This window comes from Pelobates fuscus, chromosome 6, assembly GCF_036172605.1.
Source record: "Pelobates fuscus isolate aPelFus1 chromosome 6, aPelFus1.pri, whole genome shotgun sequence".
In the NCBI taxonomy this organism is placed as follows: Eukaryota; Metazoa; Chordata; class Amphibia; order Anura; family Pelobatidae; genus Pelobates; species Pelobates fuscus.
The window spans coordinates 108,407,252-108,551,430 of NC_086322.1; positions in this window are offsets into that span (position 1 = coordinate 108,407,252).

Below are 144,179 nucleotides of genomic sequence, written 5' to 3' on the forward strand. Positions count from 1 at the left end.
TTTTGGATAGAAAAGGCATCCACTGCTTCTAGTACAAATATATCAATCCATTTTATTAAGAAATTGGGGAGCTGGAAATAGTCAACATACTGCCACGATATTCCCCAACCTGAAAAAGAACAAACTTCAAAGGTTTAATGGAATAATTGTCTTTTGTTGTATCTTGTTGATTTAATAAATTACGTATTTTACTTAACATTTTTGCCCTTTTTATTTTACAAGCCAACAGGTATGTCGGTTTAGGCACACCTCAACCAATTTACGTATTATCCCTATGTTACCTTTATTATGTTATGCTTACTTATTACAGTGTACAGCCTTTTTTGTCCCAACCACCAATTTAAAGGTGGGAAAATGGAGTTGTGGGAAGGGCTTGTTTTGACTATTTCAAGCACTCACTTCCTCTTGCTAGTAACTGTATTGTGATTGGCGCAGAACATATCCCACCATCCACTCTCAACTCTGAACACTTTTCTGAGCTAATTCCTTAGGTGGCCCTCTTTATTTTACAGGTCTACTGGAACATCAGTTTCGGCACACCTCAATGGACCCCTATATGAAGTAATTAAGTAATTAAGCTTATTACTTACAGCTGACAGCCTTTTGTGTCCTGACCACAAATAAATAAAGTTATAGTCATGGAAAAAGAAAGCACCCTCATTTAATTGACTCCCAGGAGTTTGATATATCAGGACCAATTATCTGTTCCTTAGCAGGTCTTAAAATTAGTTATATAACCTCAGATGAACAACAACACATGACATATTACACCAATTCATGATTTAACAAAAACAAAGCCCAAATGGAGAAGCCATGTGTGAGAAAAACCAAGTACAACTTGATGTAATCATTTTCTGTATGACTTTACCAGTTTCTCACATTGTTGTGGAAGAATTTGGCCCACTAATCTTTACAATGTTGCTAAAGTTCATTGAGGTGTGCTGGTATTTTTTTTATGCACAACTCTTCCAGCCACAGCATTTCAATCATGTTGAGGTCTGGGCTTTGACTGGGCCATTGCAATAGCTTGGTTATTTTCTTTTTCGGTCAGTCATTCTGTTGTAGATTTGCTGGTGTGCTTGATATCATTGTCCCAATTTCGGCAAACCTTTAGCTGTTGGACAGATGGCCTCAAATGTAACTTCAGCATACTTTGGTGTACAGAGGAGCTCATGGGCAGCTCAGTTACTGCATGTTTCCCTACAAATCAAGCCCAAATCATCACCCCTCCACCACCATGCTTGACAGTTGATATGAGGTGTTTGTCCTAATATGCTGTGTTTGTTTTTTCCCCAAATTTGAAACTGTACATTATGGCCAAACATCTTCATTTTGGTCTCGTCTGTCCAAAGGAAATTGTTACAGAAATGTTGTGGTTGTGAAGAGGCTTTCTCTTGGCAACCCTTCCAAACAAACCATACCTTGTTCAGTCTTTTCCTAATCGTATTGCATGAATTTTAGCATTTAACATGTTACTTATTTTTAGGCTGTAGAGCCTAAAAATGTCACACTCTGCTTTTTTGGAATTTTTATTGCACCGTCTGACCTTGTGTCACGGGTGGCGGTCCGGAGTCCAGGACCCCTGTATGCTGGATGATGGTAGGAGTCACAGCGTGGAAAGGAACAATCAGGGTTTGGTGCAGGGTAACCACAAGCCCCCTGGTGTTGAGCACCAAGGTTTGTGAAGCCACATACCAGGACCCTGATGCAGCGTCTGCAGTTCCAAGGAGTTTGATATTATGCAGATATGTATCCAGTACTAGCAACTAGAACATGCACCAAACTAGATAACAAAACATGACAAGAAGAACCCAGAACCGGAGCAGGACAGAAAGCAGAAACTAGAACATGTACACAAGATGTAACGGACCGTTTCAGCATATGAGGGGTTAAAATCCGTTTAGGCGATAATCCCCTTTTCTCAGAAAGGCACAGCTACTGCAGAACATCAGAACTCACGAACTGGATATAGGTGAATAAGGTAGCACTCCAGCTGGAACCTCACAAATAGCTGCTAGCAGATGAATAGGAAAAGCAGACATCAGCTTACACTCCTAGCAGTCAAATCTCCAACAGCATACAGTGAATCCCCCCAAGAACGAGACAAGGCTTCGTGTTGAAGGTCAAGCAGTGGTCTTAGGTGCTGGGCACCCAGCCTGGTTTTTATTACATGAGTACACATACAGGCCACACCCAGGGGGAGGCATAAAATAACCAATAACATAGATGTTACCTCCCACACATCCCCTCCCCTTAGTGTGACACATAATCCCATTATGTGTACAGTTCAAAATATACTTTTACACAACTTTCATAACTTTAAAACCATACATCACATTCACATAAAAATACATATCCACAATCAATCCATTCAGGGGAACAACATATTAAAAAATGGCATGAATCAGACCAGGGGTTCAACAGTTAGTAAAACTATCTTTTATTCCCCCTGGCTCAAACAGTAAAAGTAAAACATCCCCACAATGCATCCTGGCTTCCTCCCTTCTGCCCTTGAGATAATTGGAGAAGAAATCTAATTATCCAGGACTAGAGGCAGACTCCATTAACCACATGGTTGCAAAACAACATAAAACTCTTTAAAATACATAAAGTCACATTTTATACATTAAACACAGACATTTAACATATCCCCAGATAGCTCAGGTCTGCGCGCACATTATTAGGTGAATGGCACGCAGACCACACAAATACAGTTTAATTGCCATGGAGCCAAAGTCTTTCCCATAGTCTTTCATTATATGAATAGGCTCCATGGCATAGCTATCTGGGGGGTATCACTGCTCACACAGGGCAAGTACCGAATGGCCCCACTGTATTTAAAGGGCCAAAATGAGTGACATGCACTCTGTTAGGGCCGAATACTGTTTGTAAAGGGCCCAATCTCCCAGGGCCATAGTCCAAAGGCAGCAGGCGGGCAACCAGGCTCCTCCAATACAATGTGGCGAGATTGGTTTCGTCACATCTCTCCCCCTTTCCAAAAAGACTAACAGGGTACCTGACCTCCTGCCGGTCAGTGCCCTTGTTAGTCCAGCAACCCACCCATAAAGCAAAAAAAACAGTACAGCCCACCCACAATAAATAGTTACTACACCTGGGTAGAGGAGAAGTTTGTCCATGTCCAGGTGCCTCACCACGGCTGTGTAGGGGACTGGTAGGCTGCCTTGGTGGGTTGCGGAGTGGGCAGAGACCAGCGGTACTCTGTCCTGGTGCCAGCACTACCACCGGAGTAGTCTGGTTGGAGCCTGGTTGCTGGAGACGGACTGTCTCCCCCTTAGTTGCATAGCTCTGCTGCTGAGTGGGGAGACCGGTTGTCTCCCCCTTGGATACACAGCTCTGTCGTGGGGGGGTAGGACCGACCGTCCCTACCCCCTGTGTGGTGAGTGCAGAGACCACGGTCCCATCTGCACCGGTGGGGGGTTTACAGTCTCCCCCTGGTATATTAAGCTGCCGCTGGGGAGAGGGGGTAACAGGCTCCTCTCCCACTAGAACACTCTGCCGCTGGGGAAAGGAGACTGGGCTCTCTATTCCCTGCCCATTACGGATCCGCCGCTGGGGAGAGGTGGTAGCAAGCTCCTCTCCCATACATACTTTCCACCTTTGTGGAGGGAGACCGACTGTCTCTCCTCCCAATACAGTGTCCTGCTGCTGGGGAAAGGAGACTGGGCTCTCTATTCCCTGCACATCAATGATCCGCCGCTGGGGAGAGGTGGTAGCAAGCTCCTCTCCCATACATACTTCCATCATCTGTGGAGGGAGACCGATTGTCTCTCCTCCCAATACAGTGTCCTGCTGCTGGGGAAAGGAGACTGGGCTCTCTATTCCCTGCTGGACATTCTGCCTTTTGGGAAAGGAGACTGGGCTCTCTATTCCCAAAACATCACGCTGCTGTTGGGGGGTAGGATCAACTACCTCTGCCCCCTGTAACTCAGCCTGCCGCTGGGGAGGGAGGACGCTGCTCTCCTCTCCCTGCACTTCACATTGCCTTCCCGGCATATCACTCTGCTGCTGGGGGGTAGGACCAACTACCTCTGCCCCCTGTAACTCAGCCGGCCGCTGGGGAGGGAGGACACTGCTCTCCTCTCCCTGCACTTTACACTGCCGCTGGGGAATGGAGACTGGGCTCCCAATTCCCAATAAATCACGCTGCTGCTGGGGGGTAGGACCAACTACCTCTGCCCCCTGTAACTCAGCCTGCCGCTGGGGAGGGAGGACGCTGCTCTCCTCTCCCTGCACTTCACACTGCCTTCCTGGCATATCACTCTGCTGCTGGGGGGTAGGACCAACTACCTCTGCCCCCTGTAACTCAGCCTGCCGCTGGGGAGGGAGGACGCTGCTCTCCTCTCCCTGCATTTCACACTGCCTTCCCGGCATATCACTCTGCTGCTGGGGGGTAGGACCAACTACCTCTGCCCCCTGTAACTCAGCCTGCCACTGGGGAGGGAGGACGCTGCTCTCCTCTCCCTGCACTTCACACTGCCTTCCCGGCATATCACTCTTCTGCTGGGGGGTGGGACCAACTACCTCTGCCCCCTGTAACTCAGCCTGCCGCTGGGGAATGGAGACTGGGCTCCCAATTCCCTGCAGGACCGGTGGAGAGACCTCGGTCCCATCTCTACAGGCCACCTGGGGTTCTTCCCAGTAAATCTCTACAATATCTTCCCAGCGGAAGGGGTCTGGATCTGGGTCTGTCACCTTACTGTCCTGCTGAGCCTTCCCAATGAAGCGGAAGAGATCTTGGTAGTTTTGCTCCAGTTCCCACTCCAGGGCTGCTAGGTGAGCCAGGTCTTGCTCTACCTCATGGGGGTCATCCCACTCATGCCTAGCCTCCCTCTCATAGAAAATGTCCTGCAGTCTGGTTTGCGCAGGGCTCCCGAAGCCAGGCTCTGCAAAGGACTCCCATAACAAGCCAGGACCATCAAACTCCTCTCCCTCTGGCTTGTCATGTTCGGCTGTCCAGGGTATATACTGTGCCATATACCACCAGAGCGCCTGGTAGGCATCCTCCAGCCATAGCTCCTGCCATACCCGGTGCTCTAGTTCCTTCACCCATTCCTCCAGGGGCTGCTCTCCCAGGAAGGGCATCCGCAGGGCCACTTGCTTCTGCAACCGCTGCTCTTCACTGGGGAGACTCTCACCCCGCTGGTATTGTACATTATCCAGGGCCTGGTACCAGATGCCTTTCCTTATTGCATCCCGGTCATCCATGTCACCCTTATTGTACTCCACTGCTGGTTCCATCCTGGTGCTGTCAGGGTCGCTGTACTCAGACATGCGTTGCCCTCAAATTGTAAATCCAAAGAAATGGTGTTCTGTAGCTGTCCTTCTGGCTGTAGGAACGATCCCGCCGCTTGCCACCAATTGTAACGGACCGTTTCAGCATATGAGGGGTTAAAATCCGTTTAGGCGATAATCCCCTTTTCTCAGAAAGGCACAGCTACTGCAGAACATCAGAACTCACGAACTGGATATAGGTGAATAAGGTAGCACTCCAGCTGGAACCTCACAAATAGCTGCTAGCAGATGAATAGGAAAAGCAGACATCAGCTTACACTCCTAGCAGTCAAATCTCCAACAGCATACAGTGAATCCCCCCAAGAACGAGACAAGGCTTCGTGTTGAAGGTCAAGCAGTGGTCTTAGGTGCTGGGCACCCAGCCTGGTTTTTATTACATGAGTACACATACAGGCCACACCCAGGGGGAGGCATAAAATAACCAATAACATAGATGTTACCTCCCACACATCCCCTCCCCTTAGTGTGACACATAATCCCATTATGTGTACAGTTCAAAATATACTTTTACACAACTTTCATAACTTTAAAACCATACATCACATTCACATAAAAATACATATCCACAATCAATCCATTCAGGGGAACAACATATTAAAAAATGGCATGAATCAGACCAGGGGTTCAACAGTTAGTAAAACTATCTTTTATTCCCCCTGGCTCAAACAGTAAAAGTAAAACATCCCCACAATGCATCCTGGCTTCCTCCCTTCTGCCCTTGAGATAATTGGAGAAGAAATCTAATTATCCAGGACTAGAGGCAGACTCCATTAACCACATGGTTGCAAAACAACATAAAACTCTTTAAAATACATAAAGTCACATTTTATACATTAAACACAGACATTTAACATATCCCCAGATAGCTCAGGTCTGCGCGCACATTATTAGGTGAATGGCACGCAGACCACACAAATACAGTTTAATTGCCATGGAGCCAAAGTCTTTCCCATAGTCTTTCATTATATGAATAGGCTCCATGGCATAGCTATCTGGGGGGTATCACTGCTCACACAGGGCAAGTACCGAATGGCCCCACTGTATTTAAAGGGCCAAAATGAGTGACATGCACTCTGTTAGGGCCGAATACTGTTTGTAAAGGGCCCAATCTCCCAGGGCCATAGTCCAAAGGCAGCAGGCGGGCAACCAGGCTCCTCCAATACAATGTGGCGAGATTGGTTTCGTCACACAAGACATGAGGGAAACAAGAACAGGACAGGACTGTACATGAACTGGAAATAACAGACTAAAATAAAACAAGACAAGAGATACAAGGCAAAACAAGAAATAACTAAGTACTGTATATGTAAAAAACATTGGAGATTTAGACATATATAAATGGTCAAGATGTATGCAGCACACCACTGCGCCAAAGTACTCCAATTACGGTGGGTTCTAACTGCCTAGATATGCATGACTAAAAGTACAGCAATAAAACACACACAGTACTTACCTGCAAAGAAAGGGGCAGAAGGATGAGACCACTGCTAGCAGGGAACACTGAAACAAAAAAGGCTAAATGGCAAAGGAACGGGTGTGGCAACAAAAACAAAAAAACATTTAAGGAATCCAGGAACAGAATGAAGAAATGAAACCAGAAAACCCAGCATAAATAAAAACAGACATTGAATAGAAAACTAGAAAAAACAAGAAAAACTAAACAAGAATTGTAAAAAGAGTACTGGATATCAGAAGCCAAGACAGAAATTATTGCAACAGGAACAGGTTGTGACACCTTGGGGTGAATTTGCTGGGACATCCACTCCTGGGAAAATTGGCAACTGTCTTGAATGTTTTCCACTTTTGAATGAACTATCTTACTGTAGAATGATGGATTTGAAATTGTTTGGAAATGGGCTTATAACCTTTCCCAGTTTTATGTGTAGTAACAATTACTTCTCTAAGATGCTGATGTCTTTCCTCCTTGGCATTGTGTTTACACACACCTGAATGCTCCAGACCAGCAAACTACTAAAATGTAGGCTTATAGAGGTTGTCACATTTGTCGATGATCAATTATTTAAGGCCATTTTATTAGCAGCATCTGTCTGCTACTTAGCCTCTTAATTCCGACGGAAGCAGTAAGTGTATTTACTTATTCACAAATGGCTTCTCCATTTTGACTTTATATTGTATTATATATTTTGTGTATGAATTATGGTTGCTATGTAATATGTCATTTGCTGTTGTTCATCAGTGGTTGTATTTATCTAATTATAAGACCTGCTAAGGAACAGCTGATTGTTATTATGTCCTGATATGTAAAACCATAGAATCCAGAAAGGGTGTACTTTCTTTTTATCATTACTGTATATATAAATTAATTGTTAAAGAAAACATTTGCATTGTTACTCTTATTTTAAGATTATAATAATAGTTTATTGAAACTAGAAAAGCTACATTTATTCAAATATAATACCAAACAAACAAACAGTTCTACCAGGACAAAGATGCAACCTCCCATTGCATTTAGCTAAGGCTGTTAGCTTGAATGAAAAGAATATAGAAAAAAAAATGAAGAAGCTTTTTTTAAAAAAAGTTGTACATTTTTTTTTAAGTTTTTAGAGTGGAATCTCTGACATATATATATATATATATATATATATATATATATATATATATATATATATATATATATATATATATAAACAAATTCGAAATCTGGCACTCTACCTTAACAGTTAATTCCTCGAAAAATGCCTCGGTGCTGCAAAGCGTGGATATGCAAGGAAATGATGAGACAGCGCACTCCAAAGGTCTTGGTGAAAAAAGATTATTTATCTGTGTACAGGAGAATCGACGTTTCGACCCGCAGGTCTTTATCAAGATGACATAAAACTTAAAACAGTGTCTTTATATAACAAAAGTGATTAAGAGGTAATTACTTACCCTAACGTGACCATGCTGCCCCAAAGTCATGTGTAACCGCTGTGTGGTGATTGCGGTGTAGCGTGCAACGTGCGTAGCTAGATGATGACGTCAGAAGTGCGCGACCCATAGAGGTCGTGAGTGAGCGTCAAGTTACCATGGAAACCTCCGATAAGTGCGCGTGCGTGAGAATAAGTGAAACTTAAAAGATTAAAACCAATTGGAAGACAATCTGAAGTCTAGATTATGAAAATATACCAGCTATGCCCCTGCATGGATCTGATAAATTGTGTGTACCTGCAGTCTAAGAGGTCAAGATATTGAAGGAAAGATGAGTGTATGTGGTATATCGTGATGAGAAGATGTGTGAGAGTGACAAGATAGTGCTGGAGTAAACGAGACCAGGAATATGGTCTCACAGCGAAAAGAGGAAAGTGGGGAATGGAAAAAAGGTGTGAAGTGAAGTGAGTGGTGACCCAAAAGGAAATGTATGTAGTAATAAAACAACCCAATGTGACAAAAGACACGTGTGTTCAAAACTAAAAAGGGGAGGGGGGAGGGGGGGGGGAAAGTGGACTTTAAGCTAGTGTGTGTATAGAAAACTAGACAGGTCTATTTACATATATACAAGGAAAAAATTGAAAAATGGGGCATAGCAAAAATACATCAATGCGGAGTATTGAAAACAGGCAGGAAAGGTCTAGGCAATTGACTAAAAGATGCCTATATGTATCAAGTATTTAAACATTTGCATAATAAGAGATGCCAAACAACTGATTCTAGGAGACTATTTGAGAAACTATATTTAACGACTATCCAGAAATGAATGAAACGATATATATTCGTTAAGGCCTTTAGGATGTACTGTGTCTAATGTCTTTATCCAATATGCTTCACGTTGAAGCAGACTTTTGGAGCGGTCACCTCCTCTGGAAAGCGGGGGAATGTGGTCGATGGCTATGAATTTGAGGGTCGGAAGTCGATGATTTGCTTCTAAAAAATGTTTGGCCACTGGTTTCTCCGTCTTGCCATCTCTAAAGGCGGTCATGATACCTGAACGGTGACCCCGCATTCTGTCTCGCAATGTGAGGTCCGTTTTCCCCACGTAATAAAGTCCACAGGGACATGATATAAGGTAAACCACATGGTCCGTGAGACAAGTGATGTGGTGTCTGATAAGGTATCGTTTTCCTGAGTGTGGGTGAGCAAAAGATGGGCCTGTGAGCATGTGTCCACAAGTGACACAGTTAGTGCATTTGAAGCAACCCATTTTCGTGTATCCTTTTTTTTGTCTCATATTGGTTGATATAATCACTTTTTACCAAAATGTCCCTTAGATTGCGGTTGCGTCTAAAAGAAATGCGAGGAGGATGAGAGAATGTGGGGTGCAATGTAGGGTCTGCGGCCAAGAGATCCCATCTTTTCCGAATGACCTTAGCGATCTGGTCACTTGCTGTATGATACAGGAATGGTAGTGTGATGATTGCAGGATCTTGGAGGGTCGTAGTGGTTTTAGACTGAGATTGATCATAAATCTCAGTGGCTCTCTGTAGTGATCGATTGAGTATGTGTTGCGAATAGCCTCTCTGTAAAAAGGATTGTTGCATTACATCCATTTGGTCTTTAATGTTATCTGGGTCTGAATTGTTCCTCAATACTCTAAGAAACTGTGAGATCGGGAGAGATCTCTTAAGCGCACCTGGATGAAAGCTGGTAGCATGCAACACAGTATTACGATCAGATGTTTTTTTGTATAAAGTGTAGCCTATGGAGTTCTGTGTCCGATATATCTCTACGTCGAGAAATTGGATCCTGTTGGCATCACAACAGTGACTCAGGCGTACAGGGGAATCAATGTAATTTAAGTCTTGGATCATGGTATCAAAAATGAAGAAGAGCCCGACCACAGCATAAGGATATCATCCACATATCTAAAATAAGATATGATGTTGGTCTGATGTTTTGATAAAATGTGTTGTTGCTCATAAGCATACATATAACTATTGGCATAGTTAGGAGCTATGGCCGATCCCATTGCAGTCCCCGTTTGTTGAACATAGAAGTTCTTCTCAAATCGAAAATAATTGTTGGTCAAAGTAAATTCCAAGCATTCCAAGAGGTACTCGATGGGTGGTCCGTAATATTGATCTGAGTGGATCAAAATCTGTCTCATGGCCTCAATCCCCTCTTGGTGAGGTATTATAGTGTAGAGGTTTTTTACATTGATTCTCCTGTACACAGATAAATAATCTTTTTTCACCAAGACCTTTGGAGTGCTCTGTCTCATCATTTCCTTCCTTATATATATATATATATATATATATATATATATATATATATATATATATACATAAAAATCACATTCTTTGCTATTCTGAATTGTAAAGGCCTTTGAAATACATAACTAGATGCTTAAGAAAAAATACCTAAAAAGAATCTGAATTTAGAATGCATGCAGTTCAAGATACTGAGGTTGTCTGTATATCTCAGGTTTATTCACCTTGTGCTGCTAAGAGGATCATTTGGAGCAAAACGGAATAACACAGGCCACTATTACAAAATTCTTCATCCAAAATCAAAAACATTCAACCGAGTACTAAAAACATGAATATAACTATAAAAGTCTTATTTCTTTTTGCAATTGAATGACATGCACTGTAAGCAATACAACCTGAATACTTGGTGTAAATTACTTTATGTTTCCTATATAGAATCGTGTGGCATTATCTATTTTTAAGATTCTCCAAAATGCTTAAACAAAAACAGCACTTTTAGAACATTTCTTAATGCAAAATGAAGGATGGTAATGCACAAGATAATTAACTATTTTCATTATGTCATCTTTTGATATATATTTTGTATGTTGCTTAGATTTTTATTATTGCATTAACTTGACCTTTTTTTGGACAAAATGACTTTCTGAAAACATTAAAAATAATAAGATAGAAATTTGTTATTTTAATGTAAGAAAAGTTATGATTAAGTTGTCATGGGTACAGGATTTAATTAAGTGATGCTTAGAAACAATCATAAAAGGCCATGCTTGTTCTTTTTGAGCTGCACAATATTTAAAGTTATTTGTTTAATGGATAAAATAATCACATTTTTTAAACAATGTTTACAGATTGAAGACAAACCCTTGACATTGGAAAATCACCATCTTCAAATGATTAATGTTACATTTTGAAATGTATTACATGTAAATAAATAAATTAATATTTTTTTAAACACAATAAAAACTGTCAGAAGTTTAACTGCAAAATTCAGTGGGCTGCATGGTCTTTAAATTAAATTATGTTTGGAAGGCTTAAAACAAATTATAGGCTCACTTCAGAATAATATTTAGATTTCTAGTGTATGTTTACTCCGTGAGTAAGTACTCAGAAAAAAATATTGTGGAAATGGTTAACTACAGTAAAATATTACTCGCTCACTCCACCCAAATTAAGGGCTTAGGGCTATTTAAAAGAGATTTCTGGATACCTGAACCTGAGCTTGCCAATTATGAGAAAAAAAAATAAAACTTAATTTATAGTTTTGTTTATAATAATTTCCATTCATTTAGTTAAAAAAAATCTAAATATACTTTATATTACCAGGGTTTCAATCATTCAATTATTAAATATTGCAAGTAATAAATTGCAGTTTGAAAGTTAATAAGTTTGTTTGCTGAGACTAAACGTTTAATAGTAGTCACATAATCCAAAGGTAAAGTGAAGGTGAAGCGCTGTATATAATAAAAAAGTCGTGAAAAGACTTCTAGTGTGCAAATTCTTGATAGACAGTACCTTAATTATATATACAAGTGTCCTTAGGTACTATTCAATACCTTAAAAATATAAAATACAAACAAACATAGTGTATACTGTGATATGAATAAATTATAAAGATATAGAGTGAAAAATTCCCACTCACACTTTTCAGAGCAAGATATGTATAGCTCAATTGAATAGCTTGTGGGGTCCGTAGAGGCGACCCTATCCCTTCTTTAATGCATATTCTTCCCTTTTCTTGCTTTCTAAAATGGGGAAAAGCATATATGTGCAAAGAGAAAAAACGGGTACTTACAAGCTCAGAGCCATCCACATCGGCTCTGATCAAGGGTATTTGTGGTTAAGGACCACAAACCTTCTTTAAAAGAGTAGCAGGAACAATGCCAGTAGTGGTAAAAAAATATAAATATACTTTATTAACATAAAAATATATATCAATATATAAACACTAACTAGGCATTAAAAGTCCAATTCAGTAAAGACTGGTTTTCTCCAAATTCCCAGGACTGGTTTCGCTATAACAGCTTCTTCAACTGCATGTGCAAAATGGAAAAAAGTCTTTGTATCTTCTATGGGACCAGTTCCTGCTTTTATACCTCTTTAAAAGTCCAATAATGGGTATCTGGCTCGTGAATTTGCGGACGTTCACCATGGAAATGGTGACGCCCAGCATTTCAAGCCTCGTTATCGATGTTTTCCTGGTCTTCTACGTCACTTGCGGTCACGTGAAAATGAACCGATACGTCATGCGTTCCATCTTGCGGTTCACTCGGACCGTATCGCGGAAGCATAGAATACCACAAATCATAATGGGAAATAGATGTAAATTGTATTTATAATAAATATACTCTTTCTATTGTAAACTGTTTTATCAGAAAAGCCTAAAAGATACGCATACATAGAACCTTATGTGGAAGTAAAATATATACATACATAAAACCTTATATGGAAGTAAATACATAAATCCTTATCTTCTAAAATTATATCAAACTATTAAAAAGAGCAGAAATGCTAGATAAATTAATATGATCTGTATCAAAAAAGACATAGGTATAATATAAATAGATCTTATCTATGTCAGAAAGGACAAACATAATTAAAATAGATTAAAAGATAATTCCACATTTTCTTGAACCATAGTTGTAATATAAATTATAAACCAAATATATAAGCAATACGATCATAATACCCATATAAATTAGAAATAAAACATATATTTCATTTTAAAAAGTGACACATCTCAAAGTCCGTGTTAAGACCATAAGGGATGAGGGTATTCAATTTAAAAATCCATTCCATTTCATTCTTACTCATTTTTATATCAAAATTTCCTCCTCTCCAATCTCTTTCTAATTTTGTTATACCTAGAAATTTAGTGCCTTTCATTTCACAATTGTGGTGGACCTTATAATGGGCAGAGACACTGTGATTTTCGAAACCCTTAACTATATTCCTACCATGTTCTTCTATCCGGATGTGCAATGCCCTTGTGGTTTTCCCAAAATATTGTAAACCACAGGGGCATATAATACAATAAATAAGATTATTTGAATGACATGTCAGAAGTTCCTTAATTTGATATTTTATTCCATCTTTACTATAAAAGTGTTTTATATGTATTTTTTTGTTTACAGTTCTCTTACATGCTAAACAGCATCCATATCCGACAAAACCTTTTTATGTGTTTAAAAACGTATTATTAGTTTTCCTTTCTTTTATAAAACTTGATGTAAGGGCAGTGCGCAGATTATTAACTCCTCTATGTATAAAACGAGGTTTGGAAGGAAAGTCTTAGCTATAGGATCTTGTAAAAGGATGGGCCAAAATGTGGAGACTATTTTTCTGACTTTGTGATTTTCTTTGCTAAAATTACATATAAAAGGAATAGCTTTGAATTCATTGTCTTTTTTTCTCTTTATATTTTAAAAGATTATCCCTTTCCATTCTTTTTACTTCTTTTCTAGCATTTTCCAATTTGCATTCTTCATAACCTTTCTCCAAAAAATCCTGTTTAATTTTGTCTGATTGTGTTTCCAACCTTGTGCAAATGGGGAGTTTGCGGTTGTGCAAATGGGGAGTTTGCGGTTGTTTGCGGTGCGTTAAACAGGTAGTTTGGTCTGTCACTGTGAAGCGGGCGTAACCCTTACACTACCTGATCGATACAACATCATACAGTAGGTCCCCCCCTCATAATTTTTATGGCCCCCACCCACCGCTCGCGAGTGGGGGCGGGAGGACAGTAGGCGCCCCCCCATTGTGATTTATGGCCCCCACCCACCGCGCAAGGGTGGGGGCTTGGGGGGAGGACAGTAGGTCCCCCCCCCAATCCTTATTTACTGAATATTCCCCTGTATAACAATGTTTGGCATTTAGTGAATATTCCCTATTCTGCTCTGTGTCAGTGTGTATCAGGGTCCCTGAGGACAGGTGTCACTCCATATCTGCCAAGTGACCCTATGTAGGAGGAACAGTCCCTATTCTGCTCTGTGTCAGTGTGTATCAGGGTCTCTGAGGACATGTGTCAATACATATCTGCCAAGTGACCCTATGTAGGGGGAACAGTCCTTATTCTGCTCTGTGTCAGTGTGTATCAGGGTCTCTGAGGACAGGTGTCAATACATATCTGCCAAGTGACCCTATGTAGGGGGAACAGTCCTTATTCTGCTCTGTGTCAGTGTGTATCAGGGTCTCTGAGGACAGGTGTCAATACATATCTGCCAAGTGACCCTATGTAGGGGGAACAGTCCCTATTCTGCTCTGTGTCAGTGTGTATCAGGGTCTCTGAGGACAGGTGTCAATCCATATGTCAAGGTGTCAATATGTCATATGTCAGGTGTCAATCCATATCCATTGTGATTTAGGAATGTTAGGTGATTTATGCCCTTTATGGATTAAAACCAGACTCTGCATCAACTGTGTAATTTTCCATGGGAGTTTTGCCATGGATCCCCCTCCGGCATGCCACAGTTTAGGTGTTAGTCCCCTTGAAACAACTTTTCCATCACTATTGTGGCCAGAGAGAGTCCCTGTGGGTTTTAAAATTCGCCTGCCCATTGAAGTCTATGGCGGAAGTTTGCATTCGCCGTTCGCGAACCGAAAATGTTATGTTCGCGACATCACTATTTGTTAGTTTCAAGTATTCTCAATGCTAAGAGGTGTTTTAAAGAAGATCTTACAGTTCTATGAATCTAACCCTTGCATTTAAATTTCATGAATAAGTAATGCACTGATAATTTGCAAGGTCACAATGCAATTCCAAGTACAGGTCACCTAATGCTGTAGTTAAAAATAATAACAAAAATAATATGTATATATCTTTTTACTAGGTTTACTTTATTTTATTTCATATTTATTAAAATAACACATTGTGTTTTAAAACTTTCACTGTTTCATGCTCAGGGTTTTATAAAACCTGTTAAAACATTGACAAATAAACATTTTTACTAGAGGACATGTCTACGCAGTGCAAGCAAATGGTCACACTTTAGTGCTGCTCTCTCCACAAGTAAACAGTATCATAAGCAGTAAGCTCTTTTCACCCACCATGGGTAACAAAAATTGTGTACAGAAGTCCAGTGCAAAAACAAGACCTACAGGGTAGCACAAAACATTGGCCCTCACCAAATACTTCCATGACCATTCTTCAATGGAAGCTAGTAAAGCTGTGCTTAATATGGCACCTGTGGTCTACCACAAGACTGACCACCAGACAGTACCACACTTTTGGATTGCTCTACTACAATCTCAAATCTGGACACTAAGGAGCTCTTAAAGCATTTACCCTTCAAACAGCATGTTGCTAATGCTGACAAAGCTGGAAGCCTTTTCAAACAAAAATATTGGAGCTAGGCTTGGGCCTCCGACATCTTGGCACCAGAGTTGTGGAGTTAGCAGAAGGCAAGAAGCATGTATATGTAATAACCCACTCAGGTTAGATATGAAACGAGGACACTCCAGAAGACTCCAGAGACACAGGTCGTTGAAAAACAAAGGCTCTTTATTATTGTGCAGCTGCAAAGTCCCAGCACCTTTATCATAAAGAACACGGTGTACTGGGCAATGTTCAGTTTCCAAACAAAGAATATATACTGTAAATTACGTATTCCATATGTAATACGTATACATAAAATACAGAAATTACACCTTCATTTTCTAAGGTTACATCCAATTACTAAACTGAAAATTATCTCTTACACGTTATCTAATAGTGGTCCAAGATAGATGCACAGTAGTTTTAACCATGTGAGTACTGAACTTTACTTAAACATCCTAAAGCTTCTACCACATATATGCTCAGCTTACAGCCATGCATCTCCACATCACCAAGCTATCTTTCACAGGTACAGGCACTGCATACATACCTGGACGCTTTGGATAATCATGTATAATCACGGCAGAAGGAACAATTTAAGAATAAAGAGCATAGAGCAGCATCTCTATTACATCAGGCACAAATGATTGATAGCTGGTAGGTAGTCCACCCTAGAACCAAAGACTTTAGTTAGCTCCCAACAAATCTGACTCAAGGATTAATATGCTATTTCTCCCTCATTAATTTATCCTCCTTCTTAAAGAATCCTACAGGCCCTATTACATGGGCAGATCATGCCCCCATCAGCATGACCCTCCAGATGCCATTGCTACAGAGAAAGCAGCCTAAAACCCAGCTAACTATGCAGAAGCTACTGCCCTACATTGCTTAACATAGACTTGAAACTCTTGGTTAAAATTCTAGTGTTTTCAGCCTCCTTTAACCAAACTTATCCACCCTGATCAATCAAGCATTATACCTCAACGGGAAGCTAAAACATACCTAGCTTTCTACCTACAAAATATTAAACTTACTATATTTCATACAATCCTCACAGAGCTTGACTATACTTTCAGCGATTGATGCTGAAATGTTTTTTTACAGAATGGACTGGTCCTCCCTCTTTTCAACTCTTGAATGCATTTGCTTCAGAGCTAACTGCCTCTCTTGGGTTAAATCAATCTCCTTCTTTTCAACAGCAAGAGTACTCATCAATGGACAACCATCTCCAGCATTCTCCATTAGCAATGGGATCTGACTGGGCTGTCCTCTTTCCCCTCTTCTCTTAGTCTTAACAATGGAACCCCTATCAAACCTTTAGGTAGAAGGGAACAGATTTTCACACATTGAAAACAAAGAAGCAGCTCTTTACCTCTAGCAATCCTTCATATTAACTTCCACCCCTACTCTGTGAACTGACCACCTTGATGCCATTGTACAGAACACTGGTGAGACCTCACTTGGAGTATTGTACTCCGTACTGGAGACTGTATCCCCAGAAGGATATTGATACTTTGGAAAGAGTTCAGAGAAGGGCTACTAAACTAGTTCATGGATTGCAGGATAAAACTTACCAGGAAAGGTTAAAGGATATTAACATGCATAGCTTGGAGCAAAGACAAGACAGAGGGGGATATATATATATATATATATATATATATATATATATATATATATAAATAAAAGAACTGTACAAATGTCACTTTAAAAATATATTTTAAACATTTAAAAAATGTTAATAAACACGTGGTGCTCAGTGATTATCAAGGCACTTAAGTACAATAGGTCAAAAAGTGTTAATACACATGTTACTACACTCAGGTGTATACCTCTCAAATCCACCCAACATAGACACCAACAATCAAAGAGAGGAAGATGTATTGAACACCAACCAAAAAAAGTGGAGCGTGCAATGTGTGCTGAAATGAACACCTACCCTTAATTAGGGACTGGAAAATATGTCTGGTAAAAAAAGAAAAGGGCTAATAGTGTAAAATTGTAAGGTACTTAGGTGTATAAAGGATACACAATGGTCTAACTCACATGAGAATGAGCCTCCCAGGATCGACTCAAATCATACAGGCAGGACACAATACCCTCTTGTTATCCACTAGAATAACATATGTGAAAAAAGAGATGCAGAGGAAAAGCAGTAGAAATCTGGTGGAGTATTGTCACATAAAAATGTGGTAAATATGTGTAAAATAAATTGTGCTCACCTTTTTTAGAGCCCTCTGGACCTGAGTCTAGGTGGTAACACTCTGTGCCTTTCAGGGGGCACAACCCTTCTTTGCAAGCATTAAACAAGAGTAGCTGATTTAGAACGTGCAAAACAATGTATTGCATAAAAACAAATGTATCAAATAAAACCAATAAAAATTGTGTGCAAATAGCAAAAATAAATACGTCCTTGTTTCTCCTCTGAAAGATTTTTTTATCTGACTTAGCAGTCATATTAGAACAGTTTCTACTATTATCTAACTGCTGCTCAATCTAACTTGCCTGCTACTGCATTTACAGCAGGAGGCTGAGCAGCAGTTGGCCAGATAACAGTAGAATTTGATCGAACAGCCAGATTAAAAGACTTTGAAATATTCTAAAAAGAAATAAAAATAATATTCTAAAAATAATATTAAAGTTTCATTGATTGTAATTCACTTGAAAAAAACAAACAAAAAAATTCAGATCACTGTAGTCCTTTAAGTTATTTTCAAAATGATTTCCTCCCTGGTATCCAAACATATAATGTGCTTCAGCTGGCAGAAATGCTTTATGCATAAATTGGCTATCATTTATACTTATGTTACAAAAGTGGTAATTTTAAAGAGAAAGCCAAAATCTAAACAAATCACACTATAATGAATCAATCCTACATGCTTCTGCATCATGTGGTCACGTGGTCACGTTTTACTAGGTCAGTGCCGCGTAAGTGGTTATAGTGGCTATCATACTGACAGCAAGTAGAGGTGGACTTAACCCTGCAATATAAACATTGCAATTTATCAAAAATTGCAATGTTTTACATTGCAGTGTTAAGAGGACAGGGACACTGCAACCAAGACCACTTTATTGAGATGTGTGCTTTTAAGAATTGCAACATAAGAGATTCATTGTACATATATTAATATATATATATTTATTCATTCATCTGTTAATATTGGAAGGGATATTAATAGTACATACCTTTCATTATTAACAGATAAAAGACTATTTTTTTTAAAAAAAAAATATATGCATATTTTTCTTACCTTTCTACAAAAAAATGCTTTTCTGTGTATATGCAAGTATGCTATGGATGCATCCTTTGGATTTATATGTTTCTATTTTTTTATTTAATTTTTTTAAATTGCACATTAGCTTCCACCATGGACCCTTTGTAGGGGCTAAAGATCGTCCTAGATCTTATTATCTTTGTATAAATTATGTATGTATTTACTACATATTTGATAACTGTTGCAGGAATGAGTAAATAGGATGAAAATAAATGCAAAAAATGTCAATAATGATTCAGTCCACAGTTTTGCATTCAATAGCGATTAACCCACCTTGCATAATTGTAAGCAAATTGCCTAATTGCCCCCCAAAAAACATCAATAATCAGCTTTTTGTTACTCTATAAACCATAAAATATTTATTTTAGAATAAAGAGTTCTAAATATTAAATATCTGTCCAGCTCAATGGTATACTAGCACATCATGCTAAATGCGCTGGCTAAATCCTCAAACCAAGTTAACTTCAAAATTCACAATAAAACATTGATTTATGTTATTGAATGTGATTACTCTGGTGCATAACAAAAAAGACACAGCAACAAAATAGACTTAGCATGTTTTATGCAGAGGCTCTTAATTATAAGCAAAGCATTCATTTATATCCCACAAGTGTTCAGTAGCATTTATGGCCCAGCACAAGGCAATCAAGTTTCTCCACACTAATCTAATCATACCATGTGTACATGCTTTGTGCAAAGAATCACAGTCATGCTGGAACAGGAAATGTCCTTCAAAATGCGGTCAGAAAGTTGGAAGCAGCCAAAGGTCTAAAAATGTCTATCCTGAAGCATTCAGCTAACTCTTAACTGGAACCTTGTGGTTCCCAAACTGGTCCTCATGGCCCCCTATCAGTCCAGGATTTAGGGATTACTCACTATGTGTCTAAGGTATTTTTAGGAAGAAAAACAAAGAAACATCTCAGACACAACTAGATAATCCCTAAATCCTGGACTGGTAGGGGCATGTCTCTGTCTCAACAATCCGCTGCAATCTGCCTTCTACACTGCATTAAATATATCATATTTGGCACAGGTGGTTACACAATCTTCTGATTTCCCAACAAAAGAACCTAAATAAAACTGCAAAAAAATCCCCTTGGAATGTGCAGAATGGCGGCTCCTAATACCGAAGAAGGTCAACGCCCAAGAATGCATGCCACAGCAACTGGCATATTTCACCACGGAGGAACATTTGGATTTTCTATTTGCCATGGAGCAAACATCAGTTATATAACATCAGGGTTAGAGATAATCAATGATAATTTACAGACGTTCACAGCATCATGTAAATATAAACAATTTTAAACTTAGTATAAATGTATGAGTACAAGAGATAGAAAACAAAAACTGCATATATTTCATATGATGGTGATTAGCTTCTCATTTGGACTTTTTTTTTTGCATTTCAGTTTAATAATTCTATTTCAGTACAACTATTTACATAGAACTGAATAACAAAAATTCAATTGCTGCAAAAAAAAAAAAAAAGAAAACAAAGAGGGGTCAGAAATTACTTGGACAGAGGAGAAGATTAGAGGGATAATGGAAACATTCAAACTAAGTGTTTAAGTACGTATTCCATCCATGCATGCCAGATTTTGTTATGTGACTGTAAGCTTCCTCAGAGGTTAGCTGACAGTTCTGGCATAACTTGAATGAAGTTACTCTTCTCTCTATTTCTTCACACCACTCAACCTATTTGCAGTGCAAATTGTGTGGCATAGGGATAATCAGTAGAGTTTAAGCGTACAGTCGAGTGGTTGCCATTTAATAAAGCTCAGGCAGGATAAAAAGATAGGTGTATTGGGGCGTGGCCTGACTGCGAGCCAAGATGGATGTGTAAACGACTGGCTCTGAGAGACAAATCCCAAATACAGCGACTAGCATAGCGATACACGGGAGTTCAGCGCGCAAAAGCACTCCAGCCATCGAGGGTACAATCCGACATCATGACACAAAGACCTCCAACAAAAAAAAAACAAAGAGAAGCACCTACGCTACAGATAGCGGCGATGGCATCGCCGCCGCGAGGCACTAAAGATGGCGCGGATAGGCCACACTCACCGGCCTCGAGTTCCGGCAGGAGCGACATCACTACGATTTCGACTAAAGAAAATCTAGCCACAGAAGCATCAATACAAAAAATGCTAATACATTTACAACTATCAATGCAGGCAGATTTTGCCAATCTGGCCAAAGAAATCAGAGCAGACGTCAGAGCATTGGGAGAAAGAACGGATTACCTAGAATGCAAGACGGAAGAGATTATCACTGCTCACAATAATATGGTGGCGTCTTATGAAAACTTAGATGCAAAAATTTCCTCCATCTTTACCAAACTCACGGATCATGAGGATAGGGATAGAAAAAACAATGTCCGCATCCGCGGCATTCCTGAGGACGTCGGCCCGGCCGCCCTTAACGCATATGTCACCACTCTATTCCATCACTTGGTGCCAGACCTCCCAGAGTCGCAGCTTTTGTTGGACAGAACACACCGCTTGCCCAGACCCAGACATCTGCCGGCAACTGCGCCTAGAGACACCATTACTAGACTACACTATTATACTGCCAAAGAACTAATAATGGCGGCCTCAAGAAAGCGACCAAGCCTCCCTGAAAGATACAACAAAGTTCAACTATATGTGGACTTATCGGCGACGACGTTAGCGGCGAGAAGAACCTTCACTCCCATCACCCGAGCACTGAGAGCGGCGGAAATACCATATAAGTGGGGATTCCCGACACGGCTTATTGTTAAAAAGAACGGCATAGAAAAGCACCTCACCACCCCGGCAGAGGGGAAGATCACCATGGAAGAATGGAATATTCCGATAGTGGAAGATCTAATTGAGCCTTCAGAGGAAGACCGACGGCCAAATCACCATTACAGATCACTCATGGATGGGAAAAAAGCCCAAACGTCACATGAACTGGTAACAGCTTCTGTCGTGGAGCTTTGATATCCCCATGGACGGTCATAGCTGTGAACACAGAATCTTTGATCAGTGATGTCATGCAAGTAGACAAAACGTGATAATGTTATTGTTTGGTTAATAATGTATTATTTTGCAAATAGTTTATGGATATAAACCCGGGAAGTGGTTAGACCGAGGGATAAATGTCTTAGATCCCATACATTTCAGGTATAGCATGTCGGAATGGGCTAGGCTTGGGGAACACCATAAAATTCGCCTTATAGATCAAAGAAAGGCAGAACTACCCTGCACAACAGCAAAAAGAGTATATTAACTGTATCAATAGGACAAAGTGGACATAAAGATCGTACATAGGTAAATCACTTATATCTCTCACAAACAAGAGAGCGTAAGGGAAACCGAAGGCAACCATACATATCCCGCCCCCGGTGGAGATAACAGTAACATTTACTTGGACAAGACACAAAACCGACAAGGCATACCTCACCCAGTACTGGAAACCTAATGACAGGTGCTCTCCCCTCCACAACTGGGATCTTTCTACCCCCGAAAGGGCTCTGGTGCCCGAGTACCCCCGTTAACACGGGCCTCACCCATATTTAAAGTTGGTACGAACCAACTTATGACCGAATCTCACGTTAGAGATATTTTGGTCGTTGTACATAGTTTGTTCTTGGTTATATACTTTCCCACCCCCCCTCCTCCCTTACCCTTAGGACTGCAATTCAGCTGGATAGACAACGCTCGACTCTTACTACCTAACCAGAGCGCATACGCAAATACCCCCATTACAGCAAAACATTTGAGGGCAGCTCAAGAAGTCAATGTATGCACTAAACATACTGGCATCACCCACTCACAGAAGAAGGCAATAGGTGACTCACATATGAACGATCGCATGAAGCTAGGCAAACCTAAGACCACACTGAGATATGATGACACTTAACATTTTCTCATTAAATGCGAAAGGGCTAAATACACACCACAAACGGAGATTAGCTCTCCAGGAGGCAAGAAAGTATAAAGCGCATGTCGCATTTTACCAGGAGAACCACTTTCAAACCGGACACCAGCCAAGATTTGCCTCTAAACTCTTCCCCTTGGGATTCCATAGTACATTTAAGTCGAAAAAATTAGGAGTCACCATTCTAATAAGTAGGGAAGTTTCTTTCCAACTTGTAAAGCAGCTAAAAGACAAAGAGGGCAGATACCTCCTCTTACAGTGTATCATAAATAACACACAGATTACCCTAGTCAACGTATACGGGCCACATAATGACCAACATTCCTTTCTAGATAAAATCTTCACTCTCACGGAGGCCCATAAATATGGTGACGTAATTATAGGAGGGGACACCAACTGCCTGCTTGATGCCAATTTAGACACCACATCTACTCACTCTGTCAATCAAAAAAACACACGTAACAGATTACGATCTACTAAACTCCTAGAGAAAACACTTACAGATCACAAGTTTTTAGACGCCTGGAGGATATCTAATCCCATTCATAAGGACTATACGTACCATTCTGTAAGCCATTCATCATATTCGAGAATAGACAGATTTCTAATTCCCAAGAACATAATCATGAAAATAGCTGACACACACATTGGAGATATATCATGGTCGGACCATGCCCCAATCACTTTAGCATTTACAATGCAACACCCCACACAAGGTAGGAGACCGTGGCGCTTCAACGAAACACTGCTATCGGACCATAATCTGGTCACACAAATTGAAGAAGAACTTGAAACATATTTCACGCTTAATAACAGTGATGAGGTTAGTATAGAAAGTCTATGGCAGGGACATAAAGCCATCCTTAGAGGGCAATTCATTAAACACTCTAGCTACAAGAAGAAACAGAGGCTTTTGAAATACACCAATATACTTACAGAACTCAACGCCCTCTCTAACAAAAACAAACACACACCATCTCACGAAACCACATCGAATATTCTTCGACTCCAGGCACAACTAAATGACCTAGAAACAGCAAAGACAACTTATCTACTCACAAAATTGAAATATATTTTTTTTTAATGCAGGCAATAGGGCTGGAAAAATCTTAGCCTCACAACTTAAAACGAGAATGGAGGCCTCAAAGATAGCATACCTCCAATCGGAGGGGGGTAGTAAGATCACAAATCCACAAAGCATAGTAAATGAGTTTAGTGGATACTACAGCAAACTATGTAATCTAGCAGATGATGCTTCCTCCCCCACCCCCACACAAGAAGACATTGATGACTTTTTACGAGATGTCGACCTACCACAAATCTCCAGAGAAGAATTTCAGCTTCTCACTCGACCTATTTCAGTGGAAGAAACGTTACAAACCATAGCCCAAATGCCGGCTCACAAATCACCAGGCCCGGATGGCTTTTCGAATTTATATTACCGCACCTTTGGCACTATATTAGCCCCACATATGACGAACCTATACAATCACTGCTTTCAGACGGGAAGAATGCCCACCGAAATGTTACAAGCGCACATTTCTACGCTTCCGAAACCAGGGAAACCCCCCATCCACTGCCCCAATTTTAGACCCATATCTTTGCTCAATTGTGATACGAAAATCTATGCCAAAATTATAGCTAACAGATTGGCTCCGATACTCCCTAGAATAGTTCATAATGACCAATCAGGCTTTATTCGTGGTAGACAGGGCTGTGGCAACACCAGAAAAATCTTAAACATCCTGACACACATCGAGGAGCAGGATACGGAAAGCCTTCTACTAGCCTTGGACGCAGAGAAGGCTTTCGACCGACTCAATTGGAAGTACATGTCAACAGTTCTAACTAAATTTAACTTCCCCTCGGAATTTATACAGGGAATCATGGCACTTTATGGCAATCCTTCAGCACAAGTGTCAAATTCAGGCTTTATATCCACCCCCTTCAGTCTTACTAATGGCACGAGGCAGGGTTGCCCGCTGTATCCCCTATTATTCATTCTATCATTAGAGCCATTGGCGCATAAAATCAGGCAAGACCCAATGATCACAGGTATACAGATCCAATCACACAATTATCGTCTGGCGATGTTCGCAGATGACATTTTTCTCTCCTTGAGCAAGCCAGACTCTTCGCTACCACAACTATTACATCTGTTGAACACCTACGGACAAATATCCTATTATAAACTTAACACTTCGAAAACCCAAGCGTTACTGATACATCTGAAACCACGTCAACTGCAAAACCTGCAAAACTCCTACCAATTTGAATGGAGACAAGATCATATTACATATCTCGGAGTCAAACTAGCTCTACACAAGCAAAAAATGATCTCCCTGAACTATACACCATTCGTTAACGTGTGCAACTCAAGCTTTCAAAGGTGGAAGGATGTCCGAATTTCTTGGATGGGGCGCCTACAAGCTATCAAAATGATGATACTCCCGAAAGCCCTTAACATATTTAGGATGTTGCCGCTTCCAATCTCAACATTATGGTTTAAGAACATTCACCGCACAGTAAATAAGTTTGTATGGGGCAAAATGAAACCACGCTTGCCCCTTTCCCTCCTACAGATGAACCCGAAAGAAGGCGGACTGGGCTTGCCTAAACTAATAACGTTTTACAAAGCAGCTCTACTTGAGGCAGCAGTTCGGCTTCACGCACCTAGCAACACCTTTCAATGGGTAGATATGGAGAGAGCAGCCACGGAGACGAAATCACTGATAAGTGACCTATGGACTCCAAAACACTACAGAAAACAGGGGACTACACTATACCCTACAACTACTCTTACCATGAAAATCTGGGACTGCCTTCATGCAAGAGACCCGTTAGATAAATGCTTTAGCTTACAGGCCCCTCTGACAGCATTAGAAGCAATCTCACCGTGGCTATCACTCAAACCATGGACAGACTTAGGTGCCAATCATATTAAAGACCTATGCTATCGGGCAAAAATATTACCATTTCCTGACCTACAAAAGAAATTTAACCTACCACATTCCTTCATCTTTCCATACCTACAACTGAAAAGCATCATCAACACTAAAGTCGATCTCTCCACCGATACGCCTGACCACAGAAAGGCATACCAAAAATGAATCATTGACAGATGTTTTTCAGCACTGACAAAACCAAAAACCTTAACACTATGTTACCAAACCCTACTAGATAGACATCCACCACGTCACTTTAAGTATGTTCCACAATGGGAACTGGAAGGAATGCCTACACTCACTGATGAGCAGTGGCTGGGATCCTTGAATGCATTACAAGGCACCACATCCTGCTTCTCTCATACAGAGGCTCACAAAAAATTAGTGTATCCTTGGTACCTCACGCCACATAGACTACATAAGATATACCCAGCGGTGGGGCCCACTTGTTGGAGATGCAACACCGAGATTAGCCATATGACACACATATGGTGGGATTGCGAAAAGATCAAGCCATTGTGGACCAGAGTTAAAACCCTAATAGCACTGGGCACGGAAGATGAAGCCTCTCTCACCACCACAATTGCCCTACTATTGCTGTTTCCAGACACATGGTCACGGAAAGATAGACAGTTAGCTACTATAATAATACTAGCGGCAAGGAACCTTATAGCACTCCATTGGAAGTCCGCATATTGCCCGACAAATAAAGAGTTGAAAGAAAAAGTATATCAATACTATCGTTATGAGATCCTCTCCTCAGAGTCTCATATTAAAGTGAAGAAACTAGAAGAGACATGGAGACCTTGGTTGGAAGCCACCCATCTCGATAATCCCACAAAGATACTATAAGATCCTTAATAATTCCCACTTAGACGACAGTGGGAGCGACGGGGAGGCCATATCTCAAGAGTTGCCTCTCCATTCCTCTCAGGTAGCATACCTGTCCAAAATACACAATACAGTGCATTCGCAGCTTTGGTGATAGGTATTAATATCTTGAGGGATGGGAAGACTGAGGGCATAACATGGGTCTACATATCAATATAATACGTATCACACATACTAATGTTGATCAAGACACACTTGATATAATGTACGAGATATACCTTCGCGGCTGTAGCTCATAGGGAATATCTTCCCAGACAGATCGTAGCTTCGGCAATCACGCTTACCCCAACAAAAATTAACGACATTTAACAAAATAAAATAACGTAGTTGACCCGCTTAAATACTGTAGTCCCAATTGCCGTACTACTACACAGGAGACCTTATGACGACAAGGAAAGTGCATTTGTGGGAGGATAAAATGATAAAATGAGAGATACATTGTGCTGCATTGTACTATTGAACTGATTTCTGTGATTCATGTATTGCTGCTTATTATTCTGTCTGATTTGCGGCAGTATTTCCCCCCTCCCAGTCTTCTTTCTGTACCCCATTATTTTCCGAAAAATAAAACAATTTATGGTAAAAAAAAAAAAAGATAGGTGTATTTCAAACCTGTCACTCAGTATCTTAAAAAGTCTTTCCAAGAGGATCGATATCACAGGGCTAGCCCACCACATTTGGTAAAGCATACAGTGTGCTCCACATTTTCTCGTACATACTGGGAATCTATTTCTAAATACCTTTTGTATCCATTTTCCTGGATTGTAATGCATATAGATAAATTGTAATAGTTACCAAAATTGTATTACTATAATCTCTGGAGTATTGTTTTCCCTCTTATTAAGAAGTCCTGTATTGCTGATATTAAACCAGCCTCAGAGGTATTTTATTCATAAAGGCATTCCAATTGTGTTATATAGCATTGGTTTTATTTATCTCTTAGGCATTGTAAGTATATCGTAATATGTATAAGATTAGTTATATCAGATTTACACATATTCTTGGAAGTGATAGGATACTCAGCGGGGACTATTTAGCCCAGTTATCTCTCGGCAATGATTTATCCTATATCCAACAATCAAAAGGAAGGAAGAACTTACCTCTTAAATCTCTGTTTCTCTTGAGGCAGTACAGACATCTCAGTTTCTCTTGAGGCAGTACAGACACAGTGCAGTGCAGAATGCCTATGATACAACCACGCAAGGTCATACTAACATGCCATTGTTCACTCCCCCAAAATGCTAATAATTAACAACCCCAAGTCCCTAGTCAACACCCCTTAAAATAAACAAGCCCTCTTAATAATAGCGAGGGGGCAAAATCAAATTACCCGGAAAGTAAAAAAATATATATTCTTATAAACAGATGTTTTCTTTCTTCAAAATGTTTTTTTTCAGTAAGCAAAAAACGAACTGAATTTCATAAAACATAGAAACATGGAATGTGATGGCAGATAAGATCCATTCAGCCCATCTAGTCTGCTCAATTTTCTAAATACTGTCATTAGTCCCTGGCCTTATCTTATAGTTAGGATAGCCTTATGCCTATCCCACGCATGCTTAAACTCCTTCATTGTGTTAACCTCTACCACTTCAGCTGGAAGGCTCTTCCATGCATACACTACCCTCTCAGTAAAGTAATACTTCCTGATATTATTTTTAAACCTTTTCCCCTCTAATTTAAGACTATGTCCTCTTGTTGTGGTACTGCAATGCAACTATTGAAAATATAATTTAAAACATTTTTATTTGCAAAAAAAATCTAACAAAACAATAAAAAAGCCTGAAACAACAAAAATATATCCATTGTCACCTCTCAAGGGCTCTAAGAATGATGAGCTCCATTGTTTATCAAGATTGTCATGTTTAGGAAAATTACATAAGACAAAGTAGTACTTCATGTTTTAAAGATAACTAAATAAAGGAAAGATGCAGAACAGATTCTAAAAGAAGAGAAGAGGAAACAATAGGAGAAAGACAAGTTTGAGGTGACAGAGCCTATTTAAGGACCACATGACAGTTTATGTCATCAAGCTGTACAGGTTTTTAAAGACAATTGACGGCATAGACAATCATGCAATGAATCTCTGCTGGTAGAAATCATGCCCAGGTATTGTTTGATATGTGAGGGCTCATTCTTTCAGCTGTGGTGACAGTTAGTGGTCCCAGATGGACAGATGACCTATGTGCAGTGCTCAAAATAAAAGCAGTACATAGCCCTTTACATCTTTTTCACATACTATGGCTAAGCTATGGCACTTAGCCACAGTATTTCTATGTGTGCCGTCAGCCTGCCAGCATTCAAAAACAAGGATCCTCAGGAAATATCAATACCTGATGGTCCCCACTGTCAGTTGGGGCCACAAATAGTGGCCCCAAACTGAAAAGTTAGCTTTGTGCAGGATTCTAAGTGTGTGCAGAACATAGACCTTTAAATTAATTAAAATACTACAGCTGAGCGCTATTATGCTCAGCCGTGGTAATTTTAAATATGCCTCCATCCTGCCAGTATAATTACCAATACAGATACCACACTCTCCTGAGGATGGCCAATCCTCACAATGTGATTTGCAAAAAAGTAATGATGATCCAGGCACTCAAGTTCAATCCAGTGGGCAGATTTATTGGAGCAAAATCAAAGCAATGTTTCAGCTCACAACAGGTGTCCTGCCTGCCTGTTAGTATCCCACGCAGTATTAGAGACTCCCAGGGATAAAAACAACCTAATATCTCCCTCTGCTCCTTGAGGACTGACAAAGCCCAGCATAGATCACTGTGTGTAAGCGCTGTAGCAAGAGAAATCTTCCTCTCATGTTGCAAGTGCACTGATCAAAGCGCTCACAGAACTCTCTGTACTGTGTGAGCTGGAAAATCCCTCTGCTGGCATCAGTATCTGCTGAGGTGGGATTAGAGAGGAAGATAAGGGGCAGGATTATGTGTAAAATTTAGGGTAGCAATTTGGCTAAGATTAGGGGTTGTACTATAAATAGGGTTATAGATAGGATTACAGTTAGGATCATGGGTTCGATTAGGGACAAGATTAGTAAGAAACAAAAATACATTTGGGGTATCATTGTAATTGAGAACAGTAGTAGTATGCAGTATGGGTGCTAACAGTAGTGGTGTGTGTAGACCTCCAGCCTGCCAGTGTTCAATGAGCCTGTTAGTGTCAGGCAGAAGTAGATGCTATAATTACAAGTAGATGGTCACAGTGCCAAGAGGGATGATGATGACTAACAAGGTTGAAACGATTGTCTGAGGTTGCTGCATCTGTCATGACTAGCTGGCCTGCATTTTGGATCTGTTCTGCCCTTTTTAGTGGGATCAGTTTGATATGAAAATGGCACAAGATAAGCTAAAACTAGCTTGAAATCTGAGTGGGGACCCACCAAAGGGCAGGCTATTTGAGCTGTTGTCCATTATCAGTATTGTCTTGCACCTTGTTTTTTGTTCTCCTTAAGTTTAAAGGGTAATCCAGATGTGGACCTCTTGCTCACAGTGCCTAGAGGGGTATCAGTTATACATCATTGACAATACCTAACAAGGTGCATTCACACCTGTGCAACCTCACAGTTTGGTACATTATTATACAGATGTTGTATCTCTGGGGCAGAGAGAGCCGGCCTGCATTTCAGATTTGTTCTATCCTTTTGGGTGGGATCAGTCTGATATGCAAATGGACTGGTTCTATTTGTATTTTAACAAGATGAGCTAAAACCAGCTTGAAATTTGAGAGGGGACCCACCAAAGGGCAGCCTACTTGAGCTTTTGTCCATTCTCAGTACTCTCTTGCAACTTGTTTTTTGCTCTCCTTAAGTTTAAAGGGAAATCCAGACATTGACCCCTTGCTCACAGTGCCTAGAGGGGTATTAGCTATATACCTCACTGATGATGCCTATCAAGGTGCATTCACACCTGTGCAACCTCACAGTTTGGTACATGATTATACAGATGTGAAGCTGCCGAAAAGGGGAGGCTTAAGAGAAAATGCATTGAAGATATGTGAATTTTACGTGATATATGATTTACAAACACTCTTCCCTAGGGGGTTGAACAAAGAGAGATTTCTCTCAGTTTCTTTAATGAGTGTGTATGGGGGGCTGTGTATGTGCATGTGGGGCAATGTGTGTATGAGGGGCAGTGCATGTGTGTGTGGGGGGCTGTGTATGTGTGTATGGGGGCAGTGTGTGTATGGGGGTCTGCGTGTGTATGAGGGGGAAGTGTATGTGTGTGTGGGGCAATGTGTGTATGGGGCAGTGTGTGGGGGCAATGTGTTTATGGGGGCAGTGTATGTGTGTGTGGGGGCTGTGTGTGGGGGGGGGCTGTGTGTGTGTGGGGGGGCAGTGTGTGTATGGGGGGCAGTGTATGTGTGTGTGGGGATGTGTGTTTTTATTGGGGGCAGTGTATGTGTGTGTGGGGGCAGTGCGTGTGTGGGGGGCAATGTATGTGTGTGTGGCTGTGTATGTGTGTGTGGGGGCAGTTTGTGTGTGGACAATGTATGTGTATGGGGGTAGTGTGTGTATGGGGGGCAGTGTATGTGTGTGGCTGTGTTTGTATGGGGGCAGTGTGTGCATGGGGGACAGTGTGTGTATGGGGGGCAGTGTATGTGTGTGTGAAGGCAGTGTGTGTATGGGGGGCAATGTGTGTGTGTATGGGGGGAGTGTATGTGTGTGTGGCGGCAGTGTGTGTATGGGGGCAGTATATGGGGGCAATGTGTGTGTGTGTGGGGGGCAGTGTATAGGGGGAAATGTGTGTGTGTGTGTGTGTGTGGTGGCAGAGTGTGAATGTGTGGTGAGTAGGGTAGGGGGGCTTTTTCATCACGGGTCCTCTGTCTTCCTTCCCTGCTGGCTGTCAGCACGGTGCCTGCAGACCGGGGAAGGAGATCAGAGATTGTTCAAGTGCCAGCCCTGCAATGTGCCTGCAGACCGGGGAAGGAGATCAGAGATCTCCTTCCCCGGTCTGCAGGCACATTGCAGGGCTGGCACTTGAACAATGTCAGCCCTGCATTAGCCGGCAGGGGAGAATCTTGGGATGGGGGTGAATTGCCCCGTTGCCCCCCCAGACCCGCCAATGGTGTCAGGAGAGTTTAACAAGGATCAGTAAGCTCAGAGGTGGTCCAGAGTTCGTGGGTTGGCTCGGTTCCTGAACAGTCAAAGGGAATCTAGCAAACCAAGTGTTTTATAAACCTTTCAGCATGGCCCATAGTCCTGAGGCATGAGGGTGGCAAAGCAGGCTCCTCCAGGAGCCCGTGGCGAGGTCACGTTCGCCACAGTCGATATTACCTAACATGCATCTAGAATGATGTTGAATTTGTGATTGTTATTCGCATAAGATGTTATTGCATGCATGATGTATCATATATTCTCTATATTTGAATTTCCTTCATCACCACGGTGTGTTAGTTACATTACCTGATATACATTGGAATTTGATACTATTACTTATTTCTATACATTAGATGTCTAAAACATATTATGTAACACATGCATGAGGCGATATCTTTTATTTATGGTTCTATACATTGGGCTTTTTCACAAAGGAGGTTATATGTTATGCCCAGAGGGGTATGTAATATCAGAAATGTATATAACTTGATTGCAGCTGGAATGCCACTCAACTTGTGGAATGTGGTGTGATCTGTGGTTTTTGATATTCCATATTTTTGATATTGATGGATATTGAATATATGTAATTTGTACAAATGTACACAATTATATTATGGCTTATTCTGCGATGATTATATGTAATGTGATGCAAATTTCCTTTTATATACTAAGATATGCAGTAACTAATTTTTTTTTATTATTATTTTTTTTGTTGAGGCATGTGATTATAGGGGTACAGAAAAAAGAGAGGGAGACTTTCAAGAGTTGTACAGGATAGGGTCCTCATAACATATTGTCAAAGTCTCCTGTGATTATCAACCTCATTTTATATATAGTAACATGCTATGGCCAAATACTGTTATCTCTCGCTTTAATACTGTAATCTCTCGCTTTAATACTGTTATCTCTCGCTTAAATACTGTTATCTCTCGCTTAAATACTGTTATCTCTCGCTTTAATACTGCTATCTCTCACTTTAATACTGCTATCTCTCGCTTTAATACTGCTATCTCTCGCTTTAATCTTGTTACTTCATTAAGCAGGCTTAGATAAGTGTATGTGGAGTACGTATGAGAGGTTAGATTATAAAGAACTGCACATTTTTCTTGCAATTTTTTGTCGTTTGGTACAAGCAGTAAACATTTTTCGTGTAATACCTGTAGTATAACCGTCTTGTTGCGCATTTGGTTTAAGTAATCTTCTAGTGCTTCTCATTAACTTCGCAGCAGATTATTTCACTTTTAACAAATAGAGGTCATGTTTGCTCTATGCTATGCTTTATAGCCACTATGCCTGCTAAGACTTAACTAAGTTACATGCTATATCATGCTAGTGTATATTTAGTAGGCTACGAGCATCAAGTGAAAAAGTGACATCTAAAATATAATTCTGACAGATTAGAACAATGGGAGAAGCAGGCTAATTTAAAATTGATGAAACAAATAAACAAAAAACATGAGCATTACACTTTCTACATCATAGAACGCTGTGCAAAGTCATGTGAAGGGTGCATATCAGGCGATACCCGATCCACGGTGTCTCTATGAAGGAGTCCCAGCGTGCGAGTGTGTGGGGTCTATAAGCTGATCTTCCGACCTGTCTGCTGCTCGCTGTGTGGGGCTGGTGCCTCGATGGTGTGGTCGTTTCAGCCGATGCCCCGCTTCATCAGGGGTGTTGTAGCTGGAGAGGGTGACTGACTGGGAGCCACTTTAGTCGTCAGCGTGTGCGGCAGGTCAGTCTCTTGGGTAGGAGGTCTCAGGAGTGTTGGGAGGCTGAGTTCTTTCCCTGTGGGGGCACTGCTGTAGATCCTGGTGGCAGTCGTGGCCAGCGGCCTCGGTTATCCGGCGTGTGCGGCTAGTGCTCCGGGAGGCTTTCCACTGTGGCCCTCAGCCCAGGTGGGCCTGTTGCGTGTGGTATCGGTGTCATCCGAAGTGCGCTCTGGTGGGGCCCGCTCTTTCCCGCTCCCCCTCCGCCTCCGCCTCCACACCCCCTTATCCTCAGTGCAGGCGTGATGTGGGCATAAGGCTTGTCGCGGGGGCTGCTGCAGGGCTCCGTCGTGAGGTAGAGTCCAAACTTACTGGTGCGCTGCTTGGTGTCGGCGGAGTTTCCCACTCAGGAGAGGTGGCTGTCGGCCCCGCCCCCGCAGTAACTAATTTTTAAGTGGTTAATTTTTGCTAAATGTTTGTTATACTTAGAAATATGGTGCCGTTTAATTCGGTGAGGTATAACGTGCATGTGTGGGCACCCGTAGAGGATTGTTCTAAGGATACGTGGCTAATTCCAGGCTCCTATGATGCTGCCAGAGGTGGAGTTTTCACATATGGAGTTTAACCCCTTTGCTGCCAGAGGTGGAGTTTTCACCTCTGGCAGCAAAGGGGTTAAACTCCATATGTGCAGCATTTCAAAGTGAAACCCTGCACGAACAGACGCAAGGCACAATGACCAATTCAAATCACTGAAGTGGTCATGTAACTTGGAGTAACCTTTTAAACAAAGTCTAATAAGGCTAAATGGTGAATGGACAATTGATTTTTATAAATATATATTTGTGTTAGGTGCTTATGATAGTACAGTGTGAAATACCATAATTAAATGTAGGATAGTGAAAAGGGCAAGTCGGTTGTGGTGTGCCGGAACCGACGATGAGGTAGGCCTGAGAAAGAAGAGGGCAAAAATTAAGTAATCAAATTTATTACAGACAACCAATGTATGTGTGGGTTCATATTTCTGAATGCCTCTGAGTATGGTCTTAATCTGGTGAGAGGCCATGACATTATTGTTATTTGGGTGTAAGATTAGCATATGGTGTTGAATGCCAGTGAGATAGAGTTTGATGGTGTTATATGACATTTTAAGTTTAAGGTGGCAAAAAGAAGCAAAACCCCAAAAAGATGTCATAACAAATGGTTGCATGATGTTACGTTCCAGAAGGAATCTTTTCAATAGTGTAAAAGCCCTGTTGTATATTTTGTGTGTATTTTTTGAAAGTGCCAATTGGGACAATGTCCTGCTATGCTGCATGATGGTTTCTAGTCCAGTATGAGTTGTTGAAATGTTGGAGTGGTGGTGGCTGTGGTCGCAGCTGACGGGAGTGCTTGATGAAAAGCCTGAAATTTAAAACTAGACAAATTGTCAGCAGCTGTGTTACATATACTTGGAACATGGAAACAACATAGAAAGAAATTATGACAAGCTGCCAACCAAGTGAGTTTCCTCAGAAACCTCATGATCGTAAGGGATTTGGAACGACCTTTGTTAATGATGTGACAGGTTGCCTGGTTGTCTGAGTAACAACAAACTGGCATGTTAGCCCATAAATGACCCCATGCTACGGCAGCCGCCACGATGGGATAGATCTCAAAGAGAGCTGAGGTAGTGGAAAAACCTTCCAAATCCTGAACTGCTGAAGGCCAGCTGCCCCAAAGCCATTCGTTCCCAAAAATTGCTGCAAAACCTGTGGTAGATGCCGCATCTGACCAAATGGTAGGAGATGAGTCAGTCAATTGAGGGAGGAACATACTTTTACCACTTTTAAAATCTCTTCCACATGTTTAGATCTGCCGTAGCTTGGGTATCTAAGGACAACCTGTGTGTGTCATGTAGGGAACGTGGAAAAAGATGCAATAGTCGTGATATAAAGGAGCGGCCTTGAGGTATGATACGCATAGCAAAATTTAGTGATCCCAGCAGGGACTGTAGCTCTTTGTGGTTGCAAGTACCCAGCTGAAGGTAGCTGTTGATGTAAGTAAGAATGTTCTCTATCTTGACGTGTGGTAGGCTTGCTTGCATTGTGGCTGAGTCTAATTGAATACCCAGAAAAGTGATAATCGTGTCCGGCCCCTCTGTCTTCTTAGGGGAGATAAGCTTGGTGGTAGCTTTGAGACTACTAGGAGGGGAAGTATTCTCCTCGACCAGTAGGAAATCGTACAGGTAATGTAATACCGTAGGGCATCTGGCTATGTTCAATAGTAACCAGCACAATGCTTCGGCAAATGTGTAGAAAATTTGGGGCTATTTTTGGACCCAAAAGTTAAACGGGAGAAAAAAATAGTAGTTCCCGGACCACTTGATGCCATGCAGGTGCCACAGTGTGGGGTGGATTGGCAGTAATTTAAAGGCATTAGTAATATCGGTCTTACTAAGCCAGGCTCCAACCCCTGCTTGTATGATAGCGGTAATGGTGTGATCTATGGTGGTGTATTGCAGGGAAAATTCCTCGGAGGGTATGAGGGAGTTAAGACTGGGGTTGGCCGATGAGTGGGGTGCCGACAAATCAATGATGAGTCTCTGTTTAATGGAAGATTTCCCTGTGACAATACCAATGGGGTTAGTGCGCCATTCTATGAATGGAGAAGTTTTGAAAGGCCCCAATAAGAAACCCTCAGCCGGTTCTTGGGCTATGAGAGTGTCAACCGCTGTGGGGTTGTGTTGTGCAGATTGTAGATTAGGGCATTCCAGAGTCCCGGATGGTATGTGTAGAATATGTGTGTGGAAGCCTTCTGTTAAATCAGAGATAAGAAAGTCTACTAGGTGTCTAGACATAAATGCAGTAAATACCGGCATATTAATGGACGTTAGGTAAGGCTTGGAATAAATTTTATTTGGACACACGGTTTTTGCATGTGCCCTTAAACATTTTAAACAGATATGCAATAATCGACATCCACTATAATTACAAGACCCAACATTGAAGTTATTACATATCTGTGCCTTGCCCAGAAACTTGATTGGGCGTCCGAGTTTGTCTCTTGACAATTTCTCTGGAACACCAGAGGAACTAGCTCCTTGCGTGGAGGCATGTGTTGGGACAGAAATTTGTTGTATGGGCTGTAGAGGAGCAGTATGCACAAGCTGGTGTTCTTAGACCTGCAAAGTGTCTGCAAAATATGATGGTATCAATCCTTCCCCAGTTGGATCTTGTTCCATACTGGGAGAAGGCTCCAGACACTTTTGCAGAAAAAGATCTATGGTGGTCATAAAAGGCTGAACCACCATATTTGTTGCCCAGGTCTACCAGCTTGTGCATATAAAGATCAAACTCCTCTCTTCTGTTGGGATAGACCGCACAAATGACATCCCGGTAAATACCAAAGGCCAGTACAAACTCAGGGATAGTCAGTTTTCTGTTTAGGCAGGCATCCCTAGATCTGACAACAACAGACACATCAGCGTAAGCATAAGTCTCAGGTTGTCGTCTTTACCTTCCAGGATCTCTCTTTTTATGTGCTCAGGGATCATATGAGCAGGGCTAACTTCCTTGTCATCCAGGGTGATGGCTGGAGCAACTAATGGCAAGTCGGCTGGTGCTTGTGAAGCAGCAGCAGCTGGCCCTGCTAGCGTAAGGGCCGTGGTGACCGACTCAAGTTTCTCCAGCCTGGAGTTGACCTTGCTCATGGACGTCATGAGTGAAGACAACATGGAATGTATGTCTCCTGGGTTGGACTGGCTAGGTCCTTCCCCGGCATCCATGTTGTTAGTTGAGGTACGTAGCAGTTTGAAAAGTTCTGCTTTCCTTGCTGTAGCGGGGTAGGGGATTTGCCGTCTCCTCAATTCTGTAGTTATACAAGGGAGAACAGAGAAATCCTCTACCCCTTCCTGAGACATACTACAAACAAAACAATTAATTAGTGTATGAAAACCACCAAATTGTACTGGCAGGCTAGCTAAGCCGTATGGCGAAACATTATACTTGTTTGGTGACAGGTGAGGCCCTACTAATTGCTAAGCGGCTTGAGAGGCTCTATCTATGTGTTGGCGCGAGGGGATTTGAGGCCACTCGTCGTAGTGGCAGGAGTTTTAGGCCTCTCGGTGACTGTAAGACAGAAAACAGGGGAAGGGAGTGACAGGTGAGGCCCTCTCTATGCAACATGCGAGGCAGCTAGCTACCGTGTGGCCCAATGGGTGTTTGCCTCTGAAACGTTGAGGCGGGGTGTTGGCCTCGCGGGACCACTAACTGATGGCGACTGCCAAGAAGGGGTAAATACCTATTGGGAAGCCTATGACCCTATTGCCAGTACTCTAACCTAGGGGGAGAAATGAAATGTATGGTAGAACACCATATGAGCAGGTGTATGTACCTGGTAGTATGAAAAATCTCACAGGAAAAAAGGTGTGGTGCAAATATATTTAAGCTGGACAGCCTGAACCGGGTAAAAGAGAGTAGTATGATGAGCGTGGATTGTTGGAAAGAAATAGATTTTGTAGCTTGTACCAGCGATGTTTTCAAGGCTTGCTGGCATATGACTTGTAAAATGAAATGTTGTGATATACCATGGGAATATAAATGTGTTACCCAGGAAAAGTGAGCCGTGGCTTTAATACAACATCTGTCTGAAATAGTGGAGAATGTATGACGGGTGTCAAGAAAAATAAGAGGAAGGGTTGAGGGAGGCCGTGGCCTATGTATAAACAGCATATCTGTTATATAATAACAGTGTGTAAGGGAAACATAGAAATTGATGTAAGTTATATATATATATATATGTATATTGCTGTGCAGTAAAAGACATATGATTGGTTGGATCAGTACGTGTGATTCAACCCGAGCATGCATGAAAAGGAAAACTGTATCCTAACGTATGTGTCATAGTTTACAACACAAAAATGAGGCCTGTAACGTAGGCTGAGTCAATTAAATGAAATGGATAATTATGTAAAACTCCTGGAAGCGTGGGAGTCAAAATGATCCATACAGATATGTTAGCTGGTTTCATGCACATTGATAGAATGCGTGATACCTTTAAATAGAAATGAAAATAATCTGTCTATTAAAACAAGCAACTATTAACCGAATGTTATATACATGAAATGATGAAATGTAACTCACGAAAAAATCTATGTGTAATACATAGCAGAATAACCGAACATATAGTTTAAATGTATGCATTTTTATGCGAACAGCAAGCGTGCTTAAGTATAACATGAATAAAGTACGGACGGAAAACACAACCGAAATGATACTTGTTCAGTGAAGGGAACAGTTTGTGCGAAATAATCACTTCACTTAATACGCATGATTTGGCCGAATAACCGTACGAAATGAAGCCGTGAACGGCTTGTGTAATTGCGGCATAGCAGAGAAAAAACGTAAAGCGAGGACCCGTGCTGTACCGTGCGCCGCGGGAACCGATCCTGGCGTGACAGGTAGGTCTAACTTATGGTTTAGTAGTCCATGGGACGCCATCTACGATGAAGATCGGGGTAAGAAGCTGTACGGACAGAAAAGGCCTGCAACAGGATTCCTGGACACAGCTTGCCGCAGAGAATCTCGTGGGTAAGAAAACCAAGATGGCGTCTGAGAGAACCCGGAAGTGGATCCTCATTCAACGCTGACCTAGAATGGTAAGGAGCAAGGTAAGTAGGCTAGGAGTGGAATTGCCTTAATACATATATATATATATATATATATATATATATATACACATACATCCTAACATTTTGATGTGATCAAGATTAAATCCCTTCTCAAACTGGGGAAACCCAGGTATCAATTACATTGGGCTCCTCTCAGACTAACAGATGAGCTGTCAAAATAAGCACTGCATTCAGCTATTTAAATGAATTTAATTCCCTGCAGCTCATCTGTGGTGATTATAAGCTTTTCCCGTGTCTGAGGGAGACCTCCTTGGACTAAAGGGACATGGATAGGGTTGCTTTACCTGCAAATTGTGATCAGCGCTGCCCAGCACCATGCATTGTGAGATTGGCAGGGCAACATGACATGGCTGCAGAATAAAAGGGAGTTAATTATACAGCAGTAGTGCAAAATAAAGCAAGTCAATAATATTTGGAATATAAATATCCAATTTGCTTAATGAACATGGAAATACAATCCTAACATATAAAGTGTTTGTTTCAATGACATGAAGACTCACTTAAAGTTTTATACACAAAGCCTAAATAAAAGCACAACATAAGGTAAAAAGCAAAAGATTTCCCCGAGTGCTTTTTTGATAAACACATTTGCCATATGGGCAAATATATATTAAACTTCTGAAATGCACTTAAATGATAATGACTTCAAAAGCACTGGCTCTGCAACCTGTTGTCAAAATTGGTTGACATCAACTACTTTTTTTATGTTATGAATATATCCAGAAAGTGAGTTTTAAGATGTTATTCCATTAAACAGTGGCACAAACATGAAAATGTTAATTGAAAGCAAAAAGATTCTAAGTGCTTTAGCCAAAAGACATTTTTTACACATCACTAAATAAAAAGTGCACAACATATTCTGCAGCACAAAACAAAATAGTTATGATAAATGTGTAAATTGTATTAAATATAGTAAATAAAATTACTAAGACATATAGTCTCTTCATATGAGACTATATATTAAGACATTCTTTTGCATAAATCATATTTAGAATTTACATTGTCAGTGCATACATTTTATAAATTACCTTTAAACCTACATGTTGTCGGTAAAGTATATACACCTCAAATATCTCAACTGTATGATGGCTTGAAAGTCTTAATAAGCTCATCATTGTATTGAAACGTGCATTGTGTTGTTTCTAATTTTGCATTACTGCATACATATGGAGTACTTTGGAAATTTTGCCAGGTAGGAAACTGGGCTTGATGTTAATTCTTGGATTTTAAATTGAACTCAGTGGGAAGCACACACAAGGTAAACATCAACACACAAACAGAGAAGCTTAACAGTTTGGGTAATGTAGCATTTGTAGTGATGGAAATTATTGGAAAGTTTATTTGACAAGCAGGGGTGTTTGAGTACAATGCAAAATCACAAAGGAAAACAACAACATTATAAAATGTAGATGCAAATAGTTATGCATTAGGTTGGATTTTTTTTTTTTCCATATGGGACTTAAAGCAGCTCTGTCACGTTTCAGGTTTTGTTTTTTAATAAATTATTTTTTGTTCCGTTTGTTTTGTGAGGGGTTTAGCGAACACCTTATCAGTCCACTGGTCACGCTCATCTGGTGGATCGAAATAGCTTCAACCCCTGCAGTTTGGTGCAGCATCAATGGCCCCAGCTGTTATGGGCACTTGTCTTTTTATCACGCACACCGGCGTCATGACATCACTAGTGATGGAATTAGGCATAACAACCTCTCCATGATGTTTTAGGGGAGTGGTTATGCAATTACGCCTCCCTACCTACAAACCAGCTAAAGTTCAAGTGAACAGTGCCCTGTTGTGGTTTCTCCTTGAGCCAATAGAACTTTTATAATATTTTGAATTACTGTTATTGACCCAGCTTTCAATTTGACTGTTCTGTATTCTGGTACCTTAGACCTGGATCAGTTAATTACAGACAGATATAAAATGGAGACCTTAAACTCTATTATTCTCATGTTTTCATGGTTTATCACTGAATTTCCATTATGTATTTAACTATTCTAAAATCTTTCACTGTTTAAACACATCTAATTAGCACATAACATAAGTATTCAAACAGTACTTGTAGCTGGCACTCAACTGTGTATGTTAGTGAGTTGATGGCATCAGGGTCAACCCGTCATACAATATCCTTACTACAATATTTGAAAAACATACATATTATACCACACTCTCCAATGAAAATTGATGAAATACTACGACAATGTAATATTTTGTATTTTTTTTTATGAAAAAATTCAAGTGCGTATGTATATATATATATATATATATATATATATATATTTGTGGTTGGCAACAGAAAAGCTGTGTGATAACACTTGTGATGGTGCAAATTGGTATTAGTGTGCAGAAACCAATGTACAGGTTGGCCTGTAAATAAAAGATGATCTGTAAGGCATGGCACAGCTAAGAGGGAGGAAAGGGTTTTAGAGGCATGCTAACTCTTCACACAAATACAGGCCTCTTGCCTTAAATATATATATATATATATATATATATATATATATATATATATATATATATTGTGATAAAGTGAAGGCAGAGAAGCCATTTAACCCCAGGGGGAGTATATGTAGTTTGTGTGTTGCACAACACAAAGCTATGTTTAGTTATGGGCCCCTGGGGTGGAGCATTTGGAGAGAAGGGTGGGCCAATGCTCCACTCCACATTTTAGTGGTTTTCCTGGGAGACATAGATCCAGGCCATGGTTTTTTGGACTGTCTCCAACCCACTGCTCAGCTGCAGATAATCAGCTGTAGCAGTGGGAATAAACCTCTCCCTGCTAGGCAGGTAAAAAGGGGGGATTGCTGGTTTCCTCCTAGCAAGCAGGTAGGAGAGAGGCTGTTCTCTCCAGTGTGAGAGAGAGTTAAGGAGACTGTGTGCACTGGGAGTGCAAAAGGAAAGCAGTCAAGGCTGGCTTGGAGCACTGGGAGTGCTGAGAGCGAACAAAGAACTAGGTTGGTGAAACCAATAATTTTGTTATAGTTTAACCCCTGAGAGATAGGGAATCTGAAGTGAGTTAGTGCTCAGACGAGCTAGGTTTTTTGTTTAAAGGGGAAACCTGTTATATTTATTTTTTATTTGTGTTGCTGTGTGGACTTGCCAATAAAGTTGCCTGGATTATATGAAAACCAAAGGACTGTGCCTGTTGTTTACCCTAGAGGACCGTGCTACCTGCTGACAAGGATCACAATATATATATATATATATAATTTAATTATTATATAATTCATACAAGATCCAGCACACCCATGTGTTCAACAGCAACTTCAAAGCTCACAGAATGCAATAATTATTTTAAGAACACCTAACCTAGATAAAAATAATGGGAGTTTATTTGCAGTACAGGATCATACATTGCATAAGCCTGCTACAGCGACTATGTACCCCATTTTTAGCAGGTCCTATCCTAGCAACCTATTTGTGAGATTAACCTATGAAAGCACTCTTGTGTCTTCTTATATAAAACATAACTTTAACATTTTAAAAAAGTTATGTTTTATTTAAGAAGACCCTGGAGTGCTTTTGGTCAATTTTTGTCTGCTGGGTTGAAGCACCAGGCATAGTGTGTTCCTGAGTGCAAGCCTTTTGGATTTTTCTGCACACATATATATTAAAATTATGTATACTTGTATAGTTTAGAATGTAACTATTTTCATAATTCCATTTTAAGCAACACTTAATAAGGAGCCATAATTTGATAATAGTAATTAAAATAATTCCACCCTTTTGAGACCCATAAAAAGTTGAGTGGTTAATTGCTTATTTTCTCTAATTGTATGCATTACTTAGTAATTATAAAACTGAGTTTCCCTAATCTAAGAACATTTGCCTTTAATTGGTAAGTTAACTTTTGCAGGCTAATTAATTGCTTACACATAAATTTACTAGCAATTAGCAATTACATATGTATAGCTACCTGATGTTCAACAAGCACTTTTTTCCCTATTCATAGGCATTCATCTCCCCATCTGGATTCTGACTACTGCAAGGCAGGTGTTACAATCTGCTAAAATACTTTAAGAGTAAAATAATGCAGTGAAATAAAGCTGCATCTTTAATCTTAATTGTACATGACTATCATAATTGTGCTAGTTCACACATTTTGAATGTATACCTGCACACCTCTACATGATGCTAATAATATTAAATCAATTGATTACTACAGATATAATATCAAGTTGCCTACTTTTATTATTTTGGAAAGTTGACTTTACCAAGAGCTAAAGTACATATGTAGTTATACTAATATTGCCCTATATATATCCAGTAAAATAATTAAAAAATTCAAACAACAGTCACGTCCTTGTGTAAGAAGGAATTACGTTTGGAATTTACTGTTTAGAGACTTAGAGACTTGAGCTGCAAAACACTCTATATATCTAACCAGAGGCACTGTAATTATTAGCCCGAGATCTCCCCTGCACTGTTAGGCAGCCACAGACTATGTGCACATAATACATGCTGCTTAACAGTCCAATGTGTGATCTGGGGCTAATAATTACAATACCCTGTTTGTCAGGAACGCCATAAATAGCTGGTTGTTAGAGGGTCATTTAAAGGGGCAGCAGTGAGAAGATAAAGAAGGAAATAAGGAGGAGTACGGTGTGGTGTATTACCAAACTCTATAAATTATGTACCCATACACATATAAACTCTGGGCCGTCTACTTTAACAAATATTTATTCAGAGACAAAACAACAACAACATACAAATAATGGCACACAATCTAACTAACTAAACCAACAACAACCACAATCTAAATAACTGACATTAACCTTATAAAGTAATCAGATCCCACTCACAGTTCACCATGATAAAAATTATCCCATGTCTTGATCAATTAATCGTCCATCTCTTGATATGGTTGCTCCTAAGAAGTTGACTTTCTGGCATGCCAATTGTGCCTTTGCCCCATTTAGCTTATTTCCAGCTTCCAGTATGTATTGTAATAAAATTGCCAGGTCTACTTTGTGTTCTTCCATGTTCAGGGACTGCAAGAGGACATAATCAACATATTGAATGATACGATCTGGACATGGAAAAGCTGTCAATGCATTTTCCATGTATGTGTGAAAAATAGCTGGGGGTCACAATATCCCTGTGTTAGTACTGTGAAAGCATATTGTCGCCCCTCCCAGGTGAATGCTGTCCAGTAGTGGCATTCTTCAGCCAGAGGAATTGACCAAAATCCATTGGCAACATCTATTACACTGAATACTTTCATTTCTGGTGAAATTTTAGACATAATTTCTCAAAAGATAGAAACAACAGGGACCATTCTTTTTGCAAGTTTGTCCACAGCCCTGTAATCAATGGTAAGTCTCCATGATGAGGCTACTTTTTCATCCCCATTCCCTTTTAACACAGATTTTCTCACAGGCCAACATGGTGAGTTACACGCATACCCATTTCCAGATTTAATTATTCCATGTGTCTCCAGCATTTCTATCATCTCGGTGATTGATGCCACTGATTCTCTTGGGACTGGATATTGCTTCTGCCATTGTGGGTCTCCTCCTTGCAGCAAGACCATTCCTTTCTTTCTTCCACAGTCTAATCAATCTGTAGCCCAAACAGGTATGTCTTGGATTTGTTTCTGCAGCTATTCTGGTTGTCCTAGTTTCCGTTTGTTTTTTTCCAGACTTTTTATCGGATAGACTATATATGCCATTGGATGCACAGCCCCTTTCGTCAACTCTGTACTTACCTGATTCACCTTTTCTGTCTTCCACAAACAAAAATTGGCAAGATCTACAATGAAATTTCCTTTTTTTTTTTTTTTTTTTTTTTTTTTTAAAGCTTCTATTCCCAATATTTCCTCCAGCCAACCCACTATTGCTTCTACTTGTATTGTTTTTCCCCCAACTTCTGCATCTATTGGACCTGCTCTGACCTCCTGTGGATTCCCAGTAACTCCCTTAATACTTACCGAAGAATCCCCATTTATGACACTGTTGGTCATTGTAACTGCTACTCCTGTATCTACCAACATATTTTTCCCTACCCCTGCGATGACTGTATAAATGGTAGGTCGACCTGCCTCATCCATGGTTAAGTTAGCTGAGTGAATGAAATGCTGTGGAGCAAGGGTTGGGATTTGTCATTGTGACTCACTTCTACTCTTTTATTTATAACACTATATAACTCTATACCTCACTTTCCTTCAATTTCCTCTGTGACTCCGCTACCTTGTTTTTAAGTATGTAAATTCCTTCTGTCTCCTGAGTTCCCAATAGCCTATGCTCCTGTTTCTCTCTCCCTCCTGATTAGCCATCCAATTGCTACCATCCTTATTCCTATGATCCCTCTGTGGATCTCTCCATCTTTTGTCAAAGTTCTGTTTTGGTCTCCAGTTCTGATCATCCCTCTTGTTCTGGGGTACATCCCACATCTGGTTTCTCCATTTACCATCTATATCTCTACCAGACTCGACCTTGAATGGTCTTACAGCTGAAACAGAGCAGGCCTGTTATGTGAAAGGATGCTTGATCCACCACTTATCAGCTATAGTTAGTACAATTTCTAAGTCTGTTGGTGTTGAATAAAAACCCCTGGCAAATTTTTGATACTCCAGGGGAAGGGCTTCCATTACTTTAGCAATATGTTCTGGGGTACACAGCACTAGAGGCTGTTGAGGTTGGCATAGTGTATACCAGAAAAATATCCTTTGCGCTACCTCTCTAGGGCAATCTGTTGGCCTCATGGTAATATTTGCTATTTATTTCTCCATGCTAAGTAGATAGAAGTTAGTTGCAGCAATTCTTCCTGCTTGATCAGACACACTGTTATTATCCCAATAGTCTACTAGCCAGAGGACCCATAGCATATTCCAACAGTTCTGTCCATTCCTCTAAGTTAAGACCTCCTTTTTTAGCTCTCTTTTTATGGTGCCATTGATTCGCTCAACTTGACCTGTTGCCGCTGGATTGTATGCGATTTGATGTTTGAATACCCACCATCTTACAAATTTCCTTCATTAAATTTATTTATTTTATTTATTTATTTATAAAATATTTTACCAGGAAAGATACATTGAGATTTCTCTCGTTTTCAAGTATGTCCTGGGTACTCCATTGTCGCAATCAAGGACATTTGGAATTCCCCACACTGTCAGTAAGTAGCTTACTAATTTCCTGGCTCTGGTTAGTGCTGTACAGTTTCTTGTTGAGATTGCGATCATCCATCTTGAGAAGCTTTCCACTATCATAAGAATGTACTTATTTCCTCTTGTGGTTGTTGGCAATAGTTCGGTGTAATCAATAACCACATAAGGTAGCATCAAAAAGAAGAGAAGGAGCAGTGGGAGTGGGAATTGGAGCAGGAGAGTGAAACGGAGTACTTGTATGATAGGAGGAGGAAATTGAGCAGTGCAAAGGTTAAAAATAGCAGTAGGGGGTGAGAAGGAGCACTGGAGGCAACAAGAAGACAAATTGGTCCCAGTGAGAAGGAGCTGGCTGGATGTTAGAATGCTGCAGTTTGAATACATTAAGGGGTTTGGCAGTGATCAAAGATGGTATTTGGGACTGTTCAGTGGTAGGATTTGGGAGAGGCCAGAGGCTGAGTTTGGGAAGGGAAATCAATTTTTGTGTTAGACTCAAGCTCCAGTTATATTTTGGATCTAGCATTTGCCCTGTTGAGTGCAGTGGCACACCTTTAACATGTGTGTGTCTTGTATTTGTCTTTTTTCCTCTTTCTTTTTAATGGCAATCATTTTATCACAAAGCTAGATGTTGCTAAGAAAGCAACTGAAATTGCAAATATTCTCCATCATTGGTACTGCCCAAAGGGATGGGCCCACTAAGAAAGGGGACAGTCTGTTCAAAAAATTGGTCCCTCCTATTTCCAACCCTATCTCCCCTCCAGATTTCCCCAGCCTCATCTCTCTTTCCACCCTCCACCTTTATCTATCCCCTCCAGCTTCACCTTTCTCTCTATTCAGCACTCCTGTTCCCAGTTCCATCTCCATCTCCCTCTCTCCCCTCCATCTTCTTTTCCCTCCCTCTCTCCCCTCCAGCTCCATACCTCTCTCCTCCAGCTCCATCTTCCTCACTTTTCATCTCCGTCTTCCAGTTCTTTGGCTACTTACCAGGTGGTCCAGTGCATAGTGGGAGCTGCACCATGTTCTTCCCCTCCTTTTTCAAGCAACACCCCTGCAGTGTGGTGCTAAAGGAAGTCTTATTGAGAGAGACAAGGAGAGGTTTTTGTGGCAAACCTAGTCACTTCAGACTATAAAACTGTGACTTTAAAGGTTGTCCAGAACACTGCTGCACTATTCTGTTTAAACGCATTTGGTTACTGTATGGAAAATGTATGTTTGCCTGTATACCTAGAGCGTTCGTATGCTAGCAGCCGAAAGCCGCTAGAATTTACATGGTTGTTTCACGAACAGCAACTTTACCGGCTGTTCGTGAAACGAACCAAGTACCGAACCCGAGCCCACACACTGAGGGTCGTGTGGCATCAATTACCAGATTGCAACATTGTTGCAATCGGTAGTTAAGTGCTTTCCTGGATGTCCGTCGTTCGACTACCAACCACGCGGCGGTCGGCCATCTTGGATCCTTTGTCTCCCCAGCGGTGTTTGGTCGTCGAGTGCGGGGAACTGAAAACGGCTACTCGACGACACGAACACCACTGGACTTCCAGGCCGTTCGGGAGCTCCGGTCTTCCCCTATTGTGGTTCCCCATCGGTGTTCGGTACTTTTAGACGAACTTAATAAGAAAGTGTATTTCGTGCAGCGTTCAGTTGTTTTAGCTGGGATCTGAGCGGTATTCCCACTAAATGTACACTCAGACCCCAGCTATCTACTGAACGTCCGTTCGTCTGAATAACATGAATATTGTGAAAGTTGTGAATTTAAATGTAAAATGCCGGTTCTGCTGCACGGAGGGATAATCCACTTAACTGTATATTGCGTGGGAGTATCCCTCTCGTCCAGCAGTGCCTGATGGGAGAAATGCCCAGAATGTTAAGTCCCCCATGTAGTCCCTTACTGTATTACCCCTGCTATGTCAGTAAGGAAACCCCTTGCATGGGGACTTGCATAAATACTGGAAGCTGTGAATAAAGACCTCAGTTGACTCCCAGAACTGTGTTTCGTCCGGTTACTTGGGGATTTGGGACATTGCCTTACTTTTCAGCGCTTGACTGTGGATTACCTTCTGTACCAGCGGAGATCGTGGATTTTAATATTGCAGCTCTGCTACAGTTTTTGTTTATTATTAACCCCTTAAGGACACAGCTTCAGAAGCTGGACATACCCTTAAGGACACAAGCAATTTTTGCATTTTTTGCTGTTTGTGTTCAACTGCAATTTGCATCTCTCTCATTTATTGTACCAACACATATGATATACCGTTTTTTAGACAACAAAAAGGGCTTTAATTTGATGTGACCTATACATGTATAAATTATCATTTATTACAAAAAAATGCAAAATAATGTGGAAAAAAAAAAAAAAAACGCTTTTTCCCCCACGTTTTGGCAATAATAATGTGTGCATAATATGTACAGCTTAGGAAAAGTAATTCAAAATCAATTCATTTATGTGTCTTGATTTACCAAGTTCATAATATGTGTAGGATTTTAGTTTATTTTGAAAGTTAAAGGTCACAAACTACAAGGTCTAAAATAAAATTTCAATGTGAAACAATTTTAGAAGTTGGTATGTTTGTCTTGGAAGTTTAATACCCATTACAGGAAACAAAATTGCCACACAAAAGTATATATTTATATAAAGTAGACATCACAGGCTATTTACCTAAGGTTAGTTTGACACTTTTTGCGTAGCCATTTCACCGCCAATCTCTGCTAAATATTGGAGTAAAATTGTGTTTTTTCTCTATTTTGGCATATTCACATATAACAAGTTTTTTGTAATGTGTATTTCGTAAATCTAGTGTGTGCTATCCCTGTACAGAACCCCATATTGTGTTCAGCTACATCTGCTGAGTACAACGATACCCCCATTGTATACCTTTGCCCCTATTCTGTGAAGCTACAGTGCCATATAGGAGACCATGCTATTTCAGTTTCTATAGTTGGAATTTTCATAGATGGTCATATGTCTGAATTTGTGGCATTATAGCCATCTGACTGTTCAAATAACCCCATAAAGGCCTTCCATTTGAAAAAAGAAGACACTCCAGGGTATGTTATTAGGCATATATTATACCTTAACTTGCCACCATGTTTTCACCAATTTATTTCAAATTTTGTGGTGAGAAAAAAAAATTATTTTTTTTTACATACATGTTGCATTTTCGCTGGGTATTTCTTACATTTGATAAGTGCCACTGTCATAAATTCCCCCTAAGTATGCTCAGTTACCTCTTCTGAGTAAAACAATATGCCCAATGTATGACCCAGACACTATTTTGTGAAGTTACAGTGCTGTGAAAGAGATGTGATAAGTTCAGGTTTTTAAGTGTGAATTTACATAGAGTTTTAATGGGTCCGTATTCTATTTTTAAATATGTTAGCAGGCTGCTTTATCCAATTACACCAAAAAGGCATACTATTTCTTAAAGAAGACGCCCAAGGGTATTTCAAATGGCAAATTTTGAACCTTAGCGTGGGATAATTTTTCCGTTAGCTTGTATCAAGTGCAGTGGTAAAAAGCATTTTTTTTCTGCCTTTTTGACACACAGTGAGTTTGTACTGTATATTTTGCAAACCTTATGTGTGCTATGGCTTTATAATACTTTATATGTTGCTCAGCTATGTTGTCTGAGTACAGCAATACCCAAGTATGTACGTTTGCCAGTTATATGGGGACGTTGAAGGGGCACATTTCAGACACAGCCATTGCAGGTTTTGTCAAACTTTGAATTTTTACGCTGTGTTGTTACCCCACTTTGAAGTTTTTTAGCAGGCTATATATTCCAACTATCCCATAAAAGCATACTATTTCTTAAAGAAGACATCCCAGGGTATTTCAAAAGGCATATTTTGGACCTTAGTGGGGGATCTTTTTTCTGCTAGCTTGTACCAAGTGTAGTGGTAATAAGCATTTTTTCTGCTTTTTTGACACACACCGTGAGTTTGTACTGTGTATTTTGCAAACCTTATGTGTGCTACAGCTATATAATACTTCCTATCTTGCTCAGCTGTGTCATCTGAGCACAGCAATACCCCCATATGTACCTTTGCCATGTATATGCGGACATTGAAGGGGCACATTTGAGACACAGCCATTTAAGTTTTTTCAAACTTTACATTTTTACGCTGTGTCCATACCCCACTTTGGAGGTTTGTTTGTAGGTTAATTATTCCAGCTACCCCATAAAGGCATACCATTTCTTAAAGAAGACACCCTAGGGTATTTCAAAAGATGTATTTTGAACCTTAGCGTGAAATCATTTTTCCGCTAGCTTGTACCAAGTGTAGTGGTAATAAGCATTTTTTACTGCCTTTTTTACACACACAATGAGTTTGTACTGTATATTTTGCAAACCTTATGTGTGCTACGGCTATATAATACTTCCTATCTTGCTCAGTTATGTCGTCTGAGCACAGCAATATCCCCATATGTACCTTTGCCAGGTATATGCGGACATTGAAGGGGCACATTTGAGACACAGCCATTTAAGTTTTTTTCAAACTTTACATTTTTACGCTGTGTCCATACCCCACTTTGGAGGTTTGTTTGTAGGTTAATTATTCCAGCTACCCCATAAAGGCATACCATTTCTTAAAGAAGACACCCTAGGGTATTTCAAAAGATGTATTTTAACCCTTAGTGTGAAATAATTTTTCCGCTAGCTTATACCAAGTGTAGTAGTAATACGCTTTTTATATGCCTTTTTGACATACTCAATGAGTTTGTAAAATATATTTTGCAAACCTTATATGTGTTACAGCAATATAATACATCATATGTTGCTCCGCTATGTCATCTGAGTACAGCAATACCCCCGTATGTACCTTTACCAGGTATATGACAACGTTGAAGGGGCACATTTGAGACACAGCCATTCAAGGTAGAATTTTTACGCTGGGTCCATGCCCCACTTTTGAATTTTTTTAATAGGTTGTGTTTTCCATTTACTTCACAAAGGCATACCATTTCCTAAAGAAGACACCCCAGGGTGTTTCAAAAGGCATATTTGAAACATTACCGCGGTATCATTTTTTCGCTAGCCTGTACCAAGTGTAGCGGTAATACGCATTTTCCCCCCTTTTTAAATTTTTTTTTAACTTTTTAAAAGTTTTTTTTAACTTTTAAAAAGTTTTATTTAGCTTTTGACAACTTATTTTACTATTTTAAAACTTTGTTTAAACTTTTGAAAAGTTTTTTTAACTTTTTATAGTTTTTTTTTAACTTTTAACCCCTTACTAGCCTAACCGTAAATCCCCAAATTTCCCACTAACTTCTACCCACCTTAGCTAAATAAATAAATATTTTAAAATATTTAAACGAATTAATTAAATACATTTAACCCCTGAGGATTAAAAAAAATAAAAGTTAACCCTCAGGGGTTAAAAGAAAAAAATCAGATCACAGTGAAATACTGTGATCTGTATTTTGATCACTGCAGGCAGTGATCAAAGGGCAGGGAAGGGGTTAAATTTTATTTGAAAGAGGTGAGGGGGGGTGGGATTTTGTAACTAACTTTTTTTTTTACAGCCAGAGAGAAAGATCAGCACCGATCTGTCTCTCTGCTGTTCACAGCTCACACGGAGCTGCAGGGAAACAGATCGGGTTTCACTGCAGCATGTGTGATCACTCTGACTCCCGGTCAGAGCGATCACATGGGCTGAATCAGTGAAACAGCCCATGGTAGTGTGCCTCCGATAGGGAGACACACTACAGGAAGATTAACCCCACGATTGCCGCGATTGTGGCAATCAGGGGTTAATTTTCATTTTGGACGGAAATTTTCCGTCCAGCGTCCTTAAGGGGAGTGCTGCAATGACGGAAAATTTCCGTCATGAGTTCTTAAGGGGTTAAATCAATTTACCTATGTGAACTGTCTCTATGGTTTAGTTGTAAAAAGGGAGGTAGAGAACAGCTTTCACTAGACTTGTGCATGGTAAAATAAAATAAAATGTTTTGTCCAAATAGATTTGCCCAAACAAACATTTGTTTTGGGTGATTCAGGTCTTGTCAATATGGCATTTCATTTCAGGGGAATTTTGACTATGTAATCATTTCCGTAAAATGTAGCAGGACAAACCAAACTAGTACCGATCAGTGCTACATTAAATGTAAATATTATGTATGTATTTTACAGTTCACTGATAAGTATGTTTTCGCCATTTGGTTCACAGTTCAAGTGATAAGAGGTAGTGGAGTGGAGTTTATATATTCAACTGCTCTGCTTACTGTATATTTAACTGTTCTATACTTTTTTTTACTTTACTGGTCACTTCTCACTTGATCTGTGAATAAAATTAACATTAGTAGCTGTCCCCTAACCATCAATCATCTTTTTTCATTAATCATCTATTTTATGGTGCAATGGATGAAAACTTTGAATTACGAAATAAACAAAATGGTTTTGTTCACCTTCAATTTAATTTGTTTTGTGATTAGTACATATAGTGTATCGGAGTTCAGAATTTCAGACAAACTACTGAATTCCCACAATTCAGGCAAATCACAATTTGTTTGAAACCAAAGGCATAAGTTTAGTTATCACTATCCCTCATGTCTACCTGGAAAGTAAAGGGAATCTGCACTGTAACTAGAATCAATGATGACTGTCAATCAAATCTCTTTTCTCAACTACCATTCACCTGTAAACAATCAAAAATATGAAAGTACTGTTTATGCAATGGTCCCAAAATGAACAAACAAGTGTGAATTTCTATGATAAACATCCAAAGAACACCATTGATGATAAGAGTTTAATCTAGATGCATGTAGATGATCCTGAATATCTCTGCATTTTCTACATGTCTTTGTCTTCAGGGAGAAATTGAAAAACCCTAAATGCCCTAAACAAACAATAAAATAATCAAGGGATAACAACCAATGGCCCATATGTATGTGGAGACTGAATAGTCCAAATTCTTCTTGGCCCTAATACAATGAATTTGCAATACTAATGGAGATTAGTGGAGACATGATCCAAAGTATATTTACTCCCTATCCTTGTGCCAATTATCTTCAAGTTGCTGATCACATAAGAAGTAATACCCAAAATGTGTTCGTAAAAGTAACAATTTGTTAGATCCTCCTACCCTCATAGTCTTGCTACCCTTTCCTTAAGACATATAGGCTATACATTATCGATAGAAATCTTTAACCCTTCTACATTACTCATTTCTGAATCCACTCCATATCAACATCTAGGAAATTAAAAAATATCCAGGCAATATAAAGGATCAGATAAGTATTTTATGGTTTTATTAGCACCTACTCTGCAGCAGTTCTGAATAAGGGACAAATTGATTGGAGTAGTGACAGAAGTGGTGAGTATGCAAAATGGAACTTAATACTTTCAAGGCATCATATTTATTATACAATTCTAATTAGTGTCATGCACAGTTCCTTAGCATAAAGCAATTTGACTTGGAAAATAAAACTCAATAAATAAGAATTCCGTGGAATAAATGAACATAGCATATGCTAGGCATAGATGCAGTGTTATTAATGAATCCACAGAAAACAAACAACAAATGCACATTATTTATAGTTGTAAAATATCCTAAAATAACCTTCCTCCTTCTCATAGTTTTAATAAATGACAAATAAAAGTATGTTAAATTTGACTGCAGTGTAAAAAAAATATGAAAGACCAACATTTTACTGTTGAATATTTTTATTTTGTTTTACAGTTAATAATGACAAAATATGTCAAATAATGATTGTGAGTCATGAAGATTTGGAAGAGATTTGGGGTAATTTAAAAAAAATTAGATTAGCTCTTTATAATTTTAGTAAATGGTAAAATCTCATTTAATGTGGTAGTTATGAGTTGAATGTCGGCATGCTGCCTCCATAGATGCCAATATTTTACATCCATTAAACCGTAAGATTCATATAACTAATCTCTCCAGAGAAGCAACAGGTTACACTGTAAGCCCCAGGATAATGCTCTTTACCGCTCAGAAGCGTACATATTTTACTTTAGGCCTGTTGCCCACTTACGCTACCTAACTCCTGAACGCAATAACTAGCTGCCAACTAGCAAAGCTAATGTTAATGTATAGCCAACATACATAATATGACTGTTAAAACTCTGTTTTAAACATAGCATTTGTTGATTTATACACAGCAGTGAAATGTTAAACTAACATATATAGTTGTGACTGTAATATTAACCCTAGACGAACATAGCATGTAAACTATGTAAACACGTGCCTAACCTAATAATTATGTGACACACACTCCTAGACTTTACATTACCAGTTTACACTATGATTTTTGTTGCTATATTATTTAAGACCTGATTACCTCACCATGATATGACCTATTAAGCGCTAACTCTAAGGCACTAATCGTACGCTCCCACATAACCCAAGCCATCACGATAGGCTAACTTTGTCCTTCCTTATTAAAATGTGCGAATAACCTACTGCTCAATCACACTAGTATGGCACTATTCCTCATAGCACATATTTGTTAAAGTACTACTCGACTCTACGCATATGTCTACCTATTTTTAATGTGATTATTTCGTTAAACTTGTTAGTAATACTATGTAAAGTCAAATTACAAAAATGTGCATGCTCTCTACATACCACATATCTGTTATCACTCTATGAAAATCGCACTTGTGAGAGCTAATGTGGCTGTACAAGCACTGTTGTAATCCTCGATGCACAACAAAAATAAAGAATTTTAAAAAAATATATAACGTATGTAATGCAGAAGAAAATTGTACACTAAGCAAAGTAGAATATCGTAGGCAGTGTAGTGTTGGCATACCCAGACGATTTTTCCGGAATCATTTAAACGTGTATGGTCAGGGGTGCTTAGCTTAATCTAGTGGATAGGTAATAGGATCCTTAATAGTTACTGGAACTCCACCTAGAGTGATGTGATCAGCTCTCCCTAAAAATACCCAAGTATTGTTGGTCAGTTCTAGGTTGTTCTAGTGCTCATTCCAGTCTCCTAGTGTCCTGGTTCTGGATCCAGGTTTCTGATTCTTGTTCCTGCTTCCTGATTTACAGTAAACTTCTCGGCTTCTGACTTTTGGCTTTGACCCTGTAACTTTCACTAGGGAACCCTAACACGCAGACAGGACAGAGTAGAAAGAGTTGCAATACCGATCCTTAGAATGGTCAGGTTATGCAAAAAGGGATAGTCAAAACACAAGCAGAGATCAAGGGAAACAGAGAAACTGAATAACGAGAGACAAAGCCAAATATCAGTAACCAGGAAATCCAGATAACAAGTGCAATGCTCAATGGTAAACAAAAGACCACAACAGGGCACTGAGGAAAGGGAGGGCTTAGCTTATATACACACAGGGTGTGTCTGATTGGCTAACATCCAAATAGTTTTAACCACAACACATGAGAGGAGTTTCTTCCCTCCCTCGTGGTCTCTGAGGTCATCACTGTGTGCCAGGTCACATGACCGGGTGCAGCACACATCTAAGGAAGCTGCTCTAGAGCATACAGCATCAGACACACTGCCAGTCTGGAGACAGAGACCAGATGATGCCGCTTGCTGTGATGAGGTAAGCAAGGTCGCTGCGAGTGACGTGGAGGCAGGGGACCTGACAGACCCTAAACCCGCTTCTTGTCTCTGACCTTTCACCTCTGGCATCCTTCTTACAATTCGTGGATTTACTGACTTCTGACTTTCAGCTTGACTCATCACTTCACTCCTTTGCTACCAGCCCTGACCATTGAACTGCCTAACAGCGTTTACTTTCTGCCCCTTTCTGGCTTCATTGCTACCTCTGTAAATAAAGGCATCCATGCCCTCATATATCAATGCTGTTCCACTGCTCTTGAATTTCTCTCCTAGAAAACTAACTGATAGGTTGTCACAATATATATGTCAACCATTAGAAAATGTCCATCAGTCATCATTAGTGTATGGGTTCACCCTGTAAGAGATGGTGGTTAAAGTAAACAACACTCTGGCAAGTATTAAACTAGGTGTAAGCAGTCTTCCACAATGTCCGGAATCTAAAAACGATTCCTGATGCATTGCAAATATCCTATCAGTGACAGTCTGTCAAAGTTTTAACTATCTTGTACTGCAAAAAGGGTCTTGCTTAGGCGTTATGTATTTGTTAAGACCTGTTTAATTGCTGAACATAGGACATTTTTTTGTTTTCTATTTTCATACAGAAAATTATATGAATCTTATTTATCGAATTAGAAAAAAAAAGTTCAGTCCTTTCTTCCAAAGCAACAGATGCTTAGAACCAACATATCAGCAAGCCCCAGGATATGTTTGGTCTATAGTAGTGTCAAATTTCATGGATAATTTAATAGCTAATAACTTTAATTCCTGTAAACCAAGAGATGATAAATAATGATTGCACTAAAATGGGAAAATTAACCCTGTAGGCTAATGACATGTTCAAAAGACAGTAAATGAATCTATTATGATTTAATGTTCTGTATGTCACTTTGCATATTTGCATTTTTTTTTTCTAAGAAAAATGAAAATAAACAGTAATAGCAATGTACATGAACAGTATAAAAGAAAGGAAATACCACAGGAAATTGTTCTGATTAATCTATAAAGCTTAACAGTATAATTTTTTTCTTGAGGGAAAATAATAAAAAATTGTTTACTTACATTGCTTTTTGCTAATGTTCCATTCATCATATTGTGGCTAGTCTTGCAAAGAGCTTGTTCATTTGAAAACTTTAAAGTTATCTACCAACATTTTTGAAAATGTGGCCTAATTTTCACAATTAAAAAAGAAAAGAAAATCTGTATAGTTCTATGCACACTACCAAAGGAAAAAAATAACATTGCAATTGGTTTGAACATGCAGAAAATCACATTTGTTTATTTGATTAGGCTGGAGGATATAAAACCTTGCAAAAATTTAAAAGTTGTTTGAGTTATCTGCAAATTAGAGATTGGAATAATTGTACAAGAGCTATAATTTGTGCTGAGCCTGTAAATAATAAAGCATACAAAATTCAGGAAAAAAAAAAAACACTGTGACAAAAAACAAACCCAAACAGTGCAAAAGTGTACACATATTTTTTACTGTTTGGGCTTTAAAAACTTATAAAACAAAAGTGAGCAAATAGTATATAAAATGTAGTCTCCAATCTTCTTTTATATACTATTTGCTCATTTTTGTTTTATAAAAGTTTTTTTATACTTATGTTTAATAAATTTTTGCTTTAATACTCAAATAGTCAATCATCTGCTACCTTGCTGGTTAACCCCTTAAGGACCAAACTTCTGGAATAAAAGGGAATAATGACATGTGGCACATGTCATGTGTCCTTAAAGGGTTAAAGAAGGGTTGTAGCCTCCTTAAAGGCACATACACCTCTACACCAGGAGCCAGGTTTTGGGCTCCTAAAAAGGTGAGAAGCCATTTATATTTATATATATATATATATAAATATATACATAGAAAAATGACTTCTCGTGTATATATATATATATATATATATATATATCTGGAATATATTACACCAGAAGCCATTCTGCTTCCTATGTTCCCCTTCCTCTCTTCTATATATGAGGATCAGCGCCGCCATCAGGGGGTGACAACAATAACGGTTGTCAGGTGCCCGGCGGCCCCGGGGGTCCGGACGCCCGGGCCCCACATGTGGGGCCCATCGGGTGGCCCACACGCTTAGGGCCACCCAATGGGCCCCCTCCTTCAGGGGCCCGGTCAGCGCTATGTCCGTGGTATAGCGCGACCGGGACCCTTTAAAAAAAAAAAAAGCAGCTGCAAGTGCTGCTGGGAGGAAGTGGTCACTTCCTCCCAGCTCACTCTGTGCGGGAGGAGCGCGTGCGCCAGTGAAGAGGGAGCCGTGCCAACTCCCATCATCCCCAGCCACCCTCCTGCAAAGAAAATGTAAGAAACAGGAGGGTGGCTGGAAAATGAGCTGTGTGTGTGTGTCTGAATGCATGTATGTGTATGTATGTCTGTCTGTCTGTGTATGTCTGTCTGTGTATGTCTGTCTGTCTGTATGTCTATAATGTGAATAGAGTAAGGAGCACAACCATAAATCTTTATATATATGAAAAAATCTTTATTAAATGGGTATATACTATAGGACTGTCTCTTTAAATATTATCCACAAAAATACAAAGTCATGCTGTTATAAAGTATTTACCAGAAAAAATGTTTTAGACATATATAAACGCGCAATGCGTGATATATAAATGAAAGAAGTATCATGCAAACAGACCACTGTAATACTAGTATAATCAAAACCCAGACATATAAAAAATGCAAAAAACCATACCAAATTCAGTGAGAAGCAGGGACAGAGTCAAACAAACTCTGTTTGACTCTGTTCCTGCTTCTCACTGAATTTGGTATGGTTTTTTGAATTTTTTATATGTCTGGGTTTTGATTATACTAGTATTACAGTGGTCTGTTTGCATGATACTTCTTTCATTTATATATTACGCATTGCGCGTTTATATATGTCTAAAAAAATTTTTTCGGGTAAATGCTTTATAACGGCATGACTTTGTATTTTTGTGGATAATATTTAAAGAGACAGTCCTATAGTATATACCCATTTAATAAAGATTTTTTCATATATATAAAGATTTATGGTTGTGCTCCTTACTCTATTCACATTGTTATGTATTTTGGGTTCTTCAGGGGATAGAGCCTTATGTGGGTGAGCACCCAGTATTTATTGTATTAGCCTTCTCCTGGGGCTATTTTGTCGTTTAGTCGAGTGTGCCCACCTTGTCTCATTTGCATTGTCTGTATGTATGGCTGTCTGTCTGTATGTATGTCTGTCTGTATGTGTATGTATGTATGTGTATGTCTATGTATGTATATGTATGTCTGTGTATGTATGTATGTATGTCTGTCTGTATGCATGCATATATGTCTATGTCTGTATGTCTGTATGTATGTCTGTCTATGTCTGTATGCATGTATGTCTATGTATGTATGTATGTATGTCTAGACAGATACCACTGCTACTGTATTAAGAGCAAATTTAGTGCATATGTAGTATAAGAATTATAAAGTACTAAAACTCAACAGCATTGTTTATAGCTTGTACTCACTCAAAATGTGTAAAATAAGTTTTACATATTACAAAGAAAGCCCAAATAATTTGCATTATAAAAACCAGTAAGGAGCCGCAACACCAAAATAAATGACAAAGAGATGTATTCCACTTGTGTGGAACCGGCATACCGGCAGTTCCACACAGGTGGAATAAATATATTTTAATCACAGGCACACCGGCGACCTAACCTCAGGGTCTCTTGATAAAGACCCTAGAGGTTAGGTCGAATTGATGCCAGTTCCACACAGGTGGAATAAATCACTTATTTTAGTGTTGCAGCTCCTTATTGGTTTTTATACTGTTTATGAGGTCAATGGAAGGAGACCTTGGAGATTTGCAACCAGAATTTAAGTGGAGTGCTGTCCCTCCCTATCTGCTTTGTACCAAATAATTTACATGTCAACCCGGTCCTTATTAACAATATCAGCATAGATTGTCCCCACTGCACAAGCAAAAGGAGCATCACTGTGATGGATTTTACCTCCCCATACATCATCAGTAAGTCTCTGTGTGAGACATAAGCTTGGTATTGTAGACTACATATTTGTAGGCTGTGTCCTCATTCACACCAGTGCAGTAACATTCCTCAATACTTAGTGTGTACCTGATTGCAAAAATACAACCTTTATTTGCACACATTCAATAAAAAATGCGTTAAAAAAGATAAATATGTAAACTGTGATATTAACATTTTAAATAAAGTTATAATTTGTTCAGGTCAGTTCAGCCTTAGTATTAACCTATAGGGAATATATGTGATTTTTTTTCTATGTGATGTTTTGTTTTTAGTGGCTCATAAAAGGGATACAACTCAATCCCATCAGCTCAAAAATGTCAAATCACTAATTTAAACAATGTTTCAAGAAAAAGATGTGCTTTCTGGAAAAGATGGACAGACTGTGCAATAGGGCCTCCATGGATCGGATTTGTTTTTCCAGCACATCCCACATACCTTCCTTATACCATTTTTTAACACATTTTGGGTGTACTCACTTTTGTTGCCAACGGTTTAGACATTTACGGCTGTGTGTTGATTTATTTTGAGGGGACAGCAAATTTAGATAATTATACAGGCTGTACACTTGCTACTTTACATTGTAGCAGAGTGTAATTTCATCAGTATTGTCACATGAAAAGATATAAAATATATACAAAAATGTGAGGGGTGTACTCACTTTTGTGAGATACTGTATATTTTTTATTTATTTTTGACTATTAAAAAAGTCAGACAATCATAGAAGTTATCATTGCGATTGTGGAAAAAAATACAACTTATCGAAATAAAAACGCAATTTAAAATTATAGTTTTAAAAACAAAACCAAATGTATTACAAATAAAGTAATGCATACTTAGTAACATGATTTAGCTTGTGTGACAAAATTAAATCTAACATACTTACCAATATCTTGGACAGATGTAAACTAGAGGAAATATAGCACTACAATATACACTTGCCTTGCAGTGGGAACATAAGAGACACAAGAATTACAAAAGATAGTACATCAATTGAACAGCTAAGAAGCAGTAAGACTAAAACAATTTATAGATGTGAGAATAAGCATGCTTTATTATCATTTACAGCAGCAACTTTCAATGTTATTTTTTATTCTGTATAACGTAGCAATAAAATAGTAAAAGCACTAGGGATATCTGAATGATCTCACTAAAATAAATATGAAATAATGTAGTAGATGTGTTTAAATAGATGAGATTTTAAAATATATGTTAATCTGTCCATCATCATTCAGGATTTTACATGTATTGGATTTAGTTGTCATTATTTTTTTTTTTTATATTTTAGATTTATCTTGCAATATTTTTAATACTACAAAACAGCATTACTTGTATATTTGCATTTAGTTAATGGGTATGGATTGAATTACACAATGCAGTCAGAATTGCAGTATAGAATCAAAGAATAATAATGGTAATAAGAATAACATTAACAAGAAAGGGTACATATAGCTTTTGTTGGTTTCAAATAGATCCTGGAGGCACTATTGTTATTGTTACTCAAATGGTTCTTATTTATTGACCTTGGAAACATATCAAGTTGAGCTGACCCTGTTAGACAACAAATTCTACTGTTTTAATGGGCATTAAATACATTGCAAACATAACATAAAGTCTCACAAAAAATATATCAAGGTACAAAGACGATCCAACAAATGCCATATTCCACCCCCCTCCCCCCCCCCCCCCCCCCCCCGCAAAAAAAGTACGTAGCTCTCAAACGTCCTAGTGATTAATCTTTATTCTTTAGTTATATGTGACCTCTAGAGAAAGTAATGAGGCAACAACTAATAAAATGTCACAAGCACAATTATGAGCTAATGAGACATAAAACCCATCCGTCAGGAGCCTAGCAATATTTTGGTCCCTCACATGATCTCTGTCAATTCTTATCTTTAAAACATTTTAATTAAATTATGTGATTTACATTAATCACTATGTTAGCTTTTTAAAATAACGTGTGTGTGCAAGATAGGGTTTAGCTTCATAGTTATTGTGAAATTTAAACAAAAGTCAAGTAAAAACTTAGAAAGTTGTGATATATATATATATATATATATATATATATATATATATACAAAAATGATAGGAGTTGCACTCCAGCTCTCCTTTGGATTCTGCCCGGTGCTCAGCTGCACAAATGTACACAGTTCAAAGAAAGCCAGCACTCAGGGACTTTAAATGTTGAAAAAAGTAAAGAAACCTTTTATTCCAGAGATCGACGTTTCAGTCCACCACTGTGGACTTTCATCAGGACATGATCCTGATGAAAGTCCACAGTGGTGGACTGAAACGTCGATCTCTGGAATAAAAGGTTTCTTTACTTTTTTCAACATTTAAAGTCCCTGAGTGCTGGCTTTCTTTGAACTCTGTGTATATATATATATATATATATATATATATATATATATATATATATATATATATATATATATATATATATATATATATATATATATATATAAAATCATGTAGTACTTTTAACAAATTAACATAATTTCATATGAAAGTGCTTTGTGGTTTGAAAACTATCCAGTTAGAAACATAAACATTACTATGTTCCTTTAGCATGTAAGCTCATTGAGCAGGGACCTCCACCTCTCTGTTCCTGTACGTCAAGTTGTCTGGTTACAATTAAGTGTATGTTAGTACACCCTTTGTACAGCGCTATGAAATCTGATGGCTCTATATAAATAATAATAATAATAATAATAATAATATTAGCTAAGTAGCAGTCACGTTTGCCCATATAAAGGATTTACTGTCTGCAATAGGCTAGTCCCAGCAAAACATTAAGTGAACAGCACCACCTAGTGAGTGATCCAGACTTTGCCTGCTGTACTGTAACATTGAGGCTGGCATATTGAGGTGAAATATGAGGTTATATAATAGAAGGGAAGTCTATGGTGCCAGGAAAACAGCTCTTCTACTCCACCCAGCACATATTTGTCTAGCCAAGGGCTAGGGATATATACACATTTAATTATTATCCTTCAAGTTTACTTATTAAGTGTTCTTGCATAGCAAGACCACTTAATGTTATCTCACATATATATTATTATTATTATTCTTATTATTCTTATTATAGCCAAATTTGCCACCCTAACTCCTCCCACAGTTTTTACACTACATAGACAAAAATATACCAAAACGTGCAGATTGTTCCCGATCGGATTGCTATTACTTTGTGGAACGTTTCGCCGAATGGTTCACGGAATATCGTCGTTCTTGTGGCGAAATTTGTCCCATAGGAATGAATGGCAAAGCTAGAGTGGGAGCTGGCAAAAGCTGAAAAATCAGGACATGATTTCTAAACTGCCACCACTCCCTCATTTTCAGGCCCACCTACACAAATCTTATATCAAAACGTTCAGCTATCCCTGCTGCCACTAGAAATGTCCACGGCTAAGCCATAGTTCTGATAGTTTTCACAATATGACCATTTGTTTGCAACTCACGCCTTCCATTGACATTCATTGAAACTCCACTCTGCAAAGCTCACATTTGAAGGGCAATTTCTAAACTGCGACTTCATTGTTAATATCTCAGAGACATACTATACATCAAAATGTAGGTCTGGGTCTTGTGATTCTCACAATATAAAGCTCTTCACTGTAGGAATTATAGTTTTTAAAATACGACCGTTTGAAGATGGCAACCGCCAAAATACTCTGACCTGTGCAAGGCTGCAGCAGCAAGTGATGTCATAGACAAAGCCTTTTACACCTGCTAATTTTTTATAACTGTATGTTTTAATGTAACTGTGAAGCACTTTGGGCAACAACATTGCAATTAAATGTGCTATATAAATAAATACTAACAGTTACTCCGCCCACTCTAGTTGTAGACTACTGATGGAGGCAAGAACACTTCACACAATTTCCCCAGAAATTGTAGCTTTTCTAGTTATTAATGCTATTTTATAAAGAATCCAACAAAGATACAAAGTACTAAAAGGAGAAATATATCTCTACTATTATACACATAGATATTTGAAATACATTTGTCAAGATTATTCACTAAAATCTGTATTGTAACAGATTCAATTTGAATGTTAAATCTGAATTGTGGTCAATCATGATACCAGTGTATTTGCATATAACTGAGGAAAACAAATGGCAAGGCGATGTGATCCACTCTTTCTTTAAGCATATCACACTAAACATTGAAACAGGAACAAGGAATAAAATATCAACTAAGGAGTAGTAAGCAGCGCACAAAGGAGGCAAAGAGCCATACACCACCAATTTGAGCTAAGAAAAAGTACATGAAATATACTTTATTTTATATATATATATATATATATATATATATATATATATATTTATTTATTTTTTTGGTCAGGGAAATTAACCAAGTAAGCATGGATTGTTTTGTAAGCTAAATTTGGTTGTAGTGTCCCGAAACCCAACGTCCGGGCAGGCCTGTAAAAATAAAGAGGGCCCACCAAGGTAGAATTTGTAGATGTGTGAATATGAGGAGTGGTGGATGGAGTGACCAATCGTCGTCGGCCTGGTATGGTGGTATGGAGGTAATAGATCTCTCCTGGCAAAGCTGGTCTAGCGCTGCCTTGGATTGTGCCTGGTACTCCATTTGGTAAATAAAAGATAGCAAAGAAAAAACAGAAAAGGGGGGGGGGATCCTGTTGAGGTGTAAATATATTATATATGCACTGAGTTCAGCCTTTGGAAATTGAGACACAATTTATTTTAGTGCCTGGATTAACCAACAAATCCAGCAACACTAAAATCTGGTACAAAAAGATGAAAAATCTTTTTAATTATCCCACCTCTGCCACCAATTTGTCACAAACGCACCCTACTCCAAGAGTGTGCGTGACGTAGTTGTGGTGGTGAAAGGGTTAAAGTACACTATTTGTCTTCACTAGACCGGAAATAATGACAAAATCCCCCTTTTTTACACCACCCACACAAACATAATAATATAACTATTACTATTTTAATGCTGCCACCACCAAGACAATTTAGAAATGGGGTACCTTTGTCCCCCAGGTAAATCAACAATAAAACCCACCAAATATTACTTAGTACAATGTTTAAGGAATTACAAAAATACTAAATAGTCTATTCAGGTAACGTGATTCTTAACCAGACAAAGGCAGAACTTAATAAATGAATGTTTATTATGAACAAAGAATAGTCACAGTGCATATAACAATATATGATAAACAAGTTATTTACACCAACAACAGAAAAAAACAAAAAGGATAAAATACAGAAGTCCTAATTACTCACTGTAGCGGAGTAGCAGTATAATCACGGTATCTCTGCTGGTAGTCAGGAAAAAACAGGTAAAAAAACATAGGCAGCGTAATAATAATCCCTCTTCCCCAAGGACTAGACAACACCAAGTCTGGGAGCCAACTGTCAACTGTCAACTGACATCTGTGGTGGTCCCAGCTTCTAAAGATGTAACCCCTGTTGACCTCAGCAATAGCATCTCTGTATTTTGTGCCATTTACTACACAAATTACATTAAAGGATAATATTCCAAGGGTGTAATAATAAATTATACACCCTTGCCGTGACAATGGGTGAGTGACAAGGTAAAAAGCTAGTGTGTCAACTCGTACCTCCATTAATCATTTCTTAGGGGAAGAGATTATTGGGGCACATGGTCTTAGCATGGGCTCTAAAAAGATGGCACAGACATACATCAACCTGCAGGAACTGAAACTACAACTGCCCACATTGAAGTTATTGCACACCTGTGCCTTCCCCAAGAAGACTATCGGTCTACCCAGTTTGTCCTTTAAACCCCTTTGTTCAACCATGTTTGTGCGAGGTGTACTGTAGCTAGTGGTGGGTAAATTAGGTTCAGTGAGGCACAAGTTGGTAATGTAAGAATTAGATGAAGAAATGGCGCAAGCCGGTGGCACTCACCCGGCAAAGTGGCGGCAGAATAGTTTAGTGTCCATATGGCTCCAGTTTATCCTGATATTAAACTGAGCGAAAGTTGCCGCCACGTTAGCCGAGAATGTCTTGTGATTGTCGTAAAATGTAGTGCCACAGTATTTGTTTTCCAGGTCTACCAACTTGTGCATGTAAAGGTCTAATTCCTCTCTGTGTTGTGGGAAGTTGAAGCAAATGATATCTCGGTAAAAACCGAACGCTAGCACGAAGTCTGGGATGATAGGTTTTTTTGTCTAGCCTGTGATTTTTGGCCTTAAGTACCACTGACAAGTCACCGTAGTTGTATGTATTGTTGTTGATAACGTCCTGGGATGCTATCAGGAGAGACATGAGGTTGACATCTTTACCCTCTAAAATGTCCTTTTTTACGTTGGGCGGGACCATATGTGCGGGAGTGATAATTAGCTGCGTGCCTGACCCCTGTGCAGGTGGCGTGATAGTGGAATTACCCTGTGTGACAGCAATTTGAAATTTGTGAAATGGATAATGGAGAGTCTTTTTTCGTGGCATAGTGTGTGACCATCCGGTTGTCTGTGGAACCTAAAAGTGAACTGTACTTTATACAATGTATGTGACATTTGAACTTTTAAAAAATATATTTTTTTTTTCATACCTACCTTTGTAATTCGTTCTTTCACTTAAGGGGTAATAACCGTTTTGGAGTCTTGGACCTAGCAGGTTAAGGGATTTGAAGTGAGAGTTATCTTATTTGACCTAATAAGGTGCAGGCATCTTTTATCTTTATGTTATACAACGTGATTTTTTTTTAAGAGAGGTTATAAACGTATGAAGGTGTTACTACCTTAATGGTCATGTTTGTGACGTATGGATTGAAACTTACAGGTTTGTTCGAAGACTCGAGAACGTATGATCATTTAGCGTACCAGTTTGGGTGGGAATAGTATTTTCATGTTGATAGAAGTTCATACTGAAATTATACCGTATAAGGACAATATCTAAATTTATGACCTAATGAGTAATTCATTCCTATAGTCGTTATTAAGTGGTTATGGTACTTTTTAAAATTGTTTTATTATTCCCCGTATACATATTCACAGGTTTCACAAATTTTAATGGTGGAAAATCGATCCCTACTGCATTATATTTAATATAACTTTCAGCAAAGTTAATGAAGTATGTATTATGGAAGAAAATAAATGCATTGTTTCTTAAATTTGCAAAGGAAGTTATTTGCATTCCATTGAGTATAAAGATTGCACCTGGGGTTAGAAGACACATGACATGACTTAATTAGTTCACTATGGTTTCAATGGAAAGTGTTCATTTAACTAATTACATTTTTAGAGATACAAGCCTACCCATAAAATGTATCAGAAAAGCTAATTACATTTCTCATTTAATTTACAATTCCTTAATTTGCAGTTCAGGTGCCTATGTGCAATATTTTAATTTGAAAAATTCTATGGTAATTTACTACTTTTTGAAGTAAAACAAATACAACAATTTTGTTACACTGTGATATGTTTTTCTTTATGAAAATTGAGTTGGTTCTGGCCAAGGGATTTTTACCTATGGTATATCCAAAGAAGAAGACTCCAAGTACCATAATTACTAAACCTCACTGTAGTTGTTAAGGTGCTAGACAACTACCCCAGTCAAACTATTTTAGAATGGTTGATCCTCTTACTTGGGGTCCTCTAGGGCAGTGATGGCGAACCTTTTTGAGCCCGAGTGCCCAAACCGCAATACATGCCAACTTTTTTTCCCTTAAAGTGCCAACACGGCAATTGCGTGTGTGTGGAGGGGGGGTGCGTGTGTGTGTGTGTGTGTGGGGGTGCGTGTGTGGGTGTGTGTGTGTGTGTGTGTGTGTGTTGTATGTGAGGGGTGCTTTGTGTGTGTATGAGGGGTGCTGTGTGTGTGTATGAGGGTTGCTGTGTGTGTGTATGAGGGGTGCTGTGTGTGTATGAGGGGTGCTGTGTAAGTGTATGAGGGGTGCTGTGTAAGTGTATGAGGGGTGCTGTGTAAGTATATGAGGGGTGCTGTGTAAGTGTATGAGGGGTGCTGTGTAAGTGTATGAGGGGTGCTGTGTAAGTGTGTGGGGGGTGCTGTGTAAGTGTGTGGGGGGTGCTGTGTAAGTGTGTGGGGGTGCTGTGTGTGTGTGTGGGGGGTGCTGTGTGTTTGTTTGGGGGGTGCTGTGTGTGTGTTTGGGGGTGCTGTGTGTGTGTTTGGGGGGTGCTGTGTGTGTGTTTGGGGGGTTGCTGTGTGTGTGTTTGGGGGGTTGCTGTGTGTGTGTTTGGGGGGGTGCTGTGTGTGTGTTTGGGGGGGTGCTGTGTGTGTGTTTGGGGGGTGCTGTGTGTGTGTTTGGGGGGTGCTGTGTGTGTGTTTGGGGGGGTGCTGTGTGTGTGTTTGGGGGGGTGCTGTGTGTGTGTGTTTGGGGGGGTGCTGTGTGTGTGTTGGGGGGGTGCTGTGTGTGTGTTGGGGGGGTGCTGTGTGTGTGTTTGTGGGGGTGCTGTGTGTGTGTGTTTGTGGGGGTGCTATGTGTGTGTGAGGGGTGCTGTATGTGTGTGTGAGACGGGTGCTGTGCGTGGGGTAGGGGTGCTGTATGTGTGTGTAAGAGGGGTGCTGTGCTGTGTGGGGGGTAGGGGTACTGCTGGGGGGTAGGGCTACTGTGTGGGGGTAGGGATACTGCTGGCAGGGTATGGGTACTGCTGTGGGGGGTAGGGATACTGCTGTGGGGGGTAGGGGGACTACTGGGAAGTAGGGGTACTGCTGAGGGGTAGGGGTACTGCTGAGGGGTAGGGTACTGTGTGGGGGGGTAGGGGTACTGCTGGGGGGGTATAGGGGTACTGTGTGTGGGTAGGGGTACTGTGTGTGGGGGTAGGGGTACTGTGTGTGGGGGTAGGGGTACTGCTGGGGTGGTAGGGGTACTTATGGGGGGGTAGGGTGCTGCTGGGGGGGTGGGGTGGTGCTGGGGAGATAGGGGTGATGCTGTGGGGGGTAAGGGTACTTCTGGGGGGTAGGGTGGTGCTGGGGGGGTGCTGTGGGGGGTAGGGGTGGTGCTGGGGAGATAGGGGTGGTGCTGTGGGGGTAAGGGTACTTCTGGGGGGGTAGGGTGCTGCTGATGGTGGTAGGGGTACTGCTGATGGTGGTAGGGGTACTGCTGAGGGGGGGTAGGGGTACTGCTGGGGGGGTAGGGGTACTGTGGGGGGTAGGGGTGCTGGGGGGGTGGGGGTACTGCTGGGATGGTAGGGGTACTGCTGGGATGGTAGGGGTACTGCTGGGGGGTAGGGGTGGTGCTGGGGAGATAGGGGTGGTGCTGTGGGGGCTAAGGGTACTTCTGGGGGGTGCTGTGGGGACTAGGGTGGTGCTGGGGAGATAGGGGTGGTGCTGGGGGGGTAAGGGTACTTCTGGGGGGGGTGGGGTTGTGCTGTGGGGGGTAAGGGTACTTCTGGGGGGGTGCTGTGGGGGCTAGGGGTGGTGCTGGGGGTGTAAGGGTACTTCTGGGGGGGTAGGGGTGCTGTGTGTCAGTATCCCCCCTCCCTCCTTCTTACCTTTAATGAAGTGGGGGGGGGGGACACAGCCATCCCTGGTGGTCCGGTGGCGGTACCGTCATCCCTGGTGGTCCGGTGGTGGCAGGCAGTGCTTCCGGTTCGGGAGGCAGGGGAGGGATCTGTGATGCTGATCCCCTGTCCTCCCGCGCGATGCTGTGTGGTGCGTTGCCATGGTAACGCTCGGCAACGCTCCACACAGCATCGCGCGGGAGGACAGGGGATCAGCATCACAGATCCCTCCCCCTGCCTCCCGAACCGGAAGCAGAGTAGGCGCCTGCCGTTTCGGGCAGGCAGGTGCCTACTCTGCAGTGATGGCGGACCTGTGGCCGCGTGCCCACAGAGAGGGCCCGGCATGCCACCTGTGGCACGCGTGCCATAGGTTCGCCATCACTGCTCTAGGGAGACACTCCCTTCATACTTTTTGCTGTTCTGGAGACTTGGAAGCTTCTGGAAGAAGCTTTTTAAACTCTCCTGAACTGAGCCAGCTCACAGACAGACTATCAGCTGATTGCTCCCAATCAATGAACGTATCCCAGCAGGACTTAGCTCACACACTGAGCTCTAGCATAGAGCTTCCAGATCTAAATAATACAAACAAACTCTGGCATACCCCAGTTAAGAAGTCAAACCATTTTTAAATGGTTTGATTACCGACAGTGGGATTGCCAGGGCACTTTTGGCACCATATAATTTTATACTTGAACACTATATATATATATATATACTATATATATAGGCATAGCCTGTAATTGTGGGAGGGGTTACCCGGCTATAAAAACTCAGGCCCCCTCCATGACAGTACCATCACCGCTGGGTTCACACAGAACCCTAGACTTCCGGTTCATGAACCTAAGGCTTTGTTCTCACGCTGGTTCCTGCTAACCAAGTTCTCCCGGCAAAACCGTCTACTTCGTCCCACGACCAAATCTGCTCAGCCGGATTGAACACACCTTGCAGGGCCAGCTCCCAGAAGTACTACTTACCTTGTTCCAGTCCTGTCCCGGCTGCATGCTCCACTTTACTCTTCGTGACGGTCGGAGCCCGTGAATCCATTATGTTCTGCAGTACTAAGTTCTCCTGTCTTTTGTACACGGCTTACCAATGCCCTCCTGTTTTCCTGGTCCCTTTGCTAGGTGTTTGTAAAAAACGTATAAAATTCCTTGCAGTCTCATTCGACTGCTTTCAGTCCACCAAATACCCATTAGGCACGAATATCTCTCCCATACACGGTGTACATATAATTGAGTGTTTTCTTAGCAAAATCATTATTATACTTATATGAATACCCTATGTTTCTTCTAATCCAAACAATTCTCTACGTACATCACATTATCCATAGCCTTATCTTTCCAAAAAACACTGATACCACTTATCGCCACAATTCGCTTTCAATGGCCTCACTCCTAGACATGGCAGTCCCTGCCACCCCTTCCCCTATTGTATAACAAGCACCAAGTAAACTGGTAACCTAATATATCATTTCTAGCATGCTCAGGGACATTCCTTGTGGTTATGTCTAGAGTTGTCGCGGACATAATATTTTACGTCCGCGAGCGGCGAATGCAAATTTCCGCAAATGTTCGCTAACGGGCGAACCGGGCGAACCGCCATAGACTTCAATAGGCAGGTGAATTTTAAAACCCACAGGGACTCTTTCTGGCCACAATAGTGATGGAAAAGTTGTTTCAAGGGGACTAACACCTGGACTGTGGCATGCCGGAGGGGGATCCATGGCAAAACTCCCATGGGAAATTACATAGTTGATGCAGAGTCTGGTTTTAATCCATAAAGGGCATAAAGGGCATAAATCACCTAACATTCCTAAATTGTTTGGAATAACGTGCTTTAAAAAATCAGGTATGATGTTGTATCGATCAGGTAGTGTAAGGGTTATGCCCGCTTTACAGTGACAGACCAAACTCCCCGTTTAACGCACCGCAAACAGTCCATTTGCACAACCGCAAACTCCCCATTTGCACAAGGTTGGATACCAAGTTAGCCATGTCCTGTTCCTTGTCCTCACTGATGTCATTGAAGGTCTCTTCCTCCACCCAGCCACGTACAACACCAAGGGTCCCCGAAAGGTGACAACAAGCCCCCTGGGACGCCTGCTGTGTTTGGTCTTCCACCTCCTCAAAGCCACCTTCCTCCTCTGACTCCTCTTCTTCAGACTACTCTCTCTGCGTTGCCTCTTTCTGCATTATTATAAGGTGTGTTAAGTAGTACTATTCCTATCAGTTTAACCCCTGTTATGTCCCCCTCATCAGGCCTTTTTTAGTCGAATGTATCGCCCACTGTCAGTCCCTTCGGGATCCATCCCTCATTCATCTTAATAAAGGTGAGGTAATCTAGACTTTTTTGACCTAGGCGACTTCTCTTCTCAGTGACAATACCTCCTGCTGCACTGAAGGTCCATTCTGACAGGACACTTGAAGCGGGGCAGGCCAGAAGTTCTATCGCAAATTGGGATAGCTCAGGCCACAGGTCAAGCCTGCACACCCAATAGTCAAGGGGTTCATCGCTCCTCAGAGTGTTGATATCTGCAGTTAAGGTGAGGTAGTCTGCTACCTGTTGGTCGACTCGTTCTCTGAGGATGGACCCTGAAGGGCTGTGGTGATGCGTAGGACTTAAAAACCTCCGCATGTCCTCCATCAACAACACGTCTGTAAAGCGTCCTGTCCTTGCCGGCGTGGTCGTGGGAGGAGGAGGATTACTTTCACCTCTTCCCCTGTTAGATTCCCGTTGTGCTGTGACATCACCCTTATACACTGTGTAAAGCATACTTTTTAATTTATTTTGGAACTGCTGCATCCTTTCCGACTTGCTGTAATTCGGTAACTTTTCAGGCACTTTCTGCTTATACCGGGGGTCTGGTAGCGTGGACACCCAGTACAGGTCATTCTCCTTCAGCCTTTTTATACGAGGGTCCCTCAACAGGCACGACAGCAAGAAAGACCCCATTTGCACAAGGTTGGATGCCGAGCTACTCATGTTCCGTTCCTCGTCCTCAGTGATCTCACTGAAGGTATGTTCTTCCCCCCAGCCACGTACAACACCATGGGTACCAGATAGGTGACAACGAGCACCCTGGGATGCCTGTTGTGGTTAGTCTTCCTCCTCCTCCTCAAAGCCACATTCCTCCTCTGACGCTTGCAGACAACTAACTGCTATTCAATCTATTACAGTCAAAACATTTTTTTTTTAAATGTACACTACTGTTACACCAGATATGAGTTGCACTGGTGTGACACTGTGCCCTGGCAGGCCCTGAAACGCACACATGTGAAGGATACTGACTGCTATTATATTGCAGTCAAATTTTTTTTTTTAAATGCAAGCTATTGTGACACCAGATATGAGTGGTGGCACTGGGCAAGTGGGCACAGTATACGCTGTGAGCCTGACACACACGCTGGCAGGCAGGCAACTGCAATTAGATTACACAGGAAAAAAAAAAAAGCAGACTGATGTTCTAGCCCTAAAAAGGGCTTTTTGGGGTGCTGTCCTTACAGCAGAGATCAAATGAGTCCTTCAGGACTGTAGTGGACACTGAATACACTAGCCTAGCTATCGATTTCCCTATTAAATCAGCAGCAGCTACACTGTCCCTCCTCTCACAAAGAATGCAGCTTCTGGGGGGCGGGGCCTAGCTGTCATGGAGGAAAGACGCACTTCGTGTGAGCTCCCTCAATATCTCACTTTAAGCAGCTATCAACAAGCGAATTTCACCCCAGAAGGGGATGACCCAGCAATGTTGCTCCTACCTGACCGACCCGACATGCTTAATAGCGGTCAGCAACTCAACAGAGTCTTACTTACCTCCGCGTGGCAAGTGTGGCCTGGTGCTCACCGGGCGGGAGAGGCGGACGATATGCCGATCCTGGGATACCCAGGAGCAGCTACTTCCTGGCAGGAGCTCCGTTATCCCCCCTTGGACCGGTGGGGGTTATCCCGGTCCACCCCTGAGAGGCTGTCTGGAGCTAATGGATGCACAGAGCACAGCCGCCCAGGCTGACATACTCATCTGCGACTCTCCCAATATGGCGGCTGCCGCGTGTTCTCCTGGTACCAGCAAAGCATGGCAGGATATTGAGTCTAAGCTGGGCAGACTTTAATCAATTTTGGAAGCAAATAACAAGCAGGAAGCCCCAATAAGCTCCACCACAGCGCCAACAAGGCGTCGAATACGGGACCGGAGGCACAAACAGAAATGCAGAGCCTGCCCCACGTGAAGCACTCGCCTCCACCTTAAGCCACCACAATCCCGCACGTGAAGCACCACCAGGACAGATCCGACCACCCGACAAAACAAGCTTCCACCATCTCAAGCCGCGAACCCAGCACTCAGACAGAGACTTGCCTTTGTTGTTCCAGGTATCAGGGACTCCCAGGGTCTGCACCTGGCGCCCAGAAGGGATAGGATGAGCACAAGCAGCAAACAGCAGCTTGCCAAGCATGTCCCACTATAGCCGATCCTCCACACCATGCCTTTGATCACATGATCTACTCTCTGCACATTAACTAATCGTAAAGTAGGAAGCGTTTAAACATGTCATTATTTCACCTCCTAAAGAGTTTATTGTCGTAGTTCCTTACATGCCTTTACCTTAACCGTTCATGTATTATGTTATTCACTAGTCTCATCTCATGGGGCGACTCACACTTGATTTATAACTAGTGGTGGAGCTGCTGATATAAATACACAGTTGATAACGTGCAAGCTACACCCTAAACATGACAGCCATCTTTCACAACAATGTACTGCGATATACTCATACCCTCAGTGCAACTAGCCATGATATACATACTTGCTCAAATATAACACACTTCTGTTTAAAAAAATAAAAAATATTAAAAATAAAATAAAAAAAAAGAATGCAGCTTCCGAATGAATCTAATATGGATGCTGTCCAGGAGGTGGGAGGGTCTGGGAGGGAGGGTCTGCTGCTGATTGGCTGGAATGTGTCTGCTGACTGTGAGATACAGGGTCAAAGTTTACTCAATGATGATGAATAGGGGGCGGACCGAACATCGCATATGTTAGCCATCCGTGGCGAACAAGCTATGTTCGCCAGGAACTATTCGCCAGCGAACTATTCGGGACATCTCTAGTTATGTCTTATCTCCTTCATGCATGTACTTATCATGCTTGAGAGCTACCACATGTTCCATTATGTTTCTTGTCCATACTCTTTTTTAGGTCTATTGTTACTGCTACTACTGCCCCTCCCCCACAGAACTTTGAGGAATTCATTGGATTCCTACTCCACTCACGTTACAGGTATACCTAGTGTTAAGACACATTTTGTCAATTTATGTTGCACTACATTTATAGAGGATAACTATAGTTTTATCCTCAGGTAATCACTACTAGCAAATCCCCACAAATCACTGTCATAATTTCACAGGTGAGTTTTACTCACAATACGGGGAAAGAATTAGGCCCAACTACAACCTAACCTTCCACATTTTCCTTTTTAGGTTCTTAAGCATTAATCCTTCTCTATAAAGAATCTTACCTATTTGTAAGGCTAGGTACGTCTCCATTTTAGATCTTACTCTAAAGGCTAGGATTGGTCAACTGGCTTTTAGTTACTTGCACTTGTCCATAGCTTACAGGAATTTAATCTACTCCTGTGAGGCAAGCATCCTTTAGCAACGCATAGTTAGAGCCTTACATTAACCAATGTCGGTTATTAGTCAGGGCCTCACCATGGCACACCCACTTATATTGTATCTCGTTACTGTCACCGAGAGGCCAACATTCCTGCCACATCATTCTGTAGCCCCTGCTCACTCGGCCCTCCTCATAGTTAGAGACTCCCTCTCGCCACATTTGCACTAGAAGGGCTTCATCTTCATTGTAGGCCAGATAATTTTTCGCCTTAGGCTTAGCTAGAGCCAGTTGACACAGGCACTCGTTCATAACTAAATTCCTCTTCTTTACCCATGTTTACATTCTTAGTATGTTTTAAGTGCCAAAACAAGACTAGGAACTCGCTTTACCTGAGACCCCAGCCATGCTTTTCACCCCGGCCAGTCCAAGCAACCCTACTGAGAATCTGGAATCATCCAGCCAGTATTCCCTGCGTTCCTGGACTATCCCTAGGCTCGCAGCTGAATTACAGCGCCTTTCCTGGCTACATCTTACAAGGCCGAACTATTTTGACTATTCATCACCAATACCTGTACTCTCCAGCCGGGAGTTGTCTTTCAACCCAACAACTATACAGAAATCAAGGATTTAATGTCGTCCCTTCTTGCTTCTAATAATACTATCAGTGTTGGGGTTGAGAAGTTGGAATCTCCTCAGCCATTGGCAGTCAACCCGCCCATATAGACCCCCACTCCTGCTTCCTCTCACTGTAACACCACCACCACATACCCAATACCTAGCACTTCCACTCAAATCATCACGCCCGCCCACTTCGTGCCCCGACCATTTGCAAAGACATCCTGGAAGGCAAGGACATAAACTTAGTCTCTATGGTGATTTTTCAGTTGTTTTGAAAGCTAGAGACCCCAGACTTAATCGAAAATTTTCCATACCCAAATTTGTCCTTGCCTTTGGCCTTTATAGTGGTGTAATCTGTTCCACTTCTCCTCACCGTAGGCAAGAGTTGGATTTGTACATGCATAAGTTGGTGGACCTATGGCACAAGTACGGTGGTTTCTCATTTTATGACTATCATAAATCTTTTTCGGCAAAGGCAGCGGCATCTCTCACACAATTTAATACCCACACCAACTGGAGTAGACTTGACACAAAACTGTTCTGTCGCCATTTTGCCGGTGAAAAAACACCATCTTGTGCCTTATGTGCTTCTATCTACACCAACTTGTGTCCAGTGTATCCAAGACTTCCTACCACTAGTCGTGCTTCCTTCAGTTCTTCCACTGCAGAACACAGAGGCCTAAAAGACAAATTGGGTAGACCCATAATATATCTAGGAAAAGCTCAAATCTGCAACAATTTTAATTCTGGCAGTTGCGTATTTGGCTCATGTAGATTGTTGCACGTCTGCACAATCTGTTTCAGGGCACACACAAAAACGATCTGTCCTAATCGTCTGTACCCGAAACAATGACTAAACCAAGTCTGCATTGACAACCTGGCATATTATCTCCAGGCACACCCTTCTCATCACTTAGTCGACTTCCTGGTTAATGGGTTCACCAACTGTTTTCACACTGGCCTTGTCTCACTCCCCACTGGTATTCACGTATATCCTGTCAGGATTACTAATTGATCCAGCATGCAGAATTGTATCACACCTAGGACTAAAAAGTAATGTGTTACCGGGCCTTATAATGGCTAGACTTAATGTACCAAAGAATAGGCAGGATACTTGCCAAGGTCACGGACACATAATGGGACACAACGATGAGGGAAAGCCAAAAATCAAGGATACCAGAAATCAGAGAAGTCAGAACAAAGCCAAAGTCAATTACCAAATTATCAAGATCAGGAAAGCACTCTCTGATTACCATCAGGCATAAACCACGACAGGGCAATGAGAGAATGAAAAAATTTGTTTAAATAACCCTCCTGTTATTTCGATTGGTTGTGACCGACCTTTGACCCCAAAATGTGCGCCTGACGTCACATGCACGCCGACGTCGTCATCATCAATGTGGGCGGTCAGGGGGCTATAAAGTGACATAGATCCGCAGCGGCCGACGTCCCTAGACTTGCTGGGTTTATCAGGTATCCGGGTACATGGTTGCAGATGGGTACAACTATTGCTGTCAGGATGGTAAATACCCTCATAAACATTTCTATGTGCAGATTAATCAGTTACATTAACCCACACCTAAAGACCGCCCACCGGGCGGGTAGGACCCAGCTTGAGAGGGAACTTGGCGTGGGAAGAGCAAACCTTATGGCCAGCATGGATATCAGAAGCAGGAACCCAAGAACGGTTGGCAGGCCCATACCAACTCCAATCAGCCAGGTATTGCAACGAACCACAAGAGAACCTGGAATCAATAATGGAGGAGACCTCGTACTCCTGACTGGAAACAACCAAAGGAGGAGGGGGAATCACCGGGACTGTATATTTATTGCAAATAAGCGGTTACAGTCTTATTAATACCCGGATGCCCAGCAGTCACATTGTCATGGCATACTTTCAATACCTCTTTCCTGTCATGTAATGGAATAAACAATTTATCCCACGGTTTATTGCAAGGTGCCTGGGACTGAGCCACCATGATAGCACAAAGCAATGGTGATGATAAGGAAAGGACTGTGGAGGCTATAATACACTCAGGAGGAACAATGGTTGAAGTCTCCTGTTTTTGTTCTGACTCCTTCGTCAAATTGTCTAGATAAGGCGTCAGCTTTAAAAAAAATTGGACCAGGTCTGTAAGTAATAATAAAGTTAAAGCGGGACAAGAATAGAGACCATCTAGCTTGTCTAGAACACAGATGTTTGGCATCATCAATATAGGCCAGATTCTTGTGATCGGTTATGATCAGCAGTCTTTGGAACCCTCCAAAAGCTGTCACCATTTCTTGAGCGCCAATATAATGGTCAACAGTTCTTTGTTACCTATGTCATAATTACACTCAGCTGGAGACAACTTTCTGGAGAAATAACCACAAGGATGCAAAGGGGTAACCTGACTCTCTCTCTGAGAAAGGACGAGAAAGTATGAAAGCTTTGCTTGTGTCAGGATGTCTCAATATGTTTGCAGAAGCAAACTATTTTTTTTTTTAAAGTTCAAAAGCTTCTTTGGACCAAATATTACAATTAGCCCCCTTGCGTGTCATACTGGTGATGGGGCTATTACTGAAGATAAATATTTATCAATCTAGTGTAATAATTGGAGAAACCAATGAACCTTTGAACCCCGGAGTCTGTCAAATAATTCAGAGATAAGGGGAATTGGATAGGAATTTATTATAGTGATTTTGTTTAATGCCCTATAGTCAATGCAAGGACGTAATTCTCCTTCGTTTTTTGACATGAAAAAGAACCCTGCACCAGCAGGGGAGGATGATTTGTGTATGTGACCCTTACTTCAGACATTGCTGATGTATTCCTCCATGATTTTACGCTCTTGTGGGGATAAGGCGTATACCATCCCTTTAGGAGGCATAGCCCCAGGCAGCAGATCAATGGAACAATCATATGATCTATGTGGAGGTAGAACATCAGTTTGACTTTTACTAAACACTTCCCCTAACCTCCCAATACTGCATGGGTATTTCGGGGGTAGTGGGTGTAATAGTAAGTAAAGTAATGATGCCCACTCTTTTAGTAATAGGTGACATATAACCCTCCTGACAGTCTGTACTGAATTTCAGTATTTCCCCTTTGCCTCAGTCAATATGAGGGTTGTGCTTGATGAGCCAAGGGAACCCTAATACGATGGGTCATTAAAGGGAAGCTATTATCTGAAATTTAAGGAATTCTTTATGCAATGCTCCTATAATGATACAAATAGGGAAGGTCTCGTGGGTAATCAGTGGTTGAGAGAGAGGTCTCCCATCAATAGCCTCAACAGCCAGAGGTGAAGATTTCTCTTTGACCGGTATAGAGTGTTTTTTTTAATAAAATACATGTCAATAAAGTTACCTGCCACATCTGAGTCTACCAGAGCATTGCATGAAAAGTGTTTCTTGTTGCAAAGGGCAACAATGTCAAGCATAAATCTACTTTGGTTATTACTAGAGGACGTATCCATCACACCTAAAACCTGTCCCCATAAAGTTCTTAGGTGCAGATGTTTTCCTGACATATAGGACAAGTATCTCTCATATGTCCTTTTTTTGCCACAATATAAGCATAGACCCTCTCTTTTCCTATGCTGTTTCTTTGCCTCTGACAATCTTGTAACCCCTAGTTGCATAGGTTCGGATTCAGATCGCATCGGGAGGTCAGAGACAACAGGTTTGGAGAACTGAGGTGCTAGTGACAAGGTCATACATCTGGTTCTGCTTCTAGTAATTTATCTGGCCCTAAGTCTTATCAATCTGCATCACAAAGGAATACATGTGTTAATTTTTTTCAGTAGATCTGTGGCAGCAATTTTGTCAAGTATATTCTTGGATAAAAGAAAGGAGAAAGTACAGTATTACCAGTGGAGTACACAATAAATAATAAGAGATGTTCAAATACACCTTTGTGAGTTTCCCTTTACCCTCACATAAAACACAAATTACATACGGTATATGGCGGAGTATCTTCTTATTATAACAATAAATAAAGTTAAAATCCTAGAGATAAAACAGAATAAAAACACATAATAGTGCAATAATGTCTGTGCAATATAAGTAAGTGAAGAAATAGATGGAATATCACTCACAAGATAAGAGCCTATAATTAAGGCTCAATGTTCCAACGTTGTGGAAAAAATAGGTTCCCACTGCCTTCTTTACACTGCCAGGAGATGGTAAGGAATCCAATGTCCTCTCCAAGGTATGTATAAGTATAAGGTGCTTTATTGCAAATAGTGCACAAACATAATAAATATAAGATATAAAAAACAAGACCTTATTATGAAGGTAAGTAGTGAAGGTGTCTTCAGATATAGCAAAAAGCGTTTCGCCTCAATTAGAGTCTTCCTCAGTTGCTGTAAATCTTCTTCTGTAGCTGTCCGTTTATATATTTCATATTTGGCGCCGTTTTCCTTTCTTTCAACGTGTAAAGCGGTTACTTCCGCTTCCAGCACTTGTGATCCATCAGTGGAACACATGGTTTCTCTCTGGGCAGCTCGAAACGTCACTTCCGGTTTCGGTATTTGCGTTCCAGCAGTGGAACGCACGGACTTTTGTTCCGTTTTTCGGATAGTAGAGCGTGTTCTTGCGTTCCACTGGGATAGAGTTCATAAAGTTATTCAGTAAAGTCTTAAGATAAATAAGTAGGCTAAAGTATGGGTAGAAGGTGTAACAAATCGGAAAATATAGCAGGCATAAAAGAAGGGGATTATAAGAAAGATATAAAACAAATGATAGTGTACATAAAAAATTGGAGGGAGAATAAAACAAATGATGACACATCTTCATTATATAATATACAGGAAAGGATGGCAAAATGTATTTATATAAAATAAAATAAAAATTTAAAGAGTGAAGCAAATAAATAAATAAAAAGTATATAAAAAGGACAATGTATATAAAAATTATATCAAAATGTGGAAGAATAAGAAGAAATGAGGAGAAACAAAAAATCCTTTTGTTTTAAAAATCTTTTCCCCCTTTTTTCTTTCCTTTTTTTTCCCCTTTTCTTCCCCTTCCCCTTCCCCTCTTATCTCCCCTTTTTTACTTAAAAATCTTTCTTTTTGAAAAAAATCTTTGGGGGAAATGAGATTTTAAAAATGGCAAACTTCAAAATCTGAGTTTAAGCCATATGGAATTAAAGTTTTAAAATTGTATATAAAACGCATTTCTTCCTTGCCCAAAACTTTGATATAATTCCCTCCTCTCCAATCTCGTTTAACTTCTTTGATTGCACAAAAAAACAGATTTTCTGGGTTCTGGTTGTGAGTGACTTTAAAATGAAGGGATACACTGTGGGTCTCTAATTTCTAATATTGCGAATATGTTCAGCAATCCTGACCTTTAAGGGTCTAATAGTTCTCCCTACCGAAATCAAATTGCAGGGGCATTTTAAAATGTATATAATGCCCTTTGAGTGACAAGTGAGATGATCTTTAATAAGGTATGGCTTATGAATAATATGTTCCACATCTTCCAAATGTCTTTTTGTGCTGTTTGTAGTTCTGCACGGGAGACATGTGCCACAACCATAAAATCCTTTTAAATCTTGAATAAAGTGTTTAGGTTTTTTTAGAGGTTAGATGGCTTTTAACTAAAATATTTTTTTAATGTTTTACATATTTTTTTTAATGCTCCTCTGTTAGTAATTTTAGGTTTTGGAGGTAACATTTTATTTAAAATAGGGTCATCTTAGTAGGTGCCAATGTTTTTTTATGGTTTTATATATACGTTTATTTTGTCGATTAAAATTGCAGTTTCAACAGTTTCAACTGTCTTCTGTTTATACTGAATGAGGTTCTCTCTTCTTAATTTTCCTACCTCCTTCATTTCTTGATTTATTATATCCTTTTTCTATAAATTGATGTTTAATATAATTTGCCTGTTCTACGTAATCACTATCTAATTAGCAATTACGTCGAACTCTCAGGAATTGGCTCTTAGGCGCATTCTGGAGCCAAGGTCTATGGTGACAACTATTCATATCGATATAGCTATTGACGTCTACTGATTTAAAATGTTTTTTAGTAACTATCTTGGAATCCTGAATGGTAATATCAAGGTCTAAAAAGTTTATATTGAGTTCGCTATAAGAACTAGTTAGATGGATACCATAGTAGTTAATGTTGAGGTATGAAATGAACTCTTCCAAAGTCTCCGTAGTTCCAGTCCATATAAAAAAGATATCGTCGATAAATCGACAGTAGGACACCAAGTTCGCCTCCCATTTATGTCCTGTAAGTGCAAAAGTTTCTTCCCAAAATGCCATGAAGAGATTGGCATAACTGGGGGCGAACTTGGTGCCCATGGCACTCACCAGAACCCAGAAAATCTGTTTTTTTGTGCAATCAAAGAAGTTAAACGAGATTGGAGAGGAGGGAATTATATCAAAGTTTTGGGCAAGGAAGAAATGCGTTTTATATACAATTTTAAAACTTTAATTCCATATGGCTTAAACTCAGATTTTGAAGTTTGCCATTTTTAAAATCTAATTTCCCAAAGAAAAGTGAGGAAAAAGGAGATAAAATAATACATTTTTGATTTTTACATTTTCAAAGTTTTCTAAAAAAATTTTTGTTACAAAAATAAAGATTTTTAAGTAAAAAAGGGGAGAGAAAGAGGGGAAGGGGAAGGGGAAGGGGAAGGGGAAGAAAAGGGGGGAAAAAGGAAAGAAAAAAGGGGGAAAAGATTTTTAAAACAAAATGATTTTTTTTCTCCTCATTTCTTCTTATGCTTCTACATTTTGATATAATTTTTATATTGTCCTTTTTATATACTTTTTTATTTATTTATTTGCTTCACTCTTTAAATTTTTATTTTATTTTATATAAATACATTTTGCCATCCTTTCCTGTATATTATATAATGAAGATGTGTCATCATTTGTTTTATTCTCCCTCCAATTTTATGTACACTATCATTTGTTTTATATCTTTCTTATAATCCCCTTCTTTTATGCCTGCTATATTTTCTGATTTGTTACACCTTCTACCTATACTTTAGCCTACTTATTTATCTTAAGACTTTACTGAATAACTTTATGAACTCTATCCCAGTGGAACGCAAGAACACGCTCCACTATCCGAAAAACGGAACAAAAGTCTGCTGGAACGCAAATACCGGAACCGGAAGTGACGTTTCCAGCTGCCCAGAGAGAAACCATGCGTTCCACTGATGGAACACAAGTGCCGAAAGCGGAAGTAACCGCTTTACACGTTGAAAGGAAAAAGGCGCCAAATATGAAATATATAAATGGACAGCTACAGAAGAAGATTTACAGCAACTGAGGAAGCCTCTAATTGAGGCGAAACTAGTTTTGCTACATCAGAAGACACCTTCACTACTTACCTTCATAATAAGGTCTTGTTTTTTATATCTTATATTTATTATGTTTGTGCACTATTTGCAATAAAGCACCTTATACTTATACCTACCTTGGAGAGGACATTGGATTCCTTACCATCTCCTGGCAGTGTAAAGAAGGCAGTGGGAACCTATTTTTTCCACAACGCTGGAACATTGAGCCTTAATTATAGGCTCTTATCTTGTGAGTGATATTCCATCTATTTCTTCACTTACTTATATTGCACAGACAATATTGCACTATTATTTGTTTTTATTCTGTTTTATCTCTAGGATTTTAACTTTATTTATTGTTATAATAAGAAGATACTCTGCCTTATACCGTATGTATATTCTTGGATAATCCTTTTTTAAAGGCAGCGATTAATCCGTTGTTAGTCCAGTCTACCTCAGAAGCCAAGGTGTAAAATTTGATGGCATAATCTGAGATAGACCGGTTCCCTTGTTTGATATGCATTAAGGCAGCAGAGGCATCATTCTCCCTGCCTAATGGTTCAAACGTTAAGTTGAATTCCGCAAGGAATTCTTGGAAATTATAAGAAATAATCCTATTACTCTCCCATATTGGATTGGCCCATTTTAAGTCCTTACCCTTAAATTGGTTCATCAAATACCCAATCTTAGCTCTATTCATGGGAAATGAACCAGGTGAGGCCTCAAAGTGGTACTCAATTTGATTGAGGAATCCCCTACATTCCAAAATATTACAATCAAAATGCGGGGGAGAAGATAGGGAGATAGTAGGTGCCTTAAATATTATAGGTGGAGGTACAATATGCGGAGATGCCTCAGGCTGTAAATGAGCCATCCGAGCAAGGAGCGTGCTAAAAGCCTGGGCAAATTGATCCACGGTTATCATTTTCCTCTCACTTTCTCTCGCAAGCTGCTATGTGCTTACACAATTCTGCAGGATCTAAGGCCCTGTCCTAATGTCAGGATTACTAATTAATCCAGCACGCAGAATTGTATCACACCTAGGATTAAAAGGTAATGTGCTAGCGGGTCTTAGATTGGCCGGACTTAATGTACCAAAGAATACTCAGGATACTTGCCAAGGTCAGGGACACAGAATGGGACACAACCATGAGGGAAAGCCAAGAGTCAAGGATACCAGAAATCAGGAAAGTCAGAACAAAGCCAAAGTCAATTACCAAAATATCAAGATCAGGAACGCACTCTCAAATTACCATCAAGCAGAAACCACGACAAGGCAATGAGAGAATATAAAAATGAGTTTAAATAACCCACCTGTTATTCCGATTGGTTGTGACCCCAAAACATGCGCACGCGTGACGTCACAAGCACGCCGACGTCGTCGTCATCAACGTGGGCAGTCATGGGGCTATAAAATGACATAGATCCACAGTGGCCAGCGGCCCTAGACATGCTGGGTTTATCAGGTATCCGTGCGAATGGTTGCAGATCGGCACAACTATTCCTGTCAGGACGGTAAATACCCTCAAACATTTCTATGTGCTGATGAATCCATTACATGACCTAACTTACAGTACAGTCTGTCCTCCTTGACCCCATCAGCACAGAGGTGCTGCTCATGAAAGAGTTGAACAATGGGTTCATAATAAGCCCTTTCTCAAAACCCCCCCTTTTCCAGCTGGCATACCAATCCCTTAGGTATAGCCATTGGGAAATTCAACAATTTATCTGCTCCACATTCCTTGTCTACCCCTAGCATTAACTCATTAATTCCCTCTGAGGAGTTCTCTTTGCCATACGCCACAGTGAATAATGCTGTTCATGCCATACTGAGTGCAGGTGTAGAAGCCTGGTTAGGGAAAGCTGACATTTCCAACACATTTAAGCTCCAACCCATAGATCCATCCCTGTGGCATGTGCATAGTATACTTTGGAAACACAAGTACTACTTCGCAACACGTTTGACTTGTGGGGCTAAAAGTAGTCCAAAATTATTTGACATATTTGCCAACACGTTATGTTGGTTACTCCTCAACATTGCCGAATGTCCATCAGTCATACATTATCTAAATTACTTTCTTACTATAGAATTTCCCCAGTCCACTCCCATCAGTATTTACAAAACAATGACTCTATTCTCAGCTATAGGGAATTATTCCACAGGGCCATGCTTTTATTTCCAGATTACTGTGCCTTCTTCCTCTTCTCAATACTGACAAGTACAGTAACCCTAGATACACACACCAAGGCAGACCTACTTATGTTGCTTAGTTTTCTTTCACAATGGAATGGGAACGCAATCTTTCTTCCACCCATCTCTGAATCTTCCCCAGTCATATGGACAGATGCTGCAGCTATCTTTGGTGACTCTTGGTGAAGAGATTCTTGGTTGGTCGAGCCCCATGGTCTCCCCTTATTCCACACGACATCTGCCCTATTTGAAATTTATCATATGGTGGCAGCTTCCATGCATGGGGGTATCTATGTCAAGGGAAAGTAAAATGCTTCTCTGACAATAAAGCAGCATGTGACATTATAAATAAGGGCAGGTCCTCATCACTTACCATCATGAGACCAATTCAGCTACTGACATTGTTAGCGGCTATACTGCAATTTCACATCGCTTGTGTACAAATCTTAGTGTCTCGCTCTAATTTGCAGGTTTTCTTCAGAGCCCATCCAACAGCCTACATCAGTCAGGTCAGCACTCCCTCATATCAAGCACCTCTTAGCACACAGCAGATATATTCAGCTCAGCCCTCAGCAGGGGCTTATATTAGAGCATTCCCTCTCTATACCAAATTCATTTTAGATTACCAGATTAGTGACACACACCTCCTCCTCTCCATAGTTGCTTTTTTCTCCTTTTGCTACCTTAACTTAAAATTATCATTAAACACCATAAAACTCTCCCTCACAGGAATACAACATTATATTCTAAGTGCCTAACCTAGCACAAATCCTTTCATGTCTACCTAGCCAGTTAAAAATACTCTGAAAGGTATAAAACGCTTGGACAAAACCCACTACCAGACTTCCTATTGACAGGCTTAAGTTTCGGGCACTTTTAAACATTCTAGACACCAATCCATTTTAAACCAGCACTAATCTGTTAATTAAAACGGCAGCTTACCTAGCCTTCTATGGCTTCTTAAGGCCCAATAAATTCACTATCAATAACATCAAGACCAACCAACCGCACCTGAAAATTATAAGTGCACAAAAAGATGCAGACTATTTTTTTCTTACCATTCATCACACCAAAACAAACCAGTTAGGCCCTCCTACTAAAGTATGCTATTACCCCACTGGAAATCACTGATGTCCAGTTAAAGAGCTCAGAGGACTGCGCTTCCTTGCCGCCTGCCTACACTATGAGCCAGCTGGCCACCTCTTGCTCCCCCCAGGACAAGAGACAAACAAAGCACTTGCTTTGGAACTTAGGGAGGCATTTTTTGCTGCCCCCTGAAAGTGTAACCCTAGGCAAATGCTTTGTTTGCCTCGTGGCATATACAGCCCTGTCAAGGAGTGCAAGATTGTTTGTTATATATATATATATATATATATATATATATATATATATGTGGTTGTGGTCAAAGGCCGAGGGCCGAGGGCTCATCCAGTAGTAGCAAGTCGGTTGTGGTGTGCCAAAACAGATGAACAGGTAGGCCTGAAAAAGAGGATCCACCTATTTAAAGTGTATAATTTGTGAGAGGTGGGTGGGGTTCCAACACAGCAGAGCGTCATGAGAAAGCTGTGAGAGGGGAAGATTCAGGCCTGCAAAGCCACTCCCACCAGAGCAAGACTGGGAAAAATATTGCGCTAGGGCATTTAAAGGTGAAGCAGCCCAGTAGAAGAGGGCAGGGACAGAGAGGGGCATGTCATGTCATCAACAATGACACACACATCTTCTCAAAATGAGTATGTTAGTTTGCTGTGCCTCCAGGGCATCCCATGCGCAGAGCCCTGCTGAAGTGTTCTCGCATGGGAGCAATGCCCTGTGTTTGTTTTACATAGCACAGCTCTGTGTTTGCTAGTGACTATAGAGGGATACCAGAGGACAAAAGTGGGGCATAGCCAGTGCATGTGTGGAGAGGGTTTCTGTGGTGCCGTATGTGGTTGGAGGCTGATTGCAGTATTGCGTGTGCATAGAGGTGACTGTTTGTGGTATAGTGTAAGTGTAAAGGAGTCAGTGGTATACTACGTGTGGCTAGGGACTGTAATGTATATGTGTCTCTACTGAATGTAAAGTGTGTGAGCATTGGGGCTGTAGATATTGTTTGTGTGTATGTTTATATTTCTGTCTAGCAGTTGTAGAGAGAAGAGGAAGCAGGTATGTGTGTATTTGCAGTGTTTCTAGGGGGTGTAGTGTGCATGTGTATAGGGGCTGTATAGTGGGTGTATCTAGGTGCTGTAGCATTTGTGTACATTGGCTGTAACATACATGATTATGTATGGGGCTGTAGTTTGTGTTTGTATAGGGGCTGTAATGTGTATGTCTAGGAAATGAAACGTTGACTGTTACACTTTTTAGTAAAAGAAGTTCATATATATAGCATATATAAATATTAAAATACACTTAGTGTATGTGTAAGTAAGAGTATATATGATATATATATATATATATATATATGAAGCATTTCCCAAGTAATTGATTAATTGTGACCACTTTAAGAGAGGGTATATATACCCATTTTGGTGTTAGTTGGACGTTGTCTTGAGAAAGTCCTCTAGCAAGGACGAAACGCATAGACTGTCTTTCATCTGTTTCTCTGTGCTGTACCTCCATTCCGGACCTTCATTTGCGGTCCGGCTGTGACTTGTGGTAGCTGTCGTGATCGGATCACTTACCCGTTTACATCTCGTGTTAAGGGGTGGCGTGCTCCCCTTACCTCGCTCGGAGTTCGGGCAAACAGGGTAAGTTGCTCTGGTTGATCCCCAGAGTATCTATATATTTTTGTACTCTGGTTTTTCACCATTGCTGCCCCCTTAGCCCAGACCCGAGAGCCTGGTTGGTTTATGAGCTCCCCCCGACAGGGATAGTGCAGGAGCTGGGGGACTATTTAACCTTTTTCTCATTTTTTTTTCTCCATATTTTATATATTCTTTTATATGTGCACATTTTTCACCAGTAGCCTATTTGCCAGTGTTTAACCCCTTAAGGACACATGCCATGTGTGACATGTCACGATTCCCTTTTTTTCCAGAAGTTTGGTCCTTAAGGGGTTAAGGGGCCCCACACTGTGCCTAACTTAGTTTTCCTAACATCTGCTCTGGACTTTTATGTTGCCGGTGTATATATATTTTTGTGGTATGAATTTGTTGCTATCAAATTGTGTCTATGTCTAATAAATATGTTTTATACTTTTGACATATGGCAAGATTATTGATGCCACTTACTTATTAATTTATATTAACCCTGCTTTACTACTAGGTCCTATTTTATTTTTACCGATATATTAAGTGAGGTACAGTGCTTTAGTGGTCACTATTTTAGTGTATTTTACTTTTGGAGCGCTCACATACCAATTTGTATTTTTTATGAAACATATATATATATATATATATATATATATATATATATATGATCTACCGTATATACTCGAGTATAAGACGAGTTTTTCAGCACATTTTTTGTGCTGAAAAACACTCACTCGTCTTATACTCGAGTCAGTTGTCTGTATTATGGCAATTTTCATTGTCATAATACAGACAAGGACCGGGGGCTGTCAGGAAGCTGTAACTTACCTTCACTGCAGCTCCTGTCAGCTCCCTTCTCTCTCCTCCGTCCGTGCAGCTCCCAGGTCAGCTTCCTCTGCAACTCTCGCGAGAGCCGCGGGGTCAGAGCGTTGCCACGGGTTACCGTGGCAACGCTCCGCGCGGCCGCGAGAGTTGCAGAGGAAGCTGACCTGGGAGCTGCACGGACGGAGGAGAGAGAAGGGAGCTGACAGGAGCTGCGGTGAAGGTAAGTTACAGCTTCCTGACAGCCCCCCTCCTACAGCCCATCCACTGGACCACCAGGGAGTGAGAGCCCCCCTCCCTGGCCAGCTAACAAGCAGGGAGGGGGGACGAAAAAATTATCACATTGGAATATATATATATATATATATATATATATATATATATATATATATATATGATCTACCGTATATACTCGAGTATAAGACGAGTTTTTCAGCACATTTTTTGTGCTGAAAAACACTCACTCGTCTTATACTCGAGTCAGTTGTCTGTATTATGGCAATTTTCATTGCCATAATACAGACAAGGACCGAGGGCTGTCAGGAAGCTGTAACTTACCTTCACTGCAGCTCCTGTCAGCTCCCTTCTCTCTCCTCCATCCGTGCAGCTCCCAGGTCAGCTTCCACTGCAACTCTCGCGAGAGCCGCGGGGTCAGAGCGTTGCCACGGGTTACCGTGGCAACGCTCCGCGCGGCCGCGAGAGTTGCAGAGGAAGCTGACCTGGGAGCTGCACGGACGGAGGAGAGAGAAGGGAGCTGACAGGAGCTGCGGTGAAGGTAAGTTACAGCTTCCTGACAGCCCCCCTCCTACAGCCCATCCACTGGACCACCAGGGAGTGAGAGCCCCCCTCCCTGGCCAGCTAACAAGCAGGGAGGGGGGACGAAAAAATAAATTAAAAAATAATAAAAAAATAATAATAATAATAATAAAACAAATAATAACATTACAAATATATATATATTACAATAATAATTAAATAATAATAATTAATAAAATGCCCACCCCCACCAATGCTCTGCACTCACACACACACACACACTGCACTCACACACACTGCATTCATACACACACTGCATACATACATACACACATACACACACTGCATTCACACTGCACTCATACACACACTGCATTCACACTGCACTCATACACACACTGCACTGCATTCATACACACACTGCATATACACACTGCATTCATACATACGCACACTGCATTCACACTGCACTCATACACACACTGCACTGCATTCATTATATACACACTGCACTCACACACTGCACTCATATACACACACTGCACTCCATTCATTATATACACACTGCATTCATACACACACTGCACTCATACATACACACTGCATTCATTATATACACACTGCACTCACACACTGCACTCATATACACACACTGCACTGCATTCATTATATACACACTGCATACACACTGCACTGCATTCATTATACACACACTGCACTCATATACACACACAACACTCATATACACGCACTGCACTCCATTCATTATATACACACTGCATTCATACACACACTGCATACATACACAGCATTCATATACACACTGCATTCATACACACACACACTGCATTCATTATATACACACACTGTAAATAAATATTAAATTAATATAATTTTTTTAGGATCTAATTTTATTTAGAAATTTACCAGTAGCTGCTGCATTTTCCACCCTAGTCTTATACTCGAGTCAATAAGTTTTCCCAGTTTTTTGGGGTAAAATGAGGGGCCTCGGCGCTTATATTCGGGTCGGCTTATACTCGAGTATATACGGTAAGTAACTGTGTTTAAACTTTAATTTTATTTCAGGCAGCAGGGGTACTGTCATTCCAGACACTCCACCTGCTGGCACTGCTATGGACGGCTATTCCATCCATGTAATCGTGAGGTCCTTGCGAGGACCTCGCGATCACATGGCAGGGGGGGGCGGCGGATCAGCCACAGTGGGACTGCCTGGGATGCCAGGCAAGTCCCCACATTGCGATCGCTGGCGTGGGATCACCAGGAATCAGGTAAGTGAATAGGACGGCAGGGACATGCTATGCCGACCACCGCCATTTAGAGTCGGTACCCAAGGACGGCATAGCATGCCCGCCATCCTTAAGAGGTTAACAAAATATCTCTCCTGCCAGCAGAATTCATAATATACAAATCTGCCTGAACATGCAAATTAACAAGTCTTGCTATTTAGGTTGTGCTACCAACAGATGGTGGTATATGAGCTCCATAGCTGAATCCACCTAGTTGGTAGCACACAAAACATTTAATCACAAACAAGCACATTATACACTATAATGGGCACAGGGTGACTTAGACATAGGAGTAGTCCAAGGTCCTACATCAAGTGTCCATAAGAAACTTTAGGTGATGGTGACTACTGTCACAATAACCATACCTAATACAGAAAAATCATTAGTGGGAGCTACTGTATAACACTCAGGTACTGGCTGACCTATATTATGCCAAGCGGCAAAACAATTAAGCTAAAATTAACATAGAAACATAGAAACATAGAATGTGACGGCAGATAAGAACCATTCTGCCCATCTAGTCTGCCCAGTTTTCTAAATACTTTCATTAGTCCCTGGCATTATCTTATAGTTAGGATAGCCTTATGCCTATCCCACGCATGCTTAAACTCCTTTACTGTGTTAACCTCTACCACTTCAGCTGGAAGGCTATTCCATGCATCCACTACCCTCTCAGTAAAGTAATACTTCCTGATATTATTTTTAAACCTTTGTCCCTCTAATTTTAGACTATGTCCTCTTGTTGTGGTAGTTTTTCTTCATTTAAATATAGTCTCCTCCTTTACTGTGTTGATTCCCTTTATGTATTTAAATGTTTCTATCATATCCCCCCTGTCTCGTCTTTCCACCAAGCTATACATGTTAAGATCCTTTAACCTTTCCTGGTAAGTTTTATCCTGCAATCCATGAACCAGTTTAGTAGCCCTTCTTTGAACTCTCTCTAAGGTATCAATATCCTTCTGAAGATATGGTCTCCAGTACTGAGTACAGTACTCCAAGTGAGGTCTCACCAGTGTTCTGTACAATGGCATGAGCACTTCCCTCTTTCTACTGCTAATACCTCTCCCTATACAACCAAGCATTCTGCTAGCATTTCCTGCTGCTCTATTACATTGTCTGCCTACCTTTAAGTCATCAGAAATAATCACAAATATTCTGTACTCTGCCCTTGGGTTTTTACGTCCAAGATGCATTATCTTGCACTTATCCACATTAAATGTCAGTTGCCACAACTCTGACCATTTTTCTAGTTTACCTAAATCATTTGCCATTTGGCTTATCCCTCCTGGAACATCAACCCTGTTACATATCTTAGTATCATCCGCAAAAAGACACACCTTACCATCAAGACCTTCTGCAATATCACTAATAAAAATATTAAAGAGAATGGGTCCAAGTACAGATCCCTGAGGTACCCCACTGGTGACAAGCCCAAGCTTCGAATATACTCCATTGACTACAACCCTCTGTTGCCTGTCACTCAGCCACTGCCTTATCCATTCAACAATATTGGAAGCCAAACTCAAAGATTGCAGTTTATTGATAAGCCTTCTATGTGCAACAGTGTCAAAAGCCTTACTGAAATCTAGGTAAGCAATGTCTACTGCACCACCCTGATCTATAATTTTAGTTACCCAATCAAAAAAATCAATAAGATTAGTTTGGCATGATCTCCCTGAAGTAAACCCATGTTGTCTCTGATCTTGAAATCCATGTGTTTTTAGATGTTCAACAATCCTATCCTTTAACATGGTTTCTATCACTTTCCCCACTACTGAAGTAAGGCTTACTGGCCTATAGTTGCCCGACTCCTCTCTATTACCTTTCTTGTGAATGGGCACAACATTCGCCAACTTCCAATCTTCTGGGACTACTCCTGTTATCAATGATTGGTTAAATAAATCTGTTAATGGTTTTGCTAGTACACCACTAAGCTCTTTTAATAGCTGTGGGTGTATTCCATCAGGTCCCATTGACTTATTTGTCTTTACTTTTGACAGTTGAAGTAGAACCTCTTCCTCTGTAAACTCATGTGTAATAAATGACTCATTTATCCTTTTTTTTAACGGAGGTCCCTTTCCTTCATTTTCAGCTGTAAATACCGAACAAAAATATTAATTGAGGCAGTCAGCTAGACCTTTATCCTCATCTACATACCTTCCTTCTTTTGTTTTTAATCTAACTAATCCTTGTTTTACTTTTCTTTTCTCATTTATGTATCTAAAAAAAGTTTTGTCCCCCTTTTTACTGACTGTGCTATTTTCTCTTCTGTGTGTGATTTGGAAGCTCTTATAACTTGCTTAGCCTCTTTTTGCCTAATCTTATAGGTCATTCTGTCTTCCTCACTCTGGGTTTTTTTATAATTACTAAATGCTAACTTTTAGTTTTTTACTATTTTGGCCACATCTGCGGAGTACCACAGTGGTTTCTTGAATTTTTTGCTTTTACTGACAAGCCTAACGCAATTTTCTGTTGCCTTCAGTAGTGCAGCTTTTAAATAATCCCAAATTGTTGACTTGGGAACCTAACTAGTTGCTAAGTAAAAATTAGAGCCTCTACCTATGTGGTGGGCTGTTGGGTATGTATGCCATATAGTTCTGGGTGGGGTTTTAGCAATAATTAAAGAGATTCAAGGGAGATTGGCCATGATAGGTGAGGCCCTTGCTGCTTTGCTAAGCAGGCGGAGAAGCAAGTCACTATGATTTGGGCCTAGGGGCAAAATACCTCTGTAATGAAAGATTGGAGTTGGCCTTGAAGGACAGTTACATAATGGAATAGGAACACAAAAACACTATCTATGGCCACCTAGGCTACCCTAACAGCAAAATAAAGCTACACTAAATGTTCTATAGAGCATGTGACTGTCGGAAGGAGGGAGGTAGTTTTGTAAAAGCAAGTCATTTGCGTGGGGACTTGAAAAATGTGAATTCAAAAACAATGAAGATGTCATATGACTATACACCTTGCAGACTTATGAAAGCTAGAATTCTACAAGCTGACAGTAAGAACAAGTGCATAGAAAAGTGGAGGGCAAAAGGTGTACAGTGGTACAAAAACCTATACCCAAAACTGGAAAATGACACCAGAAAACTTAGTGTTCATAATTCAGAACTATGTTACGAAGTTAGAAAGGTCCTTGTTTTCAAAAGTAATGTAGAATTTGTGTCCATTAAAATCAATTATTAACATGTTATAGACATTGTTAACATTGTAAATGACTTTTGTAGCTGGAAACAGCTGATATTTAATGGAATATCTTCATAGGTGTACAGAGGTCCATTATCAGCAACCATCTGTCTGGTGTTCCAATGGCATGTTGTGTTTGTTAATCCAAGTTTATAATTTCAAAAGGCTAATTGATCATTTGAAAGCCCTTTTCCAATTATGTTAGCTTAGCTGAAAACTGGTGTGCCCATTAAAGAAGCAATAAAGCTGTCCTTCATTAAACTCATTGAATATTTGAAGCATCAGCAATTATTTTTTTTTTCTAAATACAGACTTAAAATGGCTTAGAAACAAAGAACTGAAACTTATCAGTCTATTCTTGTTCTGAGAAACAAAGCCTTTTCCATGTGAGAAATTGCCAAGAAACGAAAGATCTTGTGAAACGCTATGTACTACTCATTTCACAAAACAGAGAAAACCGGCTCTAACCAGAATAAAAAGGAGTAGGGGGTCCAAGTGGACAGCTGTGCAAGAGAACAAATATATTAGAATAAGCAACAGATACCTCACTTTCCACAAAATGCCAGGCAACAGTAAAGAGGCAACTCTGGAATGCTATAAAAACACAAGTGGTATATCCAGTAGTGGAAAAAGCTAAAAACCCCTGTGAGGTATCCCCTACACCAGTGGCGTACACACAACCCATGGGGCCCCGGTGCGAAAACTGATCCGTGCCTCCCCCCCCCCCCCCCCCCCCGCGTGCGCGCGTTTACTCTGCGCGGGCTGGGGCCGCAACACATGGCGGCGGGCACCTGGTCGCAGGGCTACGACCCCTGCGACCACGTTATGTACGCCAGTGCATGCATAAACACATACACTTAAAGGACCACTACAGACACCCAGATCACATCAGCTCAATGAAGTGGTCTGGGTGCCAGGTCTCTCTAGTTTTAACCCTGCAGCTGAAAACATAGCAGTTTCAGAGAAACTGCTATGTTTCACTGAGGGTTAATCCAGCCTCTAGAGGCTGTCTCATTGACAGCCGCTAGAGGATTTTCTGCGTTTCTCACTGTGAAAATCACAGTGAGAAGACGCTGAACGTCCATAGGAAAGCATTGAGTATAGCTTTCCTATGGGCGATTTGAATGCGCGCGTGGCTCTTGCCACGCATGCGCATTCGGAGCTGAGAGGCGGATCGGGGCGGAGAGATCCCCAGCGCCAAGGGAGTCCGGCGCTGGAGAAAGGTAAGTGCTTAAGACACACACGCACACATTAACTGACAGACACACACTCAGTGACAAACATACATACACACTCACTAACAGACGCACACAGACACACACTCTAACACGCACACTCCAACACACACACTAACACACACACACTCTAATACTAACACACACACACTCTAACACTAAGACAAACACTCTAACACGTACACACTCTAACACACGCTCACACACACACTAACACGAACACACACACACACACTCACTAACATACACTCACACACACACACACTCACATACACTCACACACACACACACTAACACACACTCACTAACACACAAACACACACTCACACACACTCACTAACTAACATACACTCACACTAACATACACTCTCACACACACACACACACACTCACACACTAACTAACACACTAACACTCACACACACACTCACACTAACACACACTCACACTAACATACACTAACATACACTCACACTAACACACACTCACACACACACACTAATGAACATACACTAACATACACTCACTAACATACACTCACACTAACATACACTCACTAACACACACGTTTTTGTTTTTTTTCTATTTAATCCCCCCAGCCTCCTTACCTGTGGGAGAGCTGAGAAGATTCCCTGGGGTCCAGTGGTGTCACCCGGCGGGCAGTCAGGCTGGCGGGCGCGCGAGGGAGCACTCTCCCCTGAGTGCTCCCTCTTCAGCTCCCTCGCGCACCGCGTACTGATGCCGGAGCCGGACGATGACGTCATCTTCCGGCTCCGGTTTCATTGCGGTGCGCGAGGGAGCTGAAGAGGGAGCACTCAGGGGAGAGTGCTCCCTCGCGCGCCCGCCAGCCTGACTGCCCGCCGGGTGTAAGCAGGGCCAGCCTCGGGGGGCCCGGAGGTGGCCGGCTCCTGGGCCCCCCAGGAGAAGAGGCTGGCCCAGTGAGTACATACCTGGGTCACAGGGCGGCCGGGCCCCCTGGTGGGCCGGGCCCGGTCGCAGCCGCGACCCCTGCGACCCCGGTATGTACGCCACTGCCCTACACCTTAAATAATTTATAACACAAACAAATTAGGTGGAGCAAAATATACTTTACTCTCTTCTTAATGTATCTAGAAATGCTGTAAAGATAGAGAGGTATACAAAAGTGCAGATCTGTTTAAAACATGTATATATTCCATTTTTTTTAAATGCATTCGCAAGACAAGAGTAGAGCCATATTCTAGACCTGGCTCTGGTGTGGATATCCTTAGGATTTATGGGTGATCCAAATCCGCCCGCTGATAGTCTGGAGATCTAGAGGTGTTCCAATATACTACCAAAGTTAATTGCAGAAATCAGGTAGGATTCCAATAGAACAATGGATACAACTCTGGAATGCTAGCCTATGAAGCAGAGTTGCAAAGAAAAAAGCCATATATCAAACTGGCCAATAAAAAGGAAAGATTAAGATGGGCAAAAGAACACAGACACTGTACAGAGGAAGGTTTGAAAAAAAGTATTATGCACAGACAAATCTTAGATTGAGGTGTTTGAAACACACAGAAGAACATTCATTATATGAAGATCACATTAACAGATGCTGGAGGAGTAGTTAATGCCATTTGTCAAATATGGTAGAGGCAATGTGATGGTCTGTGGGTACTTTGGTGGTGTGAGATTTATACTGGGTTTAAGTGGTAGATTTATACAGGGTTAAAGGGACTTTGAATGAAGGCTATCACTCCATTTTGCAATGCCATGCCATACCCTGTGAACAGCGCTTGATTGGAGCCAATTTACCACTACGTCATGACAATGATCCAAAGCACAGCTACGAACTATGCAAGGACAATTTAGAGAAGAAGCAGCTATTTGCTATGTTGTCTTAAATGGAGTTGCCTGCAGAATCACCACACTTTAACCTGTTGTGGGAGCAGCTTGACCATATAGTATGTACGCAGTGACCAACAAGTCAATTCAACTTGTGGGAGGTTCTTCAAGAAGCATGAGGTGAAATCTCTTTTACATACCTCAACAAGCTGACAATTGGAATGCCAAAGGTCTGCAAAACTGTAATTGCCGCACATGAAGGAGTCTTTGACAAGAGCAAAGTTTAAAGGACACAATTATTATTTAATTGAAAATGAATTATTTCTAATCTTGTCAATAACTGTATGTTTTCATGAAATATAAGGGAATTTCTAAGTGAGTCCACTTCTGAACACCAGTATATATGCAATGATATTGTATGTTGTATAAATTGACTCCAGCAGCACCCTTAAAATGTATGCATGTTCAGGTGCACAGCCCTCTTAGTGCCATAGATAAATATATTTGAGAGTCAAGACCAACTCCCCAGTCTTGTACCCCTCCTTGTCTTGGGCTTCATTCAAGGGCCCTATTTAACCTTGCACTGCAGACAGTCCAAGGAGGAAGAATTTCCCTGAGCCATTCACTGCAGTTTACTAAAAAATATATATGCGCAGCGTTAAAAATTGTTGGAATGGAACATGTTGTTCAGTATCTCCTATGTTCAGGGAGCTGTCTGTTCAGTTTGGAATGCATTTGATACAGAAAATGTATTTAAAAAAAAGTTTATCTGGACACCTCTGCAGGGAGAAGACTAATCATGTGTTGACTGGCCAGTGCTTACTAACCAGCCGCCGTATTAAAAAGTTTAAAAAAAGCAAACCTATGTGGGTCAAGTAAAGTTGAAGGGAGGTTTAAAAACAGCCCAATTTGCCATTATCTTTGTTGCAGTTGGACAATCAGAACAACTATAAATATTGCTAAATGTTATGTCATAAATTATCTTTATGCAAGCATGGGGATAATTCTGTCCCTTCCTACAAATATTTGAGCTAAGAGGGGTGCTCTTTTTGATATATTTAGAACAATGTTCCCCACATGGTATGACAAATTCAAGGGAGGTAGTGTTGGCTAGTCCCCTAAGTATTATAATGTTCCCCCAAGTTTAAACTTAATAAATAAATATATATATATGAGTGGGAACAGTAAAAAAATAAATAAAGCCAGAGACAGTGGCTGCCCACTATAATAAAAAAAAATAGTACTGGGCAGCTTTAATAATGCACATCCTCACTTGCTTCACCTAGGGGAATCGAGTAAGGGCTTCCAATTAAAGAATGGATAGCGGACAAATCACTATTCACTGCCCTGTGCCCCCATGTAGGGCTAATAAATAAAATAAGTAGGGAAACATAATGTTCCCTATGCCAGTGGGTGGATGCTATTATTAAAATGAACAAGAGGGACTTATTGTGTCCCCAGACACACCCATGGTCAACACTTGAGGGTTACAATATTGATAACAAGGGTAACCTGATGTATCCCAAATCCCCAATAAGCCTAATTAGCTTTAAAAAAATGATTTATTTTTCCAACTTCTTTTCTTTAGCCCTATAAAATGTTACTGTGAAAATAAATATGAACAAAGATGGAAAAAATAAAAACCATAATGTAATAAAAATAATATATGTGAGCCCTGTGGGGGTTAAGCTAAGAAGGAGTGGAATACCCTTATAATTACTTTCTTATGCTATGCAAGCTCAGTCAGAGTGCTCTGAATGGTTGGCTTATAATATTGAAGTCTAAACCCCAGTTTATTTATTAAAACCCATACCTACTGATCAGGGGTGGGGGCTCCAGGGGACAGTAAGCCCCCACCATCATTTTAGTTATAGTTTAAACCCACTGGCCACTATATCCCCCATCACTATGTCCCCCATGGGGACTCTAAAGGGACCTCTTCATCATTTTATTTAGAGCCACGCTGAGGGGCTCACTGTACGTGCCACCACAGGTAAATAGTGGACATTTTGTTTGTTTTGGGATTAGGACATGTATTCTATCAAGATCAGTGCTATGGTAGACTCGCTGATCAACCTAAATTTGGGAAAATCACAATTCTTCCAGTTCTGATTCTCAAGTTTAAAAAATGTACATAGTTACATAGGCTGAAAAAAGACATGCCCATCAAGTTCAGCCTTCCTTGCATCTGTTTATTGCTGTTGATGCAAGATAAGGCAAAATAAAACAGTTTGAAGCACTTCCAATTTTGCAACAAACTAGGAAAATAATCCTTCATGACAGTCAGAATGGCAGACAGATTTATCCTTGTATCAAGAAGCTATTACCCTACAGTTGAAAGATGAAATAATTGAGTATTATGTTTTTGCAAGTATGCATCCAGTTGCGTTTAAACATCTGTACAGACTATGATAACTAATAACTAATACTAACAATGTATTTTATTTGATTTAGAAAAAAAAATGCCAATATTTCTTTGTATTTTGAAAGTGAATGAGGAATTTAATATAAATAGTAAATTTACACCGGATTTCTAAAATAAGGAAAGAGTGACTGAATTTCACTGGCTAAGGAGTTACTACCATTACCGATGGGACACCGAACAGAAGGAGATTACAACTGGGAACTGCTGGGAATGTTATTTTGAAACATATCACCAACCTACCATGTATATCCCTTCATGACAATGGTGTTGCCTGATAATAGTGGCCTCGGGATAATGTGCCATGACACACTGAAACGAATATTCAGGAATGGTTTAAGGACCATGACAAAGCCTTTAAGGTATTGCTCTGACCTCCCAATTCCCAGATCTTAATCTGATTTAACATCTGTGGGATGTGCTTGAACAACAAATCCAATCCTGATAGGTGAAAACTTGCCTATCAGTGTTCTGAAAAATAAGCCAATGTTTACTCAATTTTGGTTTGAGTCATTGTTTCCTGAAATTTATACATAGACGATATTTGTCTGAACTAAAATGACACATGGATGAAATCCAAATTGCCAGAAACATTTTTTTTCGTACAAATATAAATGTTTCTACTGTGCAAAAGTCTAGTAACCAAAACGGTAGATATTATATATATATATATATATTTATTTATTTATTACGTTTAAACTTGGGGGGAACATTATAATACTAAGGGGACTAGCCAACACTACCTCCCTTGAATTTGTCATACCATGTGGGAACATTGTTCTAAATATATCAAAAAGAGCACCCCTCTTAGCTCAAATATTTGTAGGAAGGGACAGAATTATCCCCATGCTTGCATAAAGATAATTTATGACATAACATTTAGCAATATTTATAGTTGTTCTGATTGTCCAACTGCAACAAAAGATAATGTGAGCTCCAGATCCTGGACCATTGCGAAGCCCTAGTGTAAATGTGTACACATACAAGGTAATGTACTAGTGTAAACATACCAGGAAATGTACTTGTAACAGACCGCCTGGCACCCTGACTGAGTGCGTCTGCCAATCGATACTTCCTAGCCGACGCCGAGGACCATCAGCACCACACTGGACACCATCAGCACCGTAGCCCCCCTAGCCACTGCAGCTTGGCTGGGGTCTCGCCGTCCCTTCCCACCCTGGATCGAACTCCAGGATCCATCTCTCAATGGGAAGGCCACTCCTCCAAGAGAGTATAGCTGTGAAGCTCTTATAAGAGCTAGTGGTTATAGCAGTATAGCTGTTCCCTACAATCACGAGACAAGGCTGCGTGTTGAAGGTGAAGAGGAACTGATTTTAATGGTGCCACACTTGACCTTTTATGACAATCCCAATGCAAGGGGTACGCCCACATGGACCTTGTGGGGAATTGAGTGACAATATTCACAGATCAATAAGAACAGTATTCCAATGCATGACACTCCCAAACATAGCATACAATCCCTACCCTCTTCCTGGGAGATAATTGAGTCAGATACTGTATTAACCCAATTATCTACAGGCAGAAAAAAACATAAATTTCTATACAGTCCCAAAAGTACCCCAAAACAAATAATATCTCCACAAATGTTACATCCCTTGATAGACCTGATGTGGGTGACTAACATATACAAAAATCACCCAGATCAGTTCAGGGGTTCAGGAATTCTATGGAAGTCATTTATTTGACCGACCTCAGGCATGGTCCCATGCCTAAAACAGTTCCAGAGAATCAGGGCTTGCGGTCGGTCTAGTTCAGTAGTTTGAAAATGAGCAAACTACCGAACAGAGTCAATAGTCTTACCCTGGAGCCTGTTCCCCTCATCATGACAAATGATCTCACTGAACAGTTCCCTTCTACGTTGAATAGAATAAAAACGCAGACGATGATGTGTTCGGGAGTTTCTGTATCCAATTTTAGTTCCATGAGATTCATGCCCAAACACCGATGTGTTCATGCGAACAAGATGGCCACCACCTCATGGTTGTTCATAGGAATTGCGACCACCCAGACGAACAATTAGAACACTGTGGTGTGAAACGTTCCAAGTTGTTAATAGGTGTTAACAAGCTCCAGGATGGTCTCTGGTTCGTGAAGTTGTTCGGTAATTCGAAGTGCCACTTCGAACCACTTCAGGAGTTCGAAGTGCTGCTTCACAAACAGTAGTTTAAACCAAGTTTTATCACGGGCAATAGTCACAGGGTAGGAGGCTGGCAAGGCTACTTTCGCCACAGTACTTGTTTAGTGTACAAGGTAAATATCTAAATAATGAAATGTAAAGTCAGATGTTGGTTTCAAAGTATTAAGAAATCTTAAAATCATTCCTGAATATGCTTGCAATGCAGTATGACCAGTTTAAAAGTGTGAGTTTGTGGATGATTTTTATGCCAAACATGGATTATGATGAACCTGGCATTTTTTCAGTGGCCAATACCTATACATATAAACAGATATTAAAAACAATATAATTTGCACTAGCGTTATTCATCTAAAGTTAAATGGCACTTTAAAATACATAAAAGTTCAGAATGAGGCATTGCTGTTGATTTAATATAATTTCTTAAAATTCAATTCTCATTCTTTATTTATGCATCTAATTACAATGAGTTACATGTGAAGATTAAGAAAAGACTATGACTAATAGTTTCATTATTCTATATAATTGGTAATTAAAATAGTTTTCATCAAAATTAACACTTTCCATACAAGGCTGTTTCATTCACAATTAACAGTCCCAGTTATTAGTAAGGATTTTAAGATGCCTATAAAAACTACATTATTTAATTAGAGATTGAAAACAGCAGACATTACACTGTGTACATCCACTTTGCATTGATATGAAATTGCAATCAATGCATACAATCAACCAAAACTCAGTGTACAATGTTTTACTACCACTTTGAAAACGGTAACCATCCTTGCTCACAGAATGAAACATCTCTGACATTTGATTTTGTCCTACTACTTGAAAGATCTAATATATGTATTTTGCTTCATTTCCTGAACACATCTGTCAGAATAAGCTAAACTCTTGACATGCAGAACTTAGGGCACACCTTTGAAAAGTCAAAGAAAAGAGACAGGGCACATTACCAGTCATCAAGGTCGGCCACCTTGGCACAAATAAGATAAAAAGATTCAATGTAAATAAAAAACACAGCGTAACAGGTAAAGTGATAGCATCAATATCCTACATGTATAAATTTGTCATGTTTTTGCAGAACTTATAGAGATAGAAGCATACACTAATTTTGACATGCCTCTACATTAACCCTAACCTCCATTTAACTAAGTTAACCCTTAACTAAGACAAACCATGGTTAACCATAACTAATCCTAAGTAAAAAATTAAATAGAAAGTGTTTGTTAGGAAACAAAACATCTTAAAAAGGCCTTTGATGAAGTGACACGAGTCAAAAAACTCTTTAGGCAGAGTTTAGACAGAATACTGACAGTGGATTACCGTCCAGCAATGTTCTTCACATTAGCCATACCTGCAGTTACAAGCTGTGGATCGCAGATGACTGAGTGCTAGAATACAAACTGGTCCCAATTTAGGATTTCACTGATCCTTTATCTCCTTTCTAAAGTTCAAGTCGGGGATACTTTGTTATTTTCCTGAAGTTACAGTATTCCCTGAAAGGCTATCTTGATTTTGACAATTGTGTGTTTTTACCTTTATAATTAATACATAATTAAGAAAAATATTGATGCTACTATGTTCTTATTGTATTTCTTTTTTAAGGTATCTAACATGCATGGTTTTGCTGTCCCTTCCCACCCTAGACCAAACACCTGGATCCAGATCCCAGTGGGAAGACCTCTCCTCCAAGAGAGTATAGCAGGTATAGTAATCCAAAGAGCAGTATAGCAACCCCCCCATGTTCGCCACATTCCACATTCCACTCAGTGGCCATCTTGGATCTTTCTCCTTGCAAGATTCACGGCGGCCCTTTTGTTTGTGTGTGGCAGAACACGGCTTGCATACTGTCAGTTCCCTACTACAGGATCTCAGCCCTGTTACATACCAACCAGGCTGCCTGCCTCTCCTGTCACAGTGGGACTTGCTACATCCTTTAATCTGCCATACAAACAAGGACTGCAAAGTGCATTCATATTACAGTATGTTGTCTAAGTTATAAAAGTGAGGATTATTATATGTCATGTCAACTATCTTCATTATATGCATATTGCCTGATGGTGCAGACTGCCTGTTACAGCTGCACACAGAATTGTTCACTCATGATTTAAAAAAACACATTTCACTCTTCACCACCTTGAGTAAAGCCCAAACTTCCAAGAGACAGGTATCCCGCATGAATCCCGCATGACACCATTCAGAGGTGTTTATAGGAGGACTGGTTGGCAGAGAGGCAGAGCCACCAACCTATTCTGGGCCTCCGCCCTCAGGCCTTCTCCACCATCCACCTTCTTCCCAACTTACAGGTACATCCTCCTACCATGGGGCGGACAAGCCAAGAGGATCCAGTGGCAAGGGCCATGGATGCTTTCTCTTAGGTAGGTTACTATCTAAGTTACCATTGCAATATGTTCACTGCAGGTCAACTGTGCCTTTTCTTGTAGAAGAGGAAAGAGATTTCCTTGGATGCCTCCATTTTACAAAGGGTGCAGAGTTTTGTCATTGAGTTCACTTCTACTCCACGCCATCAACACCCACTGCTGCCACTGCGAGTGTCCAAGGACCACAAGGCCCTTACCAGAAAGGAAACTCAGATGCTGTTCTCCAAAGGTGCTGTCCAATATGCTCCGGACAATGGAGATTTTTCTTCAAAAATATCTTTCTGGTTCAGAAGAAGACTGGAGACTTGCACCTAATCAAAAACTTGAAACCACTACATGCATTTGTGGTGTACAGACATTTCAAAAGGGAAGGTATTTATCTGTCATGTGATCTACTTCTTCATGACGATTGGTTCACACACTTGACTTGAAGGATGCAGTCCTGTCTGGGTCGGTTGCCCCCCCATGCTGGAAATTCCTATGCTTCCTCTGGAAGGGACCACCCATGCCAATTTGCCTTTTCTTCGTATTCCATTAGGCCCTGTATGTTTCATGACATTCCTCAAGCCGGTTATGGCCTGTCTTCAATCCCTGGACATACGGTGCCTCATATACCTGGACGATTTACTTCTCTTCTGCAACTCAGCTTCCTCAGACAAACTTTGTAGTATAATTTCTCAAATTAAAAGAAAAATGTGTATTATTGCGCTATGGATCAATAATATAAATTTACATGGTGCTACCACACTTATGTGAGTTCTTCCCAAACTACACACAGCATAAGATAATGTGAACAGATGAACTAAGTGGTTATTGTACCACCAGTGCATATAGTGGAGAACTAAAGTGATATAAATAAAAGTATTTACCCTTATACAATAAGGGATACCAGATAAATAACTATAATACAAAATAGAGCACTATATGGTGCAATAAGGTCTTAAGACAAAGATGTGATAAAGTGATAAGTGGTATTTCACTCACAAGTGCAGAGCCAAATGGGATAGGCTCAGATCACTTCAGCAGTTGTGTTCTATGGTGACACTATCCATCCTCTTGTCTTTAATTTAGGTACATTCAAAAATGGAGACAATAAAACAGAGGGAAGCAAAAGCTTCTAGTGAAGTATGTCAAGTACTTTTAAAGTGACTCAGTGCATAATCATATAAATGAAATGCTCACCTTCTTTACAAAATCAATACTTGGCTCCGAGTAGAAGAACCCTGTATCACTTAAAAGGGAACACTACCCTTCTTTGATGATGAATTAGATTCTGAAGATGGCACCAGCCAGTATTAGCAATAAAACCAGTAAATATTTATTTAGACAAATAGTACTAAAAAACAATAAAAACAATATATATAAAAGTCTAAGGTGCTGGATCGTCCTAAAATGTGTTTCACCGTTTTCTAAGGCTTTTTCAATCAGATGAATCTACTTCCTTGTCTGGGTGTTTTTAAATCACCCAGACGCGATCCTATTGGTCCGACTCGCCTCTTACTGGCCAATTGTGGGTGTCCAATTACATGGGGGTTCTTAACCCCAGCTGTTTCTTTCAATCCTCTTGAGTGGGTAGGGATTGCACGGCAAAGTTCCGGTCTCGTCATTTTCTCTGAATCTCCATCTTGTTTCTGGGCAAAAGTACTGGCAGTAGTATAGTTTGAAGATGAACGGAAATTACGTGATGGGTCTGGCGTCACGTCACTTCCGGTTTCATTTCATGGGTCCAAAACATCCATAGATGTGAAGAGCAAAGAAGGAAACAGGGATAAATAATTATGGGAGGAAGAAGGGAAATGCGTATTCATAGCATACAATATACTTTGATGGCTTTACAGTCCTTTAGATACATCATGAGGCTGAATGAGACACATATGTTTATAGAAAATTAAATTGCAGTTGGTCCTGTATATATTGGATGCAGACTGGATTAGTCTACATGATATATACATTCAATGTGTATATCATTTTTTTTTTTTTAAATAGATAAAACATATAATTATTGTGTCTCTTTTATTTTCATTCACATCAAGGTTGATATCTGTGTGACTATTAGCCCGGGTGGTATTCAAGTATGTCTGGTGGACAGGCATAGTGTTTGATTACAGAAAGTGGCAGAGTTCGAAGACATTGTTTAGGCCATGAGGTGTTAGGGTGTTCAGATTAAAGATCCATTTTTCATCTCTATTTGGCCCATCTTTCTAATCACGTCTTCGACTCTCCAATTTGCCTCCACTTTTTGTACGCATAAATGTCAAATTACTGGGGTCTTTATTAAGTTCCAATTTGTAGGATAGACTATGCTTGTCATACCCATTTATGATATTGTGCACATGTTCCTGTATTCTTATGTTTAACATGCATGTAGCACGCCCTATATAAGGACATGGACATGTGATGAGGCAAATTACACCCTTAGATTTGAACTTTGACCTTTGCCGCTGGAGTTTACAGTAAAGAAAGTTATGCAAAATATTTGCCTCCTGTCATTACTAAAATTAGGATTATAGGTACACTACGTTAGCATAACCTACAATTATATGTGCTCATTAGGTATAATTTACCAAATTCCTCTCCTGGATTTACCTTTAGAATATATCTAAGTTGTAAATCCATAAAATAATTAGTGAGTTACACAGAATTTTGCTAATCCAAACTGTATTTGGATTTCAGTGAAGGGTCTTTGAACGAAGATTGCACACCAATTTCATTATAAAACATAAAAAAAAAATCTTGAAGCCATGCTTGCTAAATGTACCCTTAAGCAAGTTTCTAGATGTGCAAAGTGAAGATTAAATCAAATGTTAATGAATTTTGATACATAAAATCCAATTTAGCCTGCAGCTTTTAAAAGAGTATTTAGTATAAAAGTCAATGCTCCTTGCCTTGTATTTAAATCACTAAAGCATTGATTCCATTGTCTTCTGTTTATGGATGGGGAGTTAACATTTCAAAATTTAATTGAAATTATCTTTAATTGCGCAGTAAAATAGCCAATAATTTTCTTAGCTTATAATAACCTAGCTCAGGGACTCCTGTATGATAGGACATTTCAAATTATGCATGAACACATTTTAAATGTTCATCAAATAATCTTCATAATTAAATAAATATTCACAAATTTGAATATAACTATGCATTTTCAACACTTATTTATATGAATTTTGTATCATACACCCACACAATAACCACAACCAACCAACCATGGTTGTATGGATGTGTGGGAGAAATTTAAATTAATTAAAGCTGACAGCTAAGTCAATTTGATCACTGTGGTTGACTCACTGCATTTACTCATGCTATTATACTATTTAATAGAGTAGTGTATGGATTGACTGATTGCTAGCTAGGCTAACAAGTGCTTACATTTAGAAGAGCTAAAGTAAGACTGTCAAGTAAGGATTACTATTAGCAAGGGTTACATTTAGTTAGAGTTAGTTATGCTTAGGATTAATTATATAAAAATGACAATTATCAATAAAACAATAAAGACCAGAAGCTGATAGAAAAAATAAATAAATAAAAAAAAAACAGAAAAATAAATATATGAATATACAATGAAATATGACATAATGTTCAACTCAGTCCTTCCAAGACCTATAAAAAGGTTCCAAATCCGGTAGTAAAAATATGGAATATAAGGACACTGGCAAAATGTGCTTAAATACTACACAATGCATATTTACTAATAAGTACCACTCACTGTTTAGTATAGTACTTTGTATACAAAATGTATCTACATAGTTCAAATAATCGCAAAAGTAAGTGTCGAGCCATCCAACAAGATACTAATTATGTTAAAATATAATTTCTACTGATCTATTCTAGCAGGAAGTAAATTCATAAAATAAATTCACCTGCTTTTTTATTCACAATGTTTGCCCACTGGCAGCACATGTAATCAGAGAGAAAATATTTAAAGTATTTTACTAAATAAAACAAACTTAAGTCAACCAGGTCCCTTTTTTAAACTATATTAACTTGAGCATATGGATAGTGATTTATCAAAGTTTTCTGTTATTAAAAATAGTGCAAAAAGGTAAAAGGGAAGGCGTCACCAATGCAACATCACTGGTGGTTCTAATGGTTTCCATGATGATTGATCCACTTTTAGCACTTTAGTCCACTTTTTAGAACAGATCACATCAATAAAAATCTTCCATGTCGTCTAGGCCAGTGTTCCCCAGCGCAGTCCTCATTGACCACTATCAGTCCAGAATTTATGTATTTCCCTATTTTATTCCAGTGGAGGTACTTATAAAAACCTGGATTGTTGGTGGTCCATGAAGACTGGGTTGGGGAACACTGGTCTAGGCTATTACTTCATAGCATAGACAGTTTTATCATAGGTAGAAAAATGAGCATATTGGCTGCCACTCTAACATTCATCTGCTCTTAGCTTTATATAAATTTATGTCAAAATAAGATTCAAATAAAAAACAAATTAAAATGAACAGGGAGGAGCGTCGCGGAGGAGGAGACAGCGGCAAAGGACATCACCGCTGCCTCAGGTAAGTCACTGAAGGGGTTTTCACCCCTTCAGTAACTGGGGATTGGTGGGTGGGAGGGAGAGGGACCCTCCAGTGCAAGGAAAACAGATCGTTTTCCTGGCACTGGAGTTTCCCTTTAAACTTTCTTTCTCACATTACGCCATTGTCACTACACATCCTGCCTCCTTGGTGATCTGAGATAATCAATTGTGATGATGTCAGCCATAGAGCAAAGAGGGCCATGGCCAGTGTCGGCAGTCCTGTGCAACACTAGAACAAAGGTATGTTTGAACCCTTTCTAAGGGGGTTAAAGGGGAGCAAGTCACCTTAATGGTGCTTTTAACACTATAGGGCCAGGAATACATGTTTGTATTTTCTCGTTTGCACGTTATAAAAGTGTTGATTTTAAAACAAATCTGTAATTTTGTATTGTGACAAGGCTGTAACTACTTAGCTTTAAATTACACACATTGGCCCCAGCACAAATGGAAAGAGAATGCTTTCAAATCTATTCACTGTGGCATATGCATTATACACTATACATTATACAGCATATCTTACACTCCAGCATTTTACTAAAAATGTATTTATGTATAACACCAGAGCCGAGACAAAAATTAAATCCTGCACTACTATCTTGGGCTAAAGTAGCTTGCCAATAGTACATTAAAGGAAAACTCCAGTGCCAGGAAAACAATCCGTTTTCCTGGCACTGCAGGTCCCCTATCCCTCCCACCTCCCAATCCCCGGTTGCTGAAGGGGTGAAAACCCCTTCAGCCACTTACCTGAGGCACAGCGACATGTCCCACGTCGCTGCTTCTTCCTCCGCCGATGCTCCTCCTCTGCATTACGTTGGCCGGTGGGTGAGACTGATCCTGCCCACCGGCCGGAGAGATCTAATGCGCATGAGTGGCAATGACGCGCATGCACATTAGAGCTCCCCAAAGGAAAGCATTGAAAATGTTTTTCAATGTTTTCCTATGGGGAATTGAGCGATGCTGGAGGTCCTCACACAGCGTGAGGACATCCAGCGACGCTCTAGCATAGGTTTTCTGTGCTATAGAGTAGGAAGTGCCCTCTAGTGGCTGTCTAGTAGACAGCCACTAGAGGTGGAGTTAACCCTGCAAGGTAATTATTGCAGTTTGTAAGGATGATAGGTGTTGGCACCCAGACCACTTGCAGGGTTAAGGATGATGGGTGTTGGCACCCAGACCACTCCAATGGGCAGAAGTGGTCTGGGTGCCTGGAGTGTCCCTTTAACCAGTAGAGAATTTCTGCTCTCCAGGATTACATTTTACTTGCCAATGGCTAGCAATGAGTGGAAAGGCTGGGATGATTAGAAATGCTAATGTGCCCTTTTAACCTTTTAAGGACACATGACATGTGTGACATGTCATGATTCCCTTTTATTCCAGAAGTTTGGTCCTTAAGGGGTTAAACACAGTTTGGACATTTTAACAGTTTCTTTCATGTGATCTATGTTATGGTTTTAGTTATAAAAAAGGACTGTATGAATGAGAGGCATTTTGCAAATAAATACTGTAAATAGCACAGAAAACTGTTAAAATGTGCACACTGTGTTTAGTTTCAAGGGTGGGAAGAAAGGAGAGTACAGGAGACAAAGAGGCTATGATCAGCGAATGATTCTGTAAAGAAAGTGCAGGGAGATGGTGATGATGATATCACCAGCTCCCTGCACATCCTTGAACATCACTTATTTTCAGAGAAAATCATTGATCCTTGTTCATTGGATGTCAAGTGGAAGCTGGTTGAGTCTGCAACCAAATATCATGTGACCACGAGCCAAGGAGGTGATAGTCAAGAAAAAAACGATTTAATTTATTTTAAAAAAGATGTGTAAAATAAAAATAAATACAATGAAGGCACCTTGACAGTGGTGGCCTTATCCTTCTATAATAAGGAAATATTTTTCCCAAAACAATACCATGGATCAAATTCCTTAGAATTGAAGCTCTACATGGACAAAGCCTGAAACACCAAAAATAGACAAATCGATTTGGATGAACGGAAGAGTTTACCCATGCAGAAGTCTACTAATGAATGTCTACTAGCATGTTTGCGCACAAAGCTCACATCAGATCAGAGTTGTTGAAGGTCCTACTCATGTGGCATATGCAACATGCAGTATACAGATATGAGAGATTAAGGGTACAGGATTTGGAAGGTGTGCCATAATATAACCTGCACTCTTCATGACTTGTATACAGGATCATTCACAGAGATCTAAAAATGCCAAAGATATGGAATACCTATTTCCTGTTTCCGACCAACTAATAATGACAACACCGTGCTATGAAAGTCAAGATCACAATCTCATCTCACCTAGTGGTTGTTAGCAAACTCCTCCACTGACATCATCCATACAGATCATAGACTGGTCAGCCTCAGACACCCCAAGTGAATGGTAAATATGTCAGTGGTCCAGTACAGGTTGGGAGTGCATTCAGACCACAGGTCATCAACAAATGCACACATCCACATAGTGTCAGGCTAGCATAGGTCTTTCATAATTCTTGCTAGTTGCCTTACACCTGCAGAACTTTGTCAACACACCTCCTGCTATTTTAATTTCCAGAACAAGGTTTTGAGACTTCAGCCCACAACTCCCATGCCAATTATCTTTTTACCCACTTTCCATCCCTTCCTAGAGAGACAGACAGATTATATTCATTCTCAGAAAAAAAAGTGTCAGAGTATTTGAGTGAATTGCATAAGCACACATACACACACACTGCAATCTAAGGTGTCAGCATTAATTTTATTAGTCCTGCTGAAGTGTCGCATAATGTGCTGGGCTGCTCTCATATAACTACTTTAACTACAAAAGCAGAATCATTTACATCCAACTCATGATTTTAACCAAGCACTAAGAAAGCACATTCACTGACCTTGAGCAACCCTAGATAAATTGGGTCTATAAACTTTCATATGTCCTTCATTCTGAATGCAATGCTTTTTAATGCACCCACCAAGATCTAAACATTATTATAAATGACCACTTTATCATGCTTCAGGAAATGAAGGAGATTGAAACTTTCTCAGGGAAAAGGGGCTCCATATAATCTAAACCAGAATTCATTACATTTTTTATGCTAAGTGGCATATCAAAATTAATCACGGATGAGCTACTTAGTGGAATTGTGCCAAATTTCAGATTGTTTTGGGGACGATTTGGTATGTAATACATATTTAACATGTCTTAAAACATTGTGGCTTTACAGGTCAACTATTCATTTATTTTGATCCCTGGAAGCTCAGTTTTATAGCAGCCAACTGTAAGTGATAACAGACAATTTGTTTCCTATTCAGTCATCTAATGTACATTTTCCCATTTGCTTTACAACTGATTGAATCTATTTGTTATGTGTTACACATAATGTCTGAGGAATGTTTTATGGCTTGTTCTCAAGTACCATTCATTCAACGCACCATCATTCATTTAACTAGCAATGCTTTGGGGATGACAATGTAAATGTATTTTTGCATTGCAGAAAACATTGAATAATACTTTTTCAAATTATTCTATAAGATCAGTGCTCATGTAAAAAAAAAAAAAAATACAAAAATATGGCAAACCGTAAGAATGCAACAAAATTATTGATGTATTATGATTATTAATTGTCAATTTAAAGAAACAGTTCATGCTGCCAGTTACACACCAGCTAGTGCTTGATATGCACACATAGACAAGATAATAGAAATGCCATATGAAAAAGAAGTTTATCTCTCTATTAAGTATATCATGAATTATAAATGTAACTGAAAAGGTGAGTCACATTCTGCTGAATGGCAATTAGACATAAGTGTCAGGTACATGAAGTTTCACAAGTAGAAATTTAGAATTCAAGTTTTCAGCTCACATGAGATACCTAGGAAGAGTTCAGAAGAGGACAAATAATTACAGCTATGTTGGACAAACAAAACTGTAAAGTTAATATGTCAATGGTGTCAAATTAATGACAACATATGGCAAACAGTTATTGTCAAAGAAAACAGTATTCATATAACATAGCTAAACAGAGATTGATTTACAGTTAATATTTATATAGCACGAACATATTGCACACTGATTAACAATAAAGATTTAATGAAACAAATAATAACAAATAATCAGCAATCAACTTGAGGTGAACTAAAATAAAATACGAATCAGACCCTGATCAAAAGAAGCTCACATTCTAAAAGATGTTGGGTACTAAAAAGAAGAGCAACATGTAAAAAAAAAAAAGCAGAGAAACTGCAAGGTTCCATGAGAAGGAGATTGCCTACATCCACTGAACAAATAACATATAATGTAAAATTATATATGTATGGGGAAGTGAAATGACCCATTAGAAAGGAAGACATGAAGCAGATTGGTGAAAAGGTAGGAACTATACAGTAATATTATATACTTTCATGAAGTGATGTTTATTTTTGGGAGAAAGGTCTCAAGATGAAAATATAAAACTGGCTACTCAATGCTTGAGCAAAGGAGCAACAATAGTTTTGGTTCCACTTTTTCATGTGCATGCCCAAAGTTCATTCTACATGTTATATAAAGAATTGGTCTCATGAAGAAAAATGTATGTGTTGGAAAATCATTGAAAACACTATGAGCATATCTGCCTCTGCCTTTTCGTTATGTCTTGTGGTGTTAGAGGAGGCATAGTCAGCCTTTGGGAAACTGCTTATAGCAAAAGAAAGGCACAAATCATATTACCCAATATAAGATGCACAATACCACCCATGATTACAGGAAACAAGAAATGTAGTTTGATAAGTCAACATTAACCTTATTTGTATTTCTTAAAGTATATGCTTTTGACATACACTAATATATTTACTGCTCAAAAAAATAAAGGGAAAGCAAAAATAACACATCCTAGATCTGAATGAATTAAATATTCTTCTGAAATACTTTGTTCTTTACATAGCGGAATGTGCTGACAACAAAATCACACAAAAATGGAAATCAAATTTTTCAACCCATGGAGGTCTGGATTTGGAGTCACACTAAACATTAAAGTGGAAAAACAATACAGGCTGATCCAACTTTGATGTAATGTCCTTAAAACAAGTCAAAATAAGGCTCAGTAGCGTGTGTGTGACCTCCATGTGCCTGTATGACCTCCCTACAACGCCTGTGCATGCTCCTGATGAGGTGGCGGATGGTCTCCTGAGGGATCTCCTCCCAGACCTGGACTAAAGCATCTGCCAACTCCTGGACAGTCTGTGGTGCAACGTGACATTGGTGGATGGAGCGAGACATGATGTCCCAGATGTGCTCAATGGATTCAGGTCTGGGGAACAGGTGGTCCAGTCCATAGCATCAATGCCTTCATCTTGCAGGAACTGCGGACACACTCCAGCCACATGAGCTCTAGCATTGTCTTGCATTAGGAGGAACTCAGGGCCAACCACACCAGCATTTGGTCTCACAAGGGGTCTGAGGATCTCATCTGGGTACCTAATGGCAGTCAGGCTTCCTCTGGTATACACATGGAGGGCTGTGCGGCCCCCCTAAAGAAATGCCACCCCACACCATTACTGACCCACTGCCAAACCGGTCATGCTGGAGGATGTTGCAGGCAGCAGAACGTTCTCCACGGCATCTCCAGACTCCGGCACGTCTGTCACACGTGCTCAGTGTGAACCTGTTTTCATCTGTGAAGAGCACAGGGCGCCAGTGGCGAATTTGCCAATCTTGGTGTTCTCTGGCAAATGCCAAACGTCCTGCACTGTGTTGTGCTGTAAGCACAACCCCCACCTGTGGACTTTGGGCCCTCATACCATCCTCATGGAGTCTGTTAATGACCGCTTGAGCAAACACATGCACATTTGTGGCCTGCTGGAGGTCATTTTGCAGGGCTCTGGCAGTGCTCCTCCTGTTCCGCCTTGCACAAAGGCGGAGGTAGCAGTCCTGATGTGGGTTGTTGCCCTCCTACAGCCTCCTCCACGTCTCCTGATTTACTGGCCTGTCTCCTGGTAGTGCCTCCATGCTCTGGACACTACGCTGACAGACACAGCAAACCTTCTTGCCAATATGTGCCACCCTGGATGAGCTGCACTATCTGTGCCACTTGTGTGGGTTGTAGACTCCGTCTCATGCTACCACTAGAGTGAAAGCACCACCAGCATTCAAAAGTGACCAAAACATCAGCTAGGAAGCATAGGAACGGAGAAGTGGTCTGTGGTCACCACCTGCAGAACCACTCCTTTATTAGGGGTGTCTTGCTAATTGCCTATAATTTCCACCTGTTGTCTATCCCATTTGCACAACAGCATATGAAATTGATTGTCACTCAGTGTTGCTTCCTAAGTGGACAGTTTGATTTCACAGAAGTGTGATTGACTTGGAGTTACTTTATGTTGTTTAAGTGTTCCCTTTATTTTTTTTGAGCAGTGTATATGCATTAGTTGCTTTGGGATATCTTTGTGTCATTTTTATAAGGAGACAAACTATTACCTAATTTTAGATAGTTTAACTGATTTGGTTAGTTATTTGTGAATCTCTTACTCTAAAGGTATGTAGGTACACTCACCCTCTTAAGGTGTACTAAACTATTTTGTATCTTATCTTTAGTTTATTACTTTCAAGCTCAATATTTAGTAGGTTTTTTTTTTCTCCTTCCATATGGGTATGTAGGTACATCTACCTCCTTAGGGTGTACAGAGGGAATGTTGTATCTCACCTGTATCTGAGTTGTGGAGTGACTTTGAAGTTAGTCATTTAGCAGGCTTAACTTTTTTTTTTTTTTTTTTACCTTTTTTGCCCATATCAAGGCTAGAGGCAGTATACCTCATTTTATTCCTTTCATAATGATATGCTTTTGTATGTTACTTTATTAATTCTCTGCTCAGGTGTGATTGCTATGCTTCAAGATTTTTTTTAAGGTAGCTGTGTATATTATATATACCTGTTTCCCTCCTAGTAGTATTTACCCATGAGTAAACTATCAAAAAAGTTGTTAGTTTCATTAAGTTGATGCCCTTATTCTGGGATTGAAGATTTGTGACGGTCTCCTCAACAGTCTCCCTTATATAAGGGGTGTGGTGCTGTGGTTAGTATTTTACTTAGTGTTTTGTATGAAGCTTACAAAAGCTTGTGAAAGGCAACAAAACCTACACTTACAGGGTAATTCCCTAAACACCGAATTTTGTCTGGATTGACAAAATCTGATAAAAATGGTAGAATGGCCGTTTTTTTTTTACTTACCCGTCGCCAAAAAATCCCACGCCAGCGATCGCGGTTGGGTGTCTCCCAGGGAGCCCCCCGCGGCCCTTCCGTCCTCTTCCGACCCCCCCCCCCACGGCCATGTGAGAGTGAGGTCCTTGCGAGGACCTCACAATCACATGGCCGGGATAGCTGGCTCAGGCATTGCCAGCAGGGGGACTAACTGTAATGACAGTTAGTCCCCTTGCTGGCTGGAAATAAAATAAAAAAAAATGTTAAAACAGTGTAAAAAATATGTATATATATATATATATACATATACATACACACACATACACTGTCTAGGTGTATTTCACTATTTATATATATATATATATATATATATATATATATATATATATATATATATATATATATATATTATCAAATTACACATAGACTGACACTGATTAAATATATATATATATAATTATTGTTATATATATATTTATATATAATATAAAAAAATATGCAAATACGTTAAAAAATAAAATTAAAAAAATAATTAAAATAAATAATTAAAAAATATATAGATGTGTGTTATTAAAATTAATATATATATATATATATATATATATATTGATATCAAAATACATGTAGAACGAAATAATATATATATCTATATACATACATATATATTATATATCACTATATATATACCTGTATATAAATAAAAATATTTTAAAAAAATTATATGTATATATATACATATATGTACACATAGGTATATATATATATATATATATATATATATTAATTCTACATATATATTTATGTAATATTTTTACATAATTAGGTATCTTAATTAATTACAATTAGCGGGACCTGCCTGACAACCCATACCGAAAGTAAAGGGAATTTAATTTGCTAGCACTATATTTAACCCTATAACTTTCCAAGACACCATAAAACCTGTACATGTGGGGTACTGTTCTACTCAGGAGACTTCGCTGAACACAAATATTAGTGTTTCAAAACAGTAAAATGTATTACAACGATGATATCGCCAGTAAAAGTGACGTTTTTTGCATTTTTCACGCACAAACTGCACTTACACGGATGATATTATTGCTGCGATACTTTGTACTGTTTTGAAACACAAATATTTGTGTTCAGCGAAGTTTCCCGAGTACAACAGTACCCCTCATGTACAGGTTTTATGGTGTTTTCAAAAGTTACAGCGTCAAATATAAGGCTTGTGTTTCATTTTTTTCACATTAAAATTCGCCAGATTGGTTACGTTGCCTTTGAGACCCTATGGTAGCCCAAGAATGAAAATTACCCCTATGATGGCATACCATTTGCAATAGTAGACAACCCAAGGTATTGCAAATGGGGTATGTCCAATCTTTTTTAGTAGCCACTTAGTCCCAAACACAGGCCAAAATTTGCGTTTTTTGCATTTTTTACAAACAAATACTAACGCTAACTTTGGCCAGTGTTTGTGACCAAATGGCTACTAAAAAAGACTGGACATACCCAATTTGCAATACCTTTGGTTGTCTACTATTGCAAATGGTATGCCATTATGGGTGTAAATTTTATTCCTGGGCTACTATACAGTCCCAAAGGCAACGTAACCAATATGGGGAATTTCAATTTCAAATGTAACGTGCTATATTTGATCCTGTAACTTCCCAAAACACCATAAAACCTGTACATAGGGGGTACTGTTTTACACATGAGACTTTGCTGAATACAAAAATGTGTATTTTATTGCAGTAAAAGCAAACAGTATTATGACATTGACAGTTAAAATGTCATGTAGAATTAAGAAAATAACAAAATTTCTTATTTTCTCCCATTTTTTTCATATTAAATTACATTTCATAGCTAAATATTTGATATTAAATGAAAGCCCGGTTTCCCCTGAATAAAATGATATATAATAAGGGGGTTTGCATTTAATATGAAAGAGGTGAATTATGGTTGGACAGACATATAGCGCAAATGCCGGGTTTTGTTTACGTTTTGTTTTGTTCACAACGTGTACATTTGGCTCAGTCCTTAATGGGGTTAAAAAAGTATAAAAAAATAAATAAAAATAAAAATTATTTTACAAAACCCTATGAGGGTCAATATGACTTCCATGTTAGAATAAGGACAAATTCGAAGCTCCCTTATACCCCACTAGGAAAATCCCAACCAATAGGAGGAACATTGCCATGAAAGTTATGATAGAAGATTTGCCTGTTTGTCCTTTCAAACTAACCTATCATAGCAATCAAATAAGATTTAAAAACATAGGAAAGTCCTTATGACCGCTTTTCCCACCTTAAAGCTCATTCTCCAGGGCACCAGGGATTAATTGTGTGGTAAAGTTGGATCTATTGTGTTTTTATTTTTTTGTTGCTTTTTTGTACATTGTTTTTGTTTTTTTAATGCTTTTGCAGTATTACGCACTTATGATGATAATTATACTTATTTTATTTTACCGGTAATAGTTTAATGGCCCTCCTCATTGTTATTAGGGTGAGATGCTATTATGTTAAGGTTATTTTAAGGGTATTGGGGACCCTCAGTCACCTGGGTGTGGAGACAATGGCACTAATTTGACGGTAAACAAGGGCTTTGTATATTATAATAGAGGCTCCTCCCGCCTCACGTGGATGGGGACTTTGGGGGATGCTTGATCCTCTAGTGTTGCCCTCATACAGTGACAATTAAGCACAGGTGCATTAGGATGTCCACAACATTATTTTATTCACTAGCCCCCATCCACTGGCCATGGGTGGGTGCAGAGGGGTGGACGGTGATCTGTCTTCCCCATTCATTAATTAATTGTAATAATTCATTAATTGTATGTACCCCACCTAATACCCACAAGTTGCATCATAAGAGAGTTTAAAACCTTGCACTACAGGGAGTGCAGAATTATTAGGCAAGTTGTATTTTTGAGGATTAATTGTATTATTGAACAACAACCATGTTCTCAATGAACCCAAAAAACTAATTAATATCAAAGCTGAATATTTTTGGAAGTAGTTTTTAGTTTGTTTTTAGTTATAGCTATTTTAGGGGGATATCTGTGTGTGCAGGTGACTATTACTGTGCATAATTATTAGGCAACTTAACAAAAAACAAATATATACCCATTTCAATTATTTATTTTTACCAGTGAAACCAATATAACATCTCAACATTCACAAATATACATTTCTGACATTCAAAAACATAACAAAAACAAATCAGTGACCAATATAGCCACCTTTCTTTGCAAGGACACTCAAAAGCCTGCCATCCATGGATTCTGTCAGTGTTTTGATCTGTTCACCATCAACATTGCGTGCAGCAGCAACTACAGCCTCCCAGACACTGTTCAGAGAGGTGTACTGTTTTCCCTCCTTGTAAATCTCACATTTGATGATGGACCACAGGTTCTCAATGGGGTTCAGATCAGGTGAACAAGGAGGCCATGTCATTAGATTTTCTTCTTTTATACCCTCTCTTGCCAGCCCCGCTGTGGAGTACTTGGACGCGTGTGATAGAGCATTGTCCTGCATGAAAATCATGTTTTTCTTGAAGGATGCAGACTTCTTCCTGTACCACTGCTTGAAGAAGGTGTCTTCCAGAAACTGGCAGTAGGACTGGGAGTTGAGCTTGACTCCATCCTCAACCCGAAAAGGCCCCACAAGCTCATCTTTGATGATACCAGCCCAAACCAGTACTCCACCTCCACCTTGCTGGTGTCTGAGTTGGACTGGAGCTCTCTGCCCTTTACCAATCCATCCATCTGGCCCATCAAGACTCACTCTCATTTCATCAGTCCATAAAACCTTAGAAAAATCAGTCTTGAGATATTTCTTGGCCCAGTCTTGACGTTTCAGCTTGTGTGTCTTGTTCAGTGGTGGTCGTCTTTCAGCCTTTCTTACCTTGGCCATGTCTCTGAGTATTGCACACCTTGTGCTTTTGGGCACTCCAGTGATGTTGCAGCTCTGAAATATGGCCAAACTGGTGGCAAGTGGCATCTTGGCAGCTGCATGCTTGACTTTTCTCAGTTCATGGGCAGTTATTTTGCGCCTTGGTTTCTCCACACGCTTCTTGCGACCCTGTTGACTATTTTGAATGAAACGCTTGATTGTTCGATGATCACGCTTCAGAAGCTTTGCAATTTTAAGAGTGCTGCATCCCTCTGCAAGATATCTCACTATTTTTGACTTTTCTGAGCCTGTCAAGTCCTTCTTTTGACCCATTTTGCCAAAGGAAAGGAAGTTGCCTAATAATTATGCACACCTGATATAGGGTGTTGATGTCATTAGACCACACCCCTTCTCATTACAGAGATGCACATCACCTAATATGCTTAATTGGTAGTAGGCTTTCGAGCCTATACAGCTTGGAGTAAGACAACATGCATAAAGAGGATGATGTGGTCAAAATACTCATTTGCCTAATAATTCTGCACTCCCTGTATATTAATAAGCGGGTCATATTGGCCCCCATTGGAATTTTATATATATATATATTATATTATTTAATAATGTGGCAACGAGTGAGCAAGCATTGGTCAGCTGCTACATAGTTACCCTTGAATTGTAGAGGGCTTTTATAACTACTTGCCTACAGGCTGCTAGTGCTGCTAGTGAACAAATAGTTTCGATTTTTAGAATCCATTCTTGGATTTAAAGCATTTGGGCCTAGAATTTAAAAAAAAACAGGTACAGATTTCAAGCATCCAGCATTGTTCAGTTTAGCTTCAATCTGGACCGAATTCAGGCCATTTGAACTTCAGTAAATAACCCCGTCAAAGTATCTATCTAGTACCTATTTGCATGTGGACAGGCATCTTTTCTAGTGGAATTAATAAATAGAAAATCACATAGCTAATTAAAGGGTAATTAGATAACATGTGTCTCATCCTATCTTAGTGTTCACTAATTACAAGCCATCTGCATGTAAAACTGTCCCACTGACTCAGTATTTAGCCATTAGACATATAAGCAAGTTAGACAGCATGTTACAACTTGTGATGTGTGCCTAAAAGAACCTTTGTTTAACAGGAAAACATACACTATATTCCAAAATAAAGCAACGAGGAAATCCCTTAAAATCTCTTTTTACATTATTAATATAATATAAAAAAATAAAGCAGCACAACCTTTTGCTATAGTATCCACTGTGAAAATAAACTCTTATAAGGACAATCAAAATGAAAACTGAATTGCCATTAAAATAATTAAAAGTACACTCCACTGCACAAATAAAAAAAAAATATAAATATATATCACTGTTTGGCAGATGTATTCTAGATAAAAACATGCAGTCATTTTATTATGCATTGTTTTAATTGGAATATATATTTAAAAGCAGCTTGCAAAAGCTACATACCGTATCTCTTGTCTGAAGCCTTTGAAGGGGGATTTAAAAAATTGAAGGTTATATATTGATGAGTTTGGATCTTGCTTCTAATCTGCTTGGTACAAATGTCCAACTACAGAAAGTTTTGCTCACTTCTTTTAGTCACATTGGTAACTTGTATCATGTTGACTATGATAACACCAGTAGTGGAAGATAAAGAAGTAGATGTAGCAAAGAGGTATCTGCTATATAATCACATATAATATAAATATACTTTATATAATCCATGTAGAATATATACAAATAAGACCAGATAGATGTATTCACGGCACGGTTTCCTTGTGATTAAGTAGCAATTACATGTGAAACTAAAAAAAATTACCGTTTAGATCCAACCAAGTCTTTTTCAAGATCACATCTTTAATGAAAAGCAGTATATATATATATATATATAGTCAATGACACACAATGTCACACACAATATTTGTAATGCAAATGTATATTCACAGCATCAACAAATCAATATACACAAACAAACACACAAAGAAAAAATATATAAATACCAAGTGGTTGAGTTACCCGCACCTTCTGTTCAGAGGAGATGACCCAGAAAACGGTAAGTAAAGGCCTGGAACATTTTTGGTTTGGATCCTGATGAAAGTCCCTAGAGTTGATTGAAACGTTGATCTTTTACCTTCTTCAAAAAAAGTATTGGATTTTTATTATATTTAATTTTATATTTTATCAATAGGGCTGGACTCTGATTAGATCAGTCCCTCCCCTGGAGTGGGTGTGAAAAGGATAAGCAAGTATGAAGAAAATTAATAAATCATATTTCTCTGATTTTTTTCAATGCTCTCATTTAAAGCTAAAGCAGTTCTCTCAAAGTGAAGCATTATCCTTGAAGCACTTAAATGCAAGTCTTGGTATTCTTTCCATGGAATTGTATGCACACATGCACAGACATCCCAACATGTAAAACACATTATAGGGAGGTGGCTTCACCAGCCCCCGTGCCACACAAGACACACACCACCAAACATGTATGAAGAAACATGTCAATAGTTTGACACACAGATACATGCACTGAAACATACACACACAGATACATATACTGGCTCATACACAAACACTCCACGCTGACAAACCGATACACCTGCTGACACACAGATAAATACTGGCACATACACACACTGGCACATACACGCACACACAATATGACACACATAGTCACTAACACACTTTATATATTTGCAACCACCCTCGAGTTAGCTTACCTTTTGTGTCTAGGAAGGTGGCTTGCTTTGGGTCCTGGTGATGATGGCCGAGACTGATGAGAGTGAGCATGCAGCAGCTCACTCCATCCTCTCTTCTGCCTCCATATTGCCTATACTGCAGCTGCCTCCAACCCCTAGCGGCGCTCTGTGAAGCTGGGAGGAGGTGACAGGCTGTCACTTTCTCCCTGCCAGCTGATATCACAGAGGCCTGGTTGCGCTATTAAAGGGCTGCAGGACTTGACCAAACCCCTGTTTAGAGAGTATTATCAGGAAGACGCAATTTATACAATATCCTGAAAATCACATTGTATGTCAAAATGTGTGTGTGAATTACAGGATATTTTATATAATTTATGGTTCTCAGGGAGCCGCAATGAAAATGTGGGAGACTCCCGGAACTTACAGGAGAGTTGAAGTGTCTGCATGCACCTTCATGGGTAAGACATGACTGGTTAAAGTAAGTTGGTTAGCATGACAGACTGTGACAGAGAATAATGAGATTTAAAAAAAAAAACAACAGGGTTTTTACTAAACTTAAACATGAGTGGCAAAGCTGAGGCTAAAATAGTTGATCAGGAAATTATGCAACTGTAGTCATATTTTGGATATGTTAGTGCTTTTTTTTAGGTGATTAAACCCTTAAAAATTATGTATATGAAAATGGACAATATAGACAATATAATGGCAGATAATTGAGCACTGAGACTGCAGGCATATGACATATACACCAAAGCTGCTTCATTAAATTAATGTTGTTTAGGTGCCTATAGTGGCCCCTTAACTTCAATTTAGCAGTGTGTAGAAGTGAAAGCTGCATCTCAAAAATAATATGCCTACCTCAAAAATGAATTTTAATAGCCCGTGTTATTATAGTGTTCCTTTCAGTAAGGAATTAAAAGGCAGCTCTTGCAAAATCATTCACTTTTCATGTTAAGCACAGTGTACATTTTCAGTGAGAAGATATAAAATCATTAAGTTAATAACTATTTTCAAATACGTCAGATAGCATAAGGATTCATAAAATACATGATATACAGTGTACAAATGTCTACAAACCTTCTGTTAGATAATTCATGAAAATATTAAATGTTGCCACTAGGTTGTGCTGTGCATATAGATAAGTAATAAGCATTCCAAAATAAATCCTTATTGCATTTAACGTTTATGTGAAAGTAAGTTTCAACATAATTGTAGCTCAATCAAATCCATATTTCTGTACATATACTTACATTTATGTATACTTATCTATATAAGCATTATTGTGGCCAGCCTAAGGCACACCTGTGCAATAATCATCCTGTCTAAACAGCATCTTGATATGCCCCACCTGTGAGGTGGATGGATTATCTCGGCAAAGGAGAAGTGCTCACTAAAACAGATTTAGACAGATTTGTGAACAATATTTGAGAGAAATAGTCCTTTTGTGTAAATAGAACAAGTTTTAGATCTTTGAGTTTAGCTCATGAAAATGGGGGCAAAAACAAAAGTGTTGCGTTTATAATTTTGTTCAGTGTATGTGTGTGTATGTATATATATAGCCTTGATTTAATATTTTAAAATGATTTAATATTTTGGATAAATGTTTCAAATTATGTATCTCCAAAAATATCCAAAGACAATGATGACTTTTGCAGATACATTATTTTAAAAGCTTATGCAAAAATATTACATTGAGATGTGTTGTCTAAATTAATGTTTCCCAAACCAGTCCTCAAGACCCACAAACAGTCTATGTTTTGTCAATATCTCCATTGGAATAAAAAAGGGAAATCCTGGATTGTTGGTGGGCCATGAGGACTGGTTTGGGAACGACTGGTTTAACCCATCCAGACGTTCTCCATCAGGGGCTTAAACCAGTAATAACAACATTTCAGTATTATGAGCTGTGATTTGAATGATTAAATACTGACTTTGGATGTATAATACTATATTCAAGATTATATTAAAAGCCTTTCATTCCACTCATTATACAATATTATACAATAGACATAAAAATATTAAATATTTAAATTACATTCCTCCTGTCTTTGCTCAGTAAGTTAGTCCTGTGTTTTTACATAGATTGTGGCAGAAGCTTGTTGGATATGTATTAAACATTTGCTTAATTTGTAAAATGATATTTTTGGTTCAGTATCATAACTTGTTGGCAGTGACTGTGCCCATCAATCTGTTATACAGCTATAAAATATGATTAGAGGAGATAGATATGCATTTCCACTGGCATAGCACAATCTGAGATATATTTTTAGAATACAGTATAATAGTATATGGTCATGTGAAAAGTGGAACACAGAAACAATATAAAACTATAATTCCTTTCTAATTCTAATATTATTAATCAATGTTTGAAAGTAGTTGCTTCATATCTGTTAAAGGAAGACTATAGTGTCAGGAATACAAGCTTAACATGATACTATATTGCTGGAATGCAGCATTAGATCCCTAACCCTTCAGCAATGAAGACTTGGGTTTCCATGTATTACTTTATGGACTTAGTAGAGGATCTGAACACAGACATAGAAGTCAATTTATTTTACAGTATTCAATTATTGTGATTTTTTTTGCACTACACATTAATTTGCAATTTTATAGGTCTATTTCACTGGTTAAGTGCAGGGCTGGATTAGCATAGGTGCTGAAGCAGATGCAGCTCCAGGCCCATGCCCGTGGAAAAGACCCATTGATTTAAAAAAAAAAAAATATACATATATATATATATATATATTTGTGTGAAGGGCTCATGATGGCAAAGAGAAATAAGACCTTAATAAGTGTAGGATGGTATAAAAGTAGCAAGTCGGTTGTGGTGTGCCGGAACCGACGATGAGGTAGGCCTGAAAATAAAGAGGGCCCACCAAGAAGAAATGTAAGAAAAGGAGTTGATAAAGAGGTGTGGGTGGGAGGGTGATGCAACGCTGACCTCGAAGGTATGGAGCCAGGTAAGGGGTGTCCCTTAAGTAGGGAAGGGGTGTGTCATACGCCCCTCCCACAAACACAGGCCAAAAGGCCTTACTACTTGTGTGAAGGGCTCATGATGGCAAAGAGAAATAAGACCTTAATAAGTGTAGGATGGTATAAAAGTAGCAAGTCGGTTGTGGTGTGCCGGAACCGACGATGAGGTAGGCCTGAAAATAAAGAGGGCAAAAATAGCAATTTCAATATTTAATACAAACTACCAATATACATACTTTTAACAAGACATGTTCTGAAAAGCATTTCTTACTTCTTGTACAGGGTTAGGAATGTATCGTGTGTAAGCGGATGATTTCCAGCGCCCCAGTGTCTTGATAACATGAACCGGTATGTTAACACTGGAGGCTGTGGAGGCCGCTCCTATGCGGAAGGAGTGGCCTGAATAGTTAGCTGGCTTGAGTCCCAGCTGTGTTAGTAAGGACCTAACGTGGGTCATGAAGTTGGTAGTAGTGAGAACTGAACCTCGTAGAACAAAAAGTGGTTGTGATGGTGGTGCCTTGAGACTCTCTGTATAAGAGTCCAGTATTTGGACGGGGCACCATCTGTTGTGAGTCGGATAGTATTTAACCTCTACGGGTGGAGCGTGTTGACTGTTTTTGGAATGAGGTAGTGTCAGGATATAATAGTCCATGTGTTTGGTTAAGTGCGAATGGAGCAGTAGGTGAGTGGATTGTGTTGTATTGATGGCGGTAAACTCTCTAGGTCTCAGAAACCCATAAAAAGCCACGTAAATAGCTGTTTTGATGACTAGAGTTGTGTTGAAGGAGAAGGGTTTTAGATCTAGTAGTTGTGATAATTTCTTAAGGATATGAAAATCTATAGGAAGCCTCTGTGCTGTATGCGGGGGTTAGGATCTTTGTATACCCCTAAGGATGTTCTTGATTTGGTATGATGACATGAAACTTGAGTTGTTGGGTTGTAATGTCAGCATGTGATGTTGGATGCCTGTAAGATATAGTTTGATTGTGTTGTAAGAAAGTTTGAGTTTGATGTGGCAAAAAGAGGCAAAACCTAAAAAAGATGTCATGATGAATGGTTGTAATATGTTGTGTTCCAAAAGGAATCTTTTGAATAAACTGAAGGCTCTGTTGTAGGTTTTCCTGGTATTTGTAGATAGAGCTAGTTGGGACAAAGTTCTGCAATGTTGCATGATAACGTCTAGTCCATTACTAGCTGATGGAACAGTGGAGTGGCCGTGGCTGTGAGCGCGGCTAATGGGAGAAGTTGATGAAAGACCTGGAATTTAAAACGAGACAAATTATCAGCTGCCTCGTTACATAATGCAAGAAAAAATTATGACATGCTGCCAACCAAGTGAGTTTCCTCAAAAATCTCATGATAGTAAGGGAGTTGGAGCGACCTTTGTTGATAATGGAACAGGTTGCTTGGTTGTCTGAGTAACACCTGACTGATGAACCTGTCCATAGATGTCCCCATGCCACGGCAGCCGCCACGATGGGATATATCTCGAAAAGAGCTGAGGTAGAGAAAAAACACTCCAGGTCCTGCACCTCTGAAGGCCAGCTACCCCAAAGCCATTCGTTCCCAAATATCGCTGCAAAACCTGTGGTAGACGCCGCGTCTGTCCAAACAGTAGGAGAAGTGTCAGACAATTGAGGGAGGAACATGCTTTTTCCATTCCAGGAGGTTAAAAAGTTTCTCCACATAAAAAGGTCTGCCGTGGCTTGGGTATCTAGGGATAATCTGTGTGCATCATGTAGAAACAGTGGGAACATGCTGAGGAGACGTGAGATGAAAGCACGGCCTTGAGGTATAATACGCATGGCAAAATTGAGTGACCCCAGTAAAGATTGTAATTCTTTGCGGTTGCAAGTGCGTAGTTGTATATAGAGGTTGATGTTTGTCAGGATGTTTTCTACCTTAGTGCGTGGTAGGCTAGCTTGCATGTTGGCCGAGTCTAGCATGATGCCCAGGAAAGTGATGATGGTATCTGGGCCTTCGGTCTTGGTAGGGGAGACTGGGACCCCCAACTGGTTGAATAGGCTGACGGTTTCTTTGAGGCTACTGGGAGGGGAAGAATTCTCCTCGACCATTAGGAAATCGTCCAGATAATGTATGACTGTAGGGCATCTGGATATATTGAGTAGTAACCAGCATAGGATTTCGGCAAATGTGTCAAATATGGCTGGACTACTTTTAGAACCAAAAGTTAGTCGTGAGAAAAAGTAGTAGTTCCCTTCCCACTTGATGCCATGTAGGTGCCACAGTGTGGGGTGGATTGGTAGTAGTTTGAATGCATTTGTTATGTCGGTCTTGCTGAGCCATGCACCGACTCCTGCCTGTAAGATAGCCGTAATGGCGTGGTCTATAGTGGAATATTGCAGGGAAAATTCCTCCGATGGTATTAGGGAGTTGAGGCTAGGAGTGGTAGAGGTGTGTGGTGCCGACAAATCGATAATAAGTCTCTGCTTGTTGGAAGATTTTCCTGTGACAACCCCGATAGGGTTTGTCCTCCATGTAGTGAAAGGAGGGGATTGAAAAGGTCCCAATAAGAAACCTTCTGTCACTTCTTTAGCTATGAGTGTGTCAACAGCTGTAGGGTTGTGTTGGGCGGATTGTAGATTTGGACATTCCAGGATTCCTGAAGGCATATGTATGATACCTGTGTGGAATCCTTCTGATAGACCAGAGATTATGAAATCTACTAAATGTGTAGATGGATGCTGTGACAGAAATGTCGCAAGTAGGGATATGTTGATAGACGTTAGGTACTGTTTGGGATACATTTTATTGGGACACATGATTTTTGCATGTGCCCTGAAACATTTTGAGCATATATGCAATAAACGACAACCGCTGTAATTACATGTACCAACATTAAAGTTATTACATATCTGGGATTTGCCCAGAAACTTGATAGGTCTACCCAGTTTGTCTTTAGCTATTTTCTCCGTAGGACCAGCGGGGCTAGGTCCTTGCACGTGGGTATGCTCGTTAGCAGTGGTGGGACAAAAATTTGCCGAATGAGACATGGAGGAGCAGTATGCACAAGCCGGCGTCCTTAGCCCTGCAAAGTGTCTGCAGAAAATCACTGTGTCTATCTTACTCCAGTTGGACCTTGTCCCGTACTGTGAGAAGGCGCCTGACACTTTTGCAGAAAAAGATCTATGGTAATCGTAGAATGCCGATCCACCATATTTATTGCCCAGGTCCACCAGCTTGTGCATATACATGTCAAATTCCTCACGCCTGTGTGGGTAAACGGCACATATGACATCCCGGTAGATGCCAAAAGCCAACACAAATTCCGGGATGGTGAGTTTCCTGTTTAGGCGTGCATCCCTGGACTTGACCACCACAGAAATATCCTCATACGCATAAGTTTTATGCTCCACCACATCCTGGGAGGCAATTAGTAGTGCAGCTAAGTTGACATCTTTACCTTCCAGGATGTCTTTCTTAAGGTGCTCAGGTATCATATGGGCAGGGTTAACCTCTTGCTCGTCAGAGGTGGTGGCTGGAGAAACTAGTGGCAACTCGACCAGTGGCGGAGGGGTCACAGTGGCTGACCCAGCCAAGGTAAGGGCTGTGGTGACCGATTCCAGTTTCTCCAGCCTGGAGTTGACCCTGCCCATGGATGACATGAGGGATGTAAGCATGCCATGTATATCTGTCGGGTTAGACTGGCTAGTCCCTTCCCCTGCATCAGAGTTATCAGTTGAGGTGTGCAACAGTTTGTATAGTTCCGCTTTCCTGGCAGTAGCGGGGAAAGGAATGTGTCGCCTCCTGAGTTCGCTAGTTATGCGAGGGATTGTCCAGGACCTGAATGATGCAGGACTAGCCATGTCTTCTTCCGGTGATGGGGTGTTTGGTCTAGCCGGAGTGCTCGGGATGGAGAAATCCTCTACCCCTTCTTGAGACATACTAGATGAGAAAATATACCGTTAGTGTTGAAACCCAGGGGATGTACTGGCGGGCTAATTATGCCGAGTGAGGCGAAAAAATTAATCTTGTCCTTTGGTGACAGGTGAGGCCCTGCTATTTGCCAAGTGGCTATGAGAGGCTCTATCTATGCGTTGGCGCGAGGGAATATTGAGGCCACCCATCGTAGTGGCAGGAATTCGTAGGCCTCTCGGTGACAATAAAAGAAAAACAGGGGAAGGGAGTGACAGGTGACGCCCTCTCTAAACTTTGCGAGGTGGCTAACTAACGTGTGGCTCGAGGGGTGTTTGCCTCCGAAACGTTGAGGCGGGGTGTTGGCCTCGCGGACCTCTAAACTATAGGCGGTATGCCAAGAGAGGAGGTACCTATTTGGGCCTATACCCCTAACTTGCCAGTACTCTATGTCCTATTTAGGGAGAACGTATGTGATATGTGAGCAGGCTTACGTACCTGATAGTATGTATACGTATATGATGCGTAAGGTATAGAAAACCTGGATAAACCTAAATGGGTAGAAATAGATATGATAGTATGAGAAATGGATCCTGTGATACTAACGTAGACTAGATATGCTGTGGATGATTTTATTAACCGTATGTGTTGAAGGGGAACAATTTAGAGTAAGGTAGTACCCAGCCTGATTTGTTATGGAGAAAAACCGTAACGCAGGGATTAGCTTGTAGTGGCTACGTATAATGTGTATACATGGTGACCAATTTAAAAATATATATGGCCGTGCTACTGTAGTAATCATAGTGCAGGGAGTATTACGTGATTTATCCGGTATGGATTATATAAGTCTGGGTGCAAAACGACAGATGGTTTGGGTGAGTTATAAAATATGAAAATTGACCATATGCAGAAAAAGTTGACGTATGAGAGGTTAAACCAAAAGTGTGATTCAATCCCGAAAGTGTGTGATGTTGGGACCGTGTTCTGTATACACGATATATCGTTTGAGTATATGCAGAAAGGTCAGGAATTGTACGTGCCATGTAATCGGGTGTACATGGTAGTGACAACGTAATATACACAAATAACTTAGAGAAACCTTATCACATATATATACACTATACCTATTCCTGATTAATTATCTGAGTTCTTGTGTATGTAATTTGAGTACATAAAGAAAAAGTCAGCATATGAAAACGTGCCATGTAATAGAAGTGTACATGGTGTGTTGCAACAGGAACAAAAACCCGTTGTTTCAAACAAAATTCTCTAAGTGCTGGTGGAAGGTACACAAAATAATGTAAAGTTTAATCAAGCAAGACTATGTATATGTATACCAAGATTAATATCAAGATCTAATAATACAGAGAGCCCTAACCTAAGTATAATTAATGAATATGAAAGCACAAATTAGGAAGTGTATGCTCTGATCATTATATGTATATAAAATACAGACTGTGGTACTCAATGAACTATAAACAGCATATTTAAAACGGATAATACTAATATCAGACACTAAAAAGTCTTATAACATGGTAAATAGCAAAACTGAAGTGAAGGAGGGAGAGAAGCAAAGCATCCGAATGCTACATACTCAGTACATTGGTTTCCGGAAACCAGAGGGTTAAATTCGCCTGAGACTTGGCCGTAAAGCGTGTGGCCGTAAAGTAAGGCTGAATAATGATTGCGACGCCGTGGGAATTAATCCGGGCGACGGACTTACGTTTTAGAAGTCCTGGGGACTCAATCAGCGAAGAAGACCGGGTTTTTGTGCGTGGCTGGCCGTGGAAAGACCTGTAAGGAGTTCCTGGACACAGCTAACACTGAAGAAAAACGCGGAGTTTCCGAAAGCAAGATGGCGCCGTCCGTGAACCGGAAGTGGATTCAGGATGCAACGCTGACCTCGAAGGTATGGAGCCAGGTAAGGGGTGTCCCTTAAGTAGGGAAGGGGTGTGTCATACGCCCCTCCCACAAACACAGGCCAAAAGGCCTTACTACATATATATTTTTTTTTTTTTAATACACTACTCTTAGGGTTGCCACCTGACCGGTAATTCTCTGGTATTTGAGGCTTCATTGCCGGTGCCGGTATTGCAGTAATACCGACAATACAAATGTCGGTCTTAATATAAACAGAGATTATTCTGCAATACCAGCGCTGGTCAAAAGGGGTTGCCGTGTGTGAGGAGAGAGGCAGGGATAGGAAGTTTAAAAACAAACAATGTACATTCACCTGTGTGTAGATAGCAAACACACTTAGTGGGTATTGGGTGAAACAAACACACAAATTACCCTTAATTAACTGTATTGTAGATAAAGGATTCCTCTTATATCCTCAAGGCAATAACAACAAAACACCAAAAAATGGCAATCTACAATACAGAAATGATAGAGAAGGACATAGCGCAATACTGTTGCAAAATAATATAATTGTAGTTTAAATGATTGCACTCACAAAAACAGTTTGATTGAAGGCAAATCAAATATACTGCTGTGAAGAATTCAGGACTTGTGGACCATCAGAATCTATTAAATATAGATATTTATTAGATATTTAATAGATTCTGATGGTCCACAAGTCCTGAATTCTTCACAGCAGTATATTTGATGTGCCTTCAATCAAACTGTTTTTGTGAGTGCAATCATTTAAACTACAATTATATTATTTTGCAACAGTATTGCGCTATGTCCTTCTCTATCATTTCTGTATTGTAGATTGCCATTTTTTGGTGTTTTGTTGTTAGGGATAGGAAGTTACAGCATCTCCCTACCTGCCTCTCTCTACTCACTGATCCGCGGGGGAGCAGCTCTGGCCAGGCATGCCCCCCACTGCGATCTGCAGGGGGATCCTGCCTGCAGTTACTATGGGTCAGCCAATAGGCTGACCCATAGTAACCTCTGATCGCAGTGACAGGCTGCGACATTCATACTCTGCAGATCGCGGTCACTGACCGCAGGGGGACTGCCTGGGGGGCCAGGCATGTCCCCCGACCGCGATCTGCAGAGTGAAAATGCGGCCGGCTCCATGTGTCAGCCGATTTTACAATCGGCTGACACATGGTAAATACCGATCGCAGTGACAGCCTGTCACTGCGATCGGAAGCTGCAGACCGTGGTCCCCAGGCACAGGGGGGCTGCCTGGGGGGCCAGGCATGCCCCCCGACCGCGATCTGCAGCGGCCATGTGCCGCCGGCCACGTGGGGGGTAAGACCGCCCAGGACGTTCCATGCCGTCCTGCGGCGTTTAGAGCCGGCCAATTAAGGACGGCATGGTACGTCCTGCGGTCTTAAGGGGTTAAACCTTGATAGTGAAGGATATTTATGTTAGTAAGTGCTCAAATGAGCTTGGATTTTATTTGTTGGGGAATTTTCTTTTGTGATTTGTTTCTAATGCTGCCTCCTGAAATTGACTGTGCAATAAATTATCCAGATTTATTTGATTCTACAGGGTGGCCCATAAGTCCTATCCATCCCTATCTTATGTATCCAGTGTTTCTAATATATATGTCCTCCTGGTTTTTTTTTTTTTTGGTTGCAGAATATGCTGTCATAAGCATCATGTTCATAAGGTTATGTAGTGTTAGTATGTGTCTGGGTATCTTAAATTTGTGCCATATTGTATAGGCATACATAGTCTCATGCAAGTGTTGCTGTGAGGTCAGAAAATTACTTTGGAGAGGCATATATGTGGGACATATCGAGAAGTGATATTGAATACTAGCAATGAGGGTAATTTCTATATTGAGCAATAAAGTACTAGTTTAGGGATGCATTGTTGGTGTAGTAATAGCTTAAATACTATTTCCCAAATAATTATTCCCCAACCTAGTAATAGGTATCTACACAGTAATCTGCATGGATATATCATAATATTTCCAGTTCTAATCTAATTGTTATAGTCACAAGAGATAAGCCATACTTAAAATCCCCATTTAAAAGCATCAGTAATTGGTAGTTAATATCATCGATTTTTATATTAATTTAAATTGATTTTAAGTATAAGCTCACTGTGTAGTTATTCCAACTGATTTCTGTATAACTGCAAAACCGGACACTTAAAGAGGGGGTCACACTTTTTGGCATTTAGTATATTCTAACATTCACAAATTGGTACGCATCACATTAAATGCACTGAAAATGGTAATAATATTATATAAAATGGTATGTGGTATTTTAAATCTAGACCAGTAGTTCCTACAAATGTCCTTGAGGAAACGATAAGGTCCATAGATTAGCCAATTTATGTGTCTATCCTCTGTCCATACTCCATTATCTCTCAGTTGCAGGGACCCCAAAACACCATAAATTTTCCCAGGAACTCCCACATGTCTTATATACCTGGATAGCTCAGATTTAAGTGCCCAAGTTGTCCAAATAGCGCTCGGATGCGCACAGCGGAACAGAATTGCCATCCAGGTAAATTTTGACCGACCGGCCATGAGGTTAAAGCCCCAAATAGTTCCAGAGTGAAAAAGGTAGGCTGTGGCCTGTCTCCATTTGGGAGTTCATGTGGGCGTAAAAAACGAATGTTGCTTACTGGCTCTAGGGAGTAAATGTTTTTTCTGTTCATGCAAACCTTTTTCACAAAAAGCGCTCTCCTCGGGTATTTATGAAAAAAGCAGACAACAGTACAAGTTTAGCGGTGTTTACGGAAAAATGTGTCTGATTTCAGTTCGACATCTGAGTAATGATGCCTGCATTCGTGAGAAAAAATGGCTGCCATCTCCTATACCACATGCATTTGATTAAACGAAATGGGGGTCACCCAGGAGAACACTTGAGCTAATAGTTTCAAAAAGGTTAACGAGCCAGGAGGTGGAATAGATACAGGGGGTATAAAATGGGAAAACTGGCCATTTCTTCGGTTTGGAAACTGAACAAAAGGGGAAAAGACGAATGGACACAATACAGCTGGTGACAGGGTGGCCCGTCACACATGTCCTCATATTCAACACTCTTAGGTGAATATATTAAATATGCCCTCAAAATTAGCTTCACACATCAAACACATTAGATCATTGTTTACCCATGCATTATACACACACTGGAAATATTGCTGACTTTAAAATGTGAACATTTAGTTTATTTGATACATACGAAGCATAACTACACACAAATGTCTTTCAATTATCGATAGCCTACATAAACAATATGCAGTAGCAATTAGGGTGAGATGATATTGGGCTATCCAGTTTGCCTAACACCTACTGTCACACACTTGAGGTATATACTTAAAGTAACTACTGTTTTTCATGTTTTATGTATTGCCAATGACTAATTATCCCTACAAGATCAGTTACTGTTTTATTTTTAGCATGCTGTTGATTCTTTAACAAAGCATTGCTACAGGCATTAGTCTGGTGGAAACCATCCTACCCCCACCTCCCAGACTGAATCTATGGGGAACTCTATCTTTTGTTTCCCTCTCAGTCGTTTATTTTGCATATTATGCACTGTTAACAGTATATACTTCCTTTTTCTTGCTTCTATGTTTTGGATCCCCTATTACCCCTCCCCTACCAGTTGCATGAATCCAATAAGCCTCTAACGTGGTGTATATCATAATATATAAGATTATGTGCATATAACCTTCATGATCCCCAACCTTTCGCCCTTGGCGACTGACTTAACTAATACACAGGCCAGGATACTGTACTACACTCCTGACCATGTAGTGCTTACGCCAATGTCGGTGAGGAAACACACGGCCCTCCTAAAGGAGAAATGTGAGGAACAGTCCTACACCAGATGTAACTATGTTGGATTTCACTTTTAAAATGTTCTCTTTAAAAGTCCACGGTCTTAATAGCCCACACAAACGTGGACTTGCTATACAAGACATGCATAGGTCCCAGGCTATTTTTGTGTCCAAAATCCACCCTTACTACAATCAAAACACTACCCACAAACTTATCACACTTACTCTCCACATAAGCCGAAGGGTGTGTCCATTATATTTCACTCAGACTAGGTATTTCAACCGAGCACACAATACATGGACGAAATGGGTCGCTTGTTGGTTCTGGTTGGTACATTAAATGTATTTATGGTCACTTTGGTTTCCCTCTATGCCCCCAATGATTCTCAAATACCCTTTTTACATAAAGCTTTCAAAAAGATTGCCTCCCTGAAACAAGGCCATGTAATCATATGCAGTGACTTTAACTGCACCATAGACCGAGGCCTAAATATCAAATGCGACGTTCCACCCCGAACGCTTTTATGATCAGCCAATCTCTAACTTGTTGTTCACTCATGACCTAAACAACACTTGGTGGAGTAAATACCCATCAGATTTTACTTTCTTCTTACAGGTACACCTAACCTACTCCCGCATTGACCTTTGCTTAGTGGACAAAGCCACGATAAACAACCTGGTAGAGGTGGTCATGGGGCCTAGATCCTGGTCAGATCACGCAACACAAAATAAACAAAATCCCTCAAAGCGGAAAACCATGCACATAGAAAAGATCTTAAATGAATTACACGACCTAGAGTTAGTGATGACTGAACGTAGACTGAATTCTCTAAACTTAAAGTCTTACACACAGGGAAACAAGGTAGGGAAATTATTGGCAGTTAAACTTAAATCCAAGTAAGTGCAGTGACAAGTTTTTTACATCACTTCTGCCTCTCAAACTAAAAACTCTTTGATCCCAATGACATAGTCAATGAGCTGGCAACATATTACACCACAATATATAACTTAAAGAAAGATCCATCGGTACACCAATCTACCCCTGATTCTATTCGCACATTTTTAGACTCAGTGGACTTACCTCAATTAACTAGACAGCAAAATAAATCACTAGACAGTCCTTTTTATGGAAGAAGAGGTTTGCAAAGCTATTCTCTCTTTACCTAAACACAAGGCCCTGGGACCTAATGGACTTTCCAACTACTACTATCCTGCCTGCAACTACATCTCATGCCCCAACTCATCAACCTTTTTAATTTTATCAAATCCTTAGGTTCAGTGCCTCAGGAAATGCTAAAGGCCCAAATTGTCACCTTGCCCAAGCCTGGCAAACCCCCAACCGAATGCGCGAACCTAAGACCAATATCTCTACTGAATGCAGACATTAAACTTTACGTCAAACTGCTAGCAAATCATTTAAAACCCCTACTGCAGGACTTGGTGTCTGCATAAAAAGCAGGTTTTGTCCCAGGGAGACAAGCAGGGGATAACTCTAGATATGTCACTAACTTAATAGACTGGGCGAACTCCCAGAGCCAACAGTGGGTAGTAGTACCGCTCGAGGCGGAAAAGGCATTCAATCGTCTTAGTTGGGACTACATGCCAGCCACACTGATAAAGATAGGCATCTCTCCTGCTTTCCTCAGGAGCATTATGGCGCTATACTTTAACCCAAAAGCTAGAGTTTTCAGCTCTGGTATCTTATCCGACTCATTTACAATATTGAACGGCACCTGCCAGGGATGCCCCCCACTCTACACTCTTTTTCATTCTATGTTTAGAACCACTGGTTCGCAGTATTGAAGGCCACCCTGGCATCTCGGGACTCCCTACACCTGCAGGGGAATAAAAGTTGAAATTATTCACGGACGATATCCTACTTTTCCTCTCACGCCCTGACCGCTCCATCACAACTCTACTACAGCTCTAAGGACACATGTTTTACTATAAAAATAACTTCAAAAAATCGCAGATGCTGCCTATTGGTCTCCCTAAGAGCACAATCCAAACCCTAAAAGATACATTCCCCTGACTGGTGGAGAACATCCCTAAAATACTTTTAGTTAATTTAACATAATCCAGTACCCAACCTCACTAGGGAAAACCACACAGCACTCATACACAAAGTTAAGAAACAAGCTTGAAAACAAGAGGTGCGGATTTGAAATCTCCTGCCTTGGGCGCATTCATGCTGGCAAAATGATGCTGCTACCACATGTACTGTACCTTTTCCGTATATTACCAATAGCACTATCCAACAAATTACTGTTACAATTATAAGCTGTCTCCAATTCATACATTTGGAAGAAAAAAAAACGAAACAGGATTGCGAGTCATTTGATGTGACTTCCCTCAAATAAGGATGGACTAAGTATACCAAATATTAAAACATACGATAAGGCCTCAATGCTAGCACAAGGTATAGATGTTATGTCCCACTCCAGACCACCGCTTTGGCTATTTCTGTAAAATAAATCAAATAAAAGAACTGTGTGTAGACAGTTTTCACAAATGTGAAAAGACGACACACAGAGGTCAGAGGTGGTGATACCAGCTCCACCGAAGGGCATACCCCGACATTTATTAAGAAAAAAACAATAAACAAATAATAGAGTCTCTACTAGGTATGGGACTCTAAACCTGGTTTTAATACATAAGTTCAGGGAAAGTAAGAAAGATGCAAATAGTGACTCATCGGAAAATAAGCTCGGAGGATAGCCCAAATCGTCGGTTACATATAACCCCAAAAAGTGCCAACAAAGGAAAATAATAAATGCTTTATTGGTATATATAAATAAAAGGCACTATACATGAGAGACGATTACTTGGTGGCAAGGGGTATATAAATCATCTGGAGGTCTTTGTGATGCAGCACAAACCTTTCAACTACTATATATGTACAGGTTAGTAAGCGCTAAACTCACTGAAGGGAGAGACAAATAGGGAGAAAATTCAGAAAATAATTAATTGAAAGCTAACTGGGCTCATCCAAAGGTAAACTAATCAGCTAACCAGTAGGAAGGTCTGTAAGTGATGCACATTAGCTAACTATTGAAAATAGCCGGGACAGCAATCCTTATAAACTAGGAGTCTGTATCTAGAATCTAACAATAGCTGAATATGCCCAGAAGTCCTTGAAGAGCCCCTAGTAACAATTAATGAGGTTCTCAGCAATCAACAAATCACGTTGGATATAGCAAATAAGCTAAAAATCAGTGAACAAAGAAGAGATGCTGTACTGTTAAAACCTGTGGCTCCCAAAAGCAGACACCTTTAAGTGTTTTCTATGCTTTCCTTATGTTATAACATGAGCATCGGGTGGGGACCCTAGTTAATTAAATTGGGACCTAATGTCTCCCCTGGTCCCCACCCTTGAGCGGTGGGTGGGGACCCTAAATCAATAAATAAAAAGACCCTACCTAACCCCCTCACCCTAATTACAGTATGGGTGGGACAATAAACTAACCCATTAAAATAAAATGTAATACTTACCATTATATGTCTTCTTTCTTCTTTTCTTTTCTTTCTTCAGCCCCAAAAAAGGCCAAATAAAAATCCATAACACCTGTCGCAACTGTTAAAACAAAAAATAAAAAAACAGAGCGCCAAAACAAATATGCCGAAAAAAAAATCCTGACATTAAAAAAATAATTTTTACCTAGGGAGAATATGGCGCAGAATGAGCTCCGCAGGGCGGAGAAAGGCTTTTAACCCCTTAAGGGCACATGACGTGTGTGACATGTCATGATTCCATTTGATTCCAGAAGTTTGGTCCTTAAGGGGTTAAAGCCTTTTTTGAAAGCAACCATTCAGAGTATTATGACTCAAATTACACAGCATGGGAAAATTCCAAAGAACATACAGCCAGTCAGCCAGACGAGGTCGCACCAGAAGTGCCCAACAGAGGATTTGAACCTGGGTGCTTTATGGTTCTAAGCCTGTGTTCCTGCCTCTGAGCCACTTCAGTTCTTGTTTTAGCCCGAAGCTTTTCCTTGCCATGTCTCCAGCACTGGGAGTTGGACTTCACCTGTGACTGGTCCTGTCAATCATGGTCCACCTGTAGATTATCACTGATTAGCTAGGTATAAGACACTGCCTCTCCCTGAGGGCAGTATCAGTTCATTGACTCTGGTTCCTGTGTTTGTGTTCGTGATCCAGTGTTGTCCAGTTGGCTCCTGACCTTGGCTTATTCTTATCATGTGTCCTGACCTCTGACATACTCTGACTTTGGCTTACCCTGGTTTATCTTGACTTCTGGCACCCTCTGACTTTTGGCTTATCCTCGACGATTCTCCTGTTGGTGTCATTGCCTGTACTGCAACTTGGAGGAATATCCTGCACAGCCCCCATGCACAGACTCAAAGGCCAGGTGGTTCCTTATCTGGTCACATTGGTCTGTGTTTATGTACAAGGGTGAGTGTAAATCTCTGCCTAATGGACTGCACATCAGGTAAGACCCTGACACCTGACAGAGCACTCTGACTGGTTGGCTTGGAATCAACCAGAGTACTCTAAGTTAAACTGCAGGGTGTGGTAAGGCTTTATAAGCCTTTCCCCGACCTGCAGAGCTCATTCTGCACCATGCCCTCGCTGGGTGGAGAAGGATTATTTTTCTCTAGAGTCGGGATTTATTTTTTTTCTCCATATTTATTTTTTTGTGTTCGGGTTTTCTTTTATATTAACATTTGCGACAGGTATTTTTATTTGGCCTTTTTGGGGGCTGAAGAAAGAAAAGAAGAAAAAAATACATCTAATAGTAAGTATGACATTTTATTTTACAGGGTTAGTTTATTGCCCCCCTCCTCACTATCATTAGGTTGAGGAGAGTAGGTAGGGTATTTTAATTGGGGGGGAGTGACTAGGGGCTTGGGGACCTGCAATCACTTTATTATTTGTGGCCCCCATCCGCTGGTCATGGATGGGGACCTAAGGGGACATTTGGCCCCACCATTATTTATTAAGGGTTCCCCCCGCCGCTCATGGGTGGGGAACAGGGGGGACATTAGGTCTCCCCTTTAATTAATTAGGGTCTTCACCCGCCGCTCATGGGTGGGGACCTGGAGAGAACATAAGGACCCCCTCATTATTTATTTCATTACGGTCCCCACCTGCCACTCATGGGTGGGGACTTAGAGGGGAAATTAGTAGATCCCCATCATTATTTATTTATTTAGGGTCCCCACCCTCTGCTCATGGGTGAGGACCTGGGGGGACTCTAGGTCTCCCCATTTATATTACTAGCCCCCACCCAACCCAAGGGTGGGGGTGCGGGGAGGGCACTATGTGCCCATGGGGGACCCCCCTTATTGCACTAGTGACTGGGCAGCTATTAGTTTTAAATTTGTTTAGGCAACATAGTTTTACATTTGTTTAGGCAACATGCCTAAGATTTAACCTCCCTTTTATTAATATGGGGATCATAGTGACCCCAATAGGTTTTAGTGAGGGCTTGGGGGGTAGGAATGATTTATTACAAACAGAGGCGGCTCTAGACTTTTTGAGGCCTTAGGCGAAAATCAAACATGAGGCCCCCCCCCCACGTGCGCTAAAAATAAAAATAATAAGCAGGCGATATTAAAATTAACTGTATAAATTGCATATTTTAAGGCAAACATTAATAAACCTCATAATCTCACTATTCACAAACTTATTTTTGTTATTAAATTATTCTACAAAATACCTATACACAAACATTGGGTATATATAAAAGGTTTGTGGCTGACTACTTAGTTATTCTTGTTGATGTCTCCTAAAACTGAAATAAAGTTGTCAACAGAGTATTAAAAGAACACTACAGTATCAGGAACACAAATGTGTTTTCCTGACCCAATTGTGTTTAACTATGTAATGTAGTAAAAACTTACCTAATTTCTAGAGCTGCACAAGTCCGCCAGCGCCGGATCCGCCCAATTGGCTAACACAATCTAAACTGATGATCTCAGTCAATCACAATGCTTTCCAATTGGATTGGCTAAGATCTTCAATTTTGATGTCAGCCAAGGAGTCAAGTCAGGGGCGACTGCCATGGTTAATTATCATCTCCTAATAGAGCGTGCAGGTGCTGAACGTCAGTGCAGCACTAACCCAGAAAGTACCTGTACTGGCAGACTAAGGAGAAGTCATTGGAGGTGCTCCTCGGTTGTAATGTAAACACTGCCATTTCTCTGAAAAGGCAGTGTTTACATGAAAATGCCTGCAGGGATGGACAATATTCACCAGAAATAAATCACATTAAACATGTTTTGTGCAAGAAATTTTTGTAATGTGCCACGTCCATTTTTTTTACAAACATGTAAAAACAAGAAAAAACAGCAGTTTACTCATTAGTGCATGGACAATGATGGGCACAAAGTACAATATTTTTCAAGTAATATCAAATAAAGAACTGTTTCTTCTTTTTAACAAGAACAAACAATAACTTAAATATTAAAACACAAAACAAAATCATGTTTTTTTTTATATCTATGAGATATTAAAAATAATGAAAAAGACAATAAATGATTGCACTATTCTGTCCTAGAAACTTCTAACAGGTTATTTATGATCAAACTAACGCGAATTGCTGTCGCCCTACTTTAAAGTTAAGGATCCTATCATTTCAGCTGCAGCGAACAATACCTTAGTCATTATTAAATCTCTTTTAATGCCGAATCGGAGGAACACTGTTCACCATAAAAAACATAATCGAAATGGAGTTATTATGGTTCAAGGACGGTGCCAGAATGGTTTAACTTCAAAAGGTTACCACCAGTGCCGAATCTCTATTTCCCCAAGCAACACCTGGCTGCTGAATCAAGTTTCAAGAGTGCCACTAATTGGCTAGAGGTAAGCTGACACTGGTATCTCCCAGGAGCAACAGACTGGTTAAGAGCATCTGCTGACCACAGTAGCAAATCAGCAGCACCCGCGTTTCCTGAAACTCAATTTCAGCAGCCGGATGCTGTTGGGGGATTTGGAGATCCAGTGCTGGAGGCAACCACTGAGGTTACACCGTTCAAGAACAGCTTAACACCTTCATGTTAGAAAGCAACTAGGGGCATACTGGCACCATAACAACTTCATTTTCATTAAGTTGCTATGGTGACCGTAGTGTTCCTTTAACAAAATATGTATTTGAAGTACTGTATTCATGTAAAGTAAAACCCCTCACTGTCCACTTATATAACAAACCAAATCATTTCTAATCTGAGATTATACGCCTAACAGAAGATGCTCAAAATCTCAAAATACTGAAACCATACAACTTAAGCAACTTTGAAAAACACTCCCTACAAAGCTTCATAACACACACACACACACACACAAACACACATATATATATATATATATTTATATTATTATTTTTAATCACTATCAAACAAATAAACCTGAATTGCAGGCCAAATTGATGGAGCCATGTGTTAAAGTAAACGGCTTTTATCAATTTAGATGAAATTCGTGTGAATAACCCTGTAAGTTTCAAGAGAAAAATTAACAATACCTCAGTCATTATCAGGGGCATTGCTTGATATTTTATTAAACCAGTAAGCAAACAAAATAAAATGAGAAGCTTTCAGAAGTATGAATTAAACGTTTATAAACATAATATAAACTAAGTCAGAATGCATTTTTAGTGCTTCTCCCCCTTTTCCACACCCATCTCAGACCAGTCCACTAATGAAAGAAACAGGGCATCATTGTGCAACCGGGCATCATTGTTGCTCTCCTTCTTTCCCTTCCCCTTTAATTTATTTTCCTTTGCTCTCCTTCTTCCCTTCCCCGTTAATTTATTTTCCTTTGCTCTCCTTCTTCCCTTCTCCTTTAATTTATTTTCCTTTGCTCTCCTTCTCCTTTAATTTATTTTCCTTTGCTCTCCTTCTTCCCTTCTCCTTTAATTTATTTTCCTTTGCTCTCCTTCTTTCCCTTCCCCTTTAATTTATTTTCCTTTGCTCTCCTTCTTTCCCTTCCCCTTTAATTTATTTTCCTTTGCTCTCCTTCTTCCCTTCTCCTTTAATTTATTTTCCTTTGCTCTCCTTCTTTCCCTTCCCCTTTAATTTATTTTCCTTTGCTCTCCTTCTTTCCCTTCCCCTTTAATTTATTTTCCTTTGCTCTCCTTCTTTCCCTTCCCCTTTAATTTATTTTCCTTTGCTCTCCTTCTTCTCTTCCCTTCCCCTTTAATTTATTTTCCTTTGCTCTCCTTCTTCCCTTCTCCTTTAATTTATTTTCCTTTCCTCTCCTTCTTTCCCTTCCCCTTTAATTTATTTTCCTTTGCTCTCCTTCTTCCCTTCCTCTTTAATTTATTTTCCTTTGCTCTCCTTCTTCCCTTCCCCTTTAATTTATTTTCCTTTGCTCTCCTTCTTTCCCTTCCCCTTTAATTTATTTTCCTTTGCTCTCCTTCTTCCCTTCTCCTTTAATTTATTTTCCTTTGCTCTCCTTCTTTCCCTTCCCCTTTAATTTATTTTCCTTTGCTCTCCTTCTTCCCTTCCCCTTTAATTTATTTTCCTTTGCTCTCCTTCTTCCCTTCCCCTTTAATTTATTTTCCTTTGCTCTCCTTCTTTCCCTTCCCCTTTAATTTATTTTCCTTTGCTCTCCTTCTTTCCCTTCCCCTTTAATTTATTGTACTTTGCTCTCCTTCCCTTCTCCTTTAATTTATTTCCCTTTGCTCTCCTTCTTCCCTTCCCCTTTAAATTATTTCCCTTTGCTCTCCTTCTTCCCTTCCCCTTTAAATTATTTCCCTTTGCTCTCCTTCTTCCCTTCCCCTTTAATTTATTTTCCTTTGCTCTCCTTCTTTCCCTTCCCCTTTAATTTATTTTCCTTTGCTCTCCTTCTTTCCCTTCCCCTTTAATTTATTTTCCTTTGCTCTCCTTCTTCTCTTCCCTTCCCCTTTAATTTATTTTCCTTTGCTCTCCTTCTTCCCTTCCCCTTTAATTTATTTTCCTTTCCTCTCCTTCTTTCCCTTCCCCTTTAATTTATTTTCCTTTGCTCTCCTTCTTCCCTTCCCCTTTAATTTATTTTCCTTTGCTCTCCTTCTTCCCGTCTCCTTTAATTTATTTTCCTTTGCTCTCCTTCTTCCCGTCTCCTTTAATTTATTTTCCTTTGCTCTCCTTCTTCCCTTCCCCTTTAATTTATTTTCCTTTGCTCTCCTTCTTCCCTTGCCATTTAATTTATTTTCCTTTGCTCTCCTTCTTCCCTTCCCCTTTAATTTATTTTATTTTGCTCTCCTTCTTCCCTTCTCCTTTAATTTATTTTCCTTTGCTCTCCTTCAATTTATTTTTCTTTGCTCTCCTTCTCCTTTAATTTATTTTCCTTTGCTCTCATTCTTTCCCTTCCCCTTTAATTTATTTTCCTTTGCTCTCCTTCTTCCCTTCCCCTTTAATTTATTTTCTTTTGCTCTCCTTCTTCCCTTCCCCTTTAATTTATTTTTCTTTGCTCTCCTTCTTCCCTTCTCCTTTAATTTATTTTCCTTTGCTCTCCTTCTCCTTTAATTTATTTTCCTTTGCTCTCCTTCTCCTTT